Consider the following 130929-nt stretch of genomic DNA (forward strand, 5'->3'; position numbering starts at 1 on the left):
CTTAGTCCTCACAAAGGAACTACTCACCATGCAAGGGAACTCAGTTTGCCAAGCTCCCTTGCAACGATGAATCCTGGCAACAATGAATTTGCCCCCTGACACTGCCCAAGTCTCAGCCTGCATCCCCATTTGACCAAGCAGGGTGCAGGCTAGGATCCGGTCTCTTTGTCGGCATGAGGGAGGGGGAAACAGCCGGCACAACACACACACACACAGAGAGAGAGAGAGAGAGCCCAACTGTGCCTCGGGCAAGAGCGGAAGAGCTCAATTGTTATTGAGATTTTGGGAGGGGGAGAAAGACCAGTCTTGAGCTTTTTTTTCCTTTTAGGGTGCCGATAACCATTTAAATTTTTTTTTGCTTCGGGGGGGGGGCAGCTGCCCCCTTGCCCTCCCCTGGGTACGCCCATGGTCAGAGCACAATGAGGGCTGACAGTTTGGAATCGATTGCTTCAGCAATGGGATATACAGAATCCGCTTGGAGTTTGATGCTTTGAACCCCTCCATCGTAGTCTCAGGTTGTGTATATATGTAAATAAAGATACCACCGTCTCTGTTGTAACTCATTTCCCAAGGAAACACGAACCTTGGGTAAGTGCCTGGAACCCTGGAATTTCACACAACTCAGAGATTGGGATGGCATGTAACAATACAAATTAGCATTTTTTGCTATTTGCACTTGTTAGATAATTCAAAAGAAAGGCAAGCCATAGTGTTCTCCAGTCATGTGAACAGCAAGGTTCTGACTCTTTCAAAACTACTGCATTTGACAATCTGTCCCTTATAGTTCATTCCCCTACTCAAGCATGTATGTTCTGTTCTTTCTTGTTGAGTTCTGGCTACATAACTACATCAAGTCATACTGTTCAGAAGCGTACATGAGAATTAAGCAGGGGATTGAACAACGCGAGCCGTAAGTGGCCTCAGTTGCCCAGCTACCCTCACAGCAAGGGCTAAAAAACATGCATTAACTGATCACTGCAAGGAAACCACTTGGAAGTCATTTTGTGACAGGGAAATGATTGTGTGAATCAGCCACTGCTAATCATCCTTTTTAACTTATTCAGATGTTGTGAACCTCAAGGACCCCCTGCAGTAAGGAAAAAATCTCACACCGCTGAAGCAGTATTGTGCTGCTCTGTTTTCATTTTGATGTGCGAACTTTGATAGTCCTGGTGCTTGACTCAGACAAAGCCATTTGCAAAATGAATATCAAAGGCCTTAATGTTACGAGCTGCATTTTTTCGGTGCAGAATGGTTTCCCCTTGCAAAACCCAGTGCCCCTCCTTGCCTTGGAGAAACTGTCTTCCAGTCAACGCTGTCCTGATAGCCCAACCTTTGTCTTCCATCAGGAAAAGCTCTCTCACCATGGCAGGTCAGAATTTCAGCACCATTTACTTTGACTTTGTGGCCAAGACTTCCAGAGAAAAAATCTCTTCCACTCCCCTCTGTCACACACACACACACACACACACACACACACACACACACACACTCTCTCTCTCTCTCTCTTCTGTCTGTTGGAGATCCTTCCTCTGATACAGTGCAACCACAGCAAACTGTCTTCTACCAAAGCAGACCACTGGTCATCTAACTCAATATTGTCTCCTTGCAGGAGGTCTCCAGATCCATGTGGCCTTGTGACTTCTCTATTTGTTCCAACTACCTGGCAATACTGAATGCTGCTTAAGCCAGTCATCTATTGTGTTCCAAGACCCGCAGTCCCTTTTGGAGTAAATGACCAATAGATGAAACATCTATTGTTATTTGGTCATACGAACGCCAATTAAGGGATTGGTGCCACTGGACAGAAACACTACGCGATCTGCAAGTGATCATATTATCTAAACGCTCTCCTTGGTTCCCCCTTCTAAAAATGGTCCATTTTAGAGCCAGTTTCCTGTTGAATTTCCGGCCAGCCTCACTAAGATTTGCTTTTACCGAGCTTCATTTCCAAGCTATGCCCTCTGCCGTCCTAAACGGACGATATAACAGGGTACCGTACGAAGACAGACTCTATATATGTGGGCAACCACAGATGGAAGACATCTTGCACTGTTTACTATATTGCCCACTATACATTGGACCCAGGAGGTGACTTCTCACCTTACCGTCCACACAGGAAAGAAGGTCCTATGGCTTCTTAGCAATGTAAACGCTTCAGTGACTCATAAAGTTGCCCATTTTGCTTTGGTGACCAAAAAGATCAGAAAGAAGACCCTGGAAAATATAGCAGTGAACTGTATGGGAGACACAGAGATCTAAATAGAGATTATTATTTGTGGCACGACACCCCTTTTGCTTGTATCTCTTTTTCAGATTTGACATGGCCAATGGCTAGTACAATAAAGTTTTGGGGATTTGGTTTGGTCATAGTGGTATGGGAGCCAATGCAGGGCATCTACTTCCTTCACCACATCAACAATGCAGGAACCCTGCTACATTCTGCCTAAAGAAGTGGGTCTACTCTAAAGCAGCGGTTTGTTCTTTCAGGAACTAGTTATATGCATTTATTTCATTTGTATTTAATTAATTAATTAATATTTTTTTTTAAGTGCAACAATCACTAATAACAGTTTCACTCCCCACACTGCTCCCAGTAAATACAATGTAAAAAATAATAATAAATGAATCTATCCTAAAAAAAATAAATGTCAGCACATGAGGGGGATGGGTGGTGGAAGGGGAGAGAACAAAATTCTGAGAGAATTTGCAATGAGGGAGTAAGGAGCTTTTTTTGCTGGAGTCAGAACAGAGTTTGCTTTTCCTGTAAAATAAGTTTGCACGAGAAGAGGATAATGATCTTTTATTTGACGGAAAAGACAGATGCATTAGTTTTGGAAAGCGTAAAAATGCTTCTCACTCATATTTAATGTAGACACAGTGCTTTACAATTCTTTAAAAATATGTATTGTATGGCTCTCTTATTTTTATGTACAGACTTGGCTCATGAACCTCCTGGAAGTTCTGAGCAAGATGCCTTAAAAAGAGCAGTTGCTGCAGCAGCAGGGCTGTTGGCTCCTCATAAGTTCTGGTCTGGCAGATTTATTATCAAACCACTTTATTCCCCTTATTTGGTAGTCTGGGTATTTATTATCAGGGCTAAATTTGAGCCCACTTAGGACTCAAGTAGTAAATCTTGGATACAGATTGAAGGCAAAGGATGAGGCTTTGGACATAGTTATCCTTCATATTCTGAAGTTGAGGCTCCAGTACTTTGGCCACCTCATGAGAAGAGAAGACTCCCTGGAAAAGACCCTGATGTTGGGAAAGATGGAGGGCACAAGGAGAAGGGGACGACAGAGGATGAGATGGTTGGACAGTGTTCTCGAAGCGACTGGCATGAGTTTGGCCAAACTGCGGGAGGCAGTGGAGGATAGGCATGCCTGGTGTGCTCTGGTCCATGGGGTCACGAAGAGTCGGACATGACTGAACGACTGAACAACAACAACAACAACAATCCTTCATATTTGCAAAATGCTTCCTGAGTGTTCAAAGAGCTTTGCATAGGATATTTTAGGAATCTTTACAACATCCCTGCAAGGTTGGTCAGTCTATTACCCTCATGCTGCAGACTGGAGGAGGCTGAGAGAAGATGGCTGAGAGAAGATGGCTCCTTTGAAATCAACCTCCTGAGTTCTTGGCAGAGGAAAGATTTTAACTTCCTGGTTCACAAGCTTCACTTGGGTGCAGCACAATCCTTTTCACCTTTGCTTGGAAGTTTAAATGTGCCAGAGCTTTTTGAACCAGAAGTCTGGGCCAATTTAAATGCTATATCACAGTTGTTTGCTAGTGAAACTTGAGTAGTCTCACATCCTACATGGTTCCACTTTCTCAACCCTATTTTTCCTGCCTCTAAAATTCTTTGAGGCTGTGTTGCATTTTTCCCCATTTGAGTTTTATTGTATTTGTTCCCGTGACTTTAAATTGTACACCATCCCAGGACTTTTATATTGGAGGGAGGTTTATAAATTCACTAACCTTTGACTTCCGGCGGCGACGCCATTGCGGAGCGGTCGTGGGCTGCCTCGGCTGCGAGGCGACCCAGTCCGTCCCGGGGGTTGGAGCCCCGCTACCGCAAAGCGGGGCTCCGATGGGATGCGGGAAGAGCGTCCCGCACCCTGGGCTCCCCGGCTATGCCCACTATGGCTCCGAACCCTTCCCTCGCTCCCCCTGTAAAGGGGGAGTGGGGGTGAAGGGAAAACGGAGCCGGGCTTCAGGGGACATGCCCCAACCGGGACGCGAAGCGGCGGTTGCCCCCGCGATGAGCGTTAACGTTCTACCTGTCAAAGTTGGAGTTTAAGAATCCCGGTGTCGTGAGTATTGGATTGGATCTGTTTTTGTGCTTTGTTGACGACCTGGGGGACATTTGGAAAGGGAGCCTGCCTCTTTCCCCTCGGGAGATAGAAAATAACCAGTTTAAGAGACTGCTGTTACAGCGATGGCTATAAAGTATTTAAAATTGGATAAGTGAGACTTTTGGATTTCCCTTTGGGGATTAAACTGGTGGACAGTATCTCTTTTTAAAATTTTTGGTTCTTGCGCCCTGGATTCAGGGAAAATGGCCGTGAAGGACTTTGACTGAATGGAAAGTTACTGGCAAGATGGAGAAGTCTGAGAACCGAAACTGCAATTTGACACCTATGCCCGCTTCTGCCATGCTCGGCTTTGTTTTTGACTTGGTTATGAACTGCGAAATGACCCATGAAGAAAGGATTATTCTATTGAGACTGGAACTGCTCAACCGAAAATTGGAAATATTGAACTGTCATATGTCAAAAAAGTTATATCCCACAGAGGAGACTGTACAGGAAATGGCTGCATTGGAGGAGAACCTTCGCACAGAACTGAAGGGGCTGATTGAACAACAGGATGAAAAGGTATGGCTACTCCGGAGTAATGGATCGTCCCTTGGGGGTGGCAGACCCAGGACGGAGAAAAATATTGTTATATCTAACTCCCGAGGTGAGAGCTTGGGAGCGAAGGTGAGAACTTTATGTGTATATCTACAAATAAAAGAAGAATGTGATGATGAACCGGAGAGGCTGGGAGAAAAGGTGCGCACCCTGATGTTCTATGCAAGGACTATTTTGGATTTAGTCTGGATCTGTGGTTATGCAAAGAAAAAGGATACTTCGAGGAGCAGCTCTGGAGCAAGACGACCAAAGAAAATGGACAGAAGGGGGATAGGGTGAACGATATTAAGGTATAAAGGAAAAGAATGTATTATGGTAACCTGAAACCGGTGTGTCAAGACTTTAAGTTTTTAGAGAAAGAAAAGAGGTATTCTAAATTTTTGTTATTAACAGCAGTTATAGTGAATGAAGATATTTGTTATGATTTATATTGAAAATAAGGGGATAAGAACCAGAATCTTGTGTGGAATTAAATATGAAGTTATAACAAGATCTGATTTATGTTAAGTTAAGAATGGGAAAATATTGTCTATTACGAAACAAGATTTGTTAAAAAGAAGCTTTTGATTTTAACTTTTAGATATTTGGATTTTTTAAGATTATGATGGTATAAGATGTTATTAAAGTAATATTTGGGATTGGAACCGAAGGCAAAAAGGCAGGGGAAGTCTGTACCAAGATTCGACCAAGAATTTTTTTTTTACAGCATAAGAAGAAGAATTATTGGTATTTGTGTATTTGTTTATTTTTAGTTGGGGGTGGGTTAATGTGGGTGTTATATTTGTATGTTGTTTGTTGTAAAACCAATAAATTCTTATTAAAATATATATATATATAAATTCACTAACCTTTGCTGAAATTGAACAGACTATGGGGGCTATCAGATGCTAAAAACTTTTTGTTTTTATTTTTACAGGCTTTCTCAGTAGGATGAGTTAACTCAGAAGCCGTATCTCATTTCTTTTATCTCTTTTTAACTGAGGTGTTTTGATTGTTTTATCATTGCATGCCACTATAGCATTTTGTCATGTCATGTAAAAGGTTTTTTTGTTTTGTTTTTATATTCATTCTTACTCACTTTCTTTTTTTCTTCACCCTAGCTTTTTATAAATGAAATTCTCTTAATAAAATATCAATAATAATAAAAATGTTTAACAATTTATAAATATTCCAAATAAGCAAGCAAGCAAACAAACAAACCATTCAATCCTATGCAGGTCTGTTCTGAAGTAAGTCCCATTTAATTCAATGGGACCTACTCCCAAGTTAGCTTTTTATAAATGAAATTATTTTAATAAAATATCAATAATAATAATTTATAAATACTCCAAATAAACAAACAAACAAACCATGCAACCCTATGCAGGCCTATTCCGAAGTAATTCCCATTTAATTCAATGGGACCTACTCCCAAGTGAGTGCATGGTTGGAGGGGGGCATTTTCTGGTTCAACTCAGGCAGCAAAATGCCCAAAGAACATTTTATAATCATGTTTTTCCTATTAGCTCAGATCAGAGGAGGAGAATGTTCAGATAAATAGCTATGATTACAAAACAAAATGCCCTTCAAGGAGCTATGTTTATGCTGCATAAATTTCCATTTTTACAAATGATCTAGATTCAAGTTGCTGCAAATTACGGAATGGTGGCATTTTAGGGAAATAAACCTTGGAGACATTATCTTTTTCATTTTAAGCACTTCCATCTATTCTCTACACATTGATACCTCTGGTTACAAACTTAATTCATTCCGGAGGTCCGTTCTTAACCTGAAACTGTTCTTAACCTGAGGTACCACTTTAGCTAATGTGGCCTCCTGCTGCTGCCGCTGCACCGCCACCGCACGATTTCTGTTCTCATCCTGAGGTAAAGTTCTTAACCCGAGGTACTACTTCCGGGTTAGTGGAGTCTGTAACCTGAAGTGTTTGTAACCCGAGATACCACTGTATTGTTACATGCCACTCCAATCTCCATGAGTAGTGAGGGAGCTCCCTTTTCGGGCAAGGAGACACAACAGACACTGCAGTGTCTTTATGATATATGGTTTTATTCACACATATATACAACCTGCACCTAGAAGAAGGGATAGCAGAGCATTTGCATCCTATGAGGGTCTGAATTCCCCCATAAGGGCAGCAGTGGATTCACAGAACAGCAAAAAGCCGTCTCTTCGTTCCATTCTGCCACCCCCAGTTCACCGGGAGTTCTGTCTCTCCTTCTCACTGCTTCCCAACTACAAGGACGTCCCCCCCCCCAACCTACACTATTAAAAGTTGAAACCCTAAGACAGAGGTTTTCAACCTTTTTGAGTCCACAGCTCCCTTGACCAGCTCCACTCTTTCTGCAGCACCCCTGTGGGGCTCAGGTGCCCAGTTATGTCACCCCTTGCTTGGAGAGCTGGTAGCCTCTCAACCCTTTTCGAACACCCTCTCTTGGGGAATGTTCCCTCAGCCTCCTCTCCTCGGGAGTCATCTGGGCAGCAACTGCTGCTGCCCCCAATCTCTGAGGTGCCCCCCCCCACGCCAAAGAGAGGTGCCTCCTCACACCGCCCTACAGCGGCTTGGGTAGCACCCTCTGGCCAGCCCCAGAGGCACCATTTGCCTGGGGAGCTTGTAGCCAGGGCTGCTGCAACGAACAGCTGTGCAAGCCTTTGGGGGAGAGAGACGCAAGAGGGCATGAGAGGAGGGAGGGAAGGAAAGAGGGACAGAGGACAGTGGCACCCTGAATATCATTCAAGGCACACCAGGGTGCCATGGCACACTGGTTGAAAATCATTGCTCTAAGCCTGTCCTTTGCCTCTGCCCATTGTTGTTGTTCAGTCGTTCAGTCGTGTCCGACTCTTCGTGGCCCCATGGACCAGAGCACGCCAGGCACGCCTACCTTTCACTGCCTCCCGTAGTTTGGCCAAACTCATGCTAGTAGCTTCGAGAACACTGTCCAACCATCTCATGGGGGCGCACTTCCACTTGCTTGTCAGTCTTGCCTTCCGACGGTTTCCTTGATTGGCCATTGCTGGCATTTGTCCCCTGCTAATGGCTCATCCCCCTTCATGGATCACTGCCTTGTCGTGGCGAAGGGGCTTGAATTACTCAGGGAAGCTATGAGCTATGCCGTGCAGGGCCACCCAAGATGGACAGGTCATAGTGGAGAGTTTGGACCAAACGTGATCCACCTGGAGGAGGAACTGGCAACCCACTCCAGTATCCCTGCCAAGAAAACTCCATGGACAAAGACAACAGGCATATAAAAGTTATGACGCTGGAAGATGAGCCCCTCAGGTCGGAAGGCGTCCAACATGCTACTGGGGAAGAGTGGAGGACAAGTACAAGTAGATCCAGAGCTGATGAAGCGGCTGGGCCAAAGCCGAAAGGACGCTCGGTTGCGGATATGCCTGGAAGCGAAAGGAAAGTCCAATGCTGTAAAGAAAAGTATTGCATAGGAACCTGGAATGTAAGAACCATGAACCTTGGTAAGCTGGATGTGGTCAAAAATGAGATGGCAAGAATAAACATTGACATCCTAGGCATCAGTGAACTAAAATGGACGGGAATGGGCGAATTCAGTTCAGATGACTATCATATCTACTACTGCGGGCAGGAATCCCGTAAAAGAAATGGAGTGGCTCTCATAGTCAACAAAAGAGTGGCGAAAGCTGTACTGGGATGCAATTTCAAAAATGATAGATTGATCTCGATACGAATCCAAGGCAGTCCTTTTAACATCACAGTAATCCAAGTTTATGAACCAACTTCCAGTGCTGAAGAAACTGAAATTGACCAATTCTATGAAGACTTACAACACCTTATAGAAATGACACCAAAGAAGGATGTTCTTCTCATTATAGGGGATTGGAATGCTAAAGTAGGGAGTCAAGAGATAAAAGGAACAACCGGCAAGTTTGGCCTTGGAGTTCAAAATGAAGCAGGGCAAAGGCTAATAGAGTTCTGTCAAGAGAACAAGCTGGTCATCACAAACACTCTTTTCCAACAACACAAGAGACGACTCTACACATGGACATCACCAGATGGGCAACATCGAAATCAGATTGATTATATTCTCTGCAGCCAAAGATGGAGAAGCTCTATACACTCAGCAAAAACAAGACCTGGAGCTGACTGTGGCTCTGATCATCAGCTTCTTATAGCAAAATTCCAGCTTAAACTGAAGAAAGTAGGAAAAACCACTGGGCCAGTAAGATACAATCTAAATCAAATTCCTTATGAATACACAGTTGAAGTGAAAAACAGGTTTAAGGACTTAGATTTGGTGGATAGAGTGCCTGAAGAACTGTGGATGGAGGCTCGTAACATTATACAGGAGGCAGCAACGAAAACCATCCCAATGAAAAAGAAATGCAAGAAAGCAAAGTGGCTGTCCAATGAGGCCTTAAAAATAGCGGGGGAGAGAAGGCAAGCAAAATGCGAGGGAGATAGTGAAAGATACAGGAAATTGAATGCAGATTTCCAAAGAATAGCAAGGAGAGACAAGAGGGCCTTTCTAAACGAACAATGCAAAGAAATAGAGGAAAATAACAGAATGGGAAAAACCAGAGATCTGTTCAAGAAAATTGGAGATATGAAAGGAACATTTCGTACAAAGATTACCACAATTAAGGACAAAAGTGGAAAGGACCTAACAGAAGCAGAAGACATCAAGAAGAGGTGGCAAGAATACACAGAGGAACTATACCAGAAAGATATAGAGGTCTCATACACCCCAGGTAGTGTGGTTGCTGACCTTGAGCCAGACATCCTGGAGAGTGAAGTCAAATGGGCCTTAGAAAGCCTTGCTAACAACAAGGCCAGTGGAAGTGATGATATTCCAGCTGAACTATTTAAAATCCTAAAAGATGATGCTGTTAAGGTGCTACACTCAATATGCCAACAAGTTTGGAAAACTCAGCAGTGGCCAGAGGATTGGAGAAGATCAGTTTACATCCCAATCCCAAAGAAGGGCAGTGCCAAAGAATGCTCTAACTACCGCACAATTGCACTCATTTCACACGCTAGCAAGGTTATGCTTAAAATTCTACAAGGCAGGCTTAAGCAGTACGTGGACCGAGAACTCCCAGAAGTGCAAGCTGGATTTCGAAGGGGCAGAGGAACCAGAGACCAAATTGCAAACATGCGCTGGATTATGGAGAAAGCTAGAGAGTTCCAGAAAAACATCTACTTCTGCTTCATTGACTACGCAAAAGCATTTGACTGTGTCGACCACAGCAAACTATGGCAAGTTCTTAAAGAAATGGGAGTGCCTGATCACCTCATCCGTCTCCTGAGAAATCTGTATGTGGGACTAGAAGCTACAGTTAGAACTGGATATGGAATAACTGATTGGTTCAAAATTGGGAAAGGAGTACGACAAGGCTGTATATTGTCCCCCTGCTTATTTAACTTATATGCAGAATTCATCATGCGAAAGGCTGGGCTGGATGAATCCCAAACCGGAATTAAGATTGCCGGAAAAAATATCAACAACCTCAGATATGCTGATGATACAACCTTGATGGCAGAAAGTGAGGAGGAATTGAAGAACCTTTTAATGAGGGTGAAAGAGGAAAGCGCAAAATATGGTCTGAAGCTCAACATCAAAAAAACTAAGATCATGGCCACTGGTCCCATCACCTCCTGGCAAATAGAAGGGGAAGAAATGGAGGCAGTGAGAGATTTCACTTTCTTGGGTTCCATGATCACTGCAGATGGTGACAGCAGTCGCGAAATTAGAAGACGCCTGCTTCTTGGGAGAAAAGCAATGACAAACCTAGACAGCATCTTAAAAAGCAAAGACATCACCTTGCCGACAAAGGTCCGTATAGTTAAAGCTATGGTTTTTCCAGTAGTAATGTACGGAAGTGAGAGCTGGACCATCAAGAAGGCTGATCGCCGAAGAATTGATGCTTTTGAATTATGGTGCTGGAGGAGACTCTTGAGAGTCCCATGGACTGCAAGAAGATCAAACCTATCCATTCTCAAGGAAATTGGCCCTGAGTGCTCACTAGAAGGACAGATCCTGAAGTTGAGGCTCCAGTACTTTGGCCACCTCATGAGAAGAGAAGACTCCCTGGAAAAGACCCTGATGTTGGGAAAGATTGAGGGCACAAGGAGAAGGGGACGACAGAGGATGAGATGGTTGGACAGTATTCTCGAAGCTACTAACATGAGTTTGGCCAAACTGCGGGAGGCAGTGAAGGATAGGCGTGCCTGGCGTGCTCTGGTCCATGGGGTCACGAAGAGTCGGACACGACTGAACGACTGAACAACAACAACAACAACAATGGCTCATCCATAAGGGGAGCCGGTGGCACTGTGGTCTAAACCACTGAGCCTCTTGGGCTTGCCAATTGGAAGGTCAGCGGTTCGAATCCGCTTGACGGGGTGAGCTTCCATTGCTCTGTCCCAGCACCTGCCAACCTACAAGTTTGAAAGCATACCAACGCAAGTAGAATAAATATGTACCGCTGCGGCAGGAAGGTAAATGGCGTTTCAGACAGATTCTCTAGTACATCGTACAGTTTTACACTTTCCCAGATGTGGGAGTCTGAGTTAGCAGGCTTGAATGGTAGATGTACAACTCCTCAAGGCCCCATGTTTACTCCAAAATAAGGAAATGGATTATTCAGGTTTTATCCTTCTTGGCCTTGACAGACATCCAACAGTACTCTCCTATGGGAAGAACACATTCTGCCACGCTTTGTGGAAAAAAGGGAATTTCCCAGGAAGGCTACAGCAGCTGAACAGATTCATGGAGTTTCCCAAAGGACAAAAACAAACAAACAAACAAACCACTTGATAGACATTTATTAAATGAAGAATACATCGGTCATTCCCCCACCCCAACCAAAAAATGATAATTCAAATCGCTGAGGAAACACACAGGGCTAGAGAAAGGAACAAGACATGTCTTGTTTAGTCTCCACTACCTTTTTTGCAGGTTTGTGGTGCATTGTTCTCCTGATACATAAAAGTACTTAAAAAGCCAGCTGTTGCTTCAATATATATAAAAGAGCTTATTGGACAGGCATAATAAAAGAAACAATAAAAAAATCCTTCCAGTAGCACCTTAGAGACCAACTAAGGTTGTTATTGGTATGAGCTTTTGTATGCACACACACTTCTTCAGATGCACAAAAAGCCATAAGCACATAACAAAATATGTATTTCATCAAAGTAATTGTTGAAATGAAATACAATTAAGAAGAAGTATATTAATAGTGAAATACAATTAAGAAGTATATTGGGGGAGGGGGCAAGAGAGTGGGGCCCTAAGCTATGGCTTGTTTGTCTTATACATAAATCTGGCACTGCCCATGACCCGGAAAGCTGTCTGTGGACAAACGCCGGCTCTCTCGGCCTGAAAGTGAGATGAGCATCGCACCCCATAGTCGCCTTTGACTGGACATAACTGTCCAGGGGTCCTTTACCCCTTAAAAATTTTATTTATATATATATACAGCCTGAGCCTACGATGGAGGGGTTAGTAGCATCAACACACCTAGAGGGTCTTGCTTCCTCCGTAAGCGCAGCCTAGGAACCAAGCAGAGATCCAACATCTTGCTATGCCTGCTGCTGCTTTGCGTCTGCCAACCATAGAGCTCCAATTCTAATCTCTCTGCTCTAACCTCTGGCTTTATCTTCTAGCTAACGCTGAGTTGAGGGAGGGCCCCTACCCTTTGCCACCTCACACCCTTTGATGCTTTATCCTCTTAACAGCTCATTCCCCCAATCACCTGAAGACGAAGTCAGCTTGGCTCAAGCACACCATCTCCTAGGGGGCGGAGGTGTCTTCAGCTCCCTCAATATCTACTGGCAGGGGGCCGGGACCCCTTGATGTTGAGGGGGCGGAGGAGGCTGAGTGATGCATGGTTCAGTGGCTGGTACCTCCTGAGCATGAGAGATGAAGCCACACCGCACCAGGCTCAGCATTTGGCCTCCTCCTGGCAGAGTGACATCACACACGCATCACACACATGACGTAACATACACATGATGTGCACTGTTCCCCCCTCCCCAATCTTCTGTGCAAGACAGTGCCTCTGGGCTTAATTAAATGATTAGAAGTATCTAGCACACAGCCCAATACACACAGCTTAATGCACACAGGCCTGACTATTCCTCAGTTTTAACACCCCAAGCCTTAATTAAATTCTAACACCTACCAGACCCAGGAATTTAGGGTGTTTGGCACCCACAAGCCCATTAACGGTATGAAACGTAGCAGAGGAAGTGCCAAACGGCTTCTTTCCTCTTTTCTCCCCATGGCAATTGGCCTACAAGAGATGTGCTGTAAACCACAGCGGAAGCATATTTTACAATAGCACTAACTAGAGGAAATGCAATTTGTCAGGAAAGCTGCGTTTTATTGGATTACGTATTGGATTAAAGGAGTGAGTGTCCCTTTCCACCATTCCCAGCGCCTTTCCCAAAGCATACTTTGCTCTTTTTGTACTATAAACACTGTGTAGCAGCAGCTGGTTAAGAAATGCCGCAGTTCTACTGGCTGCTACTTCTAATGGTTTGTAGCTTCTTCTTGTGATCCCTGTGGCTGCCTTTGCATTTTGCCCCTGTGATGAAAGGGGAGCAGAAACTGAGCCCAGTACAAAGGCAGAGAGTCCTTCTAACGGCAAACCTTTGTTTCCTGTGAACTGGAAATGTAACGAAATAGAAATATATATATAAGAACCCAGCGAGTGCCAGCTGTGGGTATATTGCTCTCAGCACTTCGCAAGAGATTGCTAAGTCAAAGGCAATTCGGATAAATACATGCTCTGAAAAGACTGGAGCATCTTCGTGGCATGCTGCATAATACGTTGCAAAATTGCTTCCCTTTAGAACTCTTCATGGAATTCAGCACTCCAACTAGTTGCACAGACACAGCCCCTAAATTATTCTCTGCTCCTGTTCAATTTGTACTGCCTTGTTTCACTCCTCATGCTTTTCCACGGCCCTGAACCAGAATGTTATTCAATGCAGGAGTCCTGCTCAACCTCCACGGTGATATTGTGCAATTCCAGAAGCACAAAGCTGATAGGACCTGGAGCAACTGGCTATTAGGTTATACAACTTACATGGGGGTGATTATAAATACCCATTTTTGGGGGGGGGGTTGCTCCAAAGGTGGACCTAAGGCAATGGAGACTCACCCACCACCTTTTGTAGATTGGAATAGCATGTAAGAATAATAATTATTTCTCTCTCTCTCATAATAATAATAATAATAATAATTTTTATTAGTTTTCTTTCTTTCGTTCTTTCTTGCGGGGATTCGGTGCTGGAGCTTCCCGTGCGTGAGTCTAAGCTACCCACGCACGAGATACCAGTTGCCGGGGGTAAGCGGCCAGCGTTCCGCGTGCGTATGGGCACGGGCGCCGGCCAAGCCTCAATATCTGAAGGTTCGTGAGTAAGACGGAAATGACTCCGAAGGTGTGTGAGTAAGTGGATGCCTCGAAACTAAATGGATGCCTCGAAAATGAATGGATGCCTCGAATCTATACTTGAAACTACTTGTGACCTCCTGCACTATCACTTAAAGTAAAGGAAACTAAACCAAGGGCAAAGTTAAAGCATTAAATGAAAAACCCCTGTCATTTTCTAAAATTAAATAAAAAACCTTTTCCCCAATAAAGACAGACACCGACGTTTCTTTTATGGCTTTGGCTGACCCGAATAGGCTCTTACATTTTGCTGTTCCTAGCCCTATGCTAAGTTTTCCCTAAACTCTCAGTCCCTACACCGCCAAATCTTCCGCGATGCTAAACTAAATAAAACTACACCGATAAATCTTCCGCAATCTAACCCTATGCTAGGTCTAAAAGCCTAACTAAACCTTAACCGAAAGATCTTCCACGAGCTAAACCCTAACTAAAATAAACCATCCAACCCAGCCAGCCCGCTCCCAAAATCCCTTAAACTAAAACTAACTGAACTGAGATCCAACTGAACAAAACGTGCCTAAGCGGGGAGCCTCAGCCTTTTATTGAGAACCAGGTATGACATCACGATCAATATATTAACCAATAAAACCACTGTTGCTGCCCCCAAAAAAGGCAGGAAGCAGAATAAACGTCCATTGATAACTTTGAAAACCTCTGGAACTACAATTTTAGGCGGAGTAATCCCAGTGGCAAAATGCCTCCGCTCAAAAGTGAAAGTGAAAGCAAGAGTCAGTGGCAAGGTGCTCACTGACTCCAAAACGGAAGGATACGAAAAGTAGTGCATAATAACCATTAAAATAAACAAATAACCGCGGATCATTAACGGATCCACGAAATGTATTCCCACACTTTCTTTCTTTCTTTCTTTCTTTTAGATTTTTATTGGTAAATGCATTGGTCAATTACAATCCTATAATAGCCTCAATTACAACAATACCAATTTATAATACAATTATTAACACCAATTGTTCAAATACCAAATTATATAATTTAGTTAAGGTGGCTCCCTACATGCTAGAATTGATTTCTTGATTATTTGCTTTATTTCTGTGTTCCAAAATCTTATTAATTTCCATTACATTCTGGTCATAATAATAATCCCTTATACAACAACTGCAATATTAATAACGTCTATTCGTGTTGCCACAAAATGATTTATAAAACTACAAGTGAGGAACTCAAACCATATCCTTGTTCTTCCTGTGTGCGGCAATTATTCTGTCCATGGTGTTTCTTCCTGCCTTTGTAAGATGTTGTGTTATTCTTTCCCCCGGTTGTTGTTGTTCTCCATCATGCCTTGGGTGGAGCTGATATCCCACTGTTGTTCCAGAAATTTCTCCATCACTCCGTCCCATGCTTCGTTGTTTTGCAACTTTAACAACAGCTGCAAAAACCACTCTGTCCCAATAAATAACCTGTTCTCGCCATTTCTCTTCTCAGTCTGGGAAGAAGAGTGGTCTGTCGAACTGCGGATGACTCAGTAAAGAACCTTATCAGTTCCCTGGCAAGTTCACGGACTCCTTTCATCCTTCCGTCCAACCGAAGATAAATGAGGAATTATACTTCCAATTAAACCAAAGAATTCTCAAAACAAACTCCTTCCATGACGGCCACAGAATCGGACCTCTTGATACAGTTTCTGATTCAGGCCCTACTTTAAAAAATATATGTACAATACTTTTGTTGTTTTTTAGAATGCAGAATCCTACTTGTTCTATGTTAGCTTGAGAAGAAAAGCAAAATTGACATGAGTGGGTATAACTATATCAGATATGCAGAATTGAGGGAGAGGGGAGGGCGAAGGTTTTGTTCTCCGGTCATCTGGTTTTGCAAATCACACATTCAAATTTTAAAGCTAGAGCATTTTAACCTGCTCACATATAACCCTCAGACATCAAAGGAGAAAAATACATTTTGCCATTGGTAGCTGGGCTGGTAGCTTTGTGCTGAAATATGTGATTATATTAACATTTAATTTATTTTTTTTACAAAGCCCTGAAAAGTCTTTCTGTAGCCACTTCAGAGCCTCGGAGGCTGGAAATTCAATGGAATTCAACTTCTTGAAGCTGTGATGCCATTGCAGCCCTACCGTTTACCTTACAAAGGGGCTTTTCTTGGCTGAATTATATTTTTGAAGCCCAGAAGAAAAGGATAGTAAAGTGGATCAGTTCGTTTTGAATGGTGTGAAAAGAAATCAGGCATTTTCAAATGCCAAGTTCTGAATAACATGCCCTGCTGGTACATTTGGTAGCCCACCCTAATTTCTTTACAGCAATGTTATTTTGATTCCAGAGAATAAGCTACTGTTCTTTAGAGTCAGGTGCAGAGAACCTTGAGCCCTCCATGGGGTAGCTCAGTTGGTTAGAGAGGGGTGCTAATAACACCAAGGTTGCAGGTTCTATCCCCATATAGGACAGCTACATATTCCTGTATTGCAAATGGTTGGACTATAGATGATCCTCCTGGTCTCTTCCAACTATACAATTCTATGATTCCAGATGTTGCTGAACTACAACTCCCATCAGCTCCAGCAATGATCAGGGATGAGAGTTGTAGTTCAAGAACATCTGGGGGGTCAGAGGTTATCCACACCTGCTTTAGAGGATTTGAGCATGAATCACCTGTGCCGTAGGTGAGCTCTCAGAAACCCTCTTACAGATGGGTGCAGTTGCTTCCTGCATGTTTTTGTTGTTGTTTAGTTGTTTAAGTCGTGTCCGACTCTTCGTGACCCCATGGACCAGAGCATGCCAGGCACTCCTGTCTTCCACTGCCTCCTGCAGTTTGGTCAGACTCATGTTGGTAGCTTCGAGAACACTGCCCAACCACCTTTTTTTATATATATATAATTTTTATTATTTTTACACTAAAATACTACAATAATCCTTAACAAACATTTTCATATATTTTCCATTTGGCTACCAAGCCGTGACTTCCGTCAGTCCCTTCAAGTGGTTTTCTAATTTTTAACTTGATATTATACTTCTTTAATCAACCATTGCTTACATTTTCAAAAAAAGAATTTCCCTTACTTTACTATCCTACTTACAATAATAGTTCTACACATTCACTACAAAACTTCTTGAAATCCTATTAACGTATTCAAATGTAAATTGTCTTTCAAATAGTTCGTAAACTTTAACCAGTCTTTGATGAATTTCTGGTCCCGCTGCTCTCGGATTCTTCCCGTTAGTTTGTCCATTTCTGCGTATTCAGTCAATTTCACTGTCCATTCCTCTTTCGTCGGTAATTCTTCTTGTTTCCATTTTTGTGCTAGAAGGATTCTAGCTGCCGCCGTTGCGTATTGGAAAAGTCTAATGTCCTTTTTTTCAATGTCTGTACCTACAATACCTAACAAAAATGCTTCGGGTTTCTTAACAAAATTATATCTCAACATTTTTCTTAACTCATGATATATCATATCCCAATACACTCTCACCTTTTTACAATCCCACCACATGTGAAAAAAGGTGCCGACATTTTGTTTACATTTCCAACACTTATTATCTGACTTATACATCTTAGCTAGTTTAACTGGGGTAATATGCCATCTATACATCATTTTCAATAAGTTTTCTTTTATTGACGTACATGCCGTAAATTTCATTCCTTCCCTCCAAAGTTTTTCCCAGTCTTCTAGCATAATGTTATGTCCAATATCTTTTGCCCAATGAATCATCACCGATTTCACTTCTTCATCTTTTAAGTTCCATTCCAACAGCATTTTGTACATCTTAGCAAGTACTTTAAAGTCATTGTTAAGTACTTCAACTTCAAACTTTGATTTTGTCTCGCTAAATCCCGTCTTTTTCATATCGCTTTTAAACATTTCATTAATTTGATGGTACTGCAACCAATTATTAACGTGTTCTTTCACTTCCTCATATGGTTTTAATTTCCATTTGTTACCTTCTTTCTTAAGCAGTGTCTCATAAGTTATCCATTTCTGACTCATATTTGTCTTTTTCAAACTAATTATTTCAATTGGGGATAGCCACCATGGTGTTTTCCTTTCCAACAGGTTTTTATATCTGTCCCATACTTCATAGAGCGACTTCCGGAAAATGTGGTTTCCAAAACTTCTGTGTACCTTTATCTTTTCTTGCCAAAGGTATGCGTGCCATCCGAATCTGTTATCATGTCCTTCCAGGTCTAAAAGATCTGGTTTCTTCAAATTTATCCATTCCTTTATCCAACATAGACAAGCTGCTTCATAGTATAGCTTCAAATCCGGTAAGGAAAAACCTCCTCTTTCCTTACTATCTGTCAATAATTTAAATCTTATTCGGGGTTTTTTCCCCTGCCAGATAAATCTTGAAAGTTTCTTTTGCCATTCTCTGAAAACAGCTGTCCCTTTTATTATTGGTATTGTTTGAAACAAAAATAGCATTCTCGGTAGCACGCTCATTTTTACCGCTGAAATTCTTCCCAATAAAGAGAGTTTCATCCTTTCCCACACTTCCAGGTCTCTCTTAATTTTATTCCATGTTAATTCATAATTGTCTTGATACAGGTTAATGCTCTTTGGTGTTATCCATATTCCCAAATATTTAACTTTCTTTGCCACTTCAATTTGTATTTTTTGTTGCAGTTCCTGTGATTCTCCATTTTTCATATTCTTAACCAAGATTTTAGTCTTTTTCCTGTTAAGTTTAAATCCTGCGAATTGACCAAATTCTTCCATCTCCTCTAATACTGCGTTTGCGCTCACTGCCCAACCACCTTGTCCTCTGTCATCCACTTCTCCTTGTGCCCTCCATCTTTCCCAACATCAGGGTCTTTTCTAGGGAGTCTTCTCTTCTCATGAGGTGGCCAAAGTGTTGGAGCCTCAGCTTCAGGACCTGTCCTTCCACTGAGCACTCAGGGCTGATTTCCTTAAGAATGGATAGGTTTGATCAATTTCATCACTGGCATTAGAAGAGGAATAGGTAAAGGTAAAGGGACCCCTGACCATCAGGTCCAGTCATGTCCGACTCTGGGGCTGCAGCGCTCATCTCGCTCTATAGGCCGAGGGAGCCGGTGTTTGTCCGCAGACAGCTTCTGGGTCATGTGGCCAGCATGACAAAGCCGCTTCTGGTGAACCAGAGCAGCGCACAGAAACGCTGTTTACCTTCCCGCTGGAGCAGTCCCTATTTATCTACTTGCACTTTGACATGCTTTTGAACTGCTAGGTGGGCAGGAGCTGGGACCGAGCAATGGGAGCTCACCCCAGGGATTCAAACCACCGACCTTCTGATTAGCAAGCCCTAGACTCTGTGGTTTAACCCACAGTGCCACGTGGGTCCCATAGAAGAGGAATAGAACAAGGCAATATGACTTGTGTACCTGCCAGCATTTGAAAATCCAGCCTGTCCCTACTGGTAATATTCCTCGCCACCATAGGGACACGGGTGGCGCTGTGGTCTCAACCACTGAACCTCTTGGGCTTGCTGATCAGAAGGTTGGCGGTTTGAATCCCCACGACGGGGTAAGCTCCCGTTGCTCTGCCCCAGCTCCTGCCAACCTAGCAGTTCGAAAACATACCAGTGCGAGTAGATAAATAGGTACCACTGTGGGCAGGAAAGTAAACAGCGTTTCCGTGCGCTCTGGTTTCCATTACGGTGTTCCGTTGTGCCACAAGTGGTTTAGTCATGCTGTCCACATGATGTGGAAAGCTGTCTGTAGCCAAACGCCAGCTCCCTTGGTCTGAAAGCGAGATGAGCTCCGCAACCCCATAGTCGCTTTTGACTGGACTTATTCTCCACTTATTCTGTTATGAACACACTGGAGGAAACAATAAGATTTCACTTTTGCATAAGCCATAATCACTGTCTTATCTGGGACATAATCTGCTTTGTGAAGAAAAAGAACTTATTTTGTCTGCTGGCTGGTCCAGAAGATTATGCAGAAAAGGCTATTGTACCTTACAGATCTTTTGGAGCTGCATCTTATTGAATGCCTCTTTCGAAAATACTATGTTCCAAGATTCTCAACAATGCAAAACATTTAATGCACACAAGTTTAATCCAGTATGTTTTCTACTATGGGTGGCAAAATAGTTAAGGAGTGATTTAATCAGAAAAAAATGAATTGCTAGGAAATGAAATGATTAAACACCATTCCCTTGCAGCCTGCATTATTATTAATGTTTTTATATGAAATTAGGAGGCACTTTATGTGCCTCGCATGTCACTGCTAGTTTAGCCTGTTGCAAATTATTGTTTCTCCCCCTCCCATCGCCCAACCAAAGACACGGAAAATCTATTGCTTTAGCTTCTATTTATTGACTTTCCAACACACAAAGGCTATGTGATTAAATAGAGCAGAATTTCAGTTTTTATTTTTGTTCTTTAACATAATGAAGCCTCCATTATGTAGATGCAGAATTAAATGTTAGCTTCAGATGTATGAAATTAGTATTCTCACGCAACCATTCTTTTCTCTCCAGGCAAATGATGCAGCACTGTGCATTGTTCTCTTATCCTCCAATGCCTGCGGAAAGTTACTTTTGTCTAATTTTTAAAGTTTATATAAAATCTACCGGTATTTCTTTCCTTCCAGGTATATATCCAATACCTGTGGTGAAAGTGAACAAATACGGTCGTGTAATAATAGAATATCTCAACATGAATTTCTGCTGTGGAAATTCTATAAGCTTGCTATATAGCTTCAAAATTGCAATAAGCTTCGACATTTGGTGGCTGTCAGTCCAATCCGATCCTGCAGATCTGCTGGGAGAAGACAGAAATGACCCTTGGCTGGAGTAAGTGAGCTCTGCCGTGTGTGTGTGTGTGTGTGTGCGCGCGCGCGTGTGTGTGTGTGTGCATCCACAATGGAAAATCCAGGTATGGCTTCATATAGCACTGTGGCTGTAGATCAACAGACAGCACTGGGGACTCAGCTGTTGTTGTTGTTGTTTAGTCGTTTAGTCATGCCCAACTCTTCGTGACCCCATGGACCAGAGCACGCTACGCACTCCTGTCTTCCACTGCCTCCCGCAGTTTGGTCAGACTCATGTTGGTAGCTTCAAGAAAACTGTCCAACCATCTCATCCTCTGTCATCCCCTTCTCCTTGTGCCCTCCATGTTTCCCAACATCAGGGTCTTTTCCAGGGAGTCTTCTCTTCTCATGAGGTGGCCAAAGTACTGGAGCTTCAGCTTCAGGATCTGTCCTTCCAGTGAGCACTCAGGGCTGATTTCCTTAAGAATGGATAGGTTTGATATTCTTGCAGTCCATGGGACTCTCAAGTGTCTCTTCCAGCACCATAATTCAAAAGCATCAGTTCTTCAGTGATCAGCCTTCTTTATGGTCCAGCTCTCACTTCCATACATCACTACTGGGGAAACTATAGCTTTAACTATACGGACCTTTGTTGACAAGGTGATGTCTCTGCTTTTTAAGATGCTGTCTAGGTTTGTCATTACTTTTCTCCCAAGAAGCAGGCGTCTTTTATTTTGTGACTGCTGTCACCATCTGCAGTGATCATGGAGCCCAAGAAAGTAAAATCTCTCACTGCCTCCATTTCTTCCCCTTCTATTTGCCAGGAGGTGATGGGAGCTGCAAATAAAATGTTTTAAATGTGTTGTAAAGTGTGATATACAAATATGATGCTAGATGGCAACAGTGAGCTATGCCAAATGCAATGCGTTTTTCAAAAAAAAATTGTTTTGTTTTTTAAACACATTTTCACAGCATTTTTTTAAAATATGTGTGTAGATTCCACCGAAGTCTTGAAGCTGAGCATTTTAAGGACAGATCTGAGATAACTTTGGATCTGCTGGGTCCCCAATGTTGGACCCATAAAGTATGCCATGTTGGAGTTGGTGATGATTTCCCCTCTACATGCTTTCAATTGTTGTGAGGGGAGCAGGGGGTGATGGGGTCTACTGTTTGTTCCCAGGAAAACAGACTCCCCTACACTTTCTGCCCTGCCGATGCAAGACAACAGGACCTTGTCTGCTACTTCAGTTCAGTCCCCGCTGCCCTGGTTTCTTTGCTCCTTCCCAGTGTTGTTAGCAATCATTATTTTCAATTTTATTACATTTTTACGCACAGATATAATTAGTTTTAATTGTCTGGTTTTTATTTTTTTTCAATTTTAATGTATCATTATCAACAAATAAAATTAAATACCTGCTTTATATTTGTTCAGCATTAGCAAATAACGTTAGTTTAAAGTACCTTATATCACATGTATTTATTTTAATATTCTGTTGGGAGCTGCCCAGAGTGGCTGGGAAAACCCAGCCAGATGGGCAGAGTATAAATAAATAAATAAATAAATAAATAAATAAATAAATAAATAAAAATAATAATAATAATAATAATAATAATAATAATAATAATAATAATAATAATAATAATAATAAGTGCTGTGCTTTAACCTCTCTGAATTATCCTGGGCCCCTGCACTCGCATTTCACCTAGCCCATTTATTTTTTTCATTGATTATATTGTCCTCATCCCAGGGGGAGATTTGTTCCAAACTGGACCCTCCTCATCTCCTGCCAGCTTCCCTCCCCCCCAAACAGTTTAAAAGCTGCTCTGCCACCTTTTTGGTCTTAAGTGCCAACAGTTGCGTTCCATCCTAATACCAGTGGAGTCTGTTTCATACAGGTCTACCTTGTCCCAGAATGTTCCCCTCCTCCCCAAACCATCATCTGCAGAGTGTCACCCATCTAGATGGGCCTGGACCATGGAGATAACTTGAGCCCAACACATTTGTACTGGTCCGAAGGAATTATGCTTGGGCAAGGATGAGAGGGCTTCCGTCTGTAGCCATTTAAATGTTTGCAAAAAGCTGTTGCCATGGAAACTTTCAAAAGCTTAGAGGGTCACAAGGAATAAATTCCAGGCAATCGAAAACACGCATACAGCCTTTGCAGCCTTTTTTTCTGGTGCAAGGACATAATTAGGTGTAATGCAAGTTGGCCACTTCCAGGAAATGTGGCAATTAGTGTGCTCTAATTTGCATTGGCACTAATTTGTATTTTATGTTCCTTATAAAATTTGAGGGATTTTGGAACTTGATCAGACTGCTGCTGCGGAATTTATTTGGTATTAAAGATTTGGGAAAGATTCAAATCAAGTGAGCCTCGTAAACTCGGGGAACAACCAACGACGCTCCCACAGATGATCTCAGTGATCAAGATGGGATATAAGGGTTCAGGAGAACCCTAAGGTACCTTGGACCTAAATGGTTCAGGGCTTTGTAAATTAATACAGGGATCTCGAATCTGGCTCTCTGGCAGATGAGCAGCCAGTGCAGCTGTTTTAACAATGGCGCCACATGTTCCAGGCCAGATGCCCTCCTCAGCAGTCTGGCCACTGCATCCTGCACCAGCTGCAGTTTCTGGACTGATCTGAAGGCCCAGCTGCATAGAACTCATTGCAGTAATCCAGCCTCCAAGTTACCAACCCATGGACTGCAGTGGTCAGGGCTAGTCCTGTCCAGGAACGGCCATGGCTGGTGAACCTGATGAAGCTGGCAAAAGGCACTTTGGTCGCAAAGAGCCTTTGGACTTGACAAAGAATTATCCCGTAATTTGTTGTGATATACCAGGCATCCCCAAACTTGGCCCTCCAGATGTTTTGGGACTACAATTCCCATCATCCCTGACCACTGGTCCTGTTAGCTAGGGATGATGGGAGTTGTAGTCCCAAAACATCTGGAGGGCCAAGTTTGGGGATGCCTGTGATATACAGAAGCCCCACGTGAAGCACTCAGGAGTCAAGTTGTATTTTAAGTAGGACTTTATTCCAGTGTCAGTCTTGCATCATCGTAAAGCAGCCTTCTTCCATCCAGGAATCGGCTATAGATCTATTAAGCAACTCCCCGTGTCTTGTGTTGCTGACTCATCACATGCTGCTGAATCAGCATTTCCACTTAGCACAGAGGGTTAACTCCTTGAGACCCACAACACTTCAACATAACTGGGTACCGTAATCACAATTCCCAAGTTTCTAGCTTCTGCCCGCAAAGACACAGAGACTGATCCAGAAACGGAGTCTTAGGAAATTTGTAATCCTTTCATGCTATGTTTCTGCTAGCTGGGAAATCCAAGCTGTGCAGGAATTATCCACAAGTGAGTTTTAAACATATTTTTATTAAATCCAAAATACAGCATATGAAAAACAAGAATGCTGATGACTAACTCGCAAATCAGACTATTACGTAAGTATGAGGGTTGTTGGCAATAGTGAAATTCCAAACACATTTGGGTTGTGGGTTGGGCAAATCATACTATGAACTGGATCATGCATTAGTAGATACAGAAAGCTCTCAAACTGGCTGGTGGTCAGCCATCTTACCCTGCACTCTCCGGGCAAACCTAAGTCTCAACACACCATAAGAGATCCCAGCTGAGTTGCCGCACACACAACAAATTTCAAATGGGTTTCCAGCAAAGGATATTGAATCCGCCCTGGTGCTTAAGCAAGAGATGTGCCCCCATCACACACTATAGAATCATAGAGTTGGAAGGGATCCCGAGAATCATCTAGACCAAACCCTTCCAATGCAGGAATACGCAGCTGTCCCATACGGGGATCAAACCTGAAACCTTGGCATTTACAACACCATGCTCTAACCAACTGAGCTATCCAGGCTGACTTAATGGCTAGTTAGTTTTGCTCCTAGTCACCTGGAAGGGATTTGACACCGCTATTGGTTTCTGCTGTTCTTCTGAGTTCCTAGTGCCTTAATTATTTTATCAGGTTTTGTCCCAGTGCCCTTCAAGGAGTGGGTGGAGGTATGGGTGGAAGATACCCTTAAAAAAAAAATCTTCATAACTGTGAGGTTGCATAAATGAGAGAGGCTGTCCCGAGAGCACCCAGTGAACTTGATGGCTGCTCAAGGATTTTAACACAAGCGTCTCGGTTCCATGTGTCTGTCACCTGACACAGTCACCTGACACTTTCGCCTACCCCTTAGCCGTCTTCTGAATAGGTCTGAGTGAGTGAGTGGCAGTCACTAGAAGCCTTGAGCATTCTGTATAAGTCCTCCTCTGTGTGTAAAGAGGATGTGGTCAAGACAATGTTGAGTGCTTTCAGCTCCACTCCACTTTCAGACTCAATGCTTCTGGGGTCTTGTCTACAGTCCCCTTAGGGCAGCAGCGGAGCAAGGCGATTGGGCGCCTGGGGTGGTGTGTGTGTCCTGTGCCCAGGGGCGGGGCCAGCCGGGTCAGGACGCTCCAAGGTTCCTCCAAGGAGTCTGCCTGCCTCTCCCCCCTCCCCCCCAGTTGCCCTACAGCTGAGGGGAAGGTGGCAGGCAGACCATTTGGGGCAGCGTGGAGCCTGCGGGTGCCCAAGCCACCATGTCACTCCCAGGAAAGATGCATGGCTCGGGCACACTGCAGGCCCTGTAGTGAGTGCCGCCCGGCATTTTGTCACCCGGGGCGGTGGTGGCACACGGGGTGACCCGCCCCCACCACACCCCCTTCCTCCACCCCTGCCTTCAGGCTGTACCTGCTGCTAGTTAATGCCAGGTCACTATTATGCCCTCCAACATTTCTCCAATGAAAACAGGGACGTCCTTTTTCACGTTGGCCGTCTTCCAGCATATATAAAAACATAATAAAACATTATGTGTTAAAAACCTTCCCTAAACAGGGCTGCTCTCAGATGCCTTCTAATGGTTGTATAGTTAACTTAACTCCTTGGCTTGGGGGGTTCGCATAACTCTATACCCTCCAACATTTCTCTGATGAAAGTAGGGACATCTTAAGGAAAAGCAGGACATTCCGAGATCAAATCAGAAACCAGAAAGGCATCTGGTACTCCAGGACTGTCCCTGAAAAACAGGGACACTTGGAAGGTCTGCAGTAAGCAGGAAGAGATTTCTGCTATTCCTACACCCGCTCTATTAACACAGCTAATGTTAAGAGAGGCATCTCTCTGTGGTATGTGTTTTGCTTTTATTTTACCGTTTTATTATACCCAACATCATGGACAATTAAAATTTCCCTCATGATGAAACCTGAAGGTTAGTGAGCGGAGCTTAAAAGGCAGAAATTCTGTATGTATTATGGAACTTTGACCTGTGAGTGCCCTCTGCTGCACATATTGGGTGACATTCACCTAAGGGTCTTCTCAATGGAAGGATTTCTTTTTGTGCAACAGGGATCCTTCCCCCCACCTCCTCCTCCTCCTGTGCACCCCTCCATGCTATGAAATTGGTTTGGGGTGTTGGGAGAACCCCCAGAACACTGAGGGGAAAAACACTGAATTCCTCTCATGCGAGGGCAGGGCAACTTAGGCCTCTAAGTCTAGGGGGGCTCACTAGCCTGCCCTCTCCCCAGTGCCTCAGTCTCCCCTCTCCCAAAATTGTAAACCCAACACTTCATGCAAGGGCAGGGCAACTCAGGCCCAGCAACTATGAGACTCAGGGCTAGCCAGTGGGGCCCAATTTGAAAAAGTGGGGCGCAACTTCTTCTTGTTGTTGTTTTGGTGGGGCCCCAGTTCACAGCCAAAGTCTGCAAAATCTTATAGATACAAATAAAATCCATCTATATTGTCCTGGTGCGGGGGGAACCCTTAGAAGCGGCACAGGGACCCAATCTGGCCAAATTACTTAATTTCTTCCACTATTGCAGAGTTCCAAAGCTTGCAGACCCCCCAAGTGTCCCTACTTCCCAGGGACAGTCCGGTATTTATGGAAGCCATCCTGCTTTCTGATTTGATCCTGGAATGTCCCGCTTTTCCTTAGGATGTCCCTATTTGCATTGGAGAACTGTTGGAGGGTGTGGAGTTATCCGACCCACCCACCCCCAAGCCGTCTGAAGTTTAATGTTTTATTTATATATGTTGGAAGCTGCCCAGAGTGGATGGGGCAACCCAGTAAGATGTGTGGGGTATAAATAGTAAAACTATCATTACGGAATGGAACGTCCCTAATTTCATGTGAAAAATGTTGGAGGGTATCACCCTGTGTTCAGCCGATTCTTCTATCTGAAGCTGAAGCTGTATTTAGTTATAATTAATTTTATCAGTAATTTTCTTAGACTTGACTGTGCCCTAGAAGGCCAACTTCATTCCTCCATGTACATTTGACTCTGAAATTGCTAACATTTTCTACCTTACCTCTGAATTTAGAGGCTTTATATGTATGATGTCGATTCAGAGAGGAATTTAACGAGAGAGTATGACTGTACATACACCAGAAATATCTATTGATTTCTTAACATTACTTGCTGCAATCTAAAATAGGCCTTTCTGATCATGCTCCTGTGATCACAGAAATAAAATGTGGGGTGCATCCTTTATTCGTCTATTACTGGGTCTCTTAATACTGCAAAAATAAGTAAGCAATTGAAAAAAATTGCTAAAGATTTTAAAAATAGTTTTTTTTAAAAAAAAGAATACACAAGAGCTGTATCATTTGGATTTTATATGATATGTAGCTTATAAGACATCTAGCACCTAGCTCCAATCTCTTTCCTAGGTAAAGGTAAAGGGACCCCTGACCATCAGGTCCAGTCGTGTCCGACTCTGGGGTTGTGGCGCTCATCTCGCTCTATAGGCTGAGGGAGCTGGCGTTTGTCCGCAGACAGCTTCCGGGTCATGTGGCCAGCATGACTAAGCTGCTTCTGGCGAACCAGAGCAACACACGGAAACGCTGTTTACCTTCCCGCCAGAGCGGTACCTATTTATCTACTTGCACTTTGACGTGCTTTCGAACTGCTAGGTGGGCAGGAGCTGGGACAGAGCAACGGGAGCTCACCCCGTGGCAGGGATTCGAACCACCGACATTCTGATCAGCAAGCCCTAGACTCTGTGGTTTAACCCACAGCGCCACCTCGGTCCCTATCTCTTTCTTACTAATTCTTTTTAAACCTTCTTGCTTACTGTATGGTTACGCTGCATCTTATATGTCAGGATTTACTTACTAATGAACAAATCAGATCTAGTTCTTGCTTATTAAGCCAAGACCAGAGAGCAAAGAAAACTGGTAGAAATCGTTAGAAGAGATAAACATGTTAAACGTTAATAGTTCAAGAGCTTTTTGTAACGAAGAGAATACTGCTGAGGTGAAAGTAAAAAAAAAAAAAAAATCACAAGAAATGCCTGAGTGAGGTATAACTCTGGTGCAAAAGTCTCAACACAGTTTTGTTTATAACTCTAAGTAAGAAGATTTCAATCTACAGTTCAAGGGAGAACCTACCCATGTTTGAATAAGCTTGATATCGTAAATATATTCTTCTCTATTATATGTTTATGAAAGTAAAGTTATTTGGAACATAAAGAGTCGTCTTTACAAAGCAGCTATCAATCACCTAGAAGAGTTATTTAGCTTCCTAGCTGTAAGCTACTCGGCTACTTTGCATATCATCAAAATTTATGTTATATATGGCAGCTAGTACAACATGTAAATGTTGAGAACAGACCAGCAAATACTGGCTGAAATTGGCTATCTGCGAGGGCAGCAGAGTTACAGGGTGTACAAAAATATACAAAGTGCCTCAGGGTAAAGGAACTAGAGACAGTTGAAGTGGGTAACAGCACATCACAATTAGCTTACGTAAATAGACATTACTATGAATTACTAGCAAAAAAATGACATCTGTTGTGTAGGGGGAAGCAAGCAAGATTGGGGACGATAGCTTTACTGTATATAGAAAAAAAAAAACCCAGAGAAGGGGGCTAGGAGTGCCCAACCCCAATCTCTTTTGGGAGGCTTGTCAGCTATGTCAGCTGCTGCCAATAATTGAAAATGACCACAAAGTGTCATATGACACTCCAATATTACAAGCTTTGCCATTTTGCTTACTTTCCTCTATGTAGCTGCAGAATGTTCACATTCACATCATCTGATCCTGGATTGCTCAGTTGGTTACAGCATGGCGCTGATCATGCTGAGGTTGCAGGTTCCATTCCCATATGGGACAGCTGCATATTCCTGCATTGCAGGGGGTTGGACTAGATGATCCTTGGGGTCCCTTCCAGTTCTGCAACTTTGCGAAATCTGCATTAATTATCTGGAGAAGGTTGTGCAGACCTCTGGCTTCCCAACCCGCCCCTCTCTGCCTGCCTGGGAATTTAAAGCTTTGGGAAGAAAATGGGATCATGAGAGCCAATGACTTGTTTGAAGGCAGGTAAGGTAACTGAGGGGGACACAGGTGGCGCTGTGGTCTAAACTACTGAGCCTCCTGGGCTTGCCGATCGGATGGTCAGCAGTTCAAATACCCGCGACAGGGTGAGCTCCCGTTGCTCGGTCCCTGCTCCTGCCCACCTAGCAGTTCGAAAGCACGTCAAAGTGCAAGTAGATAAATAGGTACCGCTCTGGTGGGAAGGTAAACGGGGTTTCTGTGTATTGCTCTGGTTTTGCCAGAAGCGGCTTAGTCATGCTGGCCACATGACCCGGAAAAACTGTCTGCGGACAAACGTCGGCTCCCTCTGCCAGTAAAGCAAGATGAGCGCCGCAACCCCAGAGTCGTTCGCGACTGGACTTAACTGTCAGGAGTCCTTTACCTTTACCTTTAAGGTAACTGAGCACACATAGATCCTTGATCCTTTTTGAGAATGAATATTTACAGCAGACAGTTCGCAGAAAAGGGCTGGTCTCAGCAATTTGTGATATGTTCACTGATTTCCATTACTGGTCTAAATCCAGAATAGGAAGTAGATCCTGGGGTATCAGTGAAAATCTGGTGGCATTGTCCCTATGTGATCACCATTTGGGGTTTGTTTTTGTTTTTTATTCATTATATAGCAAAACTTGCTGAGCAGGAGCTTTCCAAAGACCCTTTACTATTTTGTTGTTTATATTTTGTTATTAAAGGGCCTCTCCTAAAATATCAGGGATAGGGCAAAATGTTATTGGCACTACTCCCTGTATAGACTGGTCCCAAATGGTTGCACTGTGATCTTACCTGCTCTTCTAGCTGCTGCTATGCTGTTAGTGGCTGCAGGTTGCAAAACTTCATTGGGCTTCCCTCTTACTGTTTCATATAATTGTATTTGGCAAATTGCCCTTTCCAGAAAGCTGGTACATAAGGCAAGCTTTCAAAAGGTCAAACTAAAGTCAGAGGACTTTGAGGCCACTTGGTTTCCCTGCATATCTTGCATTAACTCTTCCACGGGAGATTTTAGTCTATCATGGTCTCAAAACTCATGCTGGAAGGACTCGGCTGTGATTTCCTTAAAATCGTATTATTAGTAGTATTATTACTATTATTATTATTAAACAGAAGAATCCTGTACATGGCAGCATTTAACAAGAAAAGGGGGGGTAGAAAACGGGGGCAGCTTTTCCTTAGCATCTCTCTCATATCAAGTTTATGCATCCATTGTAGGAGGGACACCTTGCTTCAAAGCAAAGTCTTTTGTCATTCGAGGAAAGATTATTTTGTCTTTGGATTACGTAATGTATTTAGTTAATTTTTCCATCAAGGTGCTGTTTCACATTTGCTTGTACAAGTATTCCTGTAATTTGCCACCAGCTGACTTTGGTTACATTTTTATGTGACAGCAATAAATCATTGTCAGAGAAGCTTTGTAATGTGTTCTGTTTCCTTGCATTCCCAACCATATGGTTATTAAAGAAGTTACAGTATATCATTCACTCAGAGTATTGACAGCTGACACCTGAATCCGTAGGGGACAAATTATTCTTCTCAGTATGAAGGTATACACAAACTCAGAAGCACTTTGCTCCAGGCCTTGCATCCAGAGCAGTTTTAAAACTGAGGTGCAATTCAGATTGAACCCAGATTAATCATGGGAATTGATGACAGTTGTAATTGAGAGTGATGGTTCCCCCCCCCCAAGATCTATTTTCCTAAGCAGCTCACCAAACAATATATAATCAGTGTTCGTTGCTATTATGCAACTTTAAATTTATTCCTCACACTTTGAATAGCAATAATGCAATCACATCAGGATGAAATTACTTAATTTGCAGTGATTGTAGTAAAATGTATGGTAGGCCTGCATTGGCAGAGTAGGAGACTAAAAAACTGTCATGTCAATTTCAGCCGTATTATGATATTAGAGGCAAAATCAGATGCATCTGTACGCATAATCTGGATTCATACAAACTTCCTTACACCTTTGTATTAAGGATTTGCACCAGTGTATCCCTCTAATTGACAAGTAATTCCAACATAGCCAGTTTTGCCCCTGATGTTACACTGGCAAAGTTACATATCGTAACATCCTAAGTACTACAAAAGGGGGGGGGGGAATACCCAAGGGTTAAAATTGCTGTACCTTTATTTTTATGGAAATTTTGACATTGAACTTTCCTGTACTGCTCTATCAATGGCACTTTGCATAGTTTCACAACCAAAAATATTGGTATCTGCCTCCAGGGATATCTGTTGCAGGGGAACATTGAATAAAGAATATTTTTAATTGTAAAGTTATTTTGCAACTTGGAAGTTACAGATCTCTCCTCTTCTAAATACCTTGTAGCACTTTTTATATAATATTACCAGATTTTTTTCAATGAATCCGGGGACACTTTTCAGCTTCGATGGATTTTGTCAGGGGACTGATTTGTAAATCGGGGGACTGTCCCCGGGAAACGGGGATGTCTGGTAACCTTAGTTTGATAGCTAAGGTGTCTGATTTTTACAAATCCTGGAAGCAGAACTTTCTTCAGCCCCTCTTGCTAACCGTTGCCATACACCCGGAATTTCCCAGACATACCTGGAATGCTGCAGTTGGAAGCAGTGTCCAGGCGGAAACCTGGTGAGCCTTGAAAGTAGGAGAGCGAAGAGCTCAAAGACAGAAAGGCACGTAGCAGCACCCACAGAGGAGACAATGAGAATGACAAATGAGGAAGTTACAGGTGGGTAGCCGTGCTGGTCTGCCATAGTCTATTTTGTTTCAAATGAGGAAGTGGGAGACGGGTGGAGATTTATTCGGGACAATGCCACTATCCAAGAGGCTGGATTCTATAGCCTCTCTCTGTAAATATTGAATAAAAAAGACAGTAAGAAACCTTCCCTTGTCTTTATACTTTTCTGGGTAACCAGCCGGGAGCTACTGGCAGCATCCTGACAAATGGAGAACAGAACAGTAGGGCAAAATTAAGGCTATGCAGTGCATCACCAAATGGCTCTTAACCGAATCAGCTATGTAAGTCACTGCACCCCATCACCAATCATGCGCTGGAATGAAATGAAGTCATCCTTATGAGTCATTGCATGGCTGATAGCAGGGCAAGATACTGATGCTGATTGCCAAAACCCATTCTTCAGTAGACACAGAAATGAAATTTAGTCGCAGCGTAGCGGCAATCTAATGATGCACTCAAAATTTATCAGGGGAGGGAGAAGCAAACGGAATGCATGTGCTTTCCCTATTTCTTCTCGAATGCGAGAACAGTGCACACCAACTGGTATAGAAACATAGAGGGCCTACAATGGAAAAAATAAATAATTTGGAAAATGTGGGTTTTGAATAGTGGTGCAAAAGAGCCCTACACTTAAAACTTTGTTATTCTCAGACTATAGCGATATTGCCACCTTGTGGGGATTTCAGGACAATGCTAGTACAAAGGAATGGATTGAAATTTATGACCTATAAGACTTTTGTCGTGTCTATCGTACGTATATTAAACTGAGAAGTAAGAAAGTGAACAGGTTCTGGATTAAAATATTGGAGATTACTAAACAAACGATCATCCCAGAATCGGCTTTGCCACTCCTCACCATTTTCTGCGAAGGAACAGCAATTCCCAGATGTTACAGGAGGACAGCTCCAATTTTCATCTAAGTTTGGATTTAATAAGAGGGTCGTGTAAATTGGCCTTTGGCTCCAACAGCTGATCTTCCTTTTTTGCTGTTGTGTCCCCCCCCCATCCCTGCTTGTGCCTCCATTTCTCAGTAATCTGTAACTTCTGGTGTTGCTAATAGCGAATATTTGGTCAACCCCTATTTCATCCTTGGGTGTTAAGGTTATTGAAAATGAAATAAATTATTTATTTATTTATTTAAAAAAAAATCTATTTAGAATGAAAAGAAGATGGAGGGAGAGACACCCAAAGGCTTTTGACAGTATGAGCCTCCCCCTGCTTCCTTTGATTTTGCAGCGAAATCAAGCTTTTAAAAAAGCTGGGTGGGAAGTCTCTTGCCTTCGCTTTGAAGGCCAATCTCTGTGATTTTTTATTTTTATTTTTTAAATTTATTTGTGTTTCTAATACATTTCAATGCAAGAAAACTATAAACATAAATGAAACAAAAAGTAAAGTATCTCTGAAATAGTAAATACCGGTAAAATGAAGGTTTAGATATACAGCGGTACCTTGGGTTAAGTACTTAATTTGTTCCGGAGGTCTGTTCTTAACCTGAAGCACTACTTTAGCTAATGGGACCTCCTGCTGCCACTGCACCGCCAGAGCACAATTTCTGTTCTTAAGCGGAGTTTTTAACCTGAAGCGTACTTAACCTGAAGCGTACTTAACCTGAGGTACCACTGTAACAGAAGAACAGAAATCCAGAAAACATTCCTTTACCAACGTCCCTTCCTCTCCTTACATGGTTCCTTTAATCTATTTTTCTTGGGTCACTCCTTCTATTATTATTATTATAATTATTATTAATAATAATAATAATATTTATACCCTGTCCATCGGGTTGGGTTTCCCCAGCCACTCTGGGCAGCTTCCAACAAAATATTAAAATACAATAGTCCTTCAGATATTAAAAGCTTCCCTAAACATCTATCACAACCCTTCATGTTAACTCTAGTTATTTCTTACACTCCTGAGAACATTACCATCCTAATAGGTCAATTATCTGCTTACAATTCTTTTTCATATACACAATAAAAAAAATACCCAATACCCCTTATATATTTTATCATTTTGATTTCTTAATCCCCTTGATTTTAAAGAGGAAGAAGGAGACTTCCAAAGGCAAAAAATTCCTTGGCGTGCTAATTTCTGTTTATCAGTTGATTAGCAGAGATTAAATCATGCTGCCCAGGCTGTGTGGTGCTGTTCTCTGCTGGGAACTGGGCTGTACAGCCAGTGTAGGATTACCATAAACCTTGTCTTCCCTCCCATCAGCTGACACTGCCAGTCATGTCAGCTGATCGGTATGTCATAAGAATTCCAAGGCGTCATAAATAAAACACATGTACGCTAGTGCACAAGGTAACACATACGTAAGTGCATAAACCACATGTCTGAAATAGCACAGAGAGCAATTCAGCAGCTATGTTTAGCCCCTAGTCAACCTCAGAGACCCCCTCAAGTCACATAGCAGGAAATTCCTGATAGCTCAGATATCTATGTATGCATGAAACAGGCCCTTCACAGTGGATTCAGGAGTCAAACTATCCACCATTTCAAAAGGCACTCTCAGACAGGCCAAGAGAGTTCACCACCTTCGAGGGAGTCCATTCCACTGTTGAACAACTCATATTGTCAGAAAGTCCTTCCTGATGTTTAGTCAGAATCTCCTTTCGTGTAACTTGGATCCACGGGTTCGGGTCTTAGCCTCTAGAGCAGCAGTAAACAAGCTGGCTTTGTGTGACAGCCCTTTGAAGATAGCCAACATTTCTCCTCCCTCTCCTCTTTTCCAGGATAAACCTACCCAGCTCCTTCAAACATTCTTCATAAGGCTTGGTTTCCAAACCCTTGATCATCTTGGTTGCCATCCTCTTCACACGTCCCAGCTTGTCAACGTCCTTCTTAAATTGTGGCACCCAGAATTGGACACAGTATTCCAGGTGTGGTCTGACCAAGGTGGAATAAAGCAGTACTATTAGCTCCCTTGAACTTCTGCTGATGCAGTCTAGACTAGCATTAGCTTTTTTGCTGCTGCATCACACTGTTGACTCATGTTAAGCTTGAGGTCTATGAAGACCCCTAGATTCTTTTCGCATGCACTACTGGCAAGCCAGGTGTCCCCCATCTTATGTTTGTGCGGCTGGTTATTCCTGCCTAAGTTTACACCCCTACATTGGACCCTATTGAAATTCATTTTTGTAGTTTAGGCCCAGTTCTCCAATATATTAAGGTCATATTGAATCTCAGTTCTGCCTTCTGTGGCATTAGCTACCCCTCCCAATTTGGTGTTATCTGCAAATTTGATGAGCATCCCTTCAATTCCTTCATCCAAGTCATTTATAAAGATGTTGAACAACAACAGGCCCAGGACAGAACCCTGTGGTACCCAAGTCACTTTCCCCAGGATGATGAGGAACTATTACCAGCACTCTTTGGAGCAGTTATTTGTAAAGCCATCCCAGATCAGAATGTGGACTCAGCTGGAACCTATACTATCTAGGATATGTACTACATCTCACATGGGTTGCCAAAACCAACACTGCTGACATGAGTTGCCATACATGTGATTTTCCCAGACACTGTAGCAATTTCCACCCGGACACTGTTTCCGACTGCAGTATTCCAGATGTGTCCAGGAAATTCCGGACGTACTTTTAATCAATGTATGTTTACGTCTCTCTCTCTCTCTCTCTCTCTCTCTCTCTCTCTCTCTCTGTGTGTGTATTTGTATGTACAGTGGTGCCCCGCTAGACGAAAATAATTCGTTCTGCGAGTATTTTCGTCTAGCGGGTTTTTCGTCTAGCGAAGCGGCAATGCAAACCGCGGTTTTCGCTAGACGGAAAAAAAAAAGACATTTTTTTTCCGTCTTGCGAGGCAGCCCCATAGACAAATTTGTCTTGCGGGCCAGCCTTCCGCTAGACGAATGCCTTCGTCTAGCGAGTTTTTCGTCTAGCGAGGCATTCGTCTAGCGGGGTACCACTGTATACGTATATATCTATATCTATTTTAAGTGTTTTTATTATCTCTGGTGTCCTGGGAATATACTGTACTATCAGTGAGAACAGTGCGTTTTTGCATTAAAAACTGGCACTTTAGTAAAAATTGCCAGAGACTTCTAATGTTACCAGTTTACCTGTTGGTTTCCCAGTTCTTCTGAAAACGCCACTGTGGTGCAGAGGATGGTCTTCATTCATGGAGGCCTAAGTTCAAACCCTTGCTTGGCCATGAAGCTCACTCTTCTGTGATCATGAGCAAGCTGCATTCTCCCTTAGCCTAACCTACCTTCCAGGATTGCTGCAAGGATAAAATGAAGCAATACAACTGGCATGCCTCTGAAAGGATGACATACAAATAAAAGTGCAGTACTTCAGTATTTAAGAATGTATGACAAACCTTTTCAATCCGACCAGTGGCTCAACTAGCCAAGCATCCTGTTCTCCATTGGCCAAGCAGATGCTTGTACACCTGCGTTCGGCGGAGGGGCGGGACTGACAGCCCCTTTAAATGGGAGACAGCAGGAATCCTTCCCCCTCTCCTTCTCTGCCCCCCAGCTTCACTTCCAGCAACTGATATCCAGAAGCACACTGCCTCAAAAACAAGGGTAGAATATCTGTTACCGATATTCGCAGTGCTCCCAAATACAGCAGCCATAGATGAACACAAACATGAGCTGAAACCGGAATGATTCAAAGCTCTTTGGCAAGCTGTAAACACTTAAATAAGAGGCCCCGGCCTAAGTCGAATGCATAACAAAATTACCATTCCACTCTGGTTCTCAGATCTTTAAATGTGTGTTTATTGATTTGAGCAGATGTGACATGGATTTTATCTTACAGGAATCTGAAGCTGGTTGGAGTTAATGACAAAGTATAATCAACACTGCGCTTTACATACTGGAGAAAAGCGAAAATGAAAAGTAAACGCCACAATCCATTTTAAATTTTAAAAAACCCTTCAAACGTAATCCTTCATATGTAAGAAATGGGTATGTTGAGACCCCCATGAACGTCGGTTAAAGACCAGCAGCAGCATTGGGGGAGGGGGTAGATCACAGTCTCTTTCAGCATCTGTTATATTTCCCCAAGCAGAGACAAGGGAGAGAATACACCAGTGCACACAATCACACACGCTAGATCCCCAGGCATGCCCTGACTCACACTGGACTTGCCTGACCTGTAAGAATTTGGAATGTGACTCTTGAAGACATCCTGAAAGACAGGAAGGCTGAGGAAACGGAAGTGGAGTCAACTGAAATTTGTAGTGGAAGGAACTTGGCATACTAAGTAGAACCAGTCTTGCCACAGGAAGTGGATCCAGACAAGAGACATCGAAACTAACCGGTGTTACCTCCAGCTATTTGTGTCACTTCCGCTCCCCAGCTGTGCAATTTCAATTTCAATTCTTCACCACCCCTTCAAATCCTTGACCCCTGACTAAAAGAGTTCAGGCCCGCTGGGCCCCTTGCCATCTCATGATACCCTTGTAGGAATGACGCTTCCAAGCTATGAGCAGGGGGAGGAATTAAAAGAGAAGCAGAGTCTGGCACGTCGCCAGTTTCCAAAAACCCAGACTTCTCAAGAATAGGTGCCATCTAAAGAGTTCAGCATTCCAGAGGCAAACATCTGGTTTTCCGTTTGAGATGATGTAGTCGCCACCCTTAGTTCATCCTTGGCCTCTCTTCTAAATATGCTCAGTTGCTACACGACTACAAAATCTAACCATCGGGAGCAATTATAAAGATAAGCCACAAAACAAAACGTCCTACATTTCACCACGATTTCTCGACGGGGAGCAACCATTGTAAAAAGAGAGGGAGACCAATACTACTGTCACAAAGATACGGCTGTGGCCCCGCAGCATAAATACCTACGTTGGGCAAACTCTTTTTCAATATTGATGGGTACTGTCAGGGACGTGGGAGAGTGGTGCTGCTCTCCTTAGAAAAAAAACACACGATTGTTTTCACAAAAGGACTGCAGAATATATGCTTAGAGGCAAGGCTGTGGGGACAAGTTCATCCCAAGATTTTTTTCCCCCTTTCCATATTGAACTGATAGCAGCAAAGGAAACACAAGACGGGTATCATGATGGTGACCTAGCAGAGAACAGCCTTTCACTGGCAAGCAAGGACACACGACATCACAAAACACTCGTGCAGAATGCAATATAGGATAGACGCCCAAGGCCCAATTCATAGGGAACACCGTGAAAGAAAGGGACGTGCTGTCATTGTTTTTAAGTTAGCCAAACCACTTAAGAAGCTTGTTTCTCCATACTGCATGGCATCTGCATGTTTCTGCTTATAGGAGGCTGCCATGCTGCTAGAGTGATGGATGAACTCAAATCAGAGATGCTACGCATGAGGAAGACGGGAGGGGGTGCACACATACCGCTGGGATCAGGGCCAAGGAAAGGAGGGCAAAGGGTGGGCAGAAAGGGCTCAAGAATTAACAGGAATTAATGTTATATCTCCTTCGTGCACGGGAGAGCGGGCTGCTGTCTTTTAAAAAATAGGCAAATTAAAGATTAGTTGCTATGGGGAGAGACACAGTTCCCTTTGGCAGTTCCGGCAATATCACTAGGTAGCATCCTCTCCTCTCACCGGGCATTGATGGAAGAGCCAGGTAGTGTAATGGAAGGTGGGAACTTGCAAGACAGATCTCTCCATCCTAAAGCCCTGACCGCCACAAAGCACCAACTATTCTTTCCCCCCAACGGATTAAATAAAACAACAGTAATAATTAACTTAAAATAAAGGTGCAAGGAATGATGGCATGAGATTATGTGGCTTGTTTGTCCAGTTCTTCCTCCCTCTTCTTGCTTCTGTCTGACGCACAAACGCCCCCCCCCAGAACAGTCATTTCAGGCCATTGCCAACTGTGAGGACAGCGGCCGAGGGGCTCATTTGCCGTACACGCTTTCATCACTGTAAGCCACATACAGAAAATAATCCTCCTCGTGATTATCCTGGGGGAATAAAAATGTGGGGTGGGAGGAAAGAGAGGAGCAGAAGTCAACATCATTGTAATCTAACTAATAATAATAATAATAATAATAATAATAATAATAATAATGTATTTATACCGTGCCCAACAGAATATTAAAAACACAATAAAACACCAAACATTAAAAACTTCCCTAAACAGGGCTGCCTTCAGATGTCTTCTAAAAAAACAGTCAGATCGTTGTTTATTTCCTTGACATCTGATGGGTGTTCCACAGGGCAGGCGCCACTACTGAGAAGGCCCTCTGCCTCGTTCCCTGTAACAGTGTAACCTCATTTCTCACATTGAGGGAACTGCCAGAAGGACCTCGGTGCTGGACCTCAGTGTCCGGGCTGAACGATGAGGGTGGAGACGCTCCTTCAGTTATACAGGGCTGAGGCCGTTTAGGGCTTTAAAGGTCAGCACCAATCAATCAATTTATTTATTGCATTAGCCCTATGGCCATAGCACATAGTAAAAGACCAGGCAGTAGCCTGACACAATTATGCAGATAATACAACAGATACAGTTAAAACAATTGGTAGTAAAATCATACAGGTTAAAACAAATAAAATAAAAAAGCACTAGCAGGCGTGATGACAGTGTCCATGTTGGGAATATACATAAGACTAAGGCTAAGGGAAGTTGGCCAAAAAGGTGGTCCTGAGTTTCAGGGCCTGTAAGATGTAGATGGCCACTCCACGTGAAACCAAGGGGTTGGCATCCACCAGTAGATATTTCATGCGGTCATCATCCCTGGCGATAGACAGCGGGATTAGAGAGAGAAGCCTGGATCTTATTGAGGCATATAGTGGGCAGTAGAGGAAGAAGTGAATAAAGTCCTCTATCTTTCCATTGTTGCATGGGCAGAGTCGAAGATCCAGAGGGGTGTTGGAAAATACACCCTGTAGGAATGGCATGAAATCGAGCCAGTGTAAAGGCCCTTCTCAGCGTAGGATCCATCAGATCACTCAGATAGTGGGCCAGAGATCTAACTACCTTCACACGAGGGAACCACGTGGAGAGTCTGGCCGCACTAGATAGTTCTTGATCAAGGGCAGCGTCCCTAGCAAGAATCCAGTCGCGAATTTTGTCCTTGTCCCATGAGGATAAGGTCAGCACCAATACTTTGAATTAGGCTCAAGCATGCTGGTCAAATGAGGCTGGTTATCCCACATGCTGAACCAAAGTAAGATTCCCCCCCCCCCCAATTAGTTAGGTGCAAACTATTTGTAAAACAGCAATGCTTAAATGTCTGCACTATCTTTGCAAGGGTGAATAACAGGGAGAAAACCAAAACCGGTCCGTGCCCCTGTGAGATCTCATTGGCCACATGCCCATGACTTCTTGGTAGCCCCCATCGGGTCTAGTGGGCACGAGCTGCCACCAGTTCTCCCCCTGCTGTCAACACTTTGAATTGTGCTCGGAAACGTACTAGGAGCCAATATTATTCTGTGGCGGGGGAGGAGATAGGCTGTATGGAGAGACCCTTCTAACCTTTGGATCCAGCAACTGTTTAAAGGTAAGCCAGGCTAGTTTCCACTGTTGGGGGGGGGGTAGGCTCTGTGATGGGCCATTAAGGGAAACCAAGGAAAGGGGCTCTGTGTGAGCCACTAAATGGATCACACACACACACACACACACACACACACACACACCAAACTCATGGTCAGTTAGAAGACAAAGCCAGAGTTTGGAGTGCAGTTTGGCAGCGATGTGACCCAGAAGTAAAGCAGCTAGCTGGAGAGAGAAAGAGCCAGAGCAACGCTTGAGAGCAATGTGTGATTTCTGTTTGAATCCAAGTCTGCGGCTCTGGGAGAAACAAGACCCTCTTGGGGTGCTGATGCTGTGGATATGTGTAAATAAGCCATCTATCATAAAGACACCACAGTCTCTACTGTGCTTCTTTCCCAAAAGGAAAACAAAAACCCTGGGTAAGTGTGCCTGGAGCCTCTGGAATCTCACACCGCTTGGAGATTGGGGAGGTCACAAAAATATGCAAAGGTGTGGAAAGCATGCTAGCCTTTGTGCACAACTCAACTTACTTGAAGGCCCACCTTTAGAAAACCCAACTTAAATTAAAAATTGAGATCTAGGCAGGAAGGGGTTTGGGGTGGGGTGGGGTGGGGGAAAGCTAAAGATGTTAACGTATCTATGAAGAACATTTTCAAAGTCCCAATTTGACTGAAGAGGGTAGTAAACCTAAGGGAGAAAATACTTTTTACTTCTTTAGATAGTCAGGCTACCCTATGCTTATAATAATATCCCTTTGAGAACACAAAACAGCTTGCACATTGCTCCCAGAGAGTCTTCTTCCAGGCAGCCTTCTAAGTTTCAGCAGTAAAATTGCATCATTTCTTTTTTTTAGACTATTCCCCCAAAATATCCATTCCTCACCCCCAATCACAATACATTTTAACCCTTCCATGTTACCCCCATTTTCAGATGGGGAACAAAGGCTGGGAGACTTGTCCAAAGTCAAACCCATCAACCTGGCTTGGAGGATTCATGCAAGCTGTTTTAAGCTTTCCTGTTTTTGTTTGTTTCGTTTGCATTTAAGATAAAATGACACAGATCAGCTGAAGGTAAACATTTTTAATACCCATGGTTTATTGGGAGAGAGTTAGAATGTTCCCTTGAAATCAGCGGAAGACAAATGTTCCCAACTTTGACTCGATGGGATACATCTGTAGTTGCCAGTTTGGAAAGCTTCATTTATACCAGGGTTTCCCAAACTTGGGTCTCCAGCTGTTACTAAGACTACAACTCCCATGATCCCTAGCTAGCAGGACCAGTGGTCAGGGATGATGGGAATTGAAGTCCAAAAACAGCTGGAGACCCAAGTCTGGGAAACTGATTTAAACTGAGCTGGTCCACATGCAATGCTAAACCACAGTTAAAAATAAACCATGGTTTAAAACAAATTTCCAGTGTGTTGATGCATGCTACTCTAACGGCTGCTTTGCTCCTCATCCTTTTAGGCAGCCAGAAGGAAACAAGTCACAGCACTGACCAGGGTCTGATTTGTTTATCTCCAAACAAACCATGAAAGGAAGCCAAGATTTCTTCCTGGCTTACTGTTTGTGGTTTACACATGATGCCAACGCTGGTTTGTTTCCTCCCAGCTACAGTGGTGCACCGCTAGAAGAAAATAATTCGTCCTGCGAAAATTTTCGTCCTGCGAAAATTTTCGTCTAGCGAAGCGGCAATGACAGTCGCGCTTTTGCTAAATGAAAAAAAAAAGACGAAAATTTTTCGTCTTGCGAAGCAGCCCCATTGACTTTTTCGTCTAGCGGGGCAGCTTCCGCTAGACGAATGCTGTTCGTCTAGCGAGTTTTTCGTCTAGCGAGGCATTCGTCTAGCGGGGGACCACTGTACTTAAAAGGAGAAGTGGTGGAACAGCACCACGGCATTTTAAGACAGCACGGACCAGCACATTGCCCATTTGCGGTCAACCATTATTTATTTTTAACTTATGTTATCTATCCTTATCCAACAGAGGAAGAAAACTACCAGGAACCATAAATCTCCCTATCTGTCTAGTGTGACAATTCTAACGACAGCACCTTCCCAGTGTGGTCTTCTTCCAGATGCTCACATAAAACAACTGAACTGCTGTAAGGGTTCGTGGTGCTCCTCACGAGTAAGAGGTGACGACTCAGGATCTGTCTGTTTACATCAGTTTTATTATACAGATATGTACAAGACAGGGCTCCTAATATCCATGACTGCCCCAGTCACTCTCAGATTCCGGAAGTGGCGCTTTCCAATTGCGCCTCCAACAAAAAAGCCTGAGGACCCCCCCCCGTCTCCTCCTTTCCTCTTTCTGTTTGAGCCCCCTACGTAATTGGGGCGACGGAACTACCATTTCCCCCTCCGTCCCTGAACTGCTGAATTGGTGTCGGGACCCTGCAGCGTCTGACTGCCCTTCCACCACGAAACTCTCTCCCTGCCTGTCACTCCCACAGGAAGTCTCTGGGCTCCTCAGGCGGTGTTGGGTACTCTCAGCATCCCAGGTGCCTCCCTCCACCCCAGCCTGCTCTCTGCTGCCTCTGGAGGCTCCCCTGACAACTGCACAAGAAAAAGGTAAGATTCTTCTCAATATTTGCAAGGCATGGAAGTGCTGTAAATTATTTTCCACAAAGCAGACTTGCACTTCTTTTCTGCTTGCTCCTTTGCTTATGAAACAATACAATGTGCAATAGGGAAAATGGGCATGTGGATGCAGGACAACTCTCTCTCTCTCTCTCCCTGCCTCTTATTCTAGATTTACAAAATATGGGTTAATTAAAGCAAAGTACTCCACCCAAGCTTACTGTGTCTATGCAGAGTTGTGCCCTTCTGCTCTAGAACATCGTTTCTCCATAAATGACCTATGTGGTAACTTGATTTCTAACTTGAAATACTTCCATACAGCTTCTACCAACAGGTAACATGATAATAAAGTACTCTGAGTTCGTTTTTTGTTTTTTTTAATTAAATGTTCATCTGGGAACACTAATGGGCACCAGGGTGCCTGGGACAACCCAGACAGATGAGCAGGGTACAAATCATCATCATCATCATTTCTCTGACTCTGACAAAGTTACTCCTCCTCTAGATGTTGAAATATTTTTTACAGTGGTACCTCAGGTTACAAACGCTTCAGATTACAGACTCCGCTAACCCAGAAATAGTACCTAGGGTTAAGAACTTTACCTCAGGATGAGAATGGAAATCGCACGGCGGTGGCACGGCGGCAGCAGGAGGCCCCATTAGCTAAAGTGGTACCTCAGGTTAAGAACAGTTTCAGGTTAAGAACGGACCTCCAGAATGAATTAAAGTTCTTAACCTGAGGTACCACTTTAACTACTTATAGACGGGCCGACATCACTCTAGATATCAGACAGTGTTGCGTTTCAAGGAAGGCTCTGAGCAACACAAGCTATTCAGCTGAATTTGGCTACTTAAGAGCCGAGGAATTAATTCAGAAGTTTAGTCTAAGCATCTCCAGGGTATGACCTTAATAGCTTGCCCTGGAAGATGATACCTCCCTGTTTGGTTAATAATAGAAAATGTCCTTTAGGCAGGTAGGATAATTAATGAGTAACTAGGTTTCCTAGATTCTCCTTCCTCAGAGGGAATATTTCCTCTCGTTTTTTGTCTTTTTGTTTTTTTCAGATTAATGGAGAGTTTGTTGCATTATTTAATTATTTTACTGCATTTTCTTACATTTATTTCCTGCCACATCTCCTGTCCTGGAAGAAAGTGTGGTACGTGTGTTTTCCAGCCAGGAACTGACCAGACCTGTTGAGTTTTACCCAGGTGTTGGCTTCATGTGCCTTCATACCATATTCTTGGGACAATCTTCTGAACTAAGATAGTTCAAAGAAGTCTGCAGCTTCTTGCAAGTTTGCAAGTCTGGAGCCTTTTGTTTCATACTGCCCACAGAACCAGAATGCGTCTTGCAACAAGCTATTATTAAGCTCCAGGAAGTCCACCATTAGGATGGAATGACAGCCTCTTACTTACTTCGTACAGCTGGCCCATCGTAGCACTGGTGGGAGGAATGGTGTTGTTGACAAAGAAGAACAGGGCGTCTTCTGGCCTCAGGTGGATTCGCTTTCGGATCAAGAAGTAGAACTGGCCAACTACAGTTGGTGGGGAGAGGAAGAGTAAAAAAAAAAAATGGCACATTGGCAATCACTCAAATTTCAAAACCCTGTACTGGTGAAACTCGAAAAATTAGAATATCGTGGAAAAGTCCATTTATGTAAGCAACTGTTTTCATTAGCTACTGGAGTTTAATTTATGAGATAGACACATGACATGCAAAGCGAGATATGTCAAGCCTTTGTTTGTTATAATTGTGATGATTTTGGCGTACAGCTGATGAAAACCCCAAAGCTGAGATTGTTAATTTGGGGTTCTCATCAGCTGTACGCCACAATTATAACAAATAAAGGCTTGACATATCTCGCTTTGCATGTCACGAGTCTATCTCATGTATTAGTTTCACCTTTTAAGTTGAATTACTGAAAGAAATGAACCTTTCCACGATGTTCTAATTTTTCGAGTTTCACCTGTACAGTTTCAGAGATAAATAGCTAAGGGATCACCTTTTCCCACAAATAAGTGTCCACATGCGGTGATCTTTGTTGGAGGCCCTTTTCTGGTTACTCCTGACTTCTCAAGTGAGGTGGAGGGTGACATGAGGGGTCCTTCTCAGTTGTGGCCCCCCAGTTCTGGAACATTCTCTTCACGTAAGATTAATCTGGCATCTACTCCCATGTTTTGTGATAACAAGACTTGATTTGCCCAGTGCTTCTTAAACATTAACTTTTCCAAAAAAAACAAAAACACCATGGTTCTATCCTCCTGCTACGTTGCTCTCCTTTTGTGTTACTCGGCTCCTGTTTTATTATATATATATTTAGTTTCTTACTGAAATTCTTACTGTTAGCGGCCCTGAGATCATCGCTGAAGGTCTAAGATACAAAAGTACTAAATGAAACTCTTAATCTCAAGGTTGTGGGTTCAAGACCCATCTTGGGCAAAAGATTCCTGCATTGCAGGGCATTGGGCTAGATGTTCCTTGTGGTCCCTTCCAAAACTACAATTCTATGATTCTATGAAAGGCAAAACAGACTAATAAGCAGCTCTGTTAACATCTCCAAACAGGACCCTGCAGTGCAGTTGTTGCTGTTGTTGTTAAGTGCTTTTTTCTGGGGGGAATGCAGGGGTAGGCATACCCCTAAACCAGGGCTGTTCAACAGGTCGATCTCGATCTACTGGTCGATCTCGAGTCATCCCTGGTTGATTCTGGTAGATCTCCTGATCCTGATGGACCCCACCCGCCCCCCACAAAAAAGCGTAACAACTTTGGGTCTTCCTCCCCCCAAAAAGCTCAACAGTCTTTTTTTAGTGGGAGTAGATTGTAGTCTCTTGGAAGTTGGACCTGCCTACCCTAAACATTTTGTGAATCTTAGTACTTGTGTCCATTTACTGTATGTATTTTTCCTGATTTGAACTATAAAATGGTGATTTTCTTGAGTCAAAATGAGAGTACCCCTAAACATTTCTTTTTGGGAAAAAAGCACTGTTGTTGTTGTTGTTTTGTAGTGCCAAAATCTCTCCAACCTGTGCTGTAGCACTCTTTGGACGGGTGGCCTGCAACACTTCTGCAGATTCTGTTCAAACCACCCAATGCTCTGCTCTTTCGAGATACTGGTTCATAACAGCAGTGCTTCCCCTTGGGAATGTAGCTTACCAGTCTCTGTATGCACTCCCAGAGGCAATTACAATTACTGGGGGGGGGGGGCACTGGATACATGGACCAGGTCAATGACTCCTACTCTTGGTCCTTGCTAGTTAAAAAAAAAAATGGTTCCCATATAATACAACTTAGGAAAGTTATAAATGCCATCATGGTGAAATTTAAATTCAGAACTGCCATTTCCCCACTGATCAATCTTATATTTAGATTTGTTTTACAGAACCATAAAAGAATAAATACTTGTTATGCAAGAGGATAAATGACCAGGATACAATTCTCTGCTGGGGGGTAAAAAAAGGAAAAGTACCAGGACCACAAGGTTAGCTTTGTTTTGTTATTTAGGTCCTAATTGGGGGGTGACAACTAGCAGATGGATGACATGTAATCTCTATTCTGGATGCTTAAAGGTAAAGGTAAAGGAACCCCTGACCATTAGGTCCAGTCGTGTCCGACTCTGGGGTTGCAGCACTCACCTCGCTTTATTGGCCGAGGGAGCCGGCGTACAGCTTCCAGGTCATGTGGCCAGCATGACTAAGCTGCTTCTGGCGAACCAGAGCAGCGCACGGAAACGCAGTTTACCTTCCCACTGGAGCGATACCTATTTTTCTACTTGCACTTTGATGTGCTTTCGAACTGCTAGGTGGGCAGGAGCTGGGACCGAACAACGGGAGCTCACCCCGTGGCAGGGATTCGAACCGCCGACCATCTGATCAGCAAGCCCTAGGCTCTGTGGTTTAACCCACAGCGCCACCCGCGTCCCATGGATGCTTAGCAGCTGAGAAATCTGAACGCTGGCAACCTGTTAAGGTTGTTTTCAAGAAAAGCTGGATTTTTTCACCCAAGGTGCGGAGAACCACTGAATTAAACTTCCATGAAACTGCATTCACCAGAGTTTTCCACGCTGTGCTATGAAGATAACAAAACATTTTTCCCGAAGGCAAAGAGACTGAGGGAAAGAGGAGGCCACCAACTCTATCACTTGTTGAAAAACCATCCTTAAATACCGTATATACTCGAGTATAAGTCGACCCAAATATAAGCCGAGGCACCTAATTTCCCTACAAAAATGTGGGAAAGCTTATTGACTCAAGTATAAGCCGGTCCACCTTTGCCACTGTGGTAGAGGAGGAACGAGCAGCCCAAAGCAGCCATTTGGGCTGCTCCTTCCTCTTCCTCCTTTGCTGCTGTGGAGCTCACCCCATCGCAGGGTTTCGAACCGCCATTCTTCTGATCAGCAAGCCCTAGGGCTCTGTGGTTTAACTCACAGCGCAATGTTCCCTTGTGTTATACAGAGAAGGCTGGGATCCTGTCCTGTTTAAGCAGGAGCCAGGGAAAGTGAGCACCTGTGGGGTTTTAATACTTCCTTAACTGATAGGCTTTCTGCCTTCTGGGGTCTAAAGTTTGCATTTATGTGAGCAGTTCAGGAATGGAACAAGCTGCCTGGGGAGAGTAAAGAACCACCGTTCTTGCACACTTAAGGAATGGTTGACTTGAGTATAAGCCGAGGGCAGCTTTTAAAGCACAAAAAGTGTGCTGAAAAACTAGGCTTATACTCAAGTATATATGGTACCAACGCAAAAATAGATAATGAAATGTGCCTTGTTTACCTGTGAGATCAGATGGGACAAGGTACTTCCTCTTGTCCAGATCAGGTACTCTGGCTTTGGGTGCCTTCTCTACAATCACCTGGAGAGAGAAAAGGAGCAGGAAGGAAAATAAGAACCAATATCCCTTGAAGAGAAGCTATGCTACCTTTCCCCGTGCCTGCAAATTCTCCCTGTTGAGCTTAATAAGGAAAGGATGCAAGCCATGTAAAACACGGCAATGTGAGGATCCTCAGTTGGATTGGAAAGAAAATATCCCGTGAACTTTCCACAGTAGGAACACAAGTCACAAAGCAGGAAAAATAGCAACAAGAGATGCTTGTTTCCATCTACAGTGGTACCTCAGGTTACAGACGCTTCAGGTTACAGTCTCCGCTAAGCCAGAAATAGTACCTCGGGTTAAGAACTTTGCTTCAGGATGAGAAGAGAAATTGTGTGGAGGCAATGCAGCGGCAGTGGGAGGCCCCATTAGCTAAAGTGGTGCTTCAGGTTAAGAACAGACCTCCAGAACGAATTAAGTTCTTAACCCGAGGTACCACTGTACAAACTTTTGACTCCTCTTCATAGTTTCTAAGGCTACCTGATACTTATACATATATAAATCTGAGTTATTCATGCGCAACTTCATTCAGTCTGTTAAAGCTGCTGTTTTGGACGTGCATTATATATATACACGCACAGTGCTGCTAGTGGGTCTAAACCTCAAAATCAGTTTTAAACTCTAATTATACATATTTTTTCTCAGAAATGTTTCTAATTTTGTGTTAGTACAGAGTGACTCTGAATATACTGCAAAAGAAGTTACTTAAACAACTTTACATTTGCCTATAAAACTTCAAAACAACTACTTTCAGATGCACTGGTGGCAAAATGTGTTGTCCTTGACCCAAAATGTGTTGTCCTTGACCCAATATATCTCTATCTAGACACCATTTTAAAAAAGATTTCCTTGGGCTGCCTCTAAGGAAAAGCTTGTTGAAATTACTGTGTACTGCATCTTTTGCCTAGCAAATTTTCTCACCTGAGCCTACTTTTATCTTTCACCTTTTATATCATAACAAGTCTCAGATCTTTGTCTCAGTAACATTGTTGTTGTTCAGTCGTTCAGTCGTGTCCGACTCTTCGTGACCCCATGGACCAGAGCACGCCAGGCACGCCTATCATTCACTGCCTCCCGCAGTTTGGCCAAACTCATGTTAGTAGCTTCGAGAACACTGTCCAACCATCTCATCCTCTGTCGTCCCCTTCTCCTCGTTCCCTCCATCTTTCCCAACATCAGGGTCTTTTCCAGGGAGTCTTCTCTTCTCATGAGGTGGCCAAAGTACTGGAGCCTCAGCCTCAGGATCTGTCCTTCCAGTGAGCACTCAGGGCCGATTTCCTTGAGAATGGATAGGTTTGATCTTCTTGCAGTCCATGGGACTCTCAAGAGTCTCCTCCAGCACCATAATTCAAAAGCATCAATTCTTCGGCGATCAGCCTTCTTGACGGTCCAGCTCTCACTTCCGTACATTACTACTGGGAAAACCATAGCTTTAACTATACGGACCTTTGTTGGCAAGGTGATGTCTTTGCTTTTTAAGATGCTGTCTAGGTTTGTCATTGCTTTTCTCCCAAGAAGCAGGCGTCTTCTAATTTCGTGACTGCTGTCACCATCTGCAGTGATCATGGAACCCAAGAAAGTGAAATCTCTAACTGCCTCCATTTCTTCCCCTTCTATTTGCCAGGAGGTGATGGGACCAGTGGCCATGATCTTAGTTTTTTTGATGTTGAGCTTCAGACCATATTTTGCGCTTTCCTCTTTCACCCTCATTAAAAGGTTCTTCAATTCCTCCTCACTTTCTGCCATCAAGGTTGTATCATCAGCATATCTGAGGTTGTTGATATTTTTTCCGGCGATCTTAATTCCGGTTTGGGATTCATCCAGCCCAGCCTTTCGCATGATGAATTCTGCATATAAGTTAAATAAGCAGGGAGACAATATACAGCCTTGTCGTACTCCTTTCCCAATTTTGAACCAATCAGTTATTCCATATCCAGTTCTAACTGTAGCTTCTTGTCCCAAATAGAGATTTCTCAGGAGACAGATGAGGTGATCCGGCACTCCCATTTCTTTAAGAACTTTCCATAGTTTGCTGTGGTCGACACAGTCAAATGCTTTTGCGTAGTCAATGAAGCAGAAGTAGATGTTTTTCTGGAACTCTCTAGCTTTCTCCATAATCCAGCGCATGTTTGCAATTTGGTCTCTGGTTCCTCTGCCCCTTCGAAATCCAGCTTGCACTTCTGGGAGTTCTCGGTCCACGTACTGCTTAAGCCTGCCTTGTAGAATTTTAAGCATAACCTTGCTAGCGTGTGAAATGAGTGCAATTGTGCGGTAGTTAGAGCATTCTTTGGCACTGCCCTTCTTTGGAATTGGGATGTAAACTGATCTTCTCCAATCCTCTGGCCACTGCTGAGTTTTCCAAACTTGTTGGCATATTGAGTGTAGCACCTTAACAGCATCATCTTTTAGGATTTTAAATAGTTCAGCTGGAATATCATCACTTCCACTGGCCTTGTTGTTAGCAAGGCTTTCTAAGGCCCATTTGACTTCACTCTCCAGGATGTCTGGCTCAAGGTCAGCAACCACACTACCTGGGGTGTATGAGACCTCTATATCTTTCTGGTATAGTTCCTCTGTGTATTCTTGCCACCTCTTCTTGATGTCTTCTGCTTCTGTTAGGTCCTTTCCACTTTTGTCCTTAATTGTGGTAATCTTTGTACGAAATGTTCCTTTCATATCTCCAATTTTCTTGAACAGATCTCTGGTTTTTCCCATTCTGTTATTTTCCTCTATTTCTTTGCATTGCTCGTTTAGAAAGGCCCTCTTGTCTCTCCTTGCTATTCTTTGGAAATCTGCATTCAATTTCCTGTATCTTTCACTATCTCCCTCGCATTTTGCTTGCCTTCTCTCCCCCGCTATTTTTAAGGCCTCATTGGACAGCCACTTTGCTTTCTTGCATTTCTTTTTCATTGGGATGGTTTTCGTTGCTGCCTTCTGTATAATGTTACGAGCCTCCATCCACAGTTCTTCAGGCACTCTATCCACCAAATCTAAGTCCTTAAACCTGTTTTTCACTTCAACTGTGTATTCATAAGGAATTTGATTTAGATTGTATCTTACTGGCCCAGTGGTTTTTCCTACTTTCTTCAGTTTAAGCTGGAATTTTGCTATAAGAAGCTGATGATCAGAGCCACAGTCAGCTCCAGGTCTTGTTTTTGCTGAGTGTATAGAGCTTCTCCATCTTTGGCTGCAGAGAATATAATCAATCTGATTTCGATGTCGCCCATCTGGTGATGTCCATGTGTAGAGTCGTCTCTTGTGTTGTTGGAAAAGAGTGTTTGTGATGACCAGCTTGTTCTCCTGACAGAACTCTATTAGCCTTTGCCCTGCTTCATTTTGAACTCCAAGGCCAAACTTGCCAGTTGTTCCTTTTATCTCTTGACTCCCTACTTTAGCATTCCAATCCCCTATAATGAGAAGAACATCCTTCTTTGGTGTCATTTCTATAAGGTGTTGTAAGTCTTCATAGAATTGGTCAATTTCAGTTTCTTCAGCACTGGAAGTTGGTGCATAAACTTGGATTACTGTGATGTTAAAAGGACTGCCTTGGATTCGTATCGAGATCATTCTATCATTTTTGAAGTTGCATCCCAGTACAGCTTTCGCCACTCTTTTGTTGACTATGAGGGCCACTCCATTTCTTTTACGGGATTCCTGCCCGCAGTAGTAGATATGATAGTCATCTGAACTGAATTCGCCCATTCCCGTCCATTTTAGTTCACTGATGCCTAGGATGTCAATGTTTATTCTTGCCATCTCATTTTTGACCACATCCAGCTTACCAAGGTTCATGGTTCTTACATTCCAGGTTCCTATGCAATACTTTTCTTTACAGCATTGGACTTTCCTTTCGCTTCCAGGCATATCCGCAACTGAGTGTCCTTTCGGCTTTGGCCCAGCCGCTTCATCAGCTTTGGATCTACTTGTACTTGTCCTCCGCTCTTCCCCAGTAGCATGTTGGACGCCTTCCGACCTGAGGGGCTCATCTTCCAGCGTCATATCTTTTATATGCCTGTTGTCTTTGTCCATGGAGTTTTCTTGGCAGGGATACTGGAGTGGGTTGCCAGTTCCTCCTCCAGGTGGATCACGTTTGGTCCAAACTCTCCACTATGACCTGTCCATCTTGGGTGGCCCTGCACGGCATAGCTCATAGCTTCCCTGAGTAATTCAAGCCCCTTCGCCACGACAAGGCAGTGATCCATGAAGGGGCTCAGTAACATGGCCATGGAATATGTATTTACCTTCACTGAACAAGTTTAAAATGCCCCTGACTCCATTAATTAGTCAAATTTAAAAACAACAACCCAACAACCGTTGAATTGTTAGCTTTCATAATTTTCCACAGCAGGCATTCCATGGGGTCAGGTTGGTCACTGCATGAAAACCTGTCCATTTTATTAGTTTCCCCTAGTTCATATAACAAGACAAACATATATATTGAAAACAAAATAAAAATAAAAAATTCCTTCCAGTAGCACCAACTAAGTTTGTTCTTGGTATGAGCTTTCGTGTGCATGCACACTTCTTCAGACGAAAGCTCATACCAAGAACAAACTTAGTTGGTCTCTAAGGTGCTACTGGAAGGAATTTTTTATTTTATTTTGTTTTGACTATGGCAGACCAACACGGCTACCTACCTGTAACTGGAACTGTATATATTGAAATTTATAGACCTAACTGGTGCAGAGAGAGAGAGAGAGAGAGAGAGAGTGCTACAGGGCAGTGTTTTTCAACCACTGTTCCGCGGCACACTAGTGTGCCGTGAGATGTTGCCTGGTGTGCCGTGGGAAAAATTGAAAAATTACTTTATATATAGTCAATATAGGCACAGAGTTAATTTTTTTAACATTTTCTAATGGTGGTGTGCCTCGTGATTTTTTTCATGAAACAAGTGTGCCTTTGCCCAAAAAAGGTTGAAAAACACTGCTACAGGGGGTAGGAAACCAATGAGTTAACAGACAAAGGAATTTGGTTTTTTTTGGGGGGGGGAGGCAGGGGAGCAGGGCTGGATCCAGTGGGAGCTAAGGCCCTGCACACGTATTTTTCACATTGCAAAGAGCACCAAAGAAGGTGCTTGGAGGCACAATCCTGTCTGCCTGTGTTATTTCTTCTGAAATTAAGGGGGACCACTGAAGGTATCTTGCGCAGGAACCCTGCAAAATCCTGGCACACCAGCCCAAGAGGACATGCACTATGGAGTACAAAAACAAACAAGGCAGTTAGCAATGCAGCCCTCCTGAGTTAGTAAAACATAAAAAATCGCAAAGATATGTGAGCTGGAAGGTGTCATGTCAGTTATCGCTACCTCTTTCTTGTCCCTTGTCTTCTCTCATCCCTTATTTAAAATTCTGCAGTTATAGGTAGGTAGCCGTGTTGGTCTACCATAGTCAGAACAAAATAATAATAATAATAATAACAAACTTAGTTGGTCTCTAAGGTGCTACTGGAAGGAATTTTTATTTTTATTTTTGTTTTGTTTTAAAATTCTGCTGTGTTTTGTTTTTTTAAAGAACCATCGCTGCAGAAAGCAAAGATCTCATAAGCATAATAGCAAACTCAGTTCACTGTGGGGGGATCATTATGTAGCCATGCACAGGAGGGAGACTTGGGGAAAACCCCAAGATTTGCAAAAGTTGTGTGTGGGGGGGGGGATTCAGTGCAGTGAGAACTGAGCATGTGCAAAGGGCACAGAATGTTGACCAAGGATGAAGAATAGGAAACAGGGGAGGAAGAGGAAGAGGAACGGAACAGAAATGTTTAGGAAGCATGGCTGGCTGTTTCCTCCTGAACAGGAACCTTCCACGAAAAAATCATTTTGTTGCAAAGCCTACTCGTTTCGTAGAAAACAAAGACAGCAAAGAATTGTGCACAGGCTCGTGCCAGATATGGCTGTCACTAGGTAGCATCTGCTGTGGCCACGGATCTGTTACAGTGGAACTGAAACCAGCCGTCAGAAGAGAGGAAATGCAAGGATGCTCTGGCCCACTCTTGCCAGTCGTTTCAAAGGATCTTCCCACACAGAATATTGTACCTTTGGCTACATGAAGCCTGTGCTTTGCCACTGTGGATTTCATTTCTGGCACAGGCCAGAGGGAGCCTCACTGGACACCCCCTGCATGAAGCTGAGAAACGCCCTGCAGAGTCACACAACAACAAACACAAGGGCCTCCAGTCGATCCGTCTTCCATTCTTCCTGGAAAGGAAGTGCCATACTAGGCCAAAAGCACTTGCCACAAACTCTGCTGCCTGCTGCTTTTCCCACACACAGCCCTATTCCAGCCTTGGCCTAATCCCCTACTTTTCCAGCCCTCAGTTACACAGTCTGTTCTTATAGTTTTGAGATTGTTTACAGCTTTGTCGTCATCGTCGTCATCATCATCATCATCATCATCATGCCAGACATTCCTCCCCAGGAAATCCCCTTGGGCTGATGTACTGTGTGTCATCTCCCTTCAATGTGGGAACAACCCCACTCCCCAGGTTAAGTTGTTGCCCAGAACATCTGACAGGTTGTGAATATTTCGACACAAGTATCCAACAGCTCCTATAAGGCAACCTCAGTCTGCCCATCTGCCAACCAGGAAAAAAACACAACATTAATGAAACGAAGCTATCTTGTCGGCAAGGGATGGGGAACCCACACATGACGAAGGAGGAAAACAATAATAGCTGCGCTTTGATATTTTGAATCGAAGCTCGTTTCGTTCCGGCTTCTACAAATACCCCGAGTCATGGCAAAATTGTGAAGCAAGGTGCACTACCGCAACCGAAAGGAGATCCTCACGGATTGCTTTGAAGGGCCAGAAAAAGATGGGGCAAATGTGAGGCCCTTGTGAGACCATGACTTTGCTTTTCCTGTGTCCTCCCAGCTCTAGTCGCCAGCTTATTATTCTGGCATTGAAGGATCAGGAGATGGAGAGGCTTCAAAAGCAGGCCAGAATCTAGGGGAGGGGGAAAGAGATGCATCTCAACATTTGGGATGGGGGGGGGGGGCGGAGAGCTCCTGAATCTCTTTCTGAAGGTGACATCATTAACACATCCATTGTCCTTCTGCCTCCATGTTTGCTTGCCAGCGCGTGGGGGGGGGGTGACGAGGGAGGTGGCACAGGGGATTTAACTGCTTCCTCTCCACCAGACCTCAAGTCCACCAGATCAAGTCCAGGAAAGCGCAGGAGCATTTTGCATTCCGGCCCTCTAATATCCGGAGCCTGGCAGGCCCAAGGCACCCGTCTCCTCCCTCCCTTAAATCTTCAGGGATTTAAGCCTGCTCCCCCCGCCTCCAAATAAACCACCAGCCAAGATCATGCACACACAAAAAGGCACGATTATTGCGCCACTCACAGGCACCCGATCTGGGTATTTCTTCCGGATTTTCTCTCCTTCTTTTTTCCTGTACTCGAAAGGGTGGTCTTCCTTGTACTGGAACTTCATGGCTTGTCCAAAGACGCCAAGTTTCTTCTTTTCTTTCCCCTCCCTCTTTTCCTCCTTTCTCTCTCTTCCCTCCTAACCGGCAGCTCGCAATGCCTGCAAGGACCTGGCGGACGAAAAGTGATTCCCCGCGTCCCGACGCTGCAGCCCCGCGCGCGATCCTCTCGCTCGCTTCTTGTTTCTCCAGCAGCTGATCAAAGGCGACCCAGTGCGCGCGCGCGCGCCTTCCGAGCCCGGGCATTGTGACGTCGCCGGCGCCGAATCTGCATCGGCCTCCCGCCGGCCCGCCTCTTAGATTGCACCATTGCGAGGGCTGGGAGCGGGGAGGGCCGCCCGCCTGCAAAAATGCACGCCAAGTCTCTTGGCTGAAGCTCCGGCTGCTCCGTCCTCGAGAAGATCGCCGTCATGGTGCTTCAACCAAGTGCCTTGCAGGTCTGCTGGCTATTAACTAAGGACGGTGGCATAAGCGTCACATTGCCTTGGCCAGCAACCCTCGGGGTGGTCAGTGGAGCGCTCCCACTGCCCCCATTAAGGCAGCTGCGAAGTCCCATCTTAGCTGATGGGAAAGTTATACCAGTGTTTTTCAACCTTTTTTGGGCAAAGGCACACTTGTTTCATGAAAAAAATCACGAGGCACACCACCATTAGAAAATGTTAAAAAAATTAACTCTGTGCCTATATTGACTATATATAAAGTAATTCTCTTGAATAGGAATCAAATAAACAAATTTTTCCCACGGCACACCAGGCAACATCTCGTAGTGTGCCGCGGAACAGTGGTTGAAAAACACTGAGTTATACTATAGGATGCAAAACAGTAAATGGTCATAGCTGTTAAGTTTCAGATTTGAAAATAAGGGATCAGCACCCTCACCTGTCCCGGGGACATTACGGTTCTCAGGGACAGTCCACGCTGTGGTAATCCCCCCAGGCTACAAACCAATAAAGCCCTCTCCCCTCCACCCAACAGATGCCAAATAAAATAATAGGAGGAAGGGATATTTAGAAGTAAACATATAGGAACAAATTTCCATACCAGAATCATACATCATAAATTAACGTTGCAATGTTTCAAATAATATAAATGGGTTTACATTATCCTGCACCTCATTACACCAGTGCATTGCGAAAAGAATCAATTTCTCCATAAAGACATTGTGTGGTCAGGCGGAGTCCCCCGAATCCCGGGCAGCCCCTGAGGGAAATAACGACACGTGACGACGTTCTATGGGATTAAATTGGCCACAACTTTATTAAGATTCAGATGTAGGGAGACATTGGCTCAGGCATTGGGCGTTTATCCTTCTTAGCCGGGGTTCTGGGTAATTTCAGGGTTATCCAGCATGTGTGGGGAGTGGGCTAGCTCTGGAGAACATATGTTCAAGCAGATAGCTGCCCCCCCCCCGTTCGCCGCTGCTGCAGGGGGAGGGCAGTGATGACCTCTGGGCGTATGGTCAATGCCTCCCCCTGTAACCCCTTTAACGGGAACCCTGTTATCGCCACCGCAATGGGGGTGGGGGTCACCACCCCACGCCCCCCCCCAATTTTGTAAATGAGGCGGAGGTGGAGAACCATAAACATCAGCCTTGGAGGAAAGGTGGGATAGAAATGGAACAAACACATAAACAATGCAAGGATTCTTAACCAGAGTTTCCTTGCTTTTAAAGCAGGGGTTCCCAGATTTTGGTCCACGGACCAGCTTCAATTCAGTTGGTCCACAGCACATATGCATTAAAAATTAACTTTGATTTTTAATTGTGTTTTTGCTACTATTCCCTATATTGTATTGCGTTTTATTTTATTGCCGTTTGAATTCTATGGAATGCAAATGACAATACAATCAAATATGGTATAAGAAATAAAACAGGCATTAAAAATAGGAATAGGAATAGGAATAGGAATACAGCTACAAGCCAAAAACTATCTAGCACAGGGCAACGCAATTGCTACAGCAGGGAGGAAAAATCATTAAGTGGTCCACCAATACCATCATCAGCAATTTTCAAGTGATCCATGTGGGTGGGTGGGAGCGTGGGAGAGAGTTTGGGAACCACCGGATTACAGAAGCACATGTGGTTTTCAGTTGGATATGATCACCAAAAAGTCACCAGCTGAAATTGTCTGAGATCTTCGTTATTTTCATGTCACGGCCCTGCAGATAAAACACCTCCAGATTTGCTTATCATTTGCAGCGCTGATCTAGCTATCACATGCAGCACAGAGCTGTCTCTTCCCAACCCAGCTGGAAAATAGCTACAGTCACACGGATGTGGCTGGTTGGGGTGAATCAGTGCAAGGCAGTGTCCCGTTTGCAGGGCACATGGTGTTGTGCACAGTCCTGCTGCGACTCAGGAGGTTGTGGAATGAATGCTGCTGTGCTGTGTGAAGAGAAATCCTAGCAACTCTGCAAGAGGAAGGGAGGAGGAGGAGGAGGAATAGACGACGACAACAGCAGCATGACTCAGGGAAGTGCCCTCTTCTCCTGCTGGAAGTTCCTGTTTCGTAACTTTCTGCTGCTGTCGCTGCCACCACCCCCTTCTCTCCTCCTGTCCTGGACATGAGCTGGCCCAGCTAATTCTTAGCATTTCCAGGTCTTGTGATCACCTGCCTGAGGCTGAGTCCTGGTGTAAACAACTGCGTCAGATGACCTCCAAAGCAAAGTCGGAATTGTGAGCCGAAGGTACAGCAGGGGGAGAACCAGTGGTAGCTGGTGCCCACTAGTCCCAATGAAGTTACCAAGAAGTCATGGGGATGTGGCCAATGAGAGCTCACAGGGGCATGGACCGGTTATGGTTTTCTCCCCATCATCCACCCTTGCAAAGATATTGCAGACATTTAAGCATTAAGCTGTTTTACAAATAGTTTGCACCTAACTAAATGGAAAAAACATCTTACTTTAGTTCAGAATGTGGGGTAAACAGCCTCATTTGACCAACATGCTGGAGCCTAATTAACATTAAGAGTCAGCTGTCCTTTGGGGAATTATAGGGATGAGGAAAGGTAAAGGGACCCCTGACCATTAGGTCCAGTCGTGTCCGACTCTGGGGTTGCGGCGCTCATCTCGCTTTACTGGCTGAGGGAGCCGGCATACAGCTTCTGGGTCGTGTGGCCAGCATGACAAAGCCGCTTCTGGCGAACCAGAGCAGCGCACGTATACAGTGTTTACCTTCCTGCCGGAGCGGTACCTATTTATCTACTTACACTTTTGACGTGCTTTCGAACTGCTAGGTGGGCAGGAGCTGGGACTGAGCAACGGGAGCTCACCCCATCGCAGGGATTCGAACCGCTGACCTTAGAAACTTATTCATGTATGCTGCTACAGCGGCAAGAATGCTACTTGCCCCAAAATGGAAAGAAGTCTTAAGCAGGGGCGTCGTAGGGTGGGGGCGGGGGGGGCGGGCCACCCCTCGTACCGCCCCTAGGTGGGCGTAACATTTTGGCGCGTGGGGGTGACTTGCGGCGGCCCCTCCCACCACTCCCACGCGCCGCCGCTCCCTCCGTCACCCCGGGAGCAGCAGCGCTGCACGGACGGGGTGCTCGCTCGGCCGAGCGAGCACCCCGTTCCTGCAGCGCTGCTCCTCCCGGGGTGACCGGTGGTGCGTGGGGAGTGGTGGGAGGGGCCGCCGCAAGTCACCCCCACGCACTGCCGCTCGCTCCGTCACCGTGGGAGCAGCAGCGGCGCACAGTGTGTGCGGTGCTGCTGCTCCCGGGGCGACGGAACGAACGGCGGCACGTGGGGTGACAAGCGGCGGCCGCTCCCATCACTCCCCACGCGCCGCCGCGCCGCTCCCTGCCCGCTGTGCTCAGGGAGCGGAGCCCGGGGCGAAAGGACAGGGGCAGGCCCGCTGGCCCAACCCCTCTCCTTTCCCCGGGACGGCTCCGCCCACGGAGCGCAGCGGGAGAGGGGCGGGCCAACTGGCCCGCGCGGAGGCGTTGTTCCGTGCGCATGCGTCATGACGTCATGCGCACGGAGCGACGCCCCGCCCCTATGGGTGCCACTGGGCTTGCCGCCCCCAGCAGCCCAGTGGCTAGCGACGCCCCTGGTCTTAAGATTTAGTGTCAGGAGTATAACGTATTCCTGGACACTGCAGAGTTAGACGCAGACTTTTCTGGAAGCTTCTGGCTGATGTGTAATTGACTGGATAGCACAACGCAGGAACTCAACAACTCACTGGATAACTATATACAGTATTTATTGAAACAACTAGTATCCATAAAGTTACTATGTACAGACTTTACAAAATAAAAGAAACAAAACATAAAATATTTTCCTCTCTGTCTCTCTCTATACTGACCACTTTCTCCACACCAACACCTGCACCACACACTAACCACACTAACCACAGAACTCTCACACAGAGCTCAGTCTTTAGGAACTCATAGACCAATCACAGGTCGTTGCTAAGGGTCTGAGAGAGAGCAGATCTGGGCTTTCTGCCAACTACTAATTGCTTGGAGATAGACAGCTGAATTTCTGCACGTAGGCAACTCTGAAATCTCTAACAAGAAGCAGAAGTCCCAGCAAAGGAAGAATAGATACAAAAACTTGTGGGGTATGCAGAAATGGCAAAACTTACCAGAAGAATCAGAAATGAAGACAACAATTTTTAAAAATAAAAGAATGGAAATGGTTTATTGAATATTTACAGATAACTTGCAAACAGATAAAAACATTGGCAGGATTATTGTAATAACCTGCAGTTTCATAAGAGCATATATTTAAAGTAGATGAATAAAAGAATAAGTTAAGTTATTATGCAGGAAATGTGAAAATAAATAAATTTAAGGAACCACAGAAAGAGGAGGTAGGAAGACAAGTTTTGAAATGTTAGAATGATTGTAAAACTATTGAAATGTATATAACTGAAAATCATAAATATATTATTTTTTAAAGAAAGCTCAGCGATAGTACTGTTCTTGTTGCTTTGCAAAAATTGTACTGTGATCTACTTTACAGGGTTGCTGTGAGGATAAAAGACTATGAAACGCTTTGGCAAATTTAAAATGCAATTATGAAAAGTAAAAAGCTGCAGGGAGTGATTCAGACAAGAATGCAGTGTGCACAGCCTGTAGGAGCATGGATTACACCCTGGGTGCCTATTTATCTCAGGGGCGGAGCAAGGTAGGCGGTGGGGGCGGGCCACCCTGGGTACTGCCCTGGGGGGGGGGTTGACACCCGGGGCGGCACCCTGCCCCCGCGATCGGTGCTGCCAGCGCACTGCAACTTTTAAGGATGTGTCGCATGAACAGCAGCACAGCGTCTGTGCCTTAAAACTTGCTGTGCCGCTGCATCTTGGGTGGACATGAGCAGTCCACTTGGGATACATGCACATGCACTAGGGGGCGGAACCCCGCCCCCAGGGGGGTGCCCCTGCTTTGCCGCCCTGGGCAGCAAGGCGGCTCGCTACGCCCGATTTATCTACTTGCACTTTGATGTGCTTTCGAACTGCTAGGTTCGCAGGAGCTGGGACTGAACAACGGGAGCTCACCCCGTTGTGGGGATTCGAACCGCCGACCTTCTGATAGGCAAGCCCAAGAGGCTCAGTGGTTTAGACCACAGCACCACCCACGTTTCCCCCCCCTCTCTGTTAGGAAATATTAATTAAAGAACCAAGCTGCCAAACTTAACAACCACTCCCTCCTTTAACATCTGCCCTGTAGAGTGTGCTGCTGAGCATGCTCAGAACAGTTCCCACATCTACTCAAAAGCTAACCCAATTGACCTTAAATTAGCTGGGTTGCAATAACAAAAGAGGAAGGAGGGGGAAATGGGAGGTTGGCTCACCTGAAAGGTGGTTTTCCTGTCCATCAAGTGGGTTATACTGCCACCTATTGTCTGAAATCAGAAAATGCACTGGAAATTTAGGTTAACTATGGCACTTGGAGGGATGCGGGTGGCGCTGTGGGTTAAACCACAGAGCCTAGGGCTTGCCGATCAGAAAGTTGGCGGTTCGAATCCCCGCAATGGGGTGAGCTCCCATTGCTCGGTCCCAGCTCCTGCCCACCTAGCAGTTTGAAAGCACGTCAAAGTGCAAGTAGATAAATAGGTACCGCTCCGGTGGGAAGGTAAACGGTGTTTCCGTGTGCTGCTCTGGTTCGCCAGAAGCGGCTTTGTCATTCTGGCCACATGACCCAGAAGCTGTACGCCGGCTCCCTTGGCCATTAACGCGAGATGAGCACCGCAACCCCAGAGTCGGGCACGACTGGACCTAATGGTCAGGGGTCCCTTTACCTTTACCTATGGCACTTGGAGTTCTGACCAGTTCCTTTCATGATGAGACAAACCCACAATACCTGCAATCAGTATAAGTGCAGCACAGACAAAAAGACAGGGGGTTGGGGGGGGGGGAGGCAGAGAAAAATCAGCGCAACCAATAAGAAAACACACTGGTGCTTGATAATAAAAGAATAAAAACTTTTATGATTGTTTGTTGTTGTTGTTCAGTCGTTCAGTCTTGTCCGACTCTTCGTGACCCCATGGACCAGAGCACGCCAGGCACCCCTATCCTCCACTGCCTCCCGCAGTTTGGCCAAACTCATGCTAGTAGCTTTGAGAACACTGTCCAACCATCTCATCTCATGATTGTTACAGCACCCTAAAGACACCCACTCAGAACACTCTGGATTAATAAATGGGTGCATTTATTGCCTAGATCAGCAGGATGTGGAGAAAGACTGCAAGCCTGTTCCTAGGAACATCAGAAGCATACCCTCCAACATTCCTCAGATGAAAAGAAGGACATTTCTTGCTCCCCCACAACTGACCCTCCATGACACCTGCATTTTGTGTGTATCTGTGCCCCCATGCAGAGCATTTCCTATCTGAAGAAAGGTGAGTGCCCCCCTATGACACAAAAGGGACACAGCACACATACCCTCCACTGTCCTGAGAAAAGCCCTTAATCCCTATGCTATTTTATTTTATTCTTTGGTGGATTTACAAAAAGAAAAACACACATCAAAAAAATAAATTTTAGAAAGAGGCAGGATTAGACACAGATGCACAAAGCATTTTTTTAAAAAAAAGAAAGAAAAAGAAATCAAGACTCCTTGTGCTCGGCTCCCCCTTTACTCCAGCCCTGCCTTCGGCCTGCATCTCAGAGGAGGCGCATCACACAGGGTTGCGTCTCAGTGGCAACAGCCTCTCCTCCTCGCCTGCTCTCCAACAGTCACTACGAGCTGCCCAAGGGAGGATGCTAGCAGTGGTGGCCATGGAGAAGCCAGGGAGAGGCAACGGGGTGTGCCCTTCCAGCTGCCACCACTCTGGACAAATGCAAACTCATCCTCCTCCCCGAGCTCAGCATTGGTGCTGGTGGGGGAAATAGGGCATCCCAGGATCAAATCAGAAGCCGGGATGGCCTCCGTAATTCTGGGACTGTCCCTGGAAAATTGGGACACTTGGAGGGTATGCAAAAAGGTTAGGAGAACCTACTTCCTCCTTGTCTGAGGAAACAGAGGGAGACAGCAGTCCTTGCACCATAGACTCCAGAAATGCCTCCTTGATTTGAAAAGAAGACAGAGGCAGCACTTGTGGACTGAAAGGAGGGAAAGATTGAGAGTGCAGAAAGGTAAAGGACCCCTGGATGTTTAAGTCCAGTCAAAGGCGACTATGGGTTTGCGGCGCTCATCTTGCTTTCAGGCCGAGGGAGCTGGGATTTGGTCACAGACAGCTTTCCGGGTCATGTGGCCAGCATGACTAAACTGCTTCTGGGGCAACGGAACACTGTGATGGAAACCAGAGTGCACAGAAACGCCGTTTACCTTCCCGCTGCAGCGGTACCTATTTATCTACTTGCACTGGCGTGCTTTCGAACTGCTAGGTTTGCAGGAGCTAGTACAGCTATGGGAGCTCACACCGTCACGGGGATTTGAACCGCCAACCTTCTGATCGGCAAGCCCAGGAGGCTCAGTGGTTTAGACCACAGTGTCACCCTTTTCCCGGTTGTGAGTGCAGAACCTGCTGTTGATGAAGTAGACTGGCAGGTGGCGCCAGAGGCTGGTGCTGAGCATATTGGCCAAATTATATTGGCAATGATTCTTCAACATCAACTTCGTTGGTCTGGTCATGTTGTGCGGATGCCTGATCGTCTTCCAAAGCAACTGCTCTATTCTGAACTTTAAAATGGAAAGCGTAATGCTGGTGGTCAACAAAAGAGGTTTAAAGACTGTCTCAAGGCAAATCTAAAAAAATGTAGTATAAACACTGACAACTGGGAAACACTGGCCTGCAAGCGCTCAGGTTGGGGAACAGCCTTTACCAAAGGTGTCATGGGCTTTGAAGACACTCGAACTCAGGACGCAAGGGAGAAACGTGCTAAGAGGAAGGCATGCTTGGCAAATCCACGTGATCAGCTCCCGCCCAGAAACCTATGTCCCCACTGTGGAAGGACGTGTGGATCCAGAATTGGCCTCCACACTCACTTATGGACTCACTGCTAAGACCGTGTTTATGGAAGGCAATCTTACTCTGCTACGATTGCCAAAGAAGAAGATTGACTGAATAGGGGCTGCCATGGGGTCACCTGGCCAGCAGGGGGAGCGGTAGAAGGCCCCCTGTGCTGATGAAGTGCATCCTGTCTGCTGTGGCAGAGGAAGTTCAGTAGAGGGAGCCTGGAAACTGCTGGTGAAGAATAGCTTGTTATGTGGCTGGTGAAGATTAGTTTGTTATGTGGCAAAAGCTGCAATAGAAGACGAACCCTGTGAATGGGTAGCCCTGATACCCAACATCAGAGGAGCCCATCGGGGTCAGACAAAGCAGCTATTCCCCCCCCCCACTTTCAACTGTGGTCCTCACCCAATTGCTTATCACACCTGCAGTGTTTTTGGGCAAATGTGTTCCAGAGAGCGCTCAACCAAAGGAAGGTTTTAGCTAGCCATGTTTACAAAAGGAGAAAAAAGAGGATTTTTATTGGGTTGCATAAAACACAGAAATAATACAAATATAATAGCCAGCGCTCCCCTCACACCCTCCTTATTTCTTCCTACAGCAATAGCTTTGTAGTGATGGAAGACATCGTTTGTCAATGTCAAAGAATGGGAGCTGTAGTCTGAGGAAATAGTGGAGCTAACGGAAGATTGAGTGTTTGATCTTTCCGTCATGACATCCAGGTTTACGTATTATGTAGTTGCAAATAAAGTGTCCGGTCTCTCCTTCCCTTAGGAGGCTCTGATGTTGCGAGTGTCTTCTTGGCAATCGTCAACTTCCAAACATTTGTACAGCACAATCTGTGTAAGGTCTTGTAGGTTTATCTATGTCTGAACTATTGCCAAGCATGCGCCAGCCAGAAAGGAAGTTAAACAGCTTTGACTGATTTAAACGGCATTTCCAGCACTCCAGGTAACACAAGCTGAATTTCCCAGAATTTGTTTTGGCACAACTAATAAGTGCAATGAAGTGTAGATCGAAGAATTATAATAACAGCACACACAAAACGAAATTAGTTCTAGCAAATAAAATCTTTTTCCAGTTCAAAAATTGGACAAATAATTCCATAACCAGTTGATTTAGCTTAAACTCATTATATTAGCAAATGGCACAGATACTGGCATCATATTTATGTTATTTATTAATAGCTTCTACAGTAGTTTATTGATTTAAACTATTTTATAACAATACAAACAAGAAACAAAAACAACAGTAGGAAAGGTACCAGCCAAGCAAGTCTGTTTTCTTGGATGGGTTAGTACTATACAAAGTCAGATCGATATATTCATAAACAAGGACTCAGCTATACAGCTGCAAATACATTTTAATTGGGTGTTTTGAGTGCAATATACAATGTGACACTAGATGGCGATGGTGAGCCTTGTGGAAAATTCAATGTCTTTTTCAAAACATTAATTTTTCCCCCAGAATGGTTTTATATGTGTGTAGATTCCACCCAAGAGCAATATGAAAAAAGGGAGAGAAGAGGTCAGATGGGAAGAGGCTAGAGTCCAGCAGAACCCATTTGGCATATAGATCATGTGGAACTCTAAATAGGAGTCCCATGTTCTTTGTGCTTCCAGCTAAAGGTGGCCTTTTCTTTTGCTGCAAAAGAAAAAAAGGTCTCCCCAACATAATGCGATGGGGGGGGGGCCTGTCCGATCCTTCCAGTGTTTGATTGTAGCTGCTTAGCTAATAGGATTTGCAGGGACCAATCTCATTGCCCTCCATCAAGGCCGAGGACACCAGGAAGTAACGGTGTACAGCACAAACATTTGAATTAATACAGGTGATATAAGAATTTACAATTCATATATATATAATTGTTATTAATTTTCCAAGCAAACAGGCCACATGTCTGAGGCAGACAGGTCTCACACCATTTTGACTCTCAAAATGACCAAATGTTTACCAAATGGGTCTCTGCAAGGAAGGAGGGGTGAGGGATTTAATTGTTCCAGGAATTAAAGAAGATTACCATCTCAAAGGAATGGCCAGGCTACTGAGAAGAGGCATCAGATAACGCCTTTTTTGTGGTGTAGGTGTGATGCATCTGGGTGATGAGCTTGGGTTACACCTCTTCCGTGATTGATGTTTCTGGGGGTGGGCTAGACTCCAGGAGGGATTTTGAAATGTCTTTATAAGAGTATGCTTGCTTTGTTCTGGGTCTTTTTTCCTTGAAAATCACCGCTGTTGCAACAGCTTCAATAAAGATCAAGCTTACTAGCTGCTTTGCTTCTCAATCTTCTCTGGTTGGCATCTATTTTTTACTCCTACCAATGGAGAACCTGCAAAGGACTTTGCAAGGGCTCTTGTGTACCCCATAAGGGAATAAGGGAAGATTTTCTCTTACAACACAGGACAAGGCTAGATCATAAGTTTTGAGTACTGTCCTGGCTTCACTACAATGCCAGCAGAAATCTGTAGATGAAACATGTTTGTGACAGGGGAAAGGGAGGGAGGTACATGCCAGGAAAAAAAACAACAAGCTTTTGTTGGAATAAATGTAACGTAGCTGCAAGGAAGAAAAGCTGCCAGTACCACTGGCTCAGATGTATGCGGCTATTCAGCTCCCTTTTCTAATCTGCCATCAGGCCACCTTGCCCTGAATTTGATGGCTAAATCAAGGAATGGAAAGACTCCAGGCTTGTTTACTTCCTAGAAAGTAGGAGAGCAGCGTTAACAGTTTGCAGTTCAACCATCACAGTTCACCCAGGTCCTCAGGCATGGAAAAAGAGACCCAAAGAATTAACCGTACACCACATCTTTTTTCCCCCTTAAAAAACAACAACAGTCTTTCCCCCACTCAAATACTTTAATGGCCTCCTTCAATTAATCACCATCCTCACTAATCGTGCAATGATAACTAGTGATAGTTTGGGGGTTAAGGACTCAAAGGCCGGCAACCTATTATGTACATCATTAAGAAGAAAACACCACACAAAAACTCAAGACAGCAATGGCTGGTCAGTGATAAAACACAGACCCTGAATTGAAATTCACTGCAAACATTTGTGTTGTGCTTCTAGGTTACATTTTACAGCGCTAGTGATCGATTTTTTAAGAGTCCAAGAGAAATACAAACTTTGGAAACGCGTGTAAAATCTCTGCTCTTACATACAATGTATTGCCACATTGCTACAGGTTGTATGTGATTTATTTAATGCATTGTGCAATTACAGTAATAATAATAATAATAATAATAATAATAATAATAATAATAATAATAATAAAAAATTATTTATATCCTGCCCATCTGGCTGGGTTTCCCAAGCCTCCCTGGGGAATTTGAGAATTGTAGCATTAGAAAACACTACAGCTACCAAAGGAACATAATTTGAAGTAGTCTTGGCAGTACTTGATGATGATCTGGCTCAGGAGCAGGCTTCATCTGCTTGTTGTCCTTTCTCGGCATTCACCGACTGTTTCTCCTCTGGCTGTGACTCTGGGGCTGGTTCTCCGCTTCTAGCCACTCTGAATCTACTCATGTGCACAGCCTCCTCGTAAATGGGGGGTGTCTCAATTCCAGCAGGGTAATGTATCGCTGGGAGAACGCTGTGGGAATGAGCTACTGCAAGCATTCTTCCTGCAGCTGGACCAAACACCGAATGGAAGGCTGAAAACAAGAAGAACACACAGCTCTTCAGGTTACTTCCAGCACCTTAAATATCAGTAATGAGCAAGGATAAGAATGACCCCAGTGCTGTGACTGATTGATGGTCAAGGGGACTTCCACCAAAGGAATGCACACTGCAGAATGTACACAGAGTGCACACAGAATTTAATGTCCAAGATAACACAGAAAAGACATAGTGGGAGGAGGCAGGGGGGGGCATGGCCCCGGGCGCTCATTTTTGAAGGGTTGAAATCAGGTGACGCCACAACGGGCACAGAGTCCTGGCAGCTGAGGGTTGGCGGCAGGTGGGTTGGTTTAGTGGGCAGGTGGGTGGAGGCAGTGGGTGAGCAGCCTATTGGAGGCAGGCTCCGTTCATTCTCCATGTGGGCTCCACGCATGCCCCCCTGGCGTTTCCCTCCCCATTGCAGCTGCCCAGTCCACTGGGGGGGGCACAAAAGTTGCCCCGCCCTGTGTGCCAGCAACCCATGCTTTGCCACTGTAGTTGCTTCTGCAGCTCTGGATATTGACACCTACCTAGGGGCAGAGAGAGGTTGCAGCTGCAGTTTCCTTGTGCCTGGACTGGCAGTTCTGGCGGAAAGAGGAGGGTGGGCGCCAGTGCTGCCGCCCACTCTCCTGGACTGTGGCACCCGAGTGTACACTCTGCAACGCTTTTCAGGCTCCCTGCGTTCTCCATCCCTCCTTGGGGAAGGGCCTCGCTACGTACCCGCCCTGGGCAGCATTTCCATATGCTCCACTGCTGAATACACATCACAACTGTAGCATCTCTCCATGGGAAGGAGGCAAGACTGGGGTAACAGAAATGCAAAATGATCTGCTTCTTCCTTGGATGAAATGTCCAAGACATCTCTGTACCATTACTAGTTTTGCCTCAAAGGCAGATGGAGATTGGAGTAGGGTCCTTTCTATTGATTCCCCCCCCCCAAAGTCTATTTTAAATTTTTATTTATTTGATTTTTTCAAGTTAAAATTTTAGAGAGATATATCAAACATAAATCATTAAAACAAGATTCCAAGGAATCTCCTGGACTTCCACCCTCCCCAATGTGGGTCCTATTATTAATCATTTCCTGCTGCATCTTTTATAATACTCCAAACCCTTTACCTCTTCCCTTTACGTCCAGAATCAACCTCAAACTACAAGTGATATTCCAATCCTACTACTGTAACAATTTTAACTGTTTACAATGGTCTTTAAACATAAGTTATAAATTCTCCCCATTCCTTATTAAAATCTTGGTCTTTCTTCCTGATTTCTGACTTTTCCGGTCATTTTAGCCATTTCAGCATAGTCCGTTAACTTGATCTGCCATTCTTCTCTGGTAGGAACCTTTCTATAGATTTTTAAGCAGCTAGCATGGGACTAGCATGGTTGCTCAACTCACAAGTGATGGTGCTTTGAAGGGTGCTGTCGTGATCAAATGCGATGACTGTGACCTCATAGGGCTGCGAGTTGGCTTCTTCCCCGGCTGGGTGGCAGTGAAGGCAGCAGTACCTCACACAGACAGAGACGAGGCCACAGACGAGGAGGAGCCCAACCATCACAACCACAAGCCCAGAAGTGGGTGGAAAGAAGGAGAGAGTCAGAACCACTGCCATTTATTGTTCATACTAAGTAGAAACATGGGCATAGCCAGGATTTATGTTGGGGGGGGGGCAGGCTTCATGTTGGGGAGGCAGAACCTCAGTATTTTCATTGATTTACTTGATTTAGGGGGGAAGCTGCCCCCTGCCCCCCCTGGCTATGCCCATGTGTAGGAACCCAAACATCATGAATCAAGTGATGCGCAGATTTCCCAACATGCCATCCTTTTGTTCCGAAATAAGTCCGTTTGCCCTTTCTCGGGCTGGCAGCTTTGTGGACGCCCCCCCCCCCGGGCCTCCTCTGTGAATTGGCCTATTGCAGGCTGGATCACCCTCCTGCTGACAAATTGGCCAATGGCGGAAGGAATTAGAGGGGGTTCCCCTGGGCGTGGGAACAACTAGCCAATAGCGACACTTGGCCCCACGCCCAGGGCAAGGATAAATTCCCGGCCTGCTGGGTGTTTCGGCTTCTCTCTTGCTGCGATGGTGCACACATACCATTTGAATGGCAATGCCCATAAACTTTTGAGGGTCTTGCCCCCTTCAAATACTTTGGAGTACAGAGGAGTTGGTTCCTATGCCTGCAGTTTATTCCAGAAGCAGAGCAATTCAATTTGTTCCTTCAGTCTACAGTCGTACCATAGAAGACAAACAGAATCCATTCCGGAAGTCAGTTCAACTTCCAAAACATTCAGAAACCAAAATGCGGCCAGACGCGGAGGAAGCCTCCTCGCTACTCAGGGTGGCAAACGGAGGCACCCCCTGGGGGCGGGGCGCTGTGACGTTGCGCCGTGACGTCATGACGCAACATCAGGATGGAGTGAACATGCGGCAAATCCAGCGCATGCTCTCTCCGCCGCTGGGCCACCACCACTGCTCCCGCGACAACTTTGCGAGCCACTGGGCAATCGGTGGTTTGTGGGGCTGCCGCGCGCTCAGCAGCACGGCCTTACGCCTGCCGTTCGCGCTCAGCAGCCCCACAAGCCGCCAATCGTGTGCGGCAGCCCCATATCGGCGCTGGTGGGTGGGCCCTGGATGGGCCATGGGGCGGAGCGCCCTCGCTCCCTGGCTTGCTCACAGGCCGCCAAGCAGGTTTGCGAGCAGGCTGTGGGGCGAGGCTGCCTTGCTTCGCGGCTTGGTCAGGGCCCGCCAGCGGGGCGGGGCCGGCCCAAGTGTCACCCCCCTCCCCTGGAACCCGGGGCGCCGTGCCCCCTATGCCCCGCCCTCACTATGCCACTGAGCACAGCTTCTGATTGGCTGCAGGAAGCCCCTGCAGCTAATCAGAAGCCCCATCAGACGTTCGGCTTCCTAAAGAACATTTGAAAACCGGAACACTCACTTCTGGGTTTTGATCATTCGGGAGCCAATTTGTTCGGGAGCCAGAGCATTTGAGATCCAAGGTATGACTGTATTTACCTTCCCTGCCCCACTCCCCCCGCCCCACATCTAGAATGACAAAACACAAGACAAAACACTGCCCAAAGGCACTCTTGAACTTTGTTTCTGTGTGGTGTTGTATCAATGCAGACGTGATATATGAGAGAACTACTGTTGGAACCTACTGTAAACCACATGTGCACTTTGGTCTTGCAAAATTTAGAAGCAGGACATCAAACAATGAAGAATTTCTAATTTACCAGTACAGTGTTTAGGGAAGTTTTTAATTTGTGACTCTGTAATGTATTTTGGTATTTGTTGGAGGCCGCCCAGAATGGCTGGGGAGACCCGGCCAGATGGGCGGGGTATAAATAATAAATTATTATTAAATTATTATTATATAGTGGTACCTTGGTAGTCAAACGCCTTAGTTGTCGAACAAATTGACTCCCAAACGTCAGAAACCCAGAAGTGAATGTTCTGGTTTGCGAACGTTTTTAGGAAGCCGAACGTCTGATGCGGCTTCTGCAGCTTCTGATTGGCTGCAGGAAGCCCCAGCCAATCAGAATCTGCACTTTGGTTTTTGAACCGTTTTGGGAGTCAAACGGACTCCCGGAATGGATTAAATTCGAGAACCAAGGTACAACTGTATCGCTTTGGAAGGACACTGGATGCATCTAGTCCCTGAGTCCAGGGGGATATAATATTAGAGCAGCTGGCTGAATGTGCACCATAGCATTTTAACTTGCAGGCTTTACAGGAATCACACGTCCTCTGCATTAACAATCCACCTATGTAGAAAACTAGTACAAGAACAATATTAGGGCTAGTCCTCTCTCTGTAATGCTAGTTTTCTATGCTGGGGTATGTTAATAGTTTAAACAGAGGTGTTCTAGCCCTGTTCCAAGTGGATCTTTTTAAAATTAATGGTCCTTACTCTTAGGGCCATTAATTTCAATGGGTCTACTCTGAGCAGAAATCAGTTGGATACAAGCCCCAACCTGCAGATTGATGTGGCACAGCCCTAGCACAGGTTTGGGTCTTCAGTGAAAATTAGGCTTCAATGGAAACAGCACTCAGCATTGCACAGAAACCCCAGGCTGTCACAATGCACATTCCAGGACAGCTTGCAGCTGGTGGCATCATTCATCAACATAAACATCACAGAACTGACACAGTTACAACATGTTTTTCCCCAAAAAAGAAACTTACCAGATGTACCAGAGATGGACCCAGTTTTGGCTTGAGCAGCTTTGGGGAGAGCTGGCGATTCAAGAAAATGTTAATATCATAGAAATAAAAAACAGGTTTGCACATCCATGAACAATTTCCCTTTGCTTGGTTACTCGAGATTTGTTAAGTAGCATCTGTGCATTTAAAGTGATCAGAGGAGACAGGGCTGTTTGATCAATGCTTAACATTCATCTGTTTCATGGTATTTAGCTGAAGACTAACTTGGGAGAAAGGCAGGATATGAATATATTAGATTAAATCAATAAATGATTTGGTTTTGTAATCTGCAGTTACTCCAAACATCTTAAGCCTCAGCCGTCTCTAATGCTTCTTTTCTTTGAACATACCAAGTGCAGATAAACACGGGAAATTTACTGGTTGAGAGCAGAGGGGAGTGCTGACAATGAGACGCTTGTTTGAAAGAAGGCGGTCGATATAAGCTTTTAAAGTGGGACTGTTCCTTTCAAGACTACGTTCAGCTGGATCTAAGTAGCTCAGATCCCCTCTTCTGCACACACAATTTCCACAGCGCTCACTGACATTATTTAAAGGATCTCTCTAAACCTGGCCCTAAGAGGCAAAAAGGTCTAGTGGCCTTCAAAACTTGAGACTGTGCATCAAGCATGGATTCACTTTCGAAGCATGTGGTCTAGGGCTCACCTTAAGACTAATTCTGGAAAGCTCGCTTTGCTGGAGAGGGTGTGACACCCCCCACCCCCGATAATTCCACACCTATGGTGAGATTGTGAGAAAGTGCAGGGGTTCTGCCTTAAAATATTTGCAAACTGGGCAAGTAACTAAGCCCAAGATCACCCCAGGGCCAGCATTGGCATACATCTCTATTTTCCGGGGAAGAATGACAATTCCCAGACATTACAAATCCACAATGGCAAAAGTCTTAGTGGCAGAGTGACTCAAGTTTTCCAAAAATTGGGAAACATCTAAACACATTTCCATGAAAAGTTGTTAAACTAGGCTATGGCAACTGGCCCTTTAGGAGAAACTGACACAAGAACGCAGGGAAACCCACACCAACAAGTTCAAAGTGACCCAATACAGTATCCTTTTATCTGCCTTGTTACTGAAGGGGATTCAGATAGGCGCCCCCCCCCCCCAGTCCTCCTCTTATTTTGGATGTTGTAGGACTACATGGAACTCGCAGAACTGACCGCTAGAATCCGAGACCAGAGGGAGGAGAAGGTGTCGCAGGATTGGAAAAAATTTAAAGATTACTTAGTTAAATCTGTAAAATTGAATATTTGAGCAGAACTAAGCAGAAGATCGGCTTTAGCAGGTTTAGGTTAGATAAAACTGTTTAGAAGGAATTTTTTGTGTGAATGATTTAATTGTTAAAGAGTATTTTAAGATTTTGTGTTTAAGTTAGGACCTATATTTGATTAAGTAAAGTTAAGAGTATTAAGAAATATGGTAAATGTTAATGGAAAAAGATATAAAGCTACCTATAACGTATATATGATTTTGAAGACAGTGGAGGGAACAGGGGAAGTCCCCTAAACAGAGAAGATAGTAACAAGAAAATTACAAAGATAGGTGTTTGTTAAGGTTTGTATATGTTTTTCTATATGTTTGTTTATATTGTTATTGTTTTTATTGTGTTTATGTATTGTGTTTTTATAGTGTTTATCTTTATGTTTATGCTGTGTTTTTTCTTTGTTTTAATGGAAAATAATAAAAAATCTTTATAAAAAAAAATTATTTTGGATGTTGTAAGTTGGATGTCAAGTTCCCCGAAATTTCTTGGGAATCTGTAACTTCTGGTCAGACTCTTTAAAATAGCTGTTGCAGCCCCCTGCACAACGAAACCAGTTCGGAAATGATGGCATTTGTATCACCACTAAATACACTTTCTCGAGGACCCAAGCTTTCCTTACAGGGGTCAGCAAACTTTTCCAGCAGGGGGCCAGTCCACTGTCCCTCAGACCTTGTGGGGGGGGGCAGATTATATTTTTTGGGGGGAAATGAACGAATTCCTATGCCCCACAAATAACCCAGAGATGCATTTTAAATAAAAGGACACACTGATTCCCGGACCGTCCACGGGCTGGATTTAGAAGGCTATTGGGCTGGATCCGGCCCCCGGACCTTAGTTTGCCTACCCATGCTTAAGACCATTGCCAAAGAGTGTGTGTCTCCCCCTCCCTCAATCTTCCATCTGAAAACAGGCAAAATTTCACTTAATTTCACTCAAAATTTCAATCAACTGCAAGAAGCAGTTAATTCCATGAGCATACTCACTGGTCAGTGCCTGAACAGCTCTCCTGCATCGTCACCTGAGGAATCTTCAAGAGACGAAAAAGTCAAAGTGGCTTTTATTCTTTCCTCTTCATCCATTCCATTTTTAAATCATAGAATCACGGAGTTGGAACGGACTCTGAAGGTCAGCTAGTCCAACCTGAATATGCAGCTGGGCCATACAGGGATCAAACCTGCAACCCTGGCGTTATCAGCACCACATTCTAACCAACTGAGCTATCTCTGCCCTCTTCCTCAAGGGATATAATATTAATTTCTGTTCTACACACCAGCCAGATATTTCATTCTTCTCTCTCTCCACTGCATGACTGAGAGATGCTCTCTACATTTTACAATACAGATCCCTATTTGAATCCTAATTCCCTGCTGGCTTCCCTATCTGGTCAAACTGAAATCCAAGGTGCCTTACCTGAGACAGACATGTCAGAGCAGAGATGGTCACAATTTGGCTCGCCTTCCCCATCAGTGAATCTTCTGTTGCTCAGTCTTCTGTCATCCAAAGCTGGAACCTCCTTGCAACCTCACGTCCATCATGCGCCATCTTCAAGCCGGCATAACAGACATTGAAATTGCCTGGGGGTGCCACATCTCACAGCTTTTTATTCTTTATACTTTTGCCCCCATCACATAGCCTTTCTTAGAAATTCACGCTTCCTCTCTTTTAGCTCTGATCGATCTTCTATATGGACACACAGAAATGTAGACAAAATGTACATGCACAATCTCAGTAGCATATACCTCAGAAAGTCAAAGAAAGCTGGGGAGGGTCTTGTCCTGGTGCCCTGTGAAAAGTCTGTAGTGTTACTTGTCCCCTTGCCCTCACCACCCCAACCCCCAGAACCTAGTTCAGGATGGAGCAACTGATCTTCTGCTTTACCTAGGATGAGAGGTCTGTTCCTCTGCCTCCTGCATCTATGTCCTTATCGCTTTGCAATGAACAAGAGGGGATACTTGAAAAACGATGGAAAAAGCATTTCCAGGTATTCCACCCATGCGTCCCACTAATCCCCCATGGCCTCCCGTGCTCCATAGTTTCAATAAAGCACCAAAGGTGTAAACATTAATCTGTAGCAAATGATTGCCACTTCCCTGTTTAGACCCACATGCTTTCCACCCCTTTTACTTCAGTGGCATTTGGCTTTCTTCTCTCAATTCTCCCTCAAGCGGTTACATTAAACAGTCTCTTAACGGCCTGTTTCCCCCTTGTATAATAACCACTATTACATTCCTGCATGTTCCGCATATAAATATATGAGCTGAGCATGCAGATTTGTATATAACAGTAGGGGAGAAATGGTAAACATTTCCGAATAATCCATAATTCAAATTTCACTCGGTCATAACACAATCGTTTTTTGCGCTTAATAATCCTTCTGCTCTGGGGCTGTATTGCATTTGAAAAAGTCTGGCAGGTGTTTTACCCTCTGCTACAACCGTGACAACAATTAAGCTGGTGAATCATTACTCTGGCATAATTTTCCGAGGCAGTGAGCAGAACCAATGGATTTTTTTAAAAAAAGCAGTCACACAACTAGGATTTAAACAGGCATTTCAGGTGTATATGCTCCAAGGAGAACAGCGTGCATATAAAAGTGCAGAAATACAGACTGCAGCATGTTGGCATGCATGCTGGATCCAGAAACTGACTCTGTTTGGTGCTGGTTCAGGAGCACCTGACCACCAAGCAGAACTGAATATTTCCCCCTGAATATTGTGCCCTTCAAGGTCAAGGTCCTGAGTGGAATACTGAGAAATACTTTTCCATTCATTTTTCAAGCATCACCACTTTTTCACTGCAAAGCAATAAGCACATAAATACAGAAGGGAATCTCTGGGGGAAAAAACCCCACCTGGAAGGGCCCTATATCTAATTATCTAATGGGCAAATAAAAAAATTGAAAGCTTTTTTCCCATATGTTGCTCTGCCAATAATTAAATCATCAGGTTTAAATTATGTAAATGTTAATGCTAAGATAAATTCATGCAGCAAAAATGGCAAAGCTCCGTTTTATGTATGCTATATATGTGCCAGCCAACGATTTTCAAAAACCAATTGTCAGAACAGGCAAACTAATCCTGTATTTGTTTGCTCCAAAGGTCTCCTCACTGAATTCACCCCAATGAGAAGGGAGAACTAAGGAAAAGGAATGTATGCCATACTAATTGTTCTTTGAGAAAGCAAAAGAGCAGAAATTAGGTCTATTCCAATTCCAAAACAGTTCAAATACATTAAAAAAAACTTTCTGAAACAGGGCTGCCTTCAGATGTACTCTTATCTCACTGATATCGAGAAGATTGTTCAACAAGAAGAACAATCTTGATGCCTTGGTCAAGTTTCAGCACTTAATGACTCTGCATGAATGTTTAGTCATGAATATACTATATCTAGATGAGTGGAAGGATAATGCTGCAGTACGATCAGAGATATTCTTTGTCCAGAAGGTTATACAAAATTTGTTGTGTTTGATGATTCCTCTTCAAGGTGAAGACTTGTATTTCCTTCTCGGTTCTCACATTCATTGGGTGCGGCAGGAGCTTTTTCTTAAGTGCTATTTGGATATCTTTGTTTCTCAGGCTGTACACCAAGGGGTTCAACAAAGGTGTCACCATTGTGTAGGAGACGGAAAGAAAACTGTCCGCATCTAGCGTGTATCTGGATTTGGGCCTTAAATAGATAATGGAAGAACAACCAAAGTGCACTACGACCACAATAAGATGGGAGGCACAAGTAGAAAAGGCTTTACGTTTCCCAGCCGTTGTGGGGATTTTCAAGACAGTGTTAACGATTAAAAAGTATGAGAGAAGGATGAACAGGAATGAGCAAAATACAACCAAAACACAAAGAACGAAAATGTAAATTTCTCCAATGTAGTTCCGACTGCAGGCTAATTCAAGCAAAGGTGCCATTGTCGGGGTATGGGTGCTGGAGCTCCTCGTGCACGGCCTTAGACTGGTTATGCACGAGGTACCAGTTGCGGGGAAAGCGGCCAGCGTTCCACGTGCTTTTGAGCACGGTCGCCGGCCAAGCCTCACAGTCTGAAGGATAATGAGTAAGCCAATTGAAGACTCTGGTGGTGTGTGAGTTCCTAGTTGCCTTCTTTAAAGAAACGTTGCCTCGTAAAATAAAACATGTACCCTGACTCTGAATAGACGGTCCCAATTAAAGAAATTAAAAATTTTACTTTACTCCCCCCGTTAACCCCAAAGGAAGACAGACACCGGTTGTATCTTTAGTGGCTTCGGCAGAACCCGCGTAGGCTCGTCCCCTAAGCTAAGTTCCCCTAAGCTTAAAGACCCTGCGCGCCCGATCTTCCGCGAGGCTAACTAAATAAACTAAAACCGAAATATCTTCCGCGGGCCTAACCCTAGGCTAACCTAAAAGAACCTAACTAAAACTAAAACCGAATGATCTTCCGCGATCTAACTCTAACTAAAGAAAAACCCATCCAACCCGTCCAGCCCGCTCCTAGCCCCTTAAACTAAACTTGACTTCAACTAAAACCCAACTAAAAGAAATAAACGAACTTCTCCTACCCAAAACTGTACGTTCCGTGCCTAAGCGGGGTGCCTCTGCCTTTTATTAGGGAACAAACGTGACATCATCATTAGTACTTTAACCAATAAAATCACTGTTGCTGCCCTCCAAAAGGGCGGGAAGCAAGTTTAACGCTCATTAACAACTTTGAACATGACCGGATCTACAAAATAAAGGCGGATTAATCTTGTAAGTGAATCACACTATTCATTCATGCTTTCACTTTCACTTTTGCGCGCAATTATACCAAAAGTAGACCTCGAAAAACTTATAAAATAACCAAATAAATATGAATCCATGGCGGATCCGTGAAACGTATTCCGACATATCATCTTTCTTTTTTTGTTTTAAATTAAATTATTTTTGATTTAGTTATATAAAAGGAAGGTTAGAAATATCATAAGCATTTATCTGACACAAACATTACCATTTGTTTAGATATAGAACTCGACATGAAAGGGCAGAGCATCAACAGTGCCAACAGTGTCCACATCAAAACTGTGATATAAACACTAGCAACACCATCAACATTCATCCCCTTCATCAGAGGAAATACTTGTACAATAATGTAGCAATAAAGTCATGAAAATAACAAACCACTAGCCGAACATAAAAAATGATCGATCCGATACACTGTAAACCTTTTAGGCATATATATATATTTCAATGTGTAGTGTAACACAACAAATCACCTCATAAACATGTATACTTTCGCGTGCAGCATAAAACAACAAATTACTCCCCAAACACAAGAGAGGACCTGATGCAGGTCCAAAATTAAAAATAACGAATAACGACTGCCCAAACATAAGAGAGGTCCCGATCCAGGACCCAAAATTAAAATATAACTAGAGCTGGGGCTATATAGCCTACCCAGACCCCTCCCCCATTTTTTTTAATTTTTATTTGGAAAACAGAGGAAAATGGATAAGGAAACATAAAAGGTGTGTGGCACTGAGGCTACAGAATCGAGGGAACTTTCAGGAAGGCAGATTCTGGACTTACCACAGCGACCACAGGTAACGGGGAACTAGGGTCCGATTCCAGAAAGGGGATTTAAGGCACCTAAGTACAAGTGGTTTTTCGCCACAAGAGGGGATTTAAGCTACCTATATAAAGGTGTCCCAGCCAGGATGAGGATTTAAACCATCTACGCAAGGGTTTCCAGCGAAACGGGATGGGAATTAAACCAACTACATAAAGGTCTCCCATCAACAGCAGGAAACAAGGTGAAGGGAAAAGCTGGGAACCTGGTTTACTGCCAAAAGGTAGCATATAGAGGGGTATTTTTCAAAGAAAATAGGGGTACCAAAAGGGTAGGACGCCACCAGACTTGACATATATATCTTGAACAAATCCGAGAATGACCAATTCTTTGACCAAAGGAAATCATTTCAAATAAGGCATATAAGAGTTACCACATTTTGAACTACAACTTTTGCAAGCACAACGTGGAGATTTAGGATTATAAAACATATATGCATGAATATGTCTATGACTAGAACTGCACAAAGACGATGCTTTGACCTTACATAAACATTTCCATATCATCAAAATTGTGACGCTCTAAATGGAAACCATTTCAGAAAAGCTTTGCATATATAAACATCCATATCATTAATTACCAAGCTATATGGAAAACACATGTAATATGCGAGGCGGATATTTCAAGAAGCATACAAAGGTAAATATGCAATTTTTACAAATACAATATAAAGTACAAGACAGGTTTAGAACTGCAAAATGGTGTTGGAGAGGAGGATGAAGACGATGAATGAGTTGCCGGTCGTCTTCTTCTCCGACTACACACGACCATGTAGAAGAAATAGTCCTGGAACTCAGGAAAAGTTCATGGAGCTCAGGAAAGTACTGAAACATCGAGCTCTGAAGAAACAACGATACCTGTAGAAGAAAGGAGGTTAAGCAAGCAAATCAAGGTGATCTGCTAGTGAATGCAGGTATGAGAGTAACTGGAACAAATCTAGGCAGCCAGGAACCAAGGGGCTGCCCAGAGGCAAACAAAAGGCATGGGTTAAGGATAGTTGAAGAGTTGCTGCATTTGACACTGGAAACTAGTGCAGTCAAACAACGAGGTGGATATTCTCAACTTGGTTCCTTAGCTCTCCAAGGGCGCACACATCTAGCAGGCACCCAAACAGCCTTTTCTTCAAGGGCAACTGCAGCATATCCACGACCCCAAGTGATGAGTGGAACTGGTCCTCGCCATTCGATGTCAGGCAAGAGGCGATAAGAGACCAAAGGTCGAGGAAGCTGTTCCTCTTTCTTGAAGTGGAGATCCACTGGGGAATGAGGCTTGTTATGTGGAAAGAGAAGAAAATTTAAGGTGAACAGCACCTTTGCAACTGCCAAAGGGATCTCCGAGGCTGGAAGGTGACGTCCTGCAGTCTGTTTGTGGAGCAGAGTTTTGAAAGTGAGGTGTGTCCTTTCAATGAGAGCTTGGCCTGTCGAATTAAACGGAATCCCATGAGATAGGGAAATGTTCCATTGCACACAAAAGTCATTAAAGGCCTGAGAAGCATAGGCCGGGCCATTATCTGTTTTAATGGCTTGAGGTTTTCCCATAACTGAAAAGGTTCTCATGCAGTGCTGTATGACGTGCCTCGTAGTTTCTCCCTTCAGTGCTGTAGCCCAAATGAAACCTGAAAAGGTGTCCACTGTGACATGCAACTTAGACATTGGAGCAAGGGCTGGGACATGTGTCACATCCATCTGCCACAGCTGATTCGCCTCCGTGCCTCGAGGATTTACAGCGTCAAATGGCAAGCAGATAGGAGACTTGGAGCACGAAGGGCAGCATGAAATAATGTCCCTTGCTTGTGACATTGGAATGTTGAAGGTCTTGTGTAGAACCTTTGCTGATTGGTGGAAAGTTTCATGGCTTGTCACAGGATTGTCGAACAAGGAGAAAGCTAGAGTCCTGAGGGCAGCGTCTGCTACTGCATTTCCTTCCACCAGGAATCCTGGAAGGTTAGAATGAGAGCGCAAATGTGCAGCAAAAAAGGGAAATGAACGTCTCTGTAATAGTTCTTGAAGCTGCGCGAACAAATTAAAGAGATTTTCATCCATGGATGGAGACAGATAAGCTACTGGAAGCGATGATAACAGTCTATATACATACTGAGAATCTACAACGAGGTTGAATGCTTCTGTAGTGAAAGTTTGAAAAGCGAGAATCACTGCTGCTAGTTCCGATCTTTGTGCTGAAAGTTGTTTCTCTGTAAACACAGTTTTCCATTGTCCATCCTCCCGCCAAGCAAGGACACCATAGGAAGAGGAGCCATCTGTGAACAGAGTTTTTGCAGTGGGAATGGGTTGAAGCACCAACATGGATGAAAGATGATAGTTTACTTGTTGCAACAAAGTGAATCTTTTGTCCTTAGGAGGATTATACAAGAATGAACCGACAAAATCTGCAATAGCAATTTGGAAACTATCTGAAAACTGAATCAAAGTTAGTACTTGTTCTTGAGAGAAAGGAAGGTAGATGGAAAGCAGATCATTTCCACTCAGGCGAATTGCACGGCCTCTGCACTTAACAAGGAGATCAGCAACAGCGTCCATACTGGGGTACACATTCCTTTGAGGCGTGTGCGAAAGATGAATCCACTCCACGATTGCCACTTTTGAGGAAGTATCCGGAACATATAAGGCTGCTGTCGGCAATCTTGGTGTAGTGAAGATAGCACATGAAAGAGCGCAGTTGGCTGTTGGCACACGATCTACAGCTATTTGGTGCAGTTTTGTGTTTACCCCTTGTAAAGCAAGACGCATCTCAGAAGTGCATGGAATAACATCTGAAGGAGATGTATGTCCCTTAAGAGCAGAAAACAATGGCGAGAGTTCAGATGTTGGAACTGCTAGAGACTTTCGAGCCCAGTTTATCTGTCCCAAGAGATGCTGCAATTGTGTCAAAGTAAAGGATTCTGGAATGACTATGCTCGGCATCTCTGGCAGGGCTGTATCTTGAAGCAGTCTGTGACCCAAGTAATGAAATGGAGCAGTGCGCTGTACCTTTTCTGGGGCAATACAAAGCCCAAAAGAGTTCAGGATGCGCGTAAGATGCTCAATATGATGCTCTGAGACCTTTTCTCCATGGATCAAGATGTCATCCATGTAATGACAAACTTCTAAGGCTGGATATTGTGCTCTGAAAGGCTGTAATGCTTTATCCACAAAGTTCTGGCAGAGAGTCGGCGAATTCACCATTCCTTGAGGGAGTACCTTCCAAGAGTATCTGGAAGCTGGTCTGGTGTTATTGAACACCGGTAGAGTGAAAGCGAACTTCTCTTGATCTGCAGGTGCCAGTGGGATGGTAAAGAAACAATCTTTAAGATCGATGATTGCAAGCTGATGGTTTCTAGGAATGAGGTTAGGGTTAGGAAGTCCACATTGAAGGGGACCCATTGGAACAATTCTTTCGTTGATCTTTCTCAGGTCTTGAAGCAAGCGCCATTTTCCACTTTTCTTCTTGATGACGAAAATTGGAGTGTTCCAAGGGCTATTAGAGGGTTGCACACGATCCTGGTGAAGCAGCTCTTTGATTAGGGCCTCTGCTGCAGCGAGCTTTTCTGACGTCAGCGCCCATTGGTCGACCCATACAGGGGGTCCTTCCTTCCATGTGAGTGGAAGAGCATGTACTGGCGCTGATGCAAAGGCCCACATCAAAAAATGTGTATGGACAACAGTTCTTGCTTTAGACAATAAGTCTCTACCCCAAAGGGTGATAGGCACATCCATAACAAGTGGACGGAGCTGCACCATGGAGCCTGAGTCTGACTGGAAGGTAATCGGATGCACGCTCTGGTGGGCGGGTTCGAAACCTCCGACTCCGAAGACTTCCTGGGTGACAGTCGTTGCCCACTGGTCAGGCCAATCTTTTCTGGCAATCACTGTAACATCTGCGCCTGTATCAAGAAGACCCTTGATCTTTCGTCCACCCATTTCTAAGACGAGATGAGGGCGTTCTTCTGTAATCTTGATTAGCGCCATTGCTGTCTGAGGAGGCAAAGAATCTACAGGAGCTGTAGGCGTAGAAGTAAGCAAATAAAGTCTGGCAATTTCCAAACCTTTTGTTAGGACACAAGGAACAGTTGAAAATCCTGGAATCAGCAACTGCGATGAATCTGTGATTCGAACTAGGCCTGCAGTCAATGTGACTGTGGCAGGGAGGCGATCCATCCTAGGCAGAATAAGGCAAATTGAGGTGTCTGGGAATGGACCACGAATGGATGTTGGCAATTGCTGAGCAAACCATGGATTTGAAAAGTAACAGTCCTCTGTTAAGAAGAGTGGTATACCTGGGACAGAAGATTCTTCTTGTTCCTCATTGGCAGTGTTTGAAGATATCTTTTTGGCTTCGGGTTTTTTGCACTGCTGAAGCTGGCAACTCTGAAGCTGCTTGGCGTTGAGTTGGCAAACTTGAGATTCTTCCGTTGGTAAGAGTTGCTGATGCTGTTGAACCTGTTGGCATTCAGTCAGTTGTGCATCAAATTGGTAGGATGGAGCTTCTTCTTTGACACGAGGCAGTAGAAGTTGTTGTTCCTGATAGTTGTTTGGTTGTGGCGGGCTGAGCTTAAAAGCTGAAGGTGACACAAAGGTGTGGACATTGTTAACTGGAGTGATGTTGAAGCTTCCACAAGAGGGAGCTGGCTCACTCACTTGCATTCTTTGGCCACATGGAAAGTGATCATCAGCTGGGTTGCAACTTGAACACTGCTGTTTCATCAAGGGCAAATGTCCTTCAATGACAGATTGACCTTGACTCGAAGGTGAGTAAAGCTCAGGTGCTGCAAGGTTGACTTCAGTAGTATGTCTTCTCAACGCTGAAGGCAATTCTGCGATCAGAGACTTGACTGTGATTGCTTGCTGTGAAGCAGGATCAACATCAGCAGGAACTGAAGGGCGGTCAGCAGAAAGTGAACTGAATGCTGTGTTCTCTACTGGAACCCTTTGAATGGGTAAGGCAGATGATGAAACCTCTGGAACCTGAATGCTTGATGAGGTCACATCTTTTCTCTGGACATCTGGAGAGTAGATATCTCTTTGGATCACTCCTTTTTCCTGATGACCTGGATAAGGAGTAGCATTGTTCACCTTTCTGGGACGATTGACCTTCATGATGTTCTTGAACTTGCACCCTATTGTTTTACCGGGGCCGGGGCGCGGCCCGCAGAACCGTTTCCCTGAACTGGAGATGAGGTAGGTGATGTATTTTGTGGATTCAAACGACAATCGTTCGCCCAATGAAATCCTTTCTGACAGATGGGACATCTTTCTGGCGGCTTGGCAGAAGGCCTTGGCGTTGTTGTGCACTGCGACCGGAAATGCCCATCGCCTCCACACCCATAGCACTTCTTGACTGGCGTAGAGCTGTCTTGACGTGGCATCTGCACCGCAGCTGCCAAGAGCTGTGCTTTGTAGGAGTGGGTGCCGACATTCTGGCAGACGCGTAGCATCTCAGTCAATGTGGCATCTGGACGAGCTGCAACTGCTGTTAGGGCATTCTTGCAGTCATCATTGGCATTTTCAAAGGCAAGTTGTTTTGTCAGCATGTTTCTGGCATGACGATCTTCTATCTGGCGTTCTACTGCAACAATCAGGCGATCCACGAAGTCCCCATAAGGTTCTTTTGGACCTTGCCTAACTGCAGCGAATCCTGATACTGAGCTAGCATCTGTGCGATTGGGTAGTCTGCGCCAAGCTTTGACTACAATGTCTGCTATGGTGACAAGTGCGGCATCAGGTATGGCTAGCTGTTGATTAAGATTGGAGTAATGTCCTGATCCTGTGAGCATATCTTCTGTGGCAAGTGGCGTTGCACGTCTGGCTGCTACTTCTTTCCACTCTTGCAGGCACAGAAGAGCATCTGTAGGCGACAGGAAGGTGCGAAGAATCAACTTCCAATCAGATGGCAGAAGTCTACTAGTGGACAGTCCTTCAAGTAAACTTCTAGTATAAGGAGCTTGAAGTCCATTTTCGCGTATGGCTTTTCGCAGTTCACGTAGTGTTTCAAAAGGAATGGCTTGATATCTTGCAGGTTGTCCTCCATTAGCACGAATCACTGGAAAGATGTGCATTGGATCAGCACTAAAGTCTATTTGTCCCAAAGCTGCTTCCAAAGCTTGAGTTCTGCAGATGGGCTGCATTGCTGTTGGATCTGTAGGTGGCATCAGTGAGTTTAAATCTTCTTGATGCTTTCCAAATGATGAGCCACTAGATGGTGCTAAAGAGTCTTTGACATCTGGATGCCTTGAAGATGGCTGACTATGAAGACAAGATGGCTGACTTGAAGTTGGATGAAGACAAGATGGCTGACTTGGAGTTGGATGAAGACAAGATGGCTGACTTGGAGTTGGAGCATAAGGTTGTTGGCTCTGTACTGCAAGTCCTGGCATCTGGATCATCATTGTTTGGCTTTGCTCTTGTCTTGGAATCTGCATTGGCATTGGAGGTGCTGAAGGGTTGGTAAATTGCTGTTGTGCTGCTTGCATTGAAGCTTGGATTGCTGTTGATTGGAAATCAGCTTGCTGCAAAACTGGAGCTGCTGGCTTGAGCGCGGCCTGCAGGGCAGCAGGGTTTGCTGGCAAAAAAGCTGCTTGCTGCTGCTGCTGCTGGATCGCTGGCAAAAGCGCGGCTTGCGATGGAGGAAGCGGGACCGTTGCTTGGAGCGAGGTCCGCGGCTGCTGCTGACTTGAAATCGCTGGCTGGTAAAAGGCCTGCGATGACTGCTGAGCAACTGGCGGTGGGGCAGTCCGCGGCGGGGCTTGAAAGGCCGACGGCGTCTGCTGCACCGGCACAGGCGGCAATGAATCTGGCAATGACAAATTGGACAAGGGCGAGTGCGTGTACGACAACGGGGCCTGAACTGGCTGCTGCGAGGGGGCCGAAAATGGCACAACCGCAAGCGGCAGCACAGGGGCACTATTAAAAGCAGTATTTCCTAAATTCACTGTTCCATTAAGCAAAACATTTCTTGGAGCGATTTGTTGAAAGCAGTTTCTTACTTTGCTCCATACTAATTGTACAGGAATTCCGATTTTCGGGTTGGCCATAAATTCTAACCCGATCCTTTCCCATGAGGCTAAATCTTTCGTTCCTTCCTTAGGGACCCAGGGACAAATTTCCCCAATGGTTTTAACTAAAAGCTCTACTTCTGATTCAGAGACAGGGTGACCATTTCTTTTCAAAAGGTACAATAAATCTTCACAAAATTTTACTTGAGCAGTTGAGAGTGAGGAGCCCATTTTTTAAACACTTTTCCAAAACTTTTCCTCCCCCACCCGTAGGCTTCTACTAGGGGACACCGGTTCTACCCGTAGGCTTTAACCGAAAAACCTGGCACCCGTAGGCTTTAGCCAGAAAACCTCCGCCCCCACCCGTGGGCTTCTACTAGGGGCTACCGGCCCTACCCGTAGGCTTTGACCGAAAAACCTGGCACCCGTAGGCTTTTGCCAGAAAACCTTTCCCTCCCACCCGTAGGCTTTTTCGGGAGACACCGGCCCTACCCGTAGGCTTTGACCGAAAACCCTGGCACCCGTAGGCTTTTGCCAGACCCTGGCACCCGTAGGCTTTTGCCAGAACCCTTCCCACCCGTAGGCTTTAGGGAAGACCTTAACCTGCCCGTAGGCTTACACTAAACTCCTTGCCGCTCTACCCGGGGACCCCTTGGGGCAAAATACACGCGCGCAATTTCTATTTACACTATTTTTGGGCAAGCGGTGGATTCGCGCTACTGCAGCGAAATCCTGGATAAACCGGGCCGTTATACCTCACCTCTCAATGTCTGTTTCCGAGCCACTTCCGATATGTTGCCTTCAACCGGAGTCTTCGTGGAAGCGATTTTTGACTACGCTTTGCCTCACACGGGGCACCACTTGTCGGGGTATGGGTGCTGGAGCTCCTCGTGCACGGCCTTAGACTGGTTATGCACGAGGTACCAGTTGCGGGGAAAGCGGCCAGCGTTCCACGTGCTTTTGAGCACGGTCGCCGGCCAAGCCTCACAGTCTGAAGGATAATGAGTAAGCCAATTGAAGACTCTGGTGGTGTGTGAGTTCCTAGTTGCCTTCTTTAAAGAAACGTTGCCTCGTAAAATAAAACATGTACCCTGACTCTGAATAGACGGTCCCAATTAAAGAAATTAAAAATTTTACTTTACTCCCCCCGTTAACCCCAAAGGAAGACAGACACCGGTTGTATCTTTAGTGGCTTCGGCAGAACCCGCGTAGGCTCGTCCCCTAAGCTAAGTTCCCCTAAGCTTAAAGACCCTGCGCGCCCGATCTTCCGCGAGGCTAACTAAATAAACTAAAACCGAAATATCTTCCGCGGGCCTAACCCTAGGCTAACCTAAAAGAACCTAACTAAAACTAAAACCGAATGATCTTCCGCGATCTAACTCTAACTAAAGAAAAACCCATCCAACCCGTCCAGCCCGCTCCTAGCCCCTTAAACTAAACTTGACTTCAACTAAAACCCAACTAAAAGAAATAAACGAACTTCTCCTACCCAAAACTGTACGTTCCGTGCCTAAGCGGGGTGCCTCTGCCTTTTATTAGGGAACAAACGTGACATCATCATTAGTACTTTAACCAATAAAATCACTGTTGCTGCCCTCCAAAAGGGCGGGAAGCAAGTTTAACGCTCATTAACAACTTTGAACATGACCGGATCTACAAAATAAAGGCGGATTAATCTTGTAAGTGAATCACACTATTCATTCATGCTTTCACTTTCACTTTTGCGCGCAATTATACCAAAAGTAGACCTCGAAAAACTTATAAAATAACCAAATAAATATGAATCCATGGCGGATCCGTGAAACGTATTCCGACATGCCATATCGCATAAGAAGTGCTTAACTTTATTTGGCCCACAGAAAGGCAAGGTAAATATGATAATGGTCTCTGATGTAGAAAAAATAAATGAGAGTGCTATTGAACAAGCCACCAGCTTGGTGCAGAGTCTTTGATTCATCAGAATCTGATAATGTAAAGGCTTGCATATGCAGGCATATCGGTCATATGCCATCACCACTAGAAGAATACAATCTGTGCACCCAAAGCCCAGGAAAAGGCACATCTGAGTAGCACAGCCAATGAAGGAAATGGTCGTCTTCTCTCTTAGAAGATTTGCAAGCATATTGGGGATAATGACGAGTGTGAAGCCTATTTCTGAGAAGGAGAGGAAGCAGAGGAAGAAGTACATGGGGATGTGGAGGCTGCGGTCAAGCCGTATCGTAGTGATGATGATTATGTTTGCCATCAAAGTTAGCAGGTACATGATAGAGAACACCAGAAACAACGGAACCTGCAGGTCTGGGAAATGGGAAAACCCAGCAAGGATAAATTCTGTCACCACTGTTTGATTTCCTCTTCCCATTGATGCAGCATCTGAAAATAAACTTTAGAAGCATTACAGATTGCAACAGTGCTCATCAGCTGGTGTTTTATACAAAAATACGGGGGGGTGCTTGTTCATAAAATTATTGTTTATTTTTTGTTATTTATCAAATTTATGTACAGTGGTACCTCGGGTTAAGAACTTAATTTGTTCTGGAGGTCCGTTCTTAACCTGAAACTGTTCTTAACCTGAGGTACCACTTTAGCTAATGGGGCCTCCCGCTGCCACCATGCTACGGCGGCGCGATTTCTGTTCTCATCCTGAAGCAAAGTTCTTAACCCGAGGTACTATTTCTGGGTTTAGCAGATTCTGTAACCTGAAGCATCTGTAACCTGAAGCGTGTGTAACTGTAACCCGAGGTACCACTGTACTGCCCTTCAACTGAATATCACAGGCCAGTTTACAACCTAAAAACACAAAATGATTATCGTGACAGTAAAAATGCCATTACATTAACAATAACTTACAAGGATGGAGGATGGATGTTGAGATCTTCCAAATGACAGCAATTTCCCACAATATCCTTTTTATCATGTTTCTACTGAGCATGGAACAATGTAAACAGGTTTATAAATCCCACCAGATATTATCTCCACGGTGTTTCAAAACGTAAAATAAACCAACCATCCTATTATCAATGGGAGTTATTAAAATCTACGAGTAATAATAATACATGTAATTTAATTGGGTGTATCTTTTTTCCTAAAACTGCTGACTTCATCTCTATATCGATACATTTTATTATGTCTACTTGATTCATCCTTCCAGTAGCACCTTAGAGACCAACCAAGTTTGTTCTTGGTGTGAGCTTTCGTGTGCATGCACACTTCTTCAGATCTTCTTCAGGTATTTGAAGAAGTGTGCATGCACACAAAAGCTCATACCAGGAACAAACTTAGTTGGTCTCTAAGGTGCTACTGGAAGGATTTATTTTTTATTTTCTTTTTTGTTTTGACTATTGCAGACCAACAAGGCTACCTACCTGTAACTAATAATAATAATGATAATAATAGGTGAAGGAACTTTATTGCTCCTGGATTTGGCATCGTGCTCAACGACACATGCGTAGTTGAGTACAATGCCCAATCCAGGAGTAATAAAATTACTTCCCCTATTATTATTATTGTTAGACTTCATTGTTTTTAAATAAATGAATGGTACACACACTGTACGTTAAAGACTTTGTAAGGGAGCAGGCCCTGCAGTCCTCACTGCAGCCGATGACCACTGCAGCCCTCACTGCAACAGGAGTCCCTTTATAGCTGGGAGTGTGAGGGGCCTGGGCCTCGCCCCCTGGGCCAACTGGAAAGATCTCTGTTTGAAGATTGTTTGCATTGAACTGTCATCTGGAAGCAGTCCCTTTCCACTATTTCTTTAGCTATGTTTTCAAAAGTGTGAATATTCCTATGATGACTCCACAACCGCTGTTGTATCTTCTCCTCCCACAATACACACACGGCTCCCCATTTCGGTGAGTGGTTACCTTCCGGGCTCCCACACACATAAGTGAAACGCATGTAAGTGGGGAGCCCACTGTAGTACATATATCTTTCCAGAGGGCAGCAGCGAGAGAGAGAGAGAGAGCGCGCCATTATGGAGCCCCCTTGGAGTCTTATTTTCTGGATTTTTTTGACTCACTAACATCCTCCTCAGGATCGGGGGTGGGGGTGTCCTCCTAGTGAGCCAAAAGGACTTTCTTCTGCCTTTTCAGGTTAGGATTGAATTATTTATTTCCTGGCGCCACTTGTATATGTGGTCGCTGCACAAGTCGATCATGCCCTAGTGGGAGGGGGTGCCTGTGTATATGTAAAGTATGTGTTGGGGGGGGGGGGTTGGAGGTTTCTTCCTGGCTCCATAACATGCTGTTGGCATCTGTCTGTCTCAAAAGACAATGGAGTGCGCCTCCAGGGGTGAAGTCAAACAGCTGCATTAGCAGCGCCAAAATGACCTCCACAGGACACAAGTCTGGGCCGTATGTTTATGTGGGAACATTTATATAATATAGTTGCAGAGTTAAACGTTCCTTATTTAAACCTGCACAACGACAAGCGGATTGCTGACTCGTTTGAGTCTTTCGTCCTTTCTTGATTGTCAATCCCTATATCCCTCTCAAAATAAAGATACACATGAATCTGATTAATAACCAAAATAAAGTAATTTACTGACACATTCATTCATGTACATATTTAGGTTACAAAACAAAAGATATAAGCTATATAAACTATATCAGTGAGTCTCTTAAGACATCTTTAAGCAGCAGCAGCCTAACCGATCCACAGACCAAAGCTAACTGACACAAAGTGGCAGTTGGTCCTCCCTTAGAATGTTGGACTTGACTGACATCCCACAGTTTAGAGGTGCTGGGGTGCCCAGACAGCAAGAGACCCCACTTGAGCCTCGCTGATGTGGTCCAAAGGAAAGCAGAGAAATATGTTTGACAGCAGCATAGCAGCAGGAGTTGTTAGAAGTCCACTCACATTTTCCCGGTGGGTGGCATTGTGGCCGGGCAGCCTGGTCACAACAGTATACTGGCCTAAGGGGAGGAGGGTCGCCACCTCTCTCCTTCGTCATGCCAGCCGCCTCATTGTTGCTAGGATCTGTCCCCTGTGCTTTCAGTGTGGGTCTCCCTCACAACACAAGGGTCCTTGCCCCATTAAGGATACCAGTGAAGGTGGTGAATGTCTTGTGTGAGTGTCTGGAGGCGGTTGGATGGCAGCTAACAAATTGAGGTTGAATCCTGACAAGACAGAAGAACTGTTTGGAGGGGACAGGGTGTGTGTGTGGGGGACTCCCTGGTTCTGAATGGGACCAGGTGCGCAGCCTGGGATGTCATTTTGGACTCACAGCTGTCCATGGAGGCACAGGTCAATTCTGTGTCCAGGGCAGCTGTCTACCAGCTCCATCTGGAACGCAGGCAGAGACCCTACCTGCTGTCTCACAGGAGTAGTGCATGCTCTGGTTATCTGCTGCTTGGACTACTGCAGTGTGCTCTACGTGGGACTACCTTTGAAGGTGATCTGGAAACTACAACTAATCCAGAATGCATCAGCTAGACTGGTGACTGGGAGTGGCCACCAAGACATTATAACACCGTTCCTGAAAGACATACTTTGGCTCCCAGTACGTTTCCGAGCACAAGTCAAAGTGTTGGTGCTGACCTTTAGAACCCTGAACAGCCTTGGCTCTATATATCTGAAGGACCGTCTCCACCCCAACACTGTTTAGCAAAGTTTTTAATGTTTGATTTTTTTATCGTGTTTTTAATATTCTGTTGGGAGTCGGCCAGAGTGGCTGCAGAATCCCAGCCAGATGGGCGGGGGTATAAATACATTATTATTATTATTATTATTATTATTATTATTATTATTATTATTATTATTATCATCATCATCATCATCATCATCACAGTGGTACCTTGGTTTACGAACAGCCTTGTTTACGAATGATTCAGTTTACGAACTCCGCAAAACCAGAAGTAGTGTTCCAGTTTGTGAACTTAACCTCGGTCTAAGAATGAAAACCGAACAGTGGAAGGGCACCGGCAGCAGGAGGCCTCATTAGGAAAAGCGCTCCTTGGTTTAAGAACCACTTCGGGTTAAGAACGGACTTCAGGAACTGATTAAGTTTGTAAACCGTGGTAACACTGTATTATTACCACACTTTATCTTTACCTCAGGCCTCCTGGCCTGGGTCTCCTTCTTATCCACTGGGATTGTTCACATTTGGCCAGACATTATTTTACATGCATTATGTGTAAAGCTATAATGGCTTGTGGCCTTCCTGCCGTGGATTGGGGCTGCCATGATGGGCACACTTTGGGGCCTTCTTACAGATAGGATCAAGGATATGGGCCGTTGGAGTTCTAATGTCTACAGAAGGTACCTTCGCAAGAACCCAGAAGAACTGCCGTCCTGTCATTTCCTTCCTTTTCAGATAATTCACCAATTAATATATGGATTTTTGGACACAGCATAGCCTATTGGGCATGAATGCATGCTTTGGCTACCGGCATGGGATGAGGTCTTGGACTCCCACTGAGCACCAGGGTATCATGGTTGACAAGCATTGCATGAAATGGCATGAAATCATGTCCATTCTGATGGCAAGAGTTGCAGCGAATGGTCATACAGCTTGGCAAGAATGACCTGGTGCTCAGGAAGGGCATCAATCTAACATTAAGGAGGACTTTGATAAGCTGCCAACCCTATACCTGAATATAACCTTTATGTGGTGTCAGCTATTGGAGAGATGTTGTTGGCGCGGTTGCCTCAACCTGGTTGCTATGAATAGGGATTGGAAGAAGGCGAACCATGCAGTTGCACATAATGTTCTGCAATCGAAGAGCTGTGTAATGCGTCACCCTGACATCACCTTTGACCAGGAGGCCTTCTTTCGTGGTGACGGGGTTCACCTTTCTGACCTCAGCAGTAATATTTGCCTCAATGATACCATGGACCATAACATCCTTTTGGACCTTCTAGAGCAGCTGGGAGGACTGTTACACAGTGCTTCCATTCCTTCCTCCTGGGCTGTGTCCAGAAAGTGGTGTTGGGGGCTGAGAGAAGGAAAATCAGCCTGACAGCTACATTATTCTGGAATACTACGGTAACTGAAGGACAACAACCTCATGAGGTCCAATGCAGGAAAATCAGGGGGTGAGGGGACCACTCAGACATGGTAGCACTGTAAATTACATATCAAATTACACATCTAATTATGTAACGGGCAAATAAAATGTTATATAGCCTTACTTTGGACATGGTTCTGAAAGTAATTAAAGTGTCAGGTTTAAATTATATAAATATGAATGCTAATATGAATGCACATTGAAAAATTGCAATTTTCTATTTTGTGTACTGCATATTGTTACGCCTTTGCCAACACTTTACAGAAAGCAAATGTCAGAACAGACCACATGAAAGCAAAAGAGCAGAGATTAAGTGTGTTTGGTTAGATGAATTCCAATCTTTGAAAAAGCAACAGATATGCTTTTACATTATTTCCTCTTTAAAATAGCAATTACTGGGGACAAGGAAGGGCAGCAGAAGCCACCACCACAAAGATAAACAGAAACACACCCCAAACTGACTACAACTGAAATAAACAGGTACCAGCTATTCAACAAGAGCAATTTTGACACTTCAGTCTCAGCACTTTATGAGCTTGAAATAGTTCTGTGTGAATGCTTGGCAGTGAAAATGGGGCTAGGATTTGGAAGAAAAAACAGTAATCTGTAGATAAGTTTCTTTTGTTGCGGAGCTGAATGATTACATGCTCATTTATGAGAAAATCCCCACAAACCAATTTAATTTCCAGCATTTTACTAAACAGAAAATCAAAGTTGTAACTACTAAATCAAGCCCACCATTTTCCAAATGAATATTCCATATCCAGATGAGTAGAAAGATAAGGAACAGCTGCAGTACTATCAGAGATATTCTTCGTCCAGAATCATTTTGTGTTTCATGATTCCTCTTCAAGGTGACAACTTGTATTTCCTTCTTGAATTTCAGATTCTTTGGGTGCAGGAGCTTTTGCCAAGTGATTTTCTAAGCGCTATTTGAACATCTTTGTTTCTCAGGCTGTACACCAAGGGGTTCAACAAGGGAGTCACCATTGTGTAAGAGACAGAAATAAAAGTGTCCTCATCTAGCGTGTATCTGGATTTGGGCCTTAAATAGATAATGGAAGCACAACCAAAGTGCACTATGACCACAATAAGATGGGAGGCACAAGTGGAAAAGGCTTTATGCTTCCCAGCTGTTGTGGGGATTTTCAAGACAGTGTTAACGATTAAAAAGTATGAGAGAAGGATGAACAGGAATGAGCAAAACACAACCAAAACACAAATAATGAAAATGACAATTTCTCCTATGTAGTTTCGGCCACAGGCTAATTCAAGCAAAGGTGCTAAATCGCAAAAGAAGTGCTTAATTTTATTTGGCCCACAGAAAGGCAAGGTAAATATGATTATAGTCTCTGAGGTGGAAAAAAGAAATCCAGTTGTTGCTGAACAAGCCACCAGCTTGGTGCAGAGTCTTTGATTCATCAAAATCTGATAATGTAAAGGTCTGCATATGGACACATATCGGTCATACCCCATTACTGCTAGAAGCATACAATTTGTGCACCCAAAGCCCAGGAAAAGGCACATCTGAGTAGCACAGCCAATGAAGGAAATGGTCTTCTTCTCTCTTAGAAGATTTGCAAGCATATTGGGGATAATGACAAGTGAGTAGCAGATTTCTGAGAAGGAGAGGATGCAGAGGAAGAAGTACATGGGGATGTGGAGGCTGCGGTCAAGCCGTATCGCAGTGATGATGATTATATTTGCCATCAAAGTTATCAGGTACATGAGAGAGAACACCAGAAACAGCGGAACCTGCAGGTCAGGGAAACTGGAAAATCCAGCAAGGATAAATTCTGTCACCGCTGTTTGATTTCCTCTTCCCATTGATGCAGCATCTGCAACAGTGCTCGTCAGCTGATGTTTTATACAAAAATATTGGGGGAGATATATATATATTGTTGTAGCGTGGGGTTAGTGATTTCAGTAAGTGATTTCAGCTTTCTTCACGTAACACTCTTTATTCAGACAAACAAGACTGGAGACTGAGGAGAGGGAAGCTACATTTATAGGGACAGAAGACTGGCTAGAAAGGATACAATTTGGAGGGAACAATCTCAAGCAATCACAAAGCTGCCTTTTGGTGGGAACCAGTAAGACTGAGGATCCAAATACAGCAGCTTAAATGAACCAATAGTAGCTGTTCCTTCTGGAACAGAAAGGCAGTTACTTTACCCTAATGGGAATACAGACAATAGTAATACAGATCTAAAAACCATTGAATCAATATGCAACATATGTGTGTGTGTGTGTGTGGTTATTTATTACCGGTAAATTTACATATTGCCCTTCAACTGAATATCACAGGCCAGTTTACAACATAAAAACACAAAATGCATAACGTGACCGTAAAAATGCAATAGCAATAATAACTTACAAGGAAGCAGGTTGGATATTGAACTCTTCCAAATGACAGCAATTTGCCACAATATCTTTTTTATGATGTTTTTATTTAGCATGGAACGATGTAAACAGGTTTAGAAATCCCACCAGATATTATCTCCCCGGTGTTTCAATATGTAAAATAAATCAACCATCTTATTATCAATGGGAGTTGTTAAAATCTACAAGTAATAATTAACAATATGTGTAATTTTATGGGGTGTATTTTTTTTCTAATACTGTTGACTTCATCTCTATATCAATACATTTTATTATGTCTACTTGATTTTCAATTTTTATTTTTTATTAAGAAATAAAACAGCTGGGTTGGCAGCACCAAAGTGACCTCCTCGGGATACAAGTCTGGGCAGTGTGTATGGAGGTGTTGGGGGGCCCAGACAAGAGACTCCACTTTAGCCTTCCTGATGTGGTCTAAAGTGAAGCAGGGCAACATGTTGGGTGGCATCTTAGCTGCAGGAGTTGTTGGAAGGAGGGATACAAAGCCCCATCTTAGGGATTCTACTCTGGATCTGTGAAGGCTTTACTCCTTGTTGTTGTTGTTGTTTGGTCATTTAGTCATGTCTGACTCTTCGTGACCCCATGGACCAGAGCACGCCAGGCTTGGCTTTACTCCTTAGCATTTTCTTTTTCCAAAGATATCCTGCAAGGTAGAAGAGGTTTAGGATCAGAGTTTTCTTTCTCCTAGATGGGCTACCTTTCCAGGTTGACGAGCCCCATCTGCCCCTCATTTCCATCTAGCTGCTCGTGCAGATACTTCCTTCTTGGCTGTTGAACCCATAACAAAACAAAAAACAAGAATTTACTTATACCCCATCCATCTGACTGGGTTTCCCCAGCCACTCTGGGCAGCTCCCAACAGAATATTAAAAACACAATAAAACATCAAACATAAAAACTTCCCTAAATAGGGCTGCCTTCAGATGTCTTTTAAAAGTCAGGTAGTTGTTTATTTCCTTGACATCTGAAGGGAGGGAGGGTGCCACTACCGAGTAGGCCCTCTGCCTGGTTCCCTGTAACCTCACTTCTCGCAGTGAGGGAACTGCCCCCTCAGAGATGAGCCTCAGTGTCCATGCTGAACGAAGGAGGTGGAGACGCTCCTCCGGGTATACTGGGCCAAGGCTGTTGTGTTCAGAACCCACTATTGGTCTCATTAGCTCAATCCACCAGAGCCTTTCTTTGCATACAGGGGAAGTCCTCCTACACACACACACACACACACACACACACACACCAACTAATCCAATAACTTCTTTCAATACTGCCTGCCATTCCCATTCTCCCCAGGCAACAGCTCTCTCTCTCTCTCCTCAGACTGGTGTGAGGAAAAAGTGCTTAAAAATGGACACCATTCAGACTCCCAGCCACACCATACACTAGAACTGCACCCAACCCCTTCCACACAACTGAATCATGCTGGACCTTTCTTCAGATATTGCGTATTTTCTGGTAGGAGGAAAATAAGCCAGGCAGCTACATTATTCTGGAATGCCAACTGAAGGACAACATCATGTGGTCCAATGCAGGAAAATTGGGGGGGGGGGTGAGGGGACCACTCAGACATGATAGCACTGCAAATTACCTATCCAATTGCATATCTAATTATGTAATGGACAGATAAAATGGTATAGATGAATGAGGTATGTATGTGTGTGTGTGTTGCATTGGTAAGCAGAACCACCAGCTGCATACTGCTGGCCAGGCTGGCAAAGAGCCATTGCTCAGTTGTGGAGCCTGTGTTTTTGCATGCAAAATCACCAATAAGATCTGCAGGCAGGGCTGGGAATGCCCCCTGCCTGAATCCCTCTAAGGAGCTGCTTCTGACAGTCATTGTAAACTATACTGAGCTAGATGAACCAATGTTGTTTGAGTCAGTAGAAGACAGCATCCTGTGTTCTCATTTAAATCAACCCTTTGGGACTGTAAGGATAGAATCTTATTTTATGTTTAGGCATGGGAGAAACTATTATTTCCCTGGATCAAAGACCCAGTTGGGCACACACACACCCCATGCACATTTGCACGTGCACACACACATATATTGGGAGTCTCAATGGCACCCCACTGGAGGCTTCACCCAGGGCAAAAAATCTGGCTAGCCCCCACCCCCATAACTCTGGAGGGGAACGGTCATAACTCTTTGGTGGACCACATGCCCCAATGGCATCTTTAGGTAGCGTGGGGAAGGAAATACCTGTCTGGAACGACTGAGGCACCTTCAAATGTGTAGTGCGATTTGTTGGCTAAGATCAGTTATTTTCAGAAGTAGGCACACCTTGAAAGCGGAGGCCTTCACCTCGGTATGGTTTCCCTGTATTACATACGCAGCCCAACAAGATAACAAGAACCCACCGACGGCACACGGATCGATATGACCCAGCAATTCCCACACACAGATGTTAACAAATCTTGCTGCAGCCAACTAAAGACAACCAACCAACCAACCACACCCTGCCCCCCAACCTCTCTCACTGGCATAAAACCCCTCAGACACATTTAAGTATTATCACCCCAACCCCCTCTCCCCCCCTTATTCTTCCTTAACCTTATTCTGTATACAACAAAAATGTTCTATACCTGATGTTTTTACATCAAATGTAAAAAAGACTGGGCAACTTGGGGAAAAAAGACCTGGACAGTGCCTTGGGGCTGTCGTTTTCAGTTCATGTGAAGGGTCTCAGAGGCTCCTCTGAAATTTAATTGATTGATTTCCCCACATCTGAAAATCTGAGGGCATAAAAATACAAGATAGAAACACATAATACAGAAAAACATTTTTAAAAAAACCCACCCCCTCTCCCACAAACACATTTAAAAGAACATAAGATGTTACTTCAGCCCAAGGTCTGAATTGACAAGGAACGTTTTTGCTTGGTACCTATAGGTAGTGTAACAACGGCACCAAGCGAGCCTCACTTGGGAGAATAAAGCCCCTTTTTATAAAAATTCCCCCTCATTCTTGGTGCCTGCTGGTGGACCCAGAAACATGGCATCTCTTCCTCCACCTAGAGGTGGAGAGTTAGCCAGGTGGAGAGAGAAGGTGTAGCCCACACCCTAAAATGAAAAGGCAAGAACCTTCAAACCACTGGAACCAATAATACACAATGACTAAATGAGGAACAGCCGGCCGGCCAGCCAACACCTTGGGCAGGCAAGTGAGTTTTCATGAGGTGTTGGAAACTGGATCACAGTCACGGCTCACCTTATTCTCTTTGATTCCCATAGGAATGCAAGGCAGGGGGTGTTCAGGGAAAACAATAAGGGAAGCCTAGATCCAGATGCCCTGGCCCTGCTGGTGAGGGGTAAATTAAGGGGCAGGCAAGATCCTTGGAAGCCGGATGAAGATACCAAGTGTTGACATGGGCCTGAGATGGAGAGAGAGAGAGAGAGAGAGAGAGAGAGAGAGAGAGAGAGAGAGACCACAGTCCATTGGGTGAGGCCTTGGCCAAGTTCTGACTTCACAATGGGCTGCAGAATGTTTTGCTGCCCAGGAAACCAGATGAGTTGTTTGAAAGGATCCTGAGATCAGTTAAAAGCTCATTGAGCTGTCTCCTTCAGATCAGTTGACACCAGAGATGTCTGTCTGCTTCAGAGAACTGTCTTTTTTTTTTTTTTTTTTTTGATCAGTTGACGTCGGAAACATCTGTCTCCTTTGGAGAATTATCTTTGGCTTGGTTGAAAGCCCAGAGAATAGTCTTCTGCCTCCCCTGCTGCCACAGAAGGTAAGGTAAGAGGGGAAGAGGGGAGACATCCTGAAGTCTTGTTCTTCCTCCCACCCCATGAGCAGTTTTTAAAGATGCTCCTTGGTTATTTGACCTTCATAAATCCAATGCTCCCAGGGAGTTTTCTGGTTAATTTTCTGAGGTTTTTTGTTTGTTTGTCTCCATTCAAGTGGCAGGAGAATTACTACCTCCTCGTCCCCCCACAAATCAGTAAGATGCTCCCCCCGGCCCCAATTTCACCACTGGGAGCTCATTTTTCACTCAGCCCTAAAATACACACCACACCTCTGCAGGGCTCACACCTGAACCCTTAACTACTCCCTTGGGCGCATTTCCAGCATCTTGAATTAGTTTCTCAACTCCCAACTCCTATCGCCCTAGATAGCAGATCCAGGATGTCAGATGTCATGAAGGAGGGGGAGGAGGGCAGTTGGAATCTAGACACATAAAACAGGGTGATTTAGCTCTGGAGGAGAAGGGTCATAACTCTTCTGTAAACACATGCTTTGCATGCAGAAGCAGGGGTGTTGGAAGGAGAACTGGCACCCGGTGAGGGGGCAGGGCAAATCATCCAGTGGCGCACGCGCCATACGTATGGCGGGAGGATACTCTGCTCGCGGCTGCGGTGGCACGATGGCGGCGGCTTTCACTGCTGCACCTGGGGGTGGCGGGGCGATCCTCCCACAGGGTGCCTTCTTGTCACCCCCCTCAGAGATGGCACCCGGGGTGGCCCGCCCCCTTCCTCCACCACTGTGCAGAAGTTCAACCTCCAATGACATCTCTAGGTAAGGCTAGGAAGGAAAGTCTGTCTGGAATGAGTGAGGCACCTTCAAATGTGTAATGCGATTTGTTGGCTGAAATCCGTTATTTTCAGAAGTAGGCACAACTTGAAAGAGGAGGCCTTCACCCCAGTATGACTTCCCTGTATCACATACGCAGCCCAACAAGACAATAAGAACCCACCGACGGCACACGGATCAATATGACCCAGCAATTCCCACACACAGATGCAAACAAATCTCGCTGCAGCCAACTAAAGACAACCAACCAACCCCACTCTGCTCCCCCTCTCTCATTACTACCAAGGAAAAATATAATAAAACAAATGGAAAGAGAACCTGCCCAAGTAACACAGGCATAAAACCCCACAGATACATTTAAGTATTATTCCCCCTCCCCCCTTCTTCTTCCTCAACCTTATTCATGATGTTTTTACATCAAATATAAAAAGACTCTGCAACTTAAAAAAAGCGAATTCACTTTATTTTGTAAACCAAGAAAATCATATATATATATATATATAGGCACATCTATGCTTATGCAGCAGAACCAACAGATACGTTTTGAGTGATAATATTATGTATTTTATTTTACTTATCTCATATCCGCATTTGATAACTTTTTTACAGCAGGGGTGGAGATGTAATGGGAAGTTGAGGGACCTGGACAGTTCCTTGGGGCTGTCGTTTTCAGTTCATGTGAAGGGTCTCAGAGCCTCCTCTGAAATTTGATTGATTGATAGATTGCCCCTCATCTGAAAATCTGAGGGCATAAAAATACAGGATAGAAACACAAAATACAGGATAAAAATGGGGGGGGGGACACCAATAACCACTCCTATCTCCCACAAAAACATTTAAAAGAATATTTCAGTCCAAAATCTCAGTTGACAAGGAACGTTTTTGCTTGGTACCTATGGGTAGTATAATGAAGGCACCAGGCAAACCTCACTTGAGAGAATAAAGCCCCTTTTATAAAAAATTCTTCCTCATTCTTGGTGCTTGCTGGTGGATGCAGAAACATGGCATCTCTTCCTTCAACCCTTTTCTCATAAATGAAGGCAGGGCACTGCTAGAAAGAGGGAGAGAGGGCAATGTCTTCAGCTCTGAATCTCCTTCTGTGTGTATGCCTGTTGTGGGGCAGGTGGGGGGCAGAGAGAGTTAAAGGCCAAAGGCCTGGTTATAGAAGAAACCTTTTTGCCTGGTGCCCAAAAACATTGTGATAGTGCAAGTGCAACTGTACAATTGTGAAGCCTTTTCTATCTGTGGCGAATGCCAGAGGATAATTTGTCTGTGAAAGAAAGAGTTGTGCTTCTTGCCAAGGAGATTGAGAATCTTAAGTTCCTTTTATGCTTTTATCCAATCATTGTTTTAGATCACTTTTTCCAGATGAATTTGCATTTCATTTCCTTTTATAATGTTTCATTTTTTTAATAAGAATTTATTGGTATTTCCACATAAAAAGAAAAACAAATAATAACAATCATTCTACATATAAGAACAAACACAACAAACAACACAAATAACAATCAAATAAAAACTAATACATACCTCACCCACAGGAACACACCAATCTATTAATTATGGTCTTATTTCGAATCTTATTTTGGGGGACTTCCCCCGTTCTCTCTTCTGCGTTCAATTCTGATTTACTTTAGTAACTTTGTAACTAGTTTAACAAATCATTCACCATTATTCTTTATCTTCAAATATACCTCTTATATCATTCAACTTATGAATATCAAATAAAACATCATATTGCAAATCTTAACTTCTTATATCCTTTTTTCCCTCTTAACTTAGTATAACTATTGCTCTTATTACTTCTAATTCCTACCTTAAAAATATTATAATCAATATATTATCATAAAAATCCTAAACATTTCTTCCCTTCTCCAAATCGATTATTACCCTCTGACGTTGGAGTACCATGGTTAGCCTTCCTGATAAATCTCATACATTCTTTTACCCCACCCCCCTCCTTACCATCTTCCCTCTTCCCATCTCAGTCTCCCACCAGTCTTCCCCCCAACATTTTTCCAGTCCCAATCTTCCTTCTCCCACAGCCATTTCTTCTTTCAGAGTATCACATTTTCCTTGATCCAGAATGTCACCCTTTCCTTGATACCTAAAAACCAAAACATTGTCACCAAGTATCTTTGCTGAACTCTTCAAAAGAAATTGTACATTGTCACCAAGTATCTCTACTCCACTCTTCAAATCAAATTGTAATTCCCAGGGTTGTTGTACCTGCTTTTCTGGGCTCCCACCCCAGAAAGCCGTTATACAGTCTCGATTACCAGTCTCGGACCTCTCACGTCCCTGAGACCCTTCTTCTTGTTGTAGTTGTGTCTTCTCTACTTCAGATGAAATCTCTGGGAAATAACTCTCTCTAATTGTTTCTTTAAGTTCCTCAGCAAAGTTCTTACAAGCACTTCCAATCTCAGAAAACTTTTCAATGACATTCTGTTGCAAAAGTTGTAGTTGCAGTAAAAAATTTCTCTGCTCTGATGTCATTGCTAAGTCTGGAAAGACCGTGGGAACCAGACAGAAGTAGGCAGGAGTGGGCAGGAAATAACAAAGTTTCAGTACTTTTCCATCCTCACTGCTCAGATTTCAGCCACCATTTCCTCCCTTAATCAGAGGGTAAATTTTCTTTCGCTATAATCCACTGTCAATTGGAAGAAATAGTTCAAATTTCTTAGTCTTGCCCCAAGCAGGGGTTTCTTAAATAGTCAGAATCAGAATCAACATAAAACTTCAAAGCAGTCCAAAGTAGCAATAGCCAAATCCGGTGTTACTTTGATCTTGCCACATCAGAGAGAAACGGGCTTCCTTTTTTTAGGTCTCTCTCCATAAACCAATTACAACGATTTAAGCCCAAATTATATTCCGTACTTACAGGTTTCTTCTTTTTTAGCCGAATTAAGAAAGAACGGAGCGCTCAGAGCCAACGGCCGGCTGCCGCTTTGTTCCCCCGGTTGGAGGCGGTTTCCACAGCTCCGCGCCGGAGCCCGTTCACTCAAGCCTCCCTTTTACAAGGGAAGCCTGAGAACGGGACGGCACAATGGAGCCCGCTGGAAAGCCCTAGCCACGGGACGCTCTTCCCGTGGTTTTCCGGAGCCCGCAGCGCAGTTGCGGGACTCCTACCCCCAGGGGAACCGGAGACGGCTCCCAACCGCTAGCAATGGCGCTCGCGCTGGAAGTCCCTCCTTTTATAATGTTTCAGTTTAATATTTATTAAACGATGGGCAATATTTCTTTTTCCAGCTGCCCTGGCCCTCCTGGTGAGGGGTAAATTAAGGGGCTTGGAAGCCGGATGAAGATACCAAGTGTTGACATGGGTCTGAGATGGAGAGAGAGAGCCCACAGTCCATTGGGTGAGGCCTTGGCCAAGTTCTGACTTCACAATGGGCTGCGGAATGTTTTGCTTCCCAGGAAACCAGGTGAGTTGTTTGAAAGGAACCTGAGATCAGTTAAAAGCTCATTCAGCTGTCTCTTCAGATCAGTTGATACCAGAGATGTCTGTATGCTTCAGAGAACTGTCTTTTTTGGATCAGTTGACGTCGGAAACATCTGTCTCCTTTGGACAACTATCTTTGGCTCAGTTGAAAGCCCAGAGAATGGTCTTCTGCCTCCCCTGCTGCCACAGAAGGTAAGGTAAGCGGGGAAGAGGGGAGACATTTTGAAGTCTTGTTTTTCATTCCACCCCTGTGGGAATATGTTTTGTAGGTGCCTTTGCACCTGTTTATTTATGTTTATTTATGTTTACTTTGTGAAATCCTTCTGTCCTTGGAAGGAAGGGTAAAAGGATCTGACAGGCAACTCGCTGCATGGATCCTTCCACGGTTAAAAAAGGTGCTCTAGTTTTAAATAAGGTAACGGTCATTAGTCTGTTTCCCGCTTAAACTTAGCACAGTAACAGGATTGTAATTGGTTGATATGCTTGTTATGACGTTGGTTGACCCTTCAATAAATAGCCGCCACTCCCTGTTGTGGTGTGGAGAAAGCGCGAGGCAAGCCGAGTAAGATCATCGTTGCGTGGCAAGCATAGAGAGAAAGAGAAACTGAAACCAACCACGCAGGGTAGTGGAAGGCTTCTTCACCAGACTGCAGTCTCCTTTGTGTTTATTTCATTTTCGTTTCAAAACCTTTTATTTGGCTGTCTAGATTTTGGCCATCATTTAGTTTAGTTCTTCTTCTTCTCCGGAACCTTTGGAACTCACAGATGCTTGCAGAAAACTTCCGAGGCAATCAACGATTTTCCGAACTCACAAGCTAAACCTTCAGATCGTAGCCAGCGAACCCTTTTCACGGCGCGGTGGGAGCGGGAACTCCAGCATTACCGGCCATCCCATCTGCTGGCTACCCCCACACACCCCATGGGCAGTTTTTAAAGATGCTCCTTGGTTATTTGACCTTCATAAATTCCATGCTCTCAGGGAGTATTCTGGTTAATTTCATGAGTCTTTTTTTTTGTTTTTTGTTTTGGTCTTCATCCAAACGGCAAACTTACCACTCCCCCCCCAAAAATTAGTAAAATGCTCCCCCTGCCCCCAATTTCACCACCCACAAATAGGAATTTCTAGGAGCTCGTTTTTCACTCAGCCCTATAATACACACCCCTTTCCCTGCATTCCCGCCAGCTGTGCCCTGTCAACCATATGGCTGGCATGCCGTCCCAAGCTTCTGTGGAAGTAGAGCGATCCCTGCAGAGGCTTAGGAAGGAAGCCTCCCCTTTCCCTGCATACCCGCCAGCTGTGCCCCGTCAACTATATGGCTGGCGGGCAAGCAGCTTCCTTCCCAAGCCTCCGTGGGAGGAGAGCGATCATGGAAGGGGCATGGGAAAAGGTCAACAACTCTGGGTAATGTGGGGGGGGGGGCGCCGGAGGGATCTTGGCACCACGGCGCCCTGTCTCACATGGGGTGCCATAGGTTCACCACCACTGGTATAGCCTTTCTTTGGGCATGGTTCTGAAAGAACTTAAAGTGTCAGGTTTAAATTATATGAATACTAGCTGACCGGGCCACGTGTCGCTGTGGTTTTTTTATGGGTTTTTTAATGATTGTATTGATTTAGTGAAATTGAAGAAGTTCCCCTGTTCAACTTCCATCTGCCCCTTCTCTCCTCCCTGTTTTCAATTACCCTCTTTTCTGTCCCCACCTTGAATGATTTTGTGAAATTGAAGAAGTTCCTCTGTTCAACTTCTGTCTGCCCCTTCTCTCTCCCCTCCTCAGCTTAGTAGTGAGATTTGAACCCTGATCTCTCTCTTAAATGCCCCTTTAATAGAATTAAACCCTTGCCCTAGATTTACTATCTCCTTCCCCCCTCTGGAAACCTGATACATGGTACAGTCCGCTCTGGAATTGAGTCTGGGGTCAGAAGGGACCATAACGATGCAAGGGGGGGTGATGGGGAACTGGAAGGGTCCTTATACATTTGTGTGCGGCGCTTTTTCCTCTTCTGATAACTGGAGTTTCGTTTGTAAAGCAATACAGCAGTGCAGAAAGGATAGTGTGTGGAGACAGGTTAGGGAGCGAAGCATAGTTGCTGAGCTTTTTCACCCTACATTCCCCCCCCCCCCGCCATAAGGAATGGTATGGCCTGGGCCTAAAAACCTTTTCCCGCCTGGAGCTTAAACTACTAAGAACGTTTCTGGCTGGGGAAGGAGAGTTTAGGCCTTCCTCTTAACTGTTTTTTTTTTGGCGGTAAGGCCCTTGGCAGAGGCTAGGGCTAGGGAGATTAATAGGGGGTTGTCCCTGCTGTCTGAAAATGGCTGACTGAGGTGAAGGAGGTTTTTTGGTCGGTGCACAGTCTGTGACGCTGCCCTGTGATGAGCCTTTCTATTGGTTGTTGTTCAAAGTCTTCAGTTCTGTTGCTGGTGACACATAATGTGTGTGCCAACTTTTTGCCTTTATTCTATATTTTAGGCATGACAGGTGTTTTTTTATTAATTTTTATTATGCCAGATCCTTCCTCGATGGTCAGGTTATGCTTTGTCCTAATTTGATGCTGTTTGGTGCAGCGGTTACGGAGCAAGGTGGTGTCACGTGCGCACGCAATGGGAACATTTTTTTATATATAGATGAATGCTAAAATAAATGCATATTGAAAAATTGCAATGCTCTACTGTGGTACCACTGGTAACAAAATTCGTTCCAGAGGTCCGTTCTTAACCTGAAACCGTTCTTAACCTGAGGTACCACTTTAGCTAATGGGGCCTCCCACTGCTGCCTCGCCGCCGCCTTGCAATTTCTGTTCTCATCCTGAGGTAAAGTTCTTAACCCGAGGTACTAATTCTGGGTTAGCAGAGTCTGTAACCCAAGGTGCCGCTGTATTTTATACAAAATATATTGTTACATCCTTGCCAACACATTACAGAAAGCAAATGTCAGAACAAACCACATGAAAGCAAAAGAGCAGAAATTAAGTGTGTCTGGTTACATGAATTCCAACTTTTGAAAAAGCAGCATACCGGTATATGATACCCTATTTAAAAATAGTCATTAAGGGGGACAAGGAAGGGCAGAAATAATTACGTACACAAAGATAAGAAGAAATGGACACAAAACTGACCCCAACCATTCAACAAGAACAATTTTGACACTTCAGTCTCACTCAGCATTTTATGAGCTTGAAATAGTTCTGCATGAATGTTTGGTAGTGAAAATAAGGGCTAGGATTTGGGAGAAAACAACAGTAATTGTTAGAAACGTTTCCTTTGTTGGGGGTTGAATGATTACAGGTTCATTTATGAGAAAATTCTCACAATCCAATTTATCTTCCAGTGATTTACTAAAAAGAAAATCAAAGTTGTTGGTAAATGTTAAGCAAGGCCACATTTTTCCAAGTGAATATTCCAAATACAAATGGATTTTAAAATAGATGAGAAAAAGCTACAATACTATTTGAGGCATTCTTTGTCCATTAAACGAAACATATTTGTTGGGTTTTATAATTGCTCTTCAAAGTGGATAACACTTTATTTTCAGATTCTTTGGGTGCAGGAGCTTTTGCCAAATGATTTCCTAAGCGCTATTTGAACATCTTTGTTTCTCAGGCTGTACACCAAGGGGTTCAACAAGGGAGTCACCATTGTGTAAGAGACAGTAATAAAAATAGTCTCATCTAGCGTGTAACTGGATTTGGGCCCTAAATAGATAATGCCAGCACACCCGAAGTGCACTACGACCACGATAAGATGGGAGGCACATGTGGAAAATGCTTTTCGTTTCCCAGCTGTTGTGGGGATTTTCAAGACAGTGTTTGCAATTAAAATGTATGAGAGAAGGATGAACAGGAATGCACAAATTACAACCAAAACACAAATAATGAAAATGACAATTTCACCTATATAGTTTCGGCCACAGGCTAATTCAAGCAAAGGTGCTAAATCACATAAGAAGTGCTTAAGTTTATTTGGCCCACAGAAAGGCAAGGTAAATATGATTATAGTTTCTGTGGTGGAGAAAAGAAATCCAGTTGTTGCTGAACAAGCCACCATCTTGGTGCAGAGTCTTGGATTCATCAGAATCTGATAACGTAAAGGTTTGCATATGGAGACATATCGGTCATACCCCATGACTGCTAGAAGCATACAATTTGTGCATGCAAAGCCCAGGAAAATGCACATCTGAGTAGCACAGCCAATGAAGGAAATGGTCTTCTTCTCTCTTAGAAGATTTGCCAGCATATTGGGGATAATGACAAGTGAGTAGCAGATTTCTGAGGAGGAGAGGATGCAGAGGAAGAAGTACATGGGGATGTGGAGGCTGCGGTCAAGCCATATCGTAGTGATGATGATTATATTTGCCATCAAAGTTAGCAGGTAAATTAGAGAGAAAACCAGAAACAATGGAACCTGCAGGTCAGGGAAATTGGAGAACCCAGCAAGGATAAATTCTGTCACCGCTGTTTGATTTTCTCTTCCCATTGATGCAGCATCTGAAAATAAACTTTAAAAGTGTTACAGATTGCAACAGTGCTCATCAGCTGATGTTTTATACAAAAATACTGGGGGGGAGGCCTGTTCATTAGATGATTTTTTATTTTTTGTTCTTTATTAAGTTTACGTACCGCCATTCAGCTGACTATCACAGGCCACTTTACAACATAAAAACACAAAATGCATAACGTGACAGTAAAAGATGCAATAACAATAACAAATTAAAGAACAAGCCATTTGATGTGCCTTAAACAGCACACCATACAGCCGCATGAGAAAAGACATCTCCATTTGCCATGTGCAACCAGCAACATAATTGTGTCACCCCTTACATCAATTATTACATTCACTTTACCAACAAGTCTACATTGAATGTTTGATAGTGTAGCTCCATTTCGAGGAATCCTGGGAATGTCTGCCCCTAAGTTAGTGAGGCATTAGAGCCAGTTTACAAAACTGCATTTTCCATAGAACTAAAATTTTATCAATCAGACAACATCTTGGTTTATGAAAATTCTGTATTCTTTTAATTGAAATAATCCTGCTGTGAATGAATGTTGGCTACAGCCCACAAACTGACGAAGCAGTGGAAGAGTTTGAGACCTCCCAATATTCCCGTCAATTGCAGAATTAACAGCATCACAAGGCATAACTCTGAACACCACTAGAATCTTTTCCTGAGGATCATGCCTATTCTAAGCTGCCTTTTTAAGAGTAATACATTCAGTGTCTATTCCAAATTGTAGCAGCACTCCAGGGTCTCAGGTTGCAGTCTTCACTAGTCCTGGTAAGCTACCTCATACCCTTATCTGGGGCCATCTGCATGCAAAGCAGTAGCCCTAGCATTGAGCATGAAGCTTGTGCCCAAGATAAAGAAAACTCTGGTGCCTTGAAACTGTTCTTATTTCCCTTTAAAGTGGCATAGAGAACAGTTTCTGAAAGGCTGAATGAATGAATTCAAATCAAAGCTGCAGAACCTCAAACCACAACAGACTTACAAGGAAGCAGGTTGGATGTTGAGCTCTTCCAAATGACGGCAATTTGCCACAATATCCTTTTTATGATGTTTCTACTGAGCATGGAACAATGTAAACAAGTTTATAAATCCCACCAGATATTATCTCTATGGTGTTTCAAAACATAAAATAAATCAACCATCTTATTATCAATGGGAGTTGTTAAAATCGACAAATAATAATTAACAATACATGTAATTTTATTGGGTGTATTTCCCCCCCTAATTCTGTTAACTTCATCTCTATATCAATACATTTCATTATGTTTACTTGTTTTCCATTTTTTTATTTTATCATGATGAATATTACAGATTGTTTCTGTGTAAAGTGCAATTAGGTCTTTCTGTTTAAGTGGTGTGTGAATATTGTTTAATGTACAGAACAAATGGCTCTGGGGTAAGCTACACCCATATTCAAAAAGGCAGGGGACGTTCCATCTACTACCACAAAACCTAACAAGGGTACTGAAGGGTACTGAAGACATCAGGGTTCAAGGAGATGAACATAAACTTAATATATTTTCACAGATTTTATATTACTGATGCGCTACAATCCAAGCTAAGACCCTTTTCCTTTGCAGAGGATACTAAATAATTTCATGGCAGTATCTGCATTCTCAACGACTTGTGGACCCAGGTGTTCAATCAAATTTCTATTATTGTGGGTCAAACCTTGGCAATGGATCCAGATTTGGCATTACTTTCTCTAGAAAGCAATAAAACCAACCATTGACCGCTAACCTCTTGTATTTATGTTAGCAGCAGATAAAATCTCCATTGCCAGTCACTGGAAATCCAGATCCCCATCCCGGAATGCTTGGTTTGGAAGGTTATGGGACATTGTGCTCTCTGAACGCTTAACATACCAGAGAGGGCTTAGTGGCGGGGAGAGAAAAACAGACTGTTTCCATTCCATTTGGTAGCTCTTTCTATCCTTTGGCAACGCTGAGGCAATAGTTGATATTATATGGTGAACACCTGTCTTGGGAATCTACGTTTTGAGCTGCATTGCAGTAAAAGTCCTTTTTTCCATGGTTGTTTTTGGAATCATAGAATCCTAGAGTTGGAAGGGACCCAAGGGTCACCATTGGCAGTGCTGAGGACCGCAGGGCCTGCTCCCTCACAAGGCTTTTCACCAGGCCCTCACACTTCCAGCTATAAAGGGACTCCTCTGGCAGAAACTGCCTTCTTGGCTGTTGAACCCACTATTGGGCTCATCAGCTCCATCTACCAGAGCCTGTCTTCACGTACAGGGGGAGTACTCCTTGACACACAAAGACACACACAAACACAAATACACACACAGGCACTACAAGTAATCCAGTAACTTCTTTCAATACTGCCTGCCATTCACATTCTCCCCAGGTAACAGCTGGCTTGCTCTGCTCAGACTCATGTGAGGAAAAACACTTCAGTCTCAGCACTTTATGAGCTTGAAATGGTTCTGTGTGAATGTTTGGTAGTGAAAATGAGGGCTAGGATTTGGGAGAAAACAACAGTAATCTTTAGAAAAGTTTCCTTTGTTTTGGGGCTGAATGATTACATGTTCCTTTATGAGAAAATACCCACAACCCAATTTATTGTCCAATGATGTACTAACAAGAAAATCAAAGTTGTTTGTAAATGTTAAAGCAAGGCCACATTTTTTCAGGTGAATATTCCATATACAAATGATTTTTTTAAAAGATAAGAAAAAGCTACAATACTATTTGAGGCATTCTTTGTTAAACTACAAATACGGTATTTGTTGGGTTTCATAATTCCTCTTCAAAGTGGATAATGCTTAATTTTCACATTCTTTGGGTGCAGGAGCTTTTGCCAAGCGATTTCTTAAGCGCTATTTGAACATCTTTGTTTCTCAGGCTGTACACCAAGGGGTTCAACAAGGGAGTCACCATTGTGTAAGAGACAGAAATAAAAGTGTCCTCATCTAGCATGTATCTGGATTTGGGCCTTAAATAGATAATGGAAGCACAACCAAAGTGCACTACGACCACAATAAGATGGGAGGCACAAGTGGAAAAGGCTTTATGCTTCCCAGCTGTTGTGGGGATTTTCAAGACAGTGTTAACGATTAAAAAGTATGAGAGAAGGATGAACAGGAATGAGCAAAACACAACCAAAAAAGAAATAATGAAAATGACAATTTCTCCTATGTAGTTTCGGCCACAGGCTAATTCAAGCAAAGGTGCTAAATCGCAAAAGAAGTGCTTAATTTTATTTGGCCCACAGAAAGGCAAGGTAAATATAATTATAGTCTCTGAGGTAGAAAAAAGAAATCCAGTTGTTGCTGAACAAGCCACCATCTTGGTGCAGAGTCTTGGATTCATCAGAATCTGATAACGTAAAGGTTTGCATATGGACACATATCGGTCATACCCCATCACTGCTAGAAGCATACAATTTGTGCATGCAAAGCCCAGGAAAAGGAACATCTGAGTAGCACAGCCAGTGAAGGAAATGGTCTTCTTCTCTCTTAGAAGATTTGCAAGCATATTGGGGATAATGGCGAGTGAGTAGCAGATTTCTGAGGAGGAGAGGATGGAGAGGAAGAAGTACATGGGGATGTGGAGGCTGCGGTTAAGGCGTATCGTAGTGATGATGATGACATTTCCCATCAAAGTTACCAGGTACATGAGAGAGAACAATAGAAACAACATAACCTGCAGGTCTGCAAAATGGGAAAATCCAGCAAGGATAAATTCTGTCACCACTGTTTGATTTTCTCTGCCCATTGATGCTGCATCTGAAAATAAACTTTAAAGGTGTTACAGATTGCTGGAGTGCTCATCAGCTGGCTTTTCATATAAAAATACTGGGGGAGGGAATGCTTGTTCATAAAATTAGTTTTCATTTTTGTTATTTATTAACTCCTTCAACTGAATATCACGTGCCAGTACAACATAAAAATACGAAATGCATAACAAAACCATAAAAATGCAATAACAATAAAAATTAAATAATAAATCATTTGATGTGCTTTAAACAACACTCAATAGAGCTGCCTGAGAACTGCCTGCCTCCATTTGCCCGATGGCAGAGCTGGGCACAGTAAACAGAACCTACAGTAGCACAACAGTTGTGCAACCAGTGAAACAGTTGTGTCACCCCATAGACATATTACATTCACTTTACCAACAAGTCTACACTGCAGAGTTGAATGTCTGATAGCTCCATTTCAAGGAATCCTGGGAATGTCTGCCCCTAAGTTAGTGAGGCATTAGAGCCAGTTTAGAAAACTGCATTTTCCTTAGAATTAAAATTTTATCAATCAGACAACATCTTGGTTTATGAAAATTCTTTATTCTTTTAATTGAAGTAAATCTGCCGTGAATGAATGTTGGCTACAGCCCACAAACTGACGAAGCAGTGGAAGAGTTTGACCACTTTAGCTAATGGGACCTCCCACTGCTGCTGCGCCGCCAGAGCACGATTTCTGTTTTTATCCTAAAGAAAAGTTCTTAACCAGAAGCATTATTTCTGGGTAAGCGGAGTTCTTATGTAACCTGAAGTGTATGTAACCTGAGGTACCACTAGCACCTTAGAGACTAACTCAGTTTGCTCTTGGTATGAGCTTTTGTGTGCATGCACACTTCTTCAGAGCTCATACCATGTTGGTCTCTAAGGTACTACTGGAAGGAATTTTTTTATTTTTTATTTTGTTTTGATTATGGCAGACCAACACGGCTACCTACCTTTAACTGAGGTACCACTGTATTGGATCTGGGGACTTCTGCATGCAAAGCAGTAGCCCTACCATTGAGCATGAAGCTTCTACCCATGATAAAAAAAGAGTCTGGTGCCTTGATGCTATTCTTATTTCCCTTTAAAGTGGCATAGGCAAGAGTATCTGAAAGGCTGAATGAATGAATTCAAATCAAAGCTGCAGAACCTCAAACCACAACAGACTTACAAGGAAGCAGGTTGGATGTTGAGCTCCTCCAAATGACGGCAATTTGCCACAATATCCTTTTTATGATGTTTCTACTGAGCATGGAACAGTGTAAACAAGTTTATAAATCCCACCAGATATTATCTCTACGGTGTTTCAAAACTTAAAATAAATCAACCATCTTATTATCAATGGGAGTTATTAAAATCGACAAGTAATAATTAACAATACATGTAATTTTATTGGGTGTCTTCCCCCCCCCTAATTCTGTTAACTTCATCTCTATATCGATACATTTTATTATGTCTACTTGTTTTCCATTTTTTATTTTATCATGATGAATATTACAGATTATTTCTGTGTAAAGTGCAATTAGGTCTTTCTGATTAAGTGGTGTGTGAATATTGTTTAATAAATAAAAATAGTGTACAGGACAAATGGCTATGGGGTAAGCCACACCCATCGTCAAAAATGCAGGGGAAGTTCCATCTACAAGTACAGTACAATGCTAGCACAACCCATAAGATCGCACAAGGGTACTGAAGACATCAGGGTTCAAGGAAATGAACATAAACTGACTATTTCCACAGATTATATATTACTGATGCTCCACAACCCAAGCTAAGCCCCTTATGCTTTGCAGAGGATAATAAACAATTTCATGGCTGCATCTGCATTCTCAGGCCCTCACACTTCCAGCTATGAAGTGACTCCTCAGGCAGAAACAGCCTTCTTGGCTGTTGAACCGACTATTGCAGTGGTGTAGGAAGGGCGGGGCGTAGGGGGTTCTCCGCCCCGGGTTCCAGGGGAGGGGTGTGTGCGACGAACCTCCACTTCAGACTCTCCCCTCATTACTAAGTGAATTTTTAATCAGGTGTTCTGGGTCAAATTACAATGCACCCCACCTGTCCCTCTGAGGTCCGTCTGTTATTTCACTTCCCTTTTATGAATAATCTGGGAATTTCTTAGTAACGGGAGTTTTCCTGTCCAGCGGCCGTGGCCGGTTATATCTTCTGTTCTGGGCTTCAGGGGTTAACCTCTCCTTTGCCTTCTGTTCGGGGTCTCTCCTTATTAGATCCCCTCACTATATCAGTTAGCTAAGCCCTCATGGCAACTCTGTGGCAATACCAGGGTTTCCACCTGCTAGCCCCTCCTGAGGGAACTCCAAGACACAAACTATCACCCTTCAGTTTAGTTTTGTCCTTTCCCTGAGTTCACCTCCTCAAGAGCCTATATAACTCGCTGGACCAAATGAACGACGATATTTTCTTAGCTCAACAATAAGAGGTCTTTATTTCTTACAGAACATAACGGTTTCAGTGTTGGTTCATAAGCTTAGTTTCATAACAGTGTAAACTCTTTCTTTCAGCAACATATACACATCTTCAATGATCCTAACCTAACCTGACCTAAACCTAACCTAGCCCCACACCCTCCTTCCTCCAGTCACCACTCTCCCACACTAATGGCTCCTCCCTCCTTTTAAAGAGCGGAATCTCCTGCCTCCCAAGGGGTATCTGCCACTCAAACTGGGGTGCCCATTAACTCCTAAAACACCGTGGGTTTCTGAACATCCCCTAACTTAGATCTGATTCATTACACTCCCCGGCCCCTCCCCCATCGCCCAGCACCCCCACAACCCACTGCTCGCTTGCCGGCTCACAGCAGTGACGGCCAGATGCATCCGGCTTGTGCTGCTGCTTCCGCGCCGAGCTGGCAAGCGAGCGACGAGTCGTGGGGCTGCCTGACCCGCCGCTCGCTTGCCGACTCGCAGCAGCGCCGGCGGATCCACCACGCATGCCCGGAAATTCCAGGCAGGCACAGTTCATCTGACACGTCATGGAGTCACAGCCCACACGCTGTGATGCCCCGCCCCCAGGGGGTGCCTCCATACCGCCGCCCTGGACAGTGCAGAGGCTTCCTCCGCCACTGGATTATTGGTCTCATCAGTTCAACCCACCAGAGCCTGTCTTTGCGTACAGGGGAAGTACTCCTTCACACACACACACACACACACACACACCCAAGTAATCCAGCAACTTCTTTCAATACTGCCTGCCATTCTCCCCAGGTAACAGCTGGCTTGCTCTGCTCAGACTGAAGTGAGGAAATGGTGCTGAAAAATGGACACCATTCAGACCATTCCCTCCTAACCACAACATACAGTAGAATTGCACCCAACCCCTTCCACACTACTGAATCGTGTCAGACCTTTCTTCAGATATTTCATATTTTCTGAGAGAATCAGCCTGGCAGCTACATTATTCTGGAATACCAACTGAAGGACAACAACCTCACGTGGTCCAATGCAGGAAAATCAGGGGGGGGGGGGAGGAGACCACTCAGACATGCTAACACTTATCAAATTATACATCTAATTAAGTGATGGGCAAATAAAATGTTATAGCCTTTCTTTGGGCATGGTCCTCAAAGTAATTAAAGTGTCAGGTTTAAATTATATGAATATGAATGCTAAAATAAATGCATATTGAAAAATAGCAATGTTCCATTTTGTGTACAATATATTATTACGTCCTTGCCAACACTTTACAGAAAGCAAATGTCAGGACAGACCACATGAAAAAAAGAGAGCAGAAATTGTGCTTGGTTACATGAATTCCAACCTTTGAAAAAGGAACATATATGATACCCTCTTTAAAAAATAGCCATTACTGGGGACAAGGAAGGGCAGAAATAACTATGTATATAAAGATAAGAAAAAATAGACACCAAACTGACCCCAGCCGGAATATACATGTACCAGCCATTCAACAAGAGCAATTTTCACACTTCAGTCTCAACATTTTATGAGCTTGAAATAGTTCTGTGTGAATGTTTGGTAGTGAAAATGAGGGCTAGGATTTGGGAGAAAACAACAGTAATCTTTAGAAAAGTTGTGGGGCTGAATGATTACATGTTCGTTTATGAGAAAATTCCCACAACCCAATTTATTGTCCAATGATGTACTAACAAGAAAATCAAAGTTGTTTGTAAATGCTAAAGCAAGGCCACATTTTTCCAAGTGAATATTCTATATACAAAGGGTTTTTTAAAAAGATGAGAAAAAGCTACAATACTATTTGAGGCATTCTTTGTCCATTAAACTACAGATACAGTATTTGTTGGGTTTCATAACTCCTCTTCAAAGTGGATAATGCTTAATTTTCACATTCTTTGGGTGCAGGAGCTTTTGCCAAGCGATTTCTTAAGCGCTATTTGGACATCTTTGTTTCTCAGGCTGTACACCAAGGGGTTCAACAAGGGAGTCACCATTGTGTAAGAGACAGAAATAAAAATAGTCTCATCTAACGTGTAACTGGATTTGGGCCTTAAATAGATAATGCCAGCACACCCGAAGTGCACTACGACCACGATAAGATGGGAGGCACAAGTGGAAAAGGCTTTTCGTTTCCCAGCCGTTGTGGGGATTTTCAAGACAGTGTTTGCAATTAAAATGTATGAGAGAAGGATGAACAAGAATGAAAAAATTACAACCATAAAAGAAATCATGAAAATGACAGTTTCTCCTATGTAGTTACGGCCGCAGGCTAATTCAAGCAAAGGTGCTAAATCACATAAGAAGTGTTTAATTTTATTTGGCCCACAGAAAGGCAAGGTAAATATGATTATAGTTTCTGTGGTGGAAAAAAGAAATCCAGTTGTTGCTGAACAAGCCACCATGTTGGTGCAGAGTCTTGGATTCATCAGAATCTGATAACGTAAAGGTTTGCATATGGAGACATATCGGTCATACCCCATCACTGCTAGAAGCATACAATTTGTGCATGCAAAGCCCAGGAAAATGCACATCTGAGTAGCACAGCCAATGAAGGAAATGGTCTTCTTCTCTCTTAGAAGATTTGCCAGCATATTGGGGATAATGGCGAGTGAGTAGCAGATTTCTGAAGAGGAGAGGATGGAGAGGAAGAAGTACATGGGGATGTGGAGGCTGCGGTTAAGGCGTATCGTAGTGATGATGATGACATTTCCCATCAAAGTTACCAGGTACATGAGAGAGAACAGTAGAAAGAATTTTTTATTTTATTTTGTTTTGACTATGGCAGACCAACACGGCTACCCACCTGTACACAGATTATATATTACTGATGCTCCACAATCCAAGCTAAGCCCCTTTTGCTTTGCAGAGGATAATAAACAATTTCATGGCTGTATCTGCATTCTCAGGCCCTCACACTTCCAGCTATAAAGAGACTCCTGTGGCAGTGAGGACTGGACCATCGGCTGTGGTGAGGACTGCAGGGCCTACTCCCTTACAAGGCCTTTCCAGGTGGTCTAGGGGGGAAGGTCCGGGCCCTCACACTTCCAGCTATAAAGTGACTCCTCTGGCAGAAACAGCCTTCTTGGCTGTTGAACCCACTATTGGTCTCATCAGCTCAATCTACCAGAGCCTTCTTCGCGTACAGGGGAAGCCCTCCTTGACACACCCACACCCACACCCACACACAAGTAATCCAGTAACTTTTTTCAGTACTGCCTGCCATTCCCATTCTCCCCAGGGAACAGCGTTCTTGCTCTGCTCAGACTGAAGTGAGGAAATGGTGCTGAAAAATGGACACCATTCAGACCATTCTCTCCCAACCACACCACACAGTAGAATTGCACCCAACCCCTTCCACACTACTGAATCATGTCAGACCTTTCTTTAGATATTTCATATTTTCTGAGAGAAGGAAAATCAGCCTGGCAGCTACATTATTCTGGTATACCAACTGAAGGACAACAACCTCACGTGGACCAATGCAGGAAAATCAGGGGGTGAGGGGACCACTCAGATATGCTAGCAAATGTCAGAACAAACCACATGAAAGCAAAAGAGCAGAAATTAAGTGTGTCTGGTTACATGAATTCCAACCTTTGAAAAAGGAACATATATGATACCCTCTTTAAAAATAGCCATTACTGGGGACAAGGAAGGGCAGAAATAATTACGTACACAAAGATAAGAAGAAATGGACACCAAACTGACCCCAGCCGGAATATACGTGTACCAGCCATTCAACAAGAACAATTTTCACACTTCAGTCTCAACATTTTATGAGCTTGAAATAGTTCTGTGTGAACGTTTGGTAGTGAAAATGAGGGCTAGGATTTGGGAGAAAACAACAGTAATCTTTAGAAAATTTTCTTTTGGGGCTGAGTGATTACAGGTTCATTTATGAGAAAATTCTCACAACCCAATTTATTTTCCAGTGATTTATTAAAGAGAAAATCGAAGTTGTTTGTAACTGCTAATGCAAGGCCACATTTTTGCAAGTGAATATTCTATGTACAAATGAATTTTTTAAAATATGAGAAAACACTACAATACTATTTGAGGCATTCTTACTCCATTAAACTACAGATACAGTATATGTTGGGTTTCATAATTGCTCTTCAAAGTGGATAACGCTTTATATTCAGATTCTTTGGGTGCAGGATCTTTTGCCAAGCGATTTCCTAAGCGCTTTTTGAACATCTTTGTTTCTCAGGCTGTACACCAAGGGGTTCAACAAGGGAGTCACCATTGTGTAAGAGATAGAAATAAAAATAGTCTCATTTAACGTGTAACTGGATTTGGGCGCTAAATAGGTAATGGCAGCACACCCGAAGTGCACTACGACCACAATAAGATGGGAGGCACAAGTGGAAAAGGCTTTTTGTTTCCCAGCCATTGTGGGGATTTTCAAGACAGTGTTTGCAATTAAAATGTATGAGAGAAGGATGAACAAGAATGAACAAATTACAACCAAAAAAGCAATAATGAAAAGGACAATTTCTCCTATGTAGTTTCGGCCACAGGCTAATTCAAGCAAAGGTGCTAAATCACATAAGAAGTGTTTAATTTTATTTGGCCCACAGAAAGGCAAGGTAAATATGATTATAGTTTCTGTGGTGGAGAAAAGAAATCCAGTTGTTGCTGAACAAGCCACCATCTTGGTACAGAGTCTTTGATTCATCAGAATCTGATAATGTAATGGTTTGCATATGGAGACATATCGGTCATACCCCATCACTATTAGAAGCATACAATTTGTACATGCAAAGCCCAGGAAAAGGAACATCTGAGTAGCACAGCCAATGAAGGAAATGGTCTTCTTCTCTCTTAGAAGATTTGCAAGCATATTGGGGATAATGGCGAGTGAGTAGCAGATTTCTGAGAAGGAAAGGATGGAGAGGAAGAAGTACATGGGGATGTGGAGGCTGCGGTTAAGGCGTATTGTAGTGATGATGATGACATTTCCCATCAAAGTTACCAGGTAAATTAGAGAGAATACCAGAAACAACATAACCTGCAGGTCTGCGAAATGGGAAAATCCAGCAAGGATAAATTCGGTCACCACTGTTTGATTTTCTCTTCCCATTGATGCTGCATCTAAAAATAAACTTTAAAGGTGTTACAGATTGCAGGAGTGCTCATCAGCTGGCTTTTCATATAAAAATACTGGGCGAAATGCACTCACAAAATGTCTGCCTCATGAGGTATTTAATCCCGTTTACAAAACTGCATTTCCTTGAGAAATAAAATTTTAGCAATCAGAAATCACCTTGTTTATCACCTCAACTTTAAATTTTGCATTCTTATAATTGGAGAAATCCTGCTGTGAATGAATGTCTGGCTACAGCCCATAAACTGATGAAGGAGCACAGAGGCAAGTGAGCTGAAGAGTTTGAGACTTCACCATATTCCTGTCAATTGCAGAATTAACAGCATCACAAGGCGTAACTCTGAACACCACTAGAATCTTTTCCTGAGAATCATGCCTATCCTAACCTGCCTTTTCATGCAGTCGGTGTCTATTCCAAATTGTATCAGCTCTTCAGGGTCTCAGTTTGAAGTCTTCACTAGTCCTGCTAAACTACTTCATACCCTTTTGGAAAAATACTGGCTCTGGAGCCTTCTGCATGCAAAGAAGTAATCCTACAATTGAGTATGAAGCTTGTGCCCAAGATAAAATTGGTCAGGTGCTTTGACACTGTTCTTATGTCCCTTTAAAGTGTTATAGACAAGAGCCTTTGAATGACTAAACCATTCTGCAGTTCAAATAAAACCTGCAGAACCTCAAAACAAACAAACTTCTTCCATTATCAGCCAGGAAATACACACACACACACACACACACACACACACACACACACACACACACATATATATACAGTACCAAATAATTCTTACAAAGAAGAAGGTTTGATGTTCTGAATGACAGCAGTTTGCCACACTATCCTTTTTACAATGTTTTTACTGAGCATAGAATAATGTAAACAAGTTTCTAAATCCCACCAGAAATTTTTTTAAAGTAAGTCAACCATCATGTTATCAATAGGATTTCTTAAAATACACAAGTAATGTGAATATTGTTTAATAGATAAAAATCCAAAGTCTTAAAGGTGCGGAAAGTTCAACCCATAAGTACATTGCTAGCACTTTCTAATATCCTCAAAAACATTATGAAGATTGGGGGCTGGTTCATTAATGAGAGATTTCAGAATGATTTCCATGAAGTATCGGAAAACTGAAAATCTATGAAAGAACCATAATCACTTAAAGAAATTGGATTTGGCTGCATAGGGTGCATACAGATGAGCCCAGGTATAAGATGAGCATACGTAAGAAATGGAAGGAGAAATCATGCATTAAAAGTGTACATGAACAGCCAACAGTTGCAGGGATAAGATCAGGTAGTCCAAGCTCTGGATGAACTCCTGCTTGCAAGAGGTTAAATATAAAAATAATAAAGGTTTCTTTGGCTATGTTCAAAGCACAAGGAAGAACAAGCAAGTAGTACGTCCTCTGTGTGGAGATGATGGAGAAATGCTATTGAGTGACAGAGAAAAGGTGGAACACCAAATTCAAAACTCCAGGGCCTGATGAGCAGCACCCAAAGGTACTAAAGGATTTAATCTCAGAGCCTCTGTCTATAATCTTTGAGAATTATTGAAGAACAGATGAGGTCCCCGTGCGCTAGAGGCAGGCAAACATCGTTTCGATCTTCAAAAAGTGGTGGAGGAGAGGACCCAGGTAACTACTGACCTATGAGCTTGACATTGATACCAGGAAAGGTCTTAGAACAGAAAATAAAAACCATTTGTCTGTGAGCACATAGAAAAAGGATGCTGTGGTTACTAAGACCCAGCACGGTTTTCTCGAAAACAATTCATGCCAGACGTATCCCATTTAATTTTTTGATAGAGTTACAAGTATGGTGGATCAGGAGAATGCTACGGATGTGGTGTATCTTGATTTCAGTAAGGCTTCTGTCCCCCATTTATATTCTTGTGGAGAAGCAGGTAAAATGTGGGCTGGGCGAAGTATCTGTTAGGTGGATTTGTAGCTGATTGAGTATGAGGACCTCACACATCAGACCGCCCTAGGGACATAGTCATCTGATTCTAGAGATATCAAGCTAAAGAAGCTATTTTCAAAGCTCCATTTCCATGAACTGAAATGTGGGTTGAATAGAAATATTCCAGGTTCTCTGTCCAGGGATCCTTTCCTGCCATAAAGCATTCAATCAATACACTCTGGCTTTGAAAACCATGGGGATCCTTTATCGGTGGGTCCTTCAAATTGCTAGTGCAAGATAATGGCAAATTCTGGGTAATTAGTGATGACCAACAGGCAGAAAACCACCTCTGGTAGCTCAAAATTTTGCTTAATGAATCTAAACTTGGTCTTACTGTCCACTTATTCCTACCCTCTGCTGCTTCTTACTTAACCAGTTACTGAGCCACAAAAGAACCACTCCTCTTATTTCTTATTTCTGCTATGAAACTAGTATATTTTAAAAAGAATCAAATAGCAACAAGCTCTCTAACTGTCCCTGAAGTTCATATTTTAGTAGAAGAAAATAACCACCCCCCCAGGTGTCTTGTTTGTCTAAGAGAACAACAGAAGGGAATTAAAACTGATAAATACAATTATAAGTTCAGGTGTCCCTCAGAAATCACTTATTTGAAAAGTGCCAATTTCCTAATGATGCCCTCGGTGCCTTATCTCTTCTCTGCTGTGCTGGGGAATTGGAAGGATGATTTGAGACAGGGAAATGATGCAATATTCAGCTTTGTTTCTCTTGGTATCTAATTATGTCCTGTTACAAAACTAGAGTTCAGTGTATATGGCAATTTCTGAAGAGCAGGGCTGCACTTTTGGCCCTGCTCCTGGCATGGGGCACAGTGCTTGGACCCCTTTTGTGTTACCTTAAAATTACACTGGTTTGTTGCTGTTCCCTTGACTATCCGCTAGGGGGAGAACCTTCTCCCCCAGACTTGACTGAACTTTGCTTTAAATCGTTCCCTTTAACTTTTTCACTTCCTCTTATTGGTGGTTCTTCCTCCTTATTTAAGCATAAGAATTATTATCACCAGAAGAATAGTAGGTTTTATTGTGGTGCTGAGGGTTAAACCAGAGAGCCTAGGGCTTGCCGATCAGAAGGTCGGCGGTTCGAATCCCTGCGACGGGGTGAGCTCCCATTGTTCAGTCCCTGCTGCTGCCAACCTAGCAGTTCGAAAGCACGTCAAAGTACAAGTAGATAAATAGGTACCGCTTCAGCGGGAAGATAAACGGTGTTTCAGCAGGAAGGTAAACGGCTCTGGTTCGCCAGAAGTGGCTTAGTCATGCTGGCCACATGACCCGGAAGCTGTATGTCGGCTCCCTCGGCCAGTAAAGTGAGATGAGCGCCACAACCCGAGTTGTCCGTGACTGGACCTAATGGTCAGGGGTCCCTTTACCTTTACATATATGATTTTTTAAAAAAATAACTGACATTTGATTTTTACGAATTCATTCACACAAATAGTATTATCACAAATATTAAACTTTATGCAAGATTCTTTTGAATCTCAAGACTCCCCTCCTCCTCCCCTCCATGGGTTTTTTAACTAACTTTTTAAACTGCATATTATAAATGTCTAGTTTATCATCATCCATTGTCTCCAAAGTCTATGTGTCATTGCAAGAGTTATTTAAAGCCTGCCAAACATTTCAAATGTCTACAGTGGTCTTTCAAGTACTTTGTATATTTATCCCATTCCTTGTTGAAGTTTTGATCCTCCTGATTTCTGATTTTCCCCATTAATCTTGCCATCTCTGCATAGTCCAATAATTTCATCTGCCAGTCCGCCCTAGTAGGTATCCTGTTGTCTTTCCATCTCTGGGCCAGGAGCATCCTTGCAGCTTTTGTAGCGTGGTGTCTATGATTTTGGAGGAGAGCCCTAGGAGCTGCAGCTCAGGAACTGAAATGTACCGCCCCACAATTACTGTATTTATTAAACAATCTGATGCACCAATTATGCTGGGGGAGGAAGAGATACATCACCACTATTTTGGTGGTCTCCTGCCATAGCCAAAGTGTGCTTAGCCTGGAAGTTGAGACGGAGACCACACCAGCAGAAAGCACGAAAATGGCATACAAATGACACTCCCACAATGTCCCTTGAAACACTCCCACAGCTCCCTGGCCCCACAAGCCAGGGACTTTGCTGGAGACAACATTCACATGCCATGTGGACATGGTGCTTCTAGCATCTCCTAGCTCATCTCTTCCCCAGACTGCTCACCCGTGTCCCACCACCATGATCTGGGGTCTAAGTCTTCTTCTATGTACTCCCTGGGGAACCCACACATGCATACGCCAGCGATCCAAGCAGAGTTAAGTCTAGTGGCCATTTAAACTTTAAATCCTCTAGCGCAACAGCACCCCCTAAAGGGGTTATGTTTGTAACTGCAGGCCTTGCCTCCATGGGAAGCAATGGAGAATTACAGAGACCTGCCTGTCAAACCGTGTGTGTGAAATAAGTCTAGTACTAGCGGAAGTTATTAATCTTGGCCATTTTTATGAATGAAAGCTCAGGAAAAACTCTGGAAACTGTATGAACATGGGTTTAGTTGTAAATAAAAGCCATGCCGAAGATCTCTAAATAAACCAAAGGGGTTCCAGGGATCAGACCAAACCATGAACTGCCACGATCTCCAAGGATAACGTGGGCAAAATCCGGTCATGGGAAATTGCCAAACAGGCTATCAGAACTGGTGTTAAGAGAACAGGGCAGCTATCAATGCACAAATAAAAAAATGTTTAACACAGATAAGGTGAATAGCGTTTGGCAATGACTGATTGAATGTGAAAGCAAATGTTAATGTACGCCTGAAAGGTGAAAGATGAGTGGAGACTCGCTATTCAGATATATTGATTGACAGGTGACCTGTCAAGTTTCAGATATCTTGATTGACAGGTGACCTATCAATGGCAAAACTTACCAGAAAAATAAGAAATCAAGATAACAAACTTAATAAATGAATAAATTGAGTTAATTTGGATATGCCAAAAATATTAAAAATATTTTTTTTTCTTTTTTCTTTTTTTTATTAAAATAAGTCTTTATTAAATTTATGTTTCTTTAAAAAAAGGATTTCAAACATAAAACACAACAAAACACTAAATCTTGCATCACACAAATAATAAACATAAATTAACAATACTTTCTTTCAAATTATACATCAAATTTAAAATATGACTTCATATTGCTTCTACAATGGTTTTCTTAGTATAATACTCATTTCATTACTCTAACTAATAATTTAGTTACTCTCATTCTTACAAACGAACAAAAAAAACCCGGCATCAATATATATATGTATATAATTTAAATCTCCCATGTGAGTAACTTAATCTAAGCAAATCATTAGTTCCGTAAATATTAAAAATAAATTTAAGGAACTGCAGAAAGAGGGTAAAGGAAGTCAGGTTTTGAAATGTTAAAAATTATTGAAATGTATAAAGTACACACACACACACACACACACACGTGACCTGTCAAGGACTCACATTTCCATAAAACACCACCTCTTTCTGTGACATGTTGTGATGTTTGTATTATACTTTTAGAGGTGGGATCTGGGACGACGGGACAGCTTTTAAAAGAAGTTGCATCCTTCCTTTGGGGCTTCTTCTTCTTATGCTATTTTAGATGTAGAAACCTTGATGCAACAGACTAAATATGTGGCTTACGAGCTGCATTGCTTTTTATACACCTGGTTGCAGTTTCTTGCTTTACTCTAACCAACAAGCGGACCCCACAGGATCGTGTGTTCCTTGAGAAGAAGAAGAAGAAGAGTTTGGATTTGATATCCCGCTTTTCACTACCCGAAGGAGTCTCAAAGCGGCTAACATTCTCCTTTCCCTTCCTCCCCCACAACAAACACTCTGTGAGGTGAGTGGGGCTGAGAGACTTCAGAGAAGTGTGACTAGCCCAAGGTCACCCAGCAGCTGCATGTGGAGGAGTGGAGACGCGAACCCGGTTCCCCAGATAACGAGTCTACCGCTCTTAACCACTACACCACACTGAGCTATAACAGTGATCCTTTAACAAAATTCAGAGTTCAGCCTCCAACACCAGAAAAGATTGGGAGTGCATCCTCACAACCAGGCATATTTGAACCAGTCAGGAAGAGTACCAATAGCATGACATCTGCATGGGCAGGTCAGCAGTTTGGGGCAGTCTCCTCCGACTGGCGGCTCATTTTTCTCCCACTCTCCACAACACTCTTTGGTCCTACCCCTCTTTGCCTACCCCCAACTGACTACCTCATATTATCCTTTATATTTGTGCACCCTGAGAGGGGGGCCTTCCTGTTTCCTAAGAGGAAAGAGGAGAAAGAGGTTGCTGGCTCATCAACTTCCCTTCTAGCTTCGCCTCACAGTCCTGTCCTGAGGCCTGCTGAAGCCACCAGATCATTCTGGGGCGTGGGAAAGGGATGCCTGCCTGCCTGCCCCTCCCTAGCAACAAAGGAACAACACTGAGGCAAAGCCATTGCACAAAGTTTGGGATGGAAAAGATCCTGAAAGGGAAAGGCACTAGGGTGTGGCTGAGACCCAATCATTCCTTCAGGGGTTTTGTGCCTTGGACAGCTGGGTAGACATTCGCAGGGAAACCAAAATGCTTGCTTACAAAGCTATTGTATGCTTGTGAAACATGGACAACTTATAAATGGCATCTCCAACTCCTCGAAATATTCTGTCAGCAGTGTCTCCCAAAAAAATTACACAACACTTGGGAAGACACATAAACTAATGCCAGTGTACTGAAAGAAGCAAAGATAACCAGTGTTGAAGCAATGATTCTTAAACATCAACTTTATTGGACTGGTCATGTTGTTCGGATGCCCAGCAATCGTCTTCCAAAGCAACTACTCTATTCCGAACTTAAAAATGGAAATGCACACGAAAGCTCATACCAAGAACAAACTTAGTTGGTCTCTAAGGTGCTACTGGAAGGAATTTTTTATTTTATTTTGATGTGATTTATAGTCAGGCATGTAATGTTAAAGTTTTATTATGTCACGATGAATCTTTTAGATTGTTTTTTCTGTAAACTGCAATTAGGTTTTTCTAATTAAGTGGCATTTAAACTTGTTAAATAAATAAATAAATAAAGTGTACAGTACAAATGGCTCTGGGATAAGCCACACCCAAAGTCTAAAAAGATGAAAGAATTTACCATCCATATGTACAACACTAGCCCTTTTTTAAAAAAAATCACAAATTGTAACAATGTGTGACAATAAATAACCATGAACCAAGGCAAAAGCAACTCATTATTCACTTTGTTTAGAGAATTACAATGGACAACTGGGTATTTGCATAGGCATATGAAAGGCACAGTGATCCAGTAGATCTCTCCACAAGTTTCCATAAGGGTGCCTCCTTGTTTTGTCTTTGTAGTACATATATGAAACAAATGATTGCCATTCCGCATAGAAAGTTGAAGGATTTGATGTGATTAGCTTCTACTTGACAAGTTAACTTTTCAGCCACAGCAACAGACCAAACTTTAGCGTACCAAGACTCTTGTAGCGGAGTGCCAATGTTTGGCCATTTCTAGGTGAGCTGCCACCAGAAGAAACATTAATTCTGACTATTATTTACCAAAGTTCTCAGTCGCTTTATCTTGCCCAAGGCAACCCAAAGCAACTTGCAAACAAGCAGTTCTTTACAACGCAATTGTGCTCATTCAACTCATCTCTAATCCCAAACATGGCTGAGAGAGGAGAATGTACAACTGTCATATGACAGATTGTTTCTGTTTCTTTAAAGACAGCTGTCCAAAACTCATCCGCCGTGGCACATTGCCACCAACTAAAACGTCCCTTTTGGCTGTGTACACACCCCTGCTTACTTTGCATCAGGTGCAGTCCCCGTGCTGGTTTGAGAAATGGTGTGCAAATGAAGTTAACCAGAATCCAAATCTATACTGCTGTGTTGTTGTTTTTTTAGGGAATACTGTACTTGGAGCTATTTGTCCTCAAACTGGCTTCGATCTGAATTGAGAAAGAGAACAACCTCTGTGTATTTTAAGCTTGCAATGTGTACAGAGTATTAATCTGCTTGCTGTTCTATGGCAGAAAGAGAGGGAGATTTCACAAACAAACATTTGTTCTACCTATGCCCAGGGCTGACCTTTCCCCCTTTGGCTGCCTCCTCGTCATCACATTGAGAGGCATCACTTTCTTTCTTAAAGTCCCTCATTCATAATTCTCACCATGAGGTGATTCTGTACTTGATCTATAAAATAAGACTCCCAATAAGATTTACTCAGCAAGGTTTATTTCTGATTTAGGCATCAATAGCCCTGGTTTATAAATGTTGGGTGGCCATTAAAAATATTGTTATCCCAGAATTATTACTAGGTTCATATTGTAAACATTTAAGACAGGGGAAAATGAAATGTGGAAATTCTGCATTTCAGGTCTCTCCCTCTTAATCGTCTTCATTTCATTGGGATTTTTTTTTTAAAAAAATATCATTGCTCCCTTGCATCAAGATAGATGTAGGCAAATTAATAATGCAATCCTGTACATGCCTACTCAGAAGCAAATGGTGTTGAGTTCAATGAGGTTAGAATACTGCAGTCTTAAATTCAGTTCTCCGAACTTCTGAAATAATCTTCAATTTGTTCTCATAAATATTCATCAGGATTTCTAATGCAAATTCCTCCTAATCAACACATTTTTGTACATGTTAACACACTTTTGCAAGCAGTTTCCCCTAGTAGACATTTTTGTATGTTATTTTCACCAGTGTATACATTTTTATTTACATGTCCCCAGAACATATGCAATATTTGTTCATATTGTATGGCTGGAGAACTGCACCACAAAATTCAGAGAAGTGCAAAATTCAAAGGATACCTTTGAGAAGTGTGAATTAGGTGGCTTCTCATTAAAATGCAAACAAGATTGATTTTCTCCTCCGAACCTAGATGAGAGACAAATTCAAGTTGTTACAGAGAAATTAAAAATGAGCAAGTCACTAGGTACAGACGGCATCCGTCTCTGAAAAGATAGGTTGCAACTGGCCAGTATCAAATGACAAAATCTCCAGCTACCTGTGACTCAGCCAAAAGGAATCTAGGAATACACCCAAACTGTGAGTCAGCTCTTTTAGGAGAACTATGACTCCATCTAGAAGAGGCAAACACACCACCTTGAGTTCATGTGCACTTCACTATTGTCTGGATTTTGCCTCACTTAGCCCACAGCTGAGTCCAAACACTGGCGCAAGAAAACGATTGCAGCACTTGGAACAGATGAAAAATATGCAGCATATTGATGACACTACACACCAAAATGTCAGATGATCTTCCTTTAATGGGCTGTATTTTAAGCTTGGGGGTAACAAAACTGAATCTGCACTCTAGTCCAGGTCAGGTTCTACAGAGTAAGCAGAAATCACCCAATACTACCCAATTTAATCAGAAAGGGGTAGAATAACTGCAAAGCAGTACCCTTTACTCCCAACTTGTCCAACTGCCCCATAAGAATCCGATGACCAATTATATCAAAAGCTGCAGAAAGGTTCAACAAATCATGAGCAGGTCACACACTTTCTTTAAAAATAAAATAAAATAATACTTTTCCATTACAAATTTTCGCATTTCAATCAATATAACCATACATTCAGAATGATCGACTTCCCTCTGTTTATTTCTCCTTTTCAACTGCATATCCTATTTACTCCATATGTTTTATTTTTCTCCTTACTATATCTTCAACATACCAGAAAGATATGGAGGTACACCCCAGGTAGTGTGGTTGCTGACCTTGAGCCAGACACCCTGGAGAGTGAAGTCAAATGGGCCTTAGAAAGCCTTGCTAACAACAAAGCCAGTGGAAGTGATGATATTCCAGCTGAACTATTTAAAATTTTAAAAGATGATGCTTTTAAGGTGCTACACTCAATATGCCAACAAGTTTGGAAAACTCAGCAGTGGCCAGAGGATTGGAGAAGATCAGTCTACATCCCAATCCCAAACAAGGGCAGTGCCAAAGAATGCTCTAACTACCGCACAATTGCACTCATTTCACACGCTAGCAAGGTTATGCTTAAAATTCTACAAGGCAGGCTTAAGCAGTATGTGGACCAAGAACTCCCAGAAGTGCAAGTTGGATTTCGAAGGGGCAGAGGAACTAGAGACCAAATTGCAAACATGCGCTGGATTATGGAGAAAGCTAGAGAGTTCCAGAAAAACATCTACTTCTGCTTCATTGACTATGCAAAAGCATCTGACTGTGTCAACCACAGCAAACTATGGCAAGTTCTTAAAGAAATGGGAGTGCCTGATCACCTCATCCGTCTCCTGAGAAATCTCTATGTGGGACAAGAAGCTACAGTTAGAACTGGATATGGAATAACTGATTGGTTCAAAATTGGGAAAGGAGTACGACAAGGCTGTATATTGTCTCCCTGCTTATTTAACTTATGCAGAATTCATCATGCGAAAGGCTGGGCTGGATGAATCCCAAACCGGAATTAAGATTGCCGGAAAAAATATCAACAACCTCAGATATGCTGATGATACAACCTTGATGGCAGAAAGTGAGGAGGAATTAAAGAACCTTTTAATGAGGGTGAAAGAGGAAAGCGCAAAATATGGTCTGAAGCTCAACATCAAAAAAACTAAGATCACGGCCACTGGTCCCATCACCTCCTGGCAAACAGAAGGGGAAGAAATGGAGGCAGTGAGAGATTTTACTTTCTTGGGCTCCATGATCACTGCAGATGGTGACAGCAGTCACGAAATTAAAATACGCCTGCTTCTTGGGAGGAAAGCAATGACAAACCTAGACAGCATCTTAAAAAGCAGAGACATCACCTTCCGACAAAGGTCTGTATAGTTAAAGCTATGGTTTTCCCAGTAGTAATGTACGGAAGTGAGAGCTGGACCATCAAGAAGGCTGATCGCCGAAGAATTGATGCTTTTGAATTATGGTGCTGGAGGAGACTCTTGAGAGTCCCATGGACTGCAAGAAGATCAAACCTATCCATTCTCAAGGAAATCGGCCCAACACTTCAACACTTGAAACTGCTGGATTTACTCCAACTCTGCTAATGTTTTAATTTATTTAACATAATTCTTCAGATATTCTGCAAACATTTCCCATTCTTCCTTAAAGACTCCTTCTGCCTGGTCTCTTATTTTATTATTTAGATTTGCTAGTTCCATATATTCCATCAATTTCATCTGCCACTCCTCCTCTTTTGTTGGTGTTATTTTCTCTCTCCATTTCTGAGCATAAACCACTCAGGCTGCTGTGGTTGTGTAGAGAAATCGATTTTTTTTATCTGTGGGAGCATCCATACCTAATATTCCTACTAAGAAGGGTTCTGTTCTTTTTATAAAAGTATTTTTAAACATTTTCTTCATTTCATTATATATCATCTTCCAGAAATCCTTCACTAATTTACACCACATATGATAAAACGTACCCTCCATTTCTTAAAACTTCCAACACATATTTGAATCTGATTTACATATTTTTGCTAATTTACTTGGCATTAGGTACCACCTATAAATCATCTTCATAAAATTCTCTTTCAATGTGTAACAACGCAGGTCACATGCTTTCTGTCAACCTCTAGATACAGAAAATTGACCAGGGCCACAAAAACATTCTCCAACCCAAAGCCCTGTCTGAAACTTGAGAGGGATGACTCAGGTTAATCTTTCTTATTAAAGGCTACCTTAGAATATCTGTGTCCGCTTGATCACTATGCCTCAAAATGGAACATTCAAACCTGGTCTGTGCTTATTCACATCAGCCCAGGCCAATTATATGGTTGCATTTGTTTGATTTTGGTATTGGAATTAAGGTCAAAGACATCTATAAAAGAAAAGTTAATCATCACTCTAAGCAACAAACAAAATCTCTCTAATATTTGGTAAGGGTCAAATTGATTTGAGTTTCAAGTCCGTTTGGCTGCCTCCCTGGGAGGTACTAATGGAAAGAATTCCAACTAACCAGATGAGCAGAAGATTCAGGGGCATTCCAAACGTTGCTGAACTACAGCTCCCATTATCCGTGGTCATTGGGCATGGTGTCTAGGGCTGGTTGGAGTTTTAGTTCATCAACCTCTGGAGGCCAAAGATTCCCCACTCCTGCTCTTCAGGAACTGCTACAACAGCCATGTGCAAGTTAGATCGGAAGCGACTGATTTTATCTTCAAAATGCTTTGCAAACTGGTCACAGCAGGCTGGTGAAGGGCAGGTCACCTCCACGGGTGTACTAGAGATGTAACAATCCCAAAAACCTGGAAAATATAAATATGAAATCTCTCATTGTAAACATACTTGTGGCCTAGAGACAAT

The 130929-nt window shown here is 43.7% G+C and overlaps 8 protein-coding genes and 1 long non-coding RNA gene across 11 annotated transcripts; 1 reads left to right on the forward strand and 8 right to left on the reverse strand.

Annotated features, from left to right (window-relative positions):
• Window positions 1-38093: 38093 nt before the first annotated feature.
• LOC117060760 (gamma-aminobutyric acid receptor-associated protein-like 1) lies at window positions 38094-55579 on the reverse strand. Its single transcript, XM_033173282.1, has 4 exons — window positions 55342-55579; window positions 47904-47982; window positions 44553-44671; window positions 38094-39024 (listed from the first exon to the last, which is right to left on the reverse strand). Exons 1-4 carry the CDS (start codon window positions 55429-55431, stop codon window positions 38959-38961), a joined length of 354 nt encoding a protein of 117 aa, XP_033029173.1. The 5' UTR covers window positions 55432-55579; the 3' UTR covers window positions 38094-38958.
• A 9690-nt stretch (window positions 55580-65269) lies between these two features.
• Window positions 65270-66326, forward strand: LOC117061063. Its single transcript, XR_004428049.1, has 2 exons — window positions 65270-65642; window positions 66214-66326. It is a non-coding gene; the product is annotated as an uncharacterized LOC117061063 (long non-coding RNA).
• A 771-nt stretch (window positions 66327-67097) lies between these two features.
• Window positions 67098-75331, reverse strand: TMEM52B (transmembrane protein 52B). Of its 3 annotated transcripts, none has more exons than XM_033173738.1 (6): window positions 74833-75330; window positions 74365-74496; window positions 73938-73981; window positions 71661-71711; window positions 68873-69042; window positions 67098-67469 (listed from the first exon to the last, which is right to left on the reverse strand). In XM_033173738.1, the coding sequence occupies exons 2-6, from the start codon at window positions 74416-74418 to the stop codon at window positions 67228-67230; spliced, it is 561 nt and encodes a 186-aa protein (XP_033029629.1). In that variant the 5' UTR covers window positions 74419-74496; window positions 74833-75330; the 3' UTR covers window positions 67098-67227. The 3 variants fall into 3 exon arrangements, with proteins under 3 accessions (XP_033029629.1, XP_033029628.1, XP_033029631.1); XM_033173737.1 differs by having other exon boundaries at window positions 74365-74634; XM_033173740.1 differs by having other exon boundaries at window positions 68873-68982; window positions 74365-75331.
• A 1042-nt stretch (window positions 75332-76373) lies between these two features.
• Window positions 76374-87892, reverse strand: LOC117061163 (olfactory receptor 10T2-like). Its single transcript, XM_033173848.1, has 2 exons — window positions 87346-87892; window positions 76374-76862 (listed from the first exon to the last, which is right to left on the reverse strand). Exons 1-2 carry the CDS (start codon window positions 87883-87885, stop codon window positions 76374-76376), a joined length of 1029 nt encoding a protein of 342 aa, XP_033029739.1. The 5' UTR covers window positions 87886-87892.
• Window positions 87893-93415: 5523 nt separating this feature from the next.
• On the reverse strand, window positions 93416-94360 carry LOC117061164 (olfactory receptor 10T2-like). Its single transcript, XM_033173849.1, has one exon. It carries the CDS (start codon window positions 94358-94360, stop codon window positions 93416-93418), a length of 945 nt encoding a protein of 314 aa, XP_033029740.1.
• An 11975-nt stretch (window positions 94361-106335) lies between these two features.
• LOC117060796 (olfactory receptor 10R2-like) lies at window positions 106336-107368 on the reverse strand. The gene has a single exon (XM_033173340.1). It carries the CDS (start codon window positions 107366-107368, stop codon window positions 106424-106426), a length of 945 nt encoding a protein of 314 aa, XP_033029231.1. The 3' UTR covers window positions 106336-106423.
• Window positions 107369-110150: 2782 nt separating this feature from the next.
• On the reverse strand, window positions 110151-111147 carry LOC117060795 (olfactory receptor 10T2-like). Its single transcript, XM_033173339.1, has one exon. It carries the CDS (start codon window positions 111128-111130, stop codon window positions 110186-110188), a length of 945 nt encoding a protein of 314 aa, XP_033029230.1. The 5' UTR covers window positions 111131-111147; the 3' UTR covers window positions 110151-110185.
• A 4270-nt stretch (window positions 111148-115417) lies between these two features.
• On the reverse strand, window positions 115418-116310 carry LOC117060838 (olfactory receptor 10T2-like; the record flags this gene model as incomplete). Its single annotated transcript, XM_033173399.1, has 1 exon — window positions 115418-116310. A coding segment is annotated over one exon (858 nt), but the record flags the coding sequence as incomplete, so codon positions are not given.
• Window positions 116311-117704: 1394 nt separating this feature from the next.
• LOC117061165 (olfactory receptor 10R2-like) lies at window positions 117705-118649 on the reverse strand. Its single transcript, XM_033173850.1, has one exon. The coding sequence runs from the start codon at window positions 118647-118649 to the stop codon at window positions 117705-117707; it is 945 nt and encodes a 314-aa protein (XP_033029741.1).
• Between the last annotated feature and the right edge of the window lie 12280 nt (window positions 118650-130929).

Source organism: Lacerta agilis, chromosome 16 (assembly GCF_009819535.1).
Source record: "Lacerta agilis isolate rLacAgi1 chromosome 16, rLacAgi1.pri, whole genome shotgun sequence".
Taxonomy (NCBI): Eukaryota; Metazoa; Chordata; class Lepidosauria; order Squamata; family Lacertidae; genus Lacerta; species Lacerta agilis.

Excerpts from the sequence above, each read along its gene's own strand:
- LOC117060760 (XM_033173282.1), bottom strand. The coding sequence starts at position 55,431 with ATGAAGTTCCAGTACAAGGAAGACCACCCTTTCGAGTACAGGAAAAAA. Across the intron at positions 47,983-55,341 it reads AATACCCAGATCGGGTGCCT|GTGATTGTAGAGAAGGCACC; the intron begins GTGAGTGGCGCA and ends TTCTCTCTCCAG. Across the intron at positions 39,025-44,552 it reads CGATGGGCCAGCTGTACGAA|GATAATCACGAGGAGGATTA; the intron begins GTAAGTAAGAGG and ends TTATTCCCCCAG.
- TMEM52B (XM_033173738.1), bottom strand. The coding sequence starts at position 74,418 with ATGGGGAAGGCGAGCCAAATTGTGACCATCTCTGCTCTGACATGTCTG. Across the intron at positions 73,982-74,364 it reads CTCTGACATGTCTGTCTCAG|ATTCCTCAGGTGACGATGCA; the intron begins GTAAGGCACCTT and ends CGTCTCTTGAAG. Across the intron at positions 71,712-73,937 it reads AGCTGTTCAGGCACTGACCA|CTCTCCCCAAAGCTGCTCAA; the intron begins GTGAGTATGCTC and ends TTGAATCGCCAG.
- LOC117061163 (XM_033173848.1), bottom strand. The coding sequence starts at position 87,885 with ATGGGAAGAGGAAATCAAACAGTGGTGACAGAATTTATCCTTGCTGGG. Across the intron at positions 76,863-87,345 it reads TTAAGCACTTCTTATGCGAT|ATGGCACCTTTGCTTGAATT; the intron begins ATGGCATGTCGG and ends CATACCCCGACA.
- LOC117061164 (XM_033173849.1), bottom strand. The coding sequence starts at position 94,360 with ATGGGAAGAGGAAATCAAACAGCGGTGACAGAATTTATCCTTGCTGGA.
- LOC117060796 (XM_033173340.1), bottom strand. The coding sequence starts at position 107,368 with ATGGGAAGAGAAAATCAAACAGCGGTGACAGAATTTATCCTTGCTGGG.
- LOC117060795 (XM_033173339.1), bottom strand. The coding sequence starts at position 111,130 with ATGGGCAGAGAAAATCAAACAGTGGTGACAGAATTTATCCTTGCTGGA.
- LOC117061165 (XM_033173850.1), bottom strand. The coding sequence starts at position 118,649 with ATGGGAAGAGAAAATCAAACAGTGGTGACCGAATTTATCCTTGCTGGA.